This window comes from Solenopsis invicta, chromosome 8 (assembly GCF_016802725.1).
Source record: "Solenopsis invicta isolate M01_SB chromosome 8, UNIL_Sinv_3.0, whole genome shotgun sequence".
In the NCBI taxonomy this organism is placed as follows: Eukaryota; Metazoa; Arthropoda; class Insecta; order Hymenoptera; family Formicidae; genus Solenopsis; species Solenopsis invicta.
Window position 1 is genome coordinate 10,709,823 of NC_052671.1, and position 136,433 is coordinate 10,846,255.

At 33.8% G+C, this 136,433-nt stretch overlaps 6 protein-coding genes and 1 non-coding gene across 16 annotated transcripts; 3 read left to right on the top strand and 4 right to left on the bottom strand.

Moving 5' to 3' along the window:
- Positions 1-13,663: 13,663 nt before the first annotated feature.
- On the bottom strand, positions 13,664-15,769 carry LOC120356845 (THAP domain-containing protein 2-like). Of its 2 annotated transcripts, none has more exons than XM_039452679.1 (4): positions 15,557-15,769; positions 15,071-15,236; positions 14,783-14,881; positions 13,664-14,699 (listed from the first exon to the last, which is right to left on the bottom strand). In XM_039452679.1, the coding sequence occupies exons 1-4, from the start codon at positions 15,652-15,654 to the stop codon at positions 14,406-14,408; spliced, it is 657 nt and encodes a 218-aa protein (XP_039308613.1). In that variant the 5' UTR covers positions 15,655-15,769; the 3' UTR covers positions 13,664-14,405. The 2 variants fall into 2 exon arrangements, with proteins under 2 accessions (XP_039308613.1, XP_039308614.1); XM_039452680.1 differs by having other exon boundaries at positions 15,071-15,378; positions 15,557-15,763.
- A 1,469-nt stretch (positions 15,770-17,238) lies between these two features.
- On the top strand, positions 17,239-18,445 carry LOC105199213 (protein TSSC4). Its single transcript, XM_011166188.3, has 2 exons — positions 17,239-17,367; positions 17,445-18,445. Exon 2 carries the CDS (start codon positions 17,469-17,471, stop codon positions 18,210-18,212), a length of 744 nt encoding a protein of 247 aa, XP_011164490.1. The 5' UTR covers positions 17,239-17,367; positions 17,445-17,468; the 3' UTR covers positions 18,213-18,445.
- Positions 18,446-20,002: 1,557 nt separating this feature from the next.
- Positions 20,003-23,309, top strand: LOC105195496 (N-alpha-acetyltransferase 10). Of its 5 annotated transcripts, none has more exons than XM_039452287.1 (3): positions 20,003-20,273; positions 20,770-20,912; positions 22,138-23,309. In XM_039452287.1, exon 3 carries the CDS (start codon positions 22,382-22,384, stop codon positions 22,934-22,936), a length of 555 nt encoding a protein of 184 aa, XP_039308221.1. In that variant the 5' UTR covers positions 20,003-20,273; positions 20,770-20,912; positions 22,138-22,381; the 3' UTR covers positions 22,937-23,309. The 5 variants fall into 5 exon arrangements, with proteins under 5 accessions (XP_039308221.1, XP_039308220.1, XP_011159221.1 ...); XM_011160919.3 differs by lacking the exon at positions 20,003-20,273 and adding an exon at positions 20,334-20,598; XM_039452286.1 differs by lacking the exon at positions 20,770-20,912 and having other exon boundaries at positions 20,019-20,273.
- Positions 23,310-23,537: 228 nt separating this feature from the next.
- Positions 23,538-105,309, bottom strand: LOC105195506 (enhancer of filamentation 1). 2 transcript variants are annotated; one of them, XM_026135951.2, is made up of 9 exons: positions 104,790-105,309; positions 57,014-57,160; positions 52,084-52,233; positions 31,628-31,757; positions 30,501-30,807; positions 29,767-30,113; positions 28,923-29,212; positions 28,098-28,454; positions 23,538-27,171 (listed from the first exon to the last, which is right to left on the bottom strand). In XM_026135951.2, the coding sequence occupies exons 1-9, from the start codon at positions 104,832-104,834 to the stop codon at positions 26,884-26,886; spliced, it is 2,061 nt and encodes a 686-aa protein (XP_025991736.1). In that variant the 5' UTR covers positions 104,835-105,309; the 3' UTR covers positions 23,538-26,883. The 2 variants fall into 2 exon arrangements, with proteins under 2 accessions (XP_025991736.1, XP_025991735.1); XM_026135950.2 differs by having other exon boundaries at positions 57,014-57,163.
- Positions 105,310-117,321: 12,012 nt separating this feature from the next.
- LOC113004028 lies at positions 117,322-117,484 on the bottom strand. Its single transcript, XR_003268807.1, has one exon. It is a non-coding gene; the product is annotated as a U1 spliceosomal RNA (small nuclear RNA).
- A 5,035-nt stretch (positions 117,485-122,519) lies between these two features.
- LOC105195498 (craniofacial development protein 1) lies at positions 122,520-126,047 on the bottom strand. Of its 3 annotated transcripts, none has more exons than XM_011160923.3 (3): positions 125,915-126,047; positions 124,650-125,027; positions 122,520-123,989 (listed from the first exon to the last, which is right to left on the bottom strand). In XM_011160923.3, the coding sequence occupies exons 1-3, from the start codon at positions 126,030-126,032 to the stop codon at positions 123,475-123,477; spliced, it is 1,011 nt and encodes a 336-aa protein (XP_011159225.1). In that variant the 5' UTR covers positions 126,033-126,047; the 3' UTR covers positions 122,520-123,474. The 3 variants fall into 3 exon arrangements, with proteins under 3 accessions (XP_011159225.1, XP_011159226.1, XP_025991748.1); XM_011160924.3 differs by having other exon boundaries at positions 125,680-125,984; XM_026135963.2 differs by having other exon boundaries at positions 125,572-125,954.
- A 3,348-nt stretch (positions 126,048-129,395) lies between these two features.
- On the top strand, positions 129,396-133,839 carry LOC105195499 (transcription factor 21). 2 transcript variants are annotated; one of them, XM_026135964.2, is made up of 3 exons: positions 129,396-130,269; positions 131,624-131,936; positions 133,135-133,839. In XM_026135964.2, exons 1-3 carry the CDS (start codon positions 130,106-130,108, stop codon positions 133,330-133,332), a joined length of 675 nt encoding a protein of 224 aa, XP_025991749.1. In that variant the 5' UTR covers positions 129,396-130,105; the 3' UTR covers positions 133,333-133,839. The 2 variants fall into 2 exon arrangements, with proteins under 2 accessions (XP_025991749.1, XP_025991751.1); XM_026135966.2 differs by lacking the exon at positions 129,396-130,269 and adding an exon at positions 130,280-130,456 and having other exon boundaries at positions 133,135-133,831.
- The last annotated feature ends 2,594 nt before the right edge of the window (positions 133,840-136,433 follow it).

Genomic DNA, 136,433 nt, shown 5'->3' on the forward strand with positions numbered 1-136,433 from the left:
TAGACCTCTTCTCGGGGATATCAGAACGCAGAGATATTGGAGAAATTTGCAGAAAAAATTTTACTAAAAATTTCGAAATTTGCCTGATATATGTCTTTCCTATTTCAGTTCAACGATTCGATACATCATGATAAAAGTTATATCTCTTCTGTGTGATATCAGAACACAGAGATATTGGAGAAATACGCAAAAAAATCTATTTTACTAAAACATTTCGAACTTTGACTGATGCAACACTTTCGTCTTTTACTTTAGCGATTCGATCCATTATGATAAATGTTATAACTCTTCTCGGGACTATCAGAACACAGAGATATTGGAGAAATTCGCAAAAAAAATTTTACTCAAAGATTTCGAAATTTGCCTGATATAAGTCTTTCCTTTTTCAGTTCAGCGATTCGATACATCATGATAAAAGTTATATCTCTTCTGTGGGCTATCAGAACACAGAGATATTGGAGAAATACGCAAAAAAACCAATTTCAGTAAAACATTTCGAATTTTGTCTGATACATCTCTATCGTCTTTTACTTTAGCGATTCGATCCATTATGATAAATGTTATAACTCTTCTCGGGGCTATCAGAAAACAGAGATATTGGAGAAATTCGCAAAAAAAATTTTCCTCAAAATTTTCGAACTTTGACTGCTATAACTCTATCGTCTTTCACTTTAGCGATTCGATCCATTATGATAAAAGTTAGAACTCTGATCGGGGCTATCAGAACACAGAGATATTGGAGAATTTCGCAAAAAAAATTTTTCTCAAAAATTTCGAAATTTGCCAGATAATAGTCTTTCCTTTTTCAGTTCAGCGATTCGATACATCAGGATAAAAGTTACATCTCTTCTGTGGGCTATCAGAACACAGAGATATTGGTGAAATTATCAAAAAAACCAATTTTATTAAAAAATTTTGATCTTTGACTGATATAACTCTTTCGTCTTTCACTTTAGCGATTCGATCCATTATGATAAAAGTTAGACCTCTTCTCGGGGATTTCAGAACGCAGAGATATTTGAGAAATTTGAAAAAAAAATTTTACTCAAAACTTTCGAAATTTGCCTGATATACGTCTTTACTTTTTCAATTCAGCGATTCGATACATCATGATAAAAGTTATATCTCTTCTTAGGGCTATCAGGACACAGAGATATTGAAGAAATTCGGAAAAAAACCAATTTTACTAAAACATTACGAACTTTGACTGATGCAAATCTTTCGTCTTTTACTTTAGCGATTCGATCCATTATGATAAATGTTATAACTCTTCTCGGGGCTATCAGAACACAGAGATATTGGAGAAATTCGCAAAAAAAATTTTTCTCAAAAATTTCGAAATTTGCCTGATACTAGTCTTTCCTTTTTCAGTTCAGCGATTCGATACATCATGATAAAAGTTACATCTCTTCTGTGGGCTATCAGAACACAGAGATATTGGTGAAATTAGCAAAAAATCCAATTTTACTAAAAAATTTTGAACTTTGACTGATATAACTCTTTCGTCTTTCATTTTAGCGATTCGATCCATTATGATAAAAGTTATATCTCTTCTGTGGGCTATCAGAACCCAGAGATATTGGTGAAATTAGCAAAAAAACCAATTTTACTAAAAAATTTTGTACTTTGCCTGATATAACTCTTTCGTCTTTCACTTTAGCGATTCGAACCATTATGATAAAAGTTAGACCTCTTCTCGGGGATATCAGAAAGCAGAGATATTGGAGAAATTTGCAAAAAAAATTTTACAAAAAATTTCGATATTTGCCTGATATAAGTCTTTCCTTTTTCAGTTCAGCGATTCGATACATCATGATAAAAGTTATATCTCTTCTTAGGGCTATCAGGACTAAGAGATATTGAAGAAATTTGGAAAAAAACCAATTTTACTCAAAAATTTCGAACTTTGACTGATATAACACTTTCGTCTTTTACTTTAGCGATTCGATCCATTATGATAAAAGTTAGAACTCTTCTCGGGGCTATCAGAACACACAGATATTGGAGAAATTAGCAAAAAAAATTTTACTCAAAATTTTCGATCTTTGACTGCTATAACTCTATCGTCTTTCACTTTAGCGATTCGATCCATTATGATAAAAGTTAGACCTCTTCTCGGGGATATCAGAACGCAGAGATATTGGAGAAATTTGAAAAAAAATTTTACTCAAACATTTCGAAATTTCCCTGACATAAGTCTTTCCTTTTTCAGTTCAGCTATTCGATACATCATGATAAAAGCTATATCTCTTCTTAGGGCTATCAGGACACAAAGATATTGAAGAAATTCGGAAAAAAACCAATTTCACTCAAAAATTTCTTACTTTGACTGATATAACTCTTTCGTCTTTCACTTTAGCGATTCGATCCATTATGATAAAAGTTAGACCTCTTCTCGGGGATATCAGAACGCAGAGATATTGGAGAAATTTGCAAAAAAAATTTTAATAAAAATTTCGATTTTTGCCTGATATAAGTCTTTCCTTTTTCAGTTCAGCAATTCGATACATCATGATAAAAGTTATATCTCTTCTTAGGGCTATCAGGACCAAGAGATATTGAAGAAATTCGGAAAAAAACCAATTTTACTCAAAAATTTCGAACTTTGACTGATATAACTCTTTCGTCTTTTACTTTAGCGATTCGATTCATTATGATAAAAGTTAGAACTCTTCTCGGGGATATCAGAACGCAGAGATATTGGAGAAATTCGCAAAAAAATTTTTTCCAAACCTTTTGTAATTTGCCTGATATAAGTCTTTCCTTTTTCAGTTCAGCGATTCGATACATCATGATAAAAGTTATATCTCTTCTGTGGGCTATCAGAACACAGAGATATTGTAGAAATACGCAAAAAAACCAATTTTACTGAAAAATTTTGAACTTTGACTGATATAACACTTTCGTGTTTCACTTTAGCGATTCGATCCATTATGATAAAAGTTAGACCTCTTCTCGGGGATATCAGAACGCAGAGATATTGGAGAAATTTGCAAAAAAAATTTTACTCACAAATTTCGAAATTTGCCTGATATATGTCTTTCCTATTTCAGTTCAGCGATTCGATACATCATGATAAAAGTTATATCTCTTCTGTGGGCTATCAGAACACAGAGATATTGGTGAAATTATAAAAAAAACTAATTTTACTAAAAAATTTCGGACTTTGACTGATATAAGACTTTCGTCTTTCACTTTAGCGATTCGATCCACTATGATAAAAGTTATGACTCTTCTCGGGGCTATCAGAAAACAGAGATATTGGAGAAATTAGCAAAAAAAATTTTCCTCTAAATTTTCGAACTTTGACTTCTATAACTCTATCGTCTTTCACTTTAGCGATTCGATCCATTATGATAAAAGTTAGAACTCTGATCGGGGCTATCAGAACACAGAGATATTGGAGAAATTCGCAAAAAAAGTTTTTCTCAAAAATTTCAAAATTTGCCTGATAATAGTCTTTCCTTTTTCAGTTCAGCTATTCGATACATCATGATAAAGTTATATCTCCTCTGTGGGCTGTCAGAACACAGAGATATTGGAGAAATACACAAAAAAACCAATTTTACTATAACATTTCGAACTTTGACTGATATAACACTTTCGTCTTTTACTTTAGCAATTCGATCCATTGTGATAAATGTTAGAACTCTTCTCGGGGCTATCAGAACACAGAGATATTGGAGAAATTTGGAAAAAAATTTTATTCAAAACTTTCGAAATTTGCCTTATATACGTCTTTACTTTTTCAGTTCAGCGTTTCGATACATCATGATAAAAGTTATATCTCTTCTGTGGGCTATCAGAACACAGAGATATTGGAGAAATACGCAAAAAAACCAATTTCAGTAAAACATTTCGAATTTTGTCTGATACATCTCTATCGTCTTTTACTTTAGCGATTCGATCCATTATGATAAATGTTATAACTCTTCTCGGGGCTATCAGAAAACAGAGATATTGGAGAAATTCGCAAAAAAAATTTTCCTCAAAATTTTCGAACTTTGACTGCTATAACTCTATCGTCTTTCACTTTAGCGATTCGATCCATTATGATAAAAGTTAGAACTCTGATCGGGGCTATCAGAACACAGAGATATTGGAGAATTTCGCAAAAAAAATTTTTCTCAAAAATTTCGAAATTTGCCAGATAATAGTCTTTCCTTTTTCAGTTCAGCGATTCGATACATCAGGATAAAAGTTACATCTCTTCTGTGGGCTATCAGAACACAGAGATATTGGTGAAATTATCAAAAAAACCAATTTTATTAAAAAATTTTGATCTTTGACTGATATAACTCTTTCGTCTTTCACTTTAGCGATTCGATCCATTATGATAAAAGTTAGACCTCTTCTCGGGGATTTCAGAACGCAGAGATATTTGAGAAATTTGAAAAAAAAATTTTACTCAAAACTTTCGAAATTTGCCTGATATACGTCTTTACTTTTTCAATTCAGCGATTCGATACATCATGATAAAAGTTATATCTCTTCTTAGGGCTATCAGGACACAGAGATATTGAAGAAATTCGGAAAAAAACCAATTTTACTAAAACATTACGAACTTTGACTGATGCAAATCTTTCGTCTTTTACTTTAGCGATTCGATCCATTATGATAAATGTTATAACTCTTCTCGGGGCTATCAGAACACAGAGATATTGGAGAAATTCGCAAAAAAAATTTTTCTCAAAAATTTCGAAATTTGCCTGATACTAGTCTTTCCTTTTTCAGTTCAGCGATTCGATACATCATGATAAAAGTTACATCTCTTCTGTGGGCTATCAGAACACAGAGATATTGGTGAAATTAGCAAAAAATCCAATTTTACTAAAAAATTTTGAACTTTGACTGATATAACTCTTTCGTCTTTCATTTTAGCGATTCGATCCATTATGATAAAAGTTATATCTCTTCTGTGGGCTATCAGAACCCAGAGATATTGGTGAAATTAGCAAAAAAACCAATTTTACTAAAAAATTTTGTACTTTGCCTGATATAACTCTTTCGTCTTTCACTTTAGCGATTCGAACCATTATGATAAAAGTTAGACCTCTTCTCGGGGATATCAGAAAGCAGAGATATTGGAGAAATTTGCAAAAAAAATTTTACAAAAAATTTCGATATTTGCCTGATATAAGTCTTTCCTTTTTCAGTTCAGCGATTCGATACATCATGATAAAAGTTATATCTCTTCTTAGGGCTATCAGGACTAAGAGATATTGAAGAAATTTGGAAAAAAACCAATTTTACTCAAAAATTTCGAACTTTGACTGATATAACACTTTCGTCTTTTACTTTAGCGATTCGATCCATTATGATAAAAGTTAGAACTCTTCTCGGGGCTATCAGAACACACAGATATTGGAGAAATTAGCAAAAAAAATTTTACTCAAAATTTTCGATCTTTGACTGCTATAACTCTATCGTCTTTCACTTTAGCGATTCGATCCATTATGATAAAAGTTAGACCTCTTCTCGGGGATATCAGAACGCAGAGATATTGGAGAAATTTGAAAAAAAATTTTACTCAAACATTTCGAAATTTCCCTGACATAAGTCTTTCCTTTTTCAGTTCAGCTATTCGATACATCATGATAAAAGCTATATCTCTTCTTAGGGCTATCAGGACACAAAGATATTGAAGAAATTCGGAAAAAAACCAATTTCACTCAAAAATTTCTTACTTTGACTGATATAACTCTTTCGTCTTTCACTTTAGCGATTCGATCCATTATGATAAAAGTTAGACCTCTTCTCGGGGATATCAGAACGCAGAGATATTGGAGAAATTTGCAAAAAAAATTTTAATAAAAATTTCGATTTTTGCCTGATATAAGTCTTTCCTTTTTCAGTTCAGCAATTCGATACATCATGATAAAAGTTATATCTCTTCTTAGGGCTATCAGGACCAAGAGATATTGAAGAAATTCGGAAAAAAACAATTTTACTCAAAAATTTCGAACTTTGACTGATATAACTCTTTCGTCTTTTACTTTAGCGATTCGATTCATTATGATAAAAGTTAGAACTCTTCTCGGGGATATCAGAACGCAGAGATATTGGAGAAATTCGCAAAAAAATTTTTTCCAAACCTTTTGTAATTTGCCTGATATAAGTCTTTCCTTTTTCAGTTCAGCGATTCGATACATCATGATAAAAGTTATATCTCTTCTGTGGGCTATCAGAACACAGAGATATTGTAGAAATACGCAAAAAAACCAATTTTACTGAAAAATTTTGAACTTTGACTGATATAACACTTTCGTGTTTCACTTTAGCGATTCGATCCATTATGATAAAAGTTAGACCTCTTCTCGGGGATATCAGAACGCAGAGATATTGGAGAAATTTGCAAAAAAAATTTTACTCACAAATTTCGAAATTTGCCTGATATATGTCTTTCCTATTTCAGTTCAGCGATTCGATACATCATGATAAAAGTTATATCTCTTCTGTGGGCTATCAGAACACAGAGATATTGGTGAAATTATAAAAAAAACTAATTTTACTAAAAAATTTCGGACTTTGACTGATATAAGACTTTCGTCTTTCACTTTAGCGATTCGATCCACTATGATAAAAGTTATGACTCTTCTCGGGGCTATCAGAAAACAGAGATATTGGAGAAATTAGCAAAAAAAATTTTCCTCTAAATTTTCGAACTTTGACTTCTATAACTCTATCGTCTTTCACTTTAGCGATTCGATCCATTATGATAAAAGTTAGAACTCTGATCGGGGCTATCAGAACACAGAGATATTGGAGAAATTCGCAAAAAAAGTTTTTCTCAAAAATTTCAAAATTTGCCTGATAATAGTCTTTCCTTTTTCAGTTCAGCTATTCGATACATCATGATAAAGTTATATCTCCTCTGTGGGCTGTCAGAACACAGAGATATTGGAGAAATACACAAAAAAACCAATTTTACTATAACATTTCGAACTTTGACTGATATAACACTTTCGTCTTTTACTTTAGCAATTCGATCCATTGTGATAAATGTTAGAACTCTTCTCGGGGCTATCAGAACACAGAGATATTGGAGAAATTTGGAAAAAAATTTTATTCAAAACTTTCGAAATTTGCCTTATATACGTCTTTACTTTTTCAGTTCAGCGATTCGATACATCATGATAAAAGTTATATCTCTTCTTAGGGCTATCAGGACACAGAGATATTGAAGAAATTCGGAAAAAAACCAATTTTACTAAAACATTTCGAACTTTGACTGATGCAAATCTTTCGTCTTTTACTTTAGCGATTCGATCCATTATGATAAATGTTATAACTCTTCTCCGGGCTATCAGAACACAGAGATATTCGAGAAATTCGCAAAAAAAATTTTCCTCAAAATTTTCGAACTTTGACTTCTATAACTCTATCGTCTTTCACTTTAGCGATTCGATCCATTATGATAAAAGTTAGAACTCTTCTCGGGGCTATCAGAACACAGAGATATTGGAGAAATTCGCAAAAAAAATTTTTCTCAAAAATTTCGAAATTTGCCTGATATTAGTCTTTCCTTTTTCAGTTCAGCGATTCGATACATCATGATAAAAGTTACATCTCTTCTGTGGGCTATCAGAACACAGAGATATTGGTGAAATTAGCAAAAAATCCAATTTTACTAAAAAATTTTGAACTTTGACTGATATAACTCTTTCGTCTTATACTTTAGCGATTCGATCCATTATGATAAAAGTTAGACCTCTTCTCGGGGATATCAGGACGCAGAGATATTGGATAAATTTAAAAAAAAAATTTTACTCAACAATTTCGAAATTTGCCTGACATAAGTCTTTCCTTTTTCAGTTCAGCGATTCGATACATCATGATAAAAGTTATATCTCTTCTTAGGGCTATCAGGACACAGAGATATTGAAGAAATTCGGAAAAAAACCAATTTTACTAAAACATTTCGGACTTTGACTGATGCAAACCTTTCGTCTTTTACTTTAGCGATTCGATCCATTATGATAAATGTTATAAATCTTCTCGTGGCTATCAGAACACAGAGATATTGGAGAAATTCGCCAAAAAAATTTTCCTCAAAGTTTTCGAACTTTGACTGCTATAACTCTATCGTCTTTCACTTTAGCGATTCGATCCATTATGATAAAAGTTAGAACTCTTCTCGGGGCTATCAGAACACAGAGATATTGGAGAAATTCGCAAAAAAAATTTTTCTCAAAAATTTCGAATTTTGCCTGATATAAGTCTTTCCTTTTTCAGTTCAGCGATTCGATACATCTTGATGAAAGTTATATCTCTTCTGTGGACTATCAGAACCCAGAGATATTGGTGAAATTAGCAAAAAAACCAATTTTACTAAAAATTATTGTACTTTGTCTGATATAACTCTTTCGTCTTTCACTTTAGCGATTCGAACCATTATGATAAAAGTTAGACCTCTTCTCGGGGATATCAGAACGCAGAGATATTGGAAAAATTTGCAAAAAAGATTTTACAAAAAATTTCGATATTTACCTGATATAAGTCTTTCCTTTTTCAGTTCAGCGATTCGATACATCATGATAAAAGTTATATCTCTTCTTAGGGCTATCAGGACTAAGAGATATTGAAGAAATTTGGAAAAAAACCAATTTTACTCAAAAATTTCGAACTTTGACTGATATAACTCTTTCGTATTTTACTTTAGCGATTCGATCCATTATGATAAATGTTATAACTCTTCTCCGGGCTATCAGAACACACAGATATTGGAGAAATTAGCAAAAAAAATTTTACTCAAAATTTTCGACCTTTGACTGCTATAACTCTATCGTCTTTCACTTTAGCGATTCGATCCATTATGATAAAAGTTAGACCTCTTCTCGGGGATATCAGAACGCAGAGATATTGGAGAAATTTGAAAAAAAATTTTACTCAAAAATTTCGAAATTTCCCTGACATAAGTCTTTCCTTTTTCAGTTCAGCTATTCGATACATCATGATAAAAGTTATATCTCTTCTTAGGGCTATCAGGACACAAAGATATTGTAGAAATTCGGAAAAAAACCAATTTCACTCAAAAATTTCTTACTTTGACTGATATAACTCTTTCGTCTTTCACTTTAGCGATTCGATCCATTATGATAAAAGTTAGACCTCTTCTCGGGGATATCAGAACGCAGAGATATTGGAGAAATTTGCAAAAAAAATTTTACTAAAAATTTCGATTTTTGCCTGATATAAGTCTTTCCTTTTTCAGTTCAGCAATTCGATACATCATGATAAAAGTTATATCTCTTCTTAGGGCTATCAGGACCAAGAGATATTGAAGAAATTCGGAAAAAAACCAATTTTACTCAAAAATTTCGAACTTTGACTGATATAACTCTTTCGTCTTTTACTTTAGCGATTCGATCCATTATGATAAAAGTTAGAACTCTTCTCGGGGATATCAGAACGCAGAGATATTGGAGAAATTCGCAAAAAAATTTTTTCCAAACCTTTTGTAATTTGCCTGATATAAGTCTTTCCTTTTTCAGTTCAGCGATTCGATACATCATGATAAAAGTTATATCTCTTCTGTGGGCTATCAGAACACAGAGATATTGTAGAAATACGCAAAAAAACCAATTTTACTGAAAAATTTTGAACTTTGACTGATATAACACTTTCGTGTTTCACTTTAGCGATTCGATCCATTATGATAAAAGTTAGACCTCTTCTCGGGGATATCAGAACGCAGAGATATTGGAGAAATTTGCAAAAAAAATTTTACTCACAAATTTCGAAATTTGCCTGATATATGTCTTTCCTATTTCAGTTCAGCGATTCGATACATCATGATAAAAGTTATATCTCTTCTGTGGGCTATCAGAACACAGAGATATTGGAGAAATACGCAAAAAAACCAATTTTACTATAACATTTCGAACTTTGACTGATATAACACTTTCGTCTTTTACTTTAGCAATTCGATCAATTATGATAAATGTTATAACTCTTCTCGGGGCTATCAGAACACAGAGATATTGGAGAAATTCGCAAAAAAAATTTTCCTCAAAATTTTCGAACTTTGACTGATATAAATCTTTCGTCTTTCACTTTAGCGATTCGATCCATTATGATAAAAGTTAGAACTCTTCTCGGGGCTATCAGAACATAGAGATATTGGAGAAATTCGCAAAAAAATTTCGAAATTTGCCTGGAATAAGTCTTTCCTATTTCAGTTCATCGATTCGATACATCATGATAAAAGTTGTATCTCTTCTGTGGGCTATCAGAACACAGAGATATTGGAGAAATACGCAAAAAAACCAATTTTACTATAACATTTCGAACTTTGACTGATATAACACTTTCGTCTTTTACTTTAGCAATTCGATCAATTATGATAAATGTTATAACTCTTCTCGGGGCTATCAGAACACAGAGATATTGGAGAAATTCGCAAAAGATTTTCCTCAAAATTTTCGATCTTTGACTGCTATAACTCTATCGTCTTTCACTTTAGCGATTCGATCCATTATGATAAAAGTTAGAACTCTTCTCGGGGCTATCAGAACACACAGATATTGGAGAAATTAGCAAAAAAAATTTTACTCAAAAATTTCGAAATTTGCCTAATATAAGTCTTTCCTTTTTCAGTTCAGCGATTCGATACATCATGATAAAAGTTATATCTCTTCTGTGGGCTATCAGAACACAGAGATATTGGAGAAATTCGCAAAAAAACCAATTTTACTAAAAAATTTTGAAATTTGACTGATATAAAACTTTCGTCTTTTACTTTAGCGATTCGATTCATTATGATAAATGTTATAACTCTTCTCGGGTCTATCAGAACACAGAGATATTGGAAAAAGTTTTGATTAATCTTTACGTGATATTTCGTAAAAACTGTTGAAAGTTTGTATTAAAATCAGATCAATAATCTTCACGTTTGTAAGTTAGAGAATAAAAATAATACTCAAGTATCCATATATTTCATTGATTTTTATTACATTATTATTATTATTATTATTATTTATTGTGCCATATTAATCGCGCGTATTGTCATTTGTAAATCATGCGTATGCATGTATATGCCATTGTAACATAATAAAAAAAGAGTGGGCGCTTTTTAGTTTCTCTACGTCCTTGCGTAGAAATCGTCCAAAATCCTCTTTCTGAATTTTACGGCCTAAACGTAGCACGGAAAACATGACGGTTCGAGAGGGGAGTGAAGAAGAGGGTATCCATAGAGATAACATCGCCGCTTACTCCATGTCTATCACCGCGATGCTTTCTCTCTCTAACTGAAGGCCTAAACAATTAAAGGACAATCACGTTAAAAGAGAAAGAGAGAAAGAGAGAAAGAGTGAGAGAGAGAGAGAGAGAGTTGCGTCAAGATTTAAAAAAATTAAAAAAGCTAATTTTTTCAAAAGCATAATTTGAAGACATTTAAATAATAAAGAATTATGTAAAAATAAAAGGATGGTATATTTATTCATGGGAAGACATTTATTTCTTCTTCATCATATCCCTAATAGCACAAAATATTGGTTCAATATTTGGAGATAATGTAAACCCAATATTCTATATTGGGTGTGAATTGATTTTCAGTATTGGTCCAATATTGCAGAGTATGATTTCGACTTTTATTCAACCAATCTTGAAGTTGCAATATTGGTCCAATATTGAAAAATCATGTCAACCCAATATTATCTATTGGATGTGAATTGATTTTCAATATTGGTCCAATATTACAAAGTATGATATCGACCCTTATTTAACCAATATTGAAAAAAAAATAAATACGATATTATATATTGGTTGTGCATTGGGTTTTCAACATTGGTCCAATATTAGAAGGTTGACACTTTAACCAATATTAGTCCTTTTTTTTTTAACCCAAGCGGTCACCCATCCATCTCGCGACTCCGGTGAACGTTGTTGGATCTGTGTGATCGCTGCGAACTGATCCCTCGTGATGACCTGTGAACACTTTGTGCTGGTACTTGTATATAACTTGTAGATCAGGTCAATATACGTTATCAAAAAAATGGAATATGTATAATTAAAGCACATTATTTATATAAACAAATATAAAATTATAGTTTTTTTACTAATTTCACAAATGCGGAATAGTGTCTGGAATAACTTTTCTGTTATTTGTTTGAGTAAGAATGCAATTAGAAAATATATGTCAATATAATACAAATTAAATGTAAAAAATTTTTATAAAAAAAAATTTTTTAAACAATTGAAAAATATTGTTTGCTCATTGGAATGTAGATTGAGGTTTCTTCATTTATGGACCTATTTCGTTTATTGATAATATTTACAATACAATTATTAACTCGTAACATTGGCAGCATATTAATATTTCTTTTATAACCAATATTCGCTTTAGATTTGGAAATCTTGACCAATAATGCGCTTCCAATATAAGTGCAATATTGTATCATTGTTAACTCGTAACATTGGCAGCACATTACCGTTTCTTTAAAAAACAATATTCGCTTTTGATTGGCAAATATTGGCCAATGTACTTCTAATGTAAGTGCAATATTGTACAATTGTTGACTCGTAATATTGGCAGTACATTACCGTTTCTTCAATAAACAATATTCGCTTTACATTGGCAAATCTTGGCCAATGCACCTCCAATGTAAGTGCAATATTATACAATTGTTGACTCGTAATATTGGCAGTACATTACCGTTTCTTCAATAAACAATATTCGCTTTACATTGGCAAATCTTGGCCAATGCACCTCCAATGTAAGAGCAATATTATAAAATTGTTGACTTGTAATATTGGCAGTACATTACTATTTCTTTAATAAACAATATTCGCTTTACATTGGCAAATCTTGGCCAATGCACCTCCAATGTAAATGCAATATTGTTTATTAATTGGCGAGCAATATTACAAGTACATGTGCAATTGATTCTATGACCAATATTGGCTCTTTATTGGGAAATATTGGCCAATGTACTCCCAACATAACCAATGTTTCGCCAATGTTAACCAATATAAAGCCAATGTACTGTGCTACTAGGGATGATGCGATGTTAATTACAATTATTTTTTAAGTACTGCGTAAAATGAATGTTTCTTTATTAAAGAACAAATTCTCTCTGTTACTATTAAACATCTTTTTTAAGTAAAAATATGATTGTGCAAAATATGGGCATAAACGTATTAATATGTATTAATATCAATGTTAATGTAAATAATTCAGACTATAATAAATAAAAAATTACGCGAAAGTAGACGTAATTAATCATTTGTGCACATTCTCGACCCCTGTCCTGGATGCAACACACGCGATACGCGTCAGATTTTATTTACAGCAAAATGGATGTTAGCACGGACAACAACCTACATCCATTTCTCGAGAGATGGATGTGGGTTGTTGTCCGTGCTAACATCCACACTGTTTTTAACGGCGGGTTGCAAAATGGATGTGACACATAGTTCCCATTCTGACCAGAATAGATGTGCGTACTAGTGTAGGGGAGTTTCCATTGGCGTATGAATATCTGGACGGAGCGTAAGGTCGGATTTCCGGCGAGGGGATTGACATTAGCGGGACGGGGTATCGGCCTATTGTCTGGCGACATTTTGGCGCTCTGTTTGAAATTCAACATGAATTGATTGAAAGAATTGTATTATTGAATTAAAGAAAAGAAAGTGAGACTGGTTTTAATCGTTCAAAATAATATGTTTTTGTAAAATAAAATAATTTTTATTACAATATTTATTGAAATTGATACAATAATTACAGAAAAAATTGATACAATATTTATTTAAATTGATACAATCATTCGAGAATAACATTGATACAATATCATTAAAACACAAGATAATGTAATTTGAAATACTATTGTCCTTGGAACAATGTTAATTTATTGCGAAAGTGTCTTTCACTTTGTTTATTATCTTCCATAGCTTCTTTACAAATATGATATAATCTAACTTTAATATATTTGCCAGCAATTGCTTTTGTTAAATGTATTATATGGTTTTCCAAAGCAGTTTGATCATGTGAATGTTCTTTTAAATTAATAAATAAATTATTGGAGTCAGTAAATTTTCGAAGTACCGAATTTACAAGATAAGTATCTGTAAATTTTTTTTTCATAAATTTTCCTCCACTTTCTGCTAAAGCAAAGCGGATAACTCTTTCTGCTTCGTGACAAATTTTCGTCACACTAGACGATGGGTATTGTAAACGTTCGCGGCTTTTGATTTGTATCAAAATAGAGTTTTCATCATTTTTATCATCTGAAGTTAACGCATGAACACAGTCTTCGCAATACAATGACTTTTTAAGATATCTTACGACAAATCCAGCAATATATACAATAATTCTTGAAGAAAATTCGGTGATTCTACGAATGTCTGGAAAGTACCCGTGATCTTCTATAATGTCTGCAGTCACATTACAGTTTAATTGCAGATCATCATTTAATGAATTGAACGGAGTAGAAGCATTGATTATGTTCGTCTGCCAATAAACTTTTTTGTTTGAGTTCTTTTAGAACTGTATTCAATTGCGCGATCCGTTTCTCATACCGCTTATTTTTTTGTTTTAATGTTTGCACTTGCCTTTCATAATATTTCTTTTGGTGCATTAAAGTTTTGCGCAATAATTTTTTCCGTGGTGTATCCTCCAGTCGCTCGGTATACACACCAAATGAAGTAGACTCTTCTTCTCTTTTTCTTTTTAATGTAATTCTGCTTATTTCCGGCTCGCACTGTAATTGTACATAACATTTAAAATTTTATTCATTGCACTTAGTTGAATATAATGAATCTTATGCTCGAGAAAAGTACTCACAATCGAATCATCCTCGTGCACCGACTCTGTTGATGTAGCTGACAATGTATTACTTTGCAAAGAGACTTCTTCTGCACCCGCAACTTTTGAAATATTTGACTGTAAATATAAAATTTCTTTTAATATATAAATTTATCCATAGATTTTATATTATAAATGCTATATAATAATAATCTAATGATTTTTTGATAATTTGAATATATCAATTATGTGATCTCGAATAAACTTTTCAAACAGAATTATATTCACATAAATAAAATAATATAATTCAAATAAAACGATATTTACAATTGGAATGGCATTTTCTCTCAATCTTATTCGTGTCAGGGAACTGCGATCGAAGTCGTCGTCCGAAAAATGCAACGAGCATAAATGTGAAGACTTGGGTAAACATTCCATCTGAAGGCCCATAACTTTAGCCCAAGTTAATTTTTTTGATTCATCTTGTGGAAATCTAATGAAACACACATATCAACTAAATTGTATATAAAATAAATAGTAGCATGCAAGGTACGTTTCAATCCACCGAAGTCCGTGCGTAAAAACAACGTTCACGCGGTTCATGCGAGGAGCTTCCGTCAATAAGCCTATAACAACTTGAAAGACGGATAATGTATAATGGATACAAAAGATCTACATTATTAATATGAATCAACGAGAATGTTCGACGCTCAGACACAAGCAGCAAAAACATTTTCATTAAATCTTATTTTATTTAAATATATAAAATAGAAGCAAATTTTATTTTGTAGGTTATAAATATACAGTACTTACCGGTGAAATGTAATTGCAATATTTTTTTCAATATTAATTTGCTCTTTGCTTTTTCGGTAGCTTTTATTGCAACAACCGATTGCAATACAAAGCGGCATTTTTTACAAATTATTTTTTAAGGTAACTTTTTTGTACACAACACACGTCACACGTCACACAGAAACTGGAGCACTGGACGAAAACAGACGAAAACACAGTTGTTTCCTTAGTCTACTCACAGATGGCAGTACTAATGTCGCCAGACAATATGGCGGCCCACTCCTCCCCTAAAATGTTCACTCCCCGCGCCTTTAGGCTCCGTCCAGATATTCATACGTCAATGGGAGTTTCGAAGCGTTATAGGAAAAAGGCCGCCGTGGCCGCTCTCAGGTTCCTCTCTGCTATAAGAGACTGGCCAACAACCAGATTTCGTCAAATTTCTGCGACTGAGAAAGAAACATCTTACATCTCGCTCTTTCACAAATGGCGGAGTATAACACATCGTTCAATAAGTCCCGAGACTAACCCAGAGATAACGCTAGTAGTACCAAGCTGGCCACGTTTCCCTAGAATGCGAACCTTCACATGAAACGTGTACAAATTTCACGTCGATCGGACCACAAACAGCTGAGTTATTGAGGTTAGAGCAAAGTCACTTTGTAATTTGTTTGAAAAATGGAAAAAAATTTAGTTTCGCGTGTTGATAAAGCATTGTTTTTTAATGGGTAAATTCCATCTAAATCAACGATTTGTCGTCGGTATGCTGAGTTTAAACGTGGTCGTACGGACACAAACGATGCGGAACGTTCGGGTAGGCCATTGGAAGCCGTTTACAAATTACAAAGTGACTTTGCTCTAACCTCAATATCTCAGCTGTTTGTGGTCCGATCGACGTGAAATTTGTACACGTTTTATGTGAAGGTTCGCATTCTAGGGAAACGTGGCCAGCTTGGTACTACTAGCTTTATCTCTGGGTTAGTCTCGGGACTTATTGAACGATGTGTTATGTGATATGAGGTTTGTTCGAGTTGCTTGAAATCCCCAAAAATTTTTGCACTCGAGATGAGATAAATATATATTCGATCGTAAGAAAGAGAGAGACGATAAAGAAATTAATTCAAAAAAGGCAGCAACACGAACAGGCCTATGTCCTATGTTCAGTGTGATATGCATAAGTGCTCTTTACGCAACGTGAATAGCATGATTGAAGTTTAATATGGATGTTCAGTTGAATTTTGCAATAATTCTTCATCAAAAGAGCAAAAAATGTTGGACGTAAAGATTGGACGGCTACAAATAATTCGTATCTTTATGAGGTTAAGTAATGTAACATATTCGTTATAACAAAATCAGAAGAGAACATTAAATATAAAAATTATGTCAACATATATTATTTAGATTAATATATAAAACAAGTTTGTAGTATTTTTTTATAATATTTATTGATAAATATTACGTATATTTAAAAGAAAAGAGTAATTACAGTTTGAATTTAAGCGGGAGTTGACGAAAAATTCTGCTCTAATCAAAAGTGGCCTCTTGCTGGAGTCTCTTATTAGGCCTGTTCGTGTTGCTGCCCTTTATCAATTAATTTCTTTATCGTCTCTCTCTTTCTTACGATCGAATATATATTTATCTCATCTCGAGTGCAAAAATTTTTGGGGATTTCAAGCAACTCGAACAAACCTATTATAGGGTCTCTAGTTTCGAGTGTTGTAGAAAAAATTTCGGCGTGGCCGCTTGGAATGTTGGCACCATTGTTACTGCCGAGCGAAACCTAACCTCAACTTAAACCTGAACCTAAACAGATCCGAATCGACATCGACTTCCAGGTTTGGAATACGTAATATTTAAAGTTTATTCGTTATTTTGAAGGAGCATAATAAATTAGTAAAATGAATAATTGTAGCGAGGAGCGTGAGTCACTTTTAAAATGCACACGTCCACCAATTTTATTCTACGCGGTGGTGACGCAGCATTCGCCAATAGACAGCGAATGTTGTTCAATGAGCTGTCGATCGCAGAAAGTAAATGCAATAAACATGATAAATCTGAGGATGACATGGAGACGAACGAACGCGGGAAGAGGCCAGCCTTGAGCGATGACCGGAGGCAGAAGCGAGAAACGAAGAGATTTCGCGGCAAAGAAAGCATCTTTAAGCGTCCTGAGGGTCCGGCGCCACGCGCCAATTTCAGAAGCATTCCGGACTATCACAGAAATCCGCACAAGTGGGTCAAGTACAGTCTGGACGACGTGTCCAGCGAAGACATGACGGAGCACAGTAACACGCAGGCAGCTATGTCGTTCCTGAGAGAGCTGAAGGCGCGTAAGGAGAAAGAGAAGGTTGATGAGTCTGATGAGGAGATGGACATCGAGTCTTGCGAGTCAAATGCATCAGATTCTACGGAGACACGATTCAAGTCTAAGAAACGTGCGTTGTCATCGCAAATTACGTTCAGAAAACCGCGGGCAAGAGAGACAACGGAAGATAGCGCGGTGATTGTAGAGCTAGATGATAAGCCTGTATTCAGAAGCAGTAAGATTATTCTGCCAGAATATGTGATTGGACAGAAACCAAAGAGGTCGTGTAAACAGAATCGGCCGGTTAAGGTCAATCGCTCAAAAGAACTGAGATTAGACCATTTACAAGAACCAGATGAAGAGGAAGATGATTAAAAATGTATAAAAATGATGAGAAACAGAGATGATAAGTGTATAAAATTATTGTACACAAACACAAATATTATGAACATTTTTTAAACAAGAAAATCATGAATGTTCATGAATATTCTCCAAGTGTATAAAACTTGTTGAAAGAGATGCATATTAATCTTGTGTTTGCAATATCTAGTACAAAGATTACATATCACATATTGCAAGTAAAGAATAAAAGTCTTTCAATATGTGTATATATATGTAATTATTGTAACAAAGTTTGCACCAACATTCCTGGTAAAAATTTTTCATATAACTTCTCACAATTTGTATGTTAATTTCAAAATATTTTCAGAACTATATAATTTATAATAACTTTTTAAAAAATTTCTAAATTTTTTTCTTATATGAATGAAAACACTTAAAAAAGTATAAGAAGGTCTACATCTTTCCCAGAATTCTTCTAAAATATTTGTAAATTTTTATTTCAAAACAAGAATTTTTCAGATGTAAGAGTTTAAAGTTGTGCAGTCATAAACTAAAGATGCATGTTCGTTAATCACATGTGCAGTAATATTAGTAACTATATGACAAGTGTTTCGATCAGGAACCATCTAAATATAAATTCTGATTTTGACTAAGTTTATATATATATATATATATATATATATATATATATATATATATATATACACACATACACACACATACATACACATCTATATATTAAAAACTATTGCTTAAAATAAAAATTTACAAATAATTTACTTATTTTTTTGAGAACTTGCTATATTTTGATTTGTGAATTTCATTATATGTATGAATTCTGAAATTTTTTAAGACTTGTAAAATTTATCATTCTATAATTTATGGTGAAATCTTATACAATTTCAAAAACTTTTAAAGTATATTTTAGAAATTAGTATGAGAAAAACGTAAAATATTTCAGAATTTATATGTATGAAAAATTCAAAGAAAAGATATAAACTTTCTTAGTATTTCTGAAAAGTGTACCATATTGTATAAAAATTGTGAGAATTTTCATCAGGAGACTTATTTTAATTTTGATTTAATTTACTTTCCTTTTTTGTAATTCTTAAAGTTAGAGAAAGTAAGTTAAATCAAGATTAATGATAATTTACATGACGCAAACAGACCCAACTATCTTACATGTTATCTTGAAGATATTTAAGCAGGGTTGAATTAATATTTTTTTAAATTAAATTATAAATTAAAGTTAATAGCTTATAAAATAAATTCATGTTGAAAGTTACATTAAGATTAACTTAAATTAAAAATTAATTTTGAAAAGTACTATTCCTATTATTATTATTATTTACATTATATTATAAAATTTTAATTTTTTAAAGTAGATTACTCTAAATAATTATAATATGGATCATCAAATTAATATTTTATTGTAAATCAAGTTTATATAAAATAACAAACATATTTTATGTAAAAATGTTTTTTGATAATTTTTTTTCTTTTATATAAATATTGTTAACTTGAGAAAAAAGTTAATAAGTTAAAGTTTATTATAGATATGTTTCAAAAATAACTAATTGAAGTTAAAAATAAATTCATTTAAAATTAACTAAATTAATTAAGAGTTCTTAACTGTTTAACTTTATTATTCAATTTTCACTTTTAATTATTACTCAATTCTGTATTTTTAACTATCTGATTATTTTATCTGCATTATGTGTAATATGAAAAGAAAAGGATATAAATACAGTTAACAAACGTATCAATATTATTGTTTTACAATACAATGTTTTTCATCACCTATCCCTGTCAGTTCGATGTAATAGACAAGTAGACAGTATAGATTTCATTCCAATATCAATTCCAATATCAAATTGTAGTGCTCTACGCATTTAATTTGAGTACAGAAGGTGTAACACTTTACTGCTTCGCTCACACAAGTAGTGCAAACAGTCTATTGTTGCAGGCTACTTCGAATGCACGTCAGGTTAGGTGTGTTGGTCTATCCGCGGGATCGTTTGCCGGCTAGATAAGTTGACTTGCAAAGGTGATATCAACCGAGACGCCTGTTTAAATCTTGTTGAAGAAACCTTGGTAAGTACCGTCGCGTGAGGACTCGCATTGCGACCGCCAGGACGATGTACTTCGATAGAGGGTGGAGGGGATGAGAAACATAACCTGTACGCGGACCTGTCTTGCCGTTTCGATTTTCAAAATGGCGTGCCGAGCGTGATAGGCCAGGCGAGGAGACTCGCCACGCGTTGTCATCGTCGCGGTCGTCGTCGCGACATCCGGTATTATTCTGTTGTGATCGTTAACATCGTTAAGTTGCGAGCACGTGTACGGTGCAGCTCGCGCGAAGTTGTTCCTGAAGAAAGTTGGAGAAGTAATGCCATCGCTCGCGCGCACGGCGTAGGACGTAGGGAAATCATTTCTTCCTCTCGTTTCTCTTTTTCTTCTTTTTTTTACCCTCTTTTTTTCGTTTTCCGTACCTTGATGGAGATCCCGATGGAGATCTCGATGGAAATCTTCCTGACGGCGTTCTCCGTGGTATTCAGTCTATTAATAGTGTTCCTCCTTGTTGTGATAGGTAAGCACTCGTATCAGGGCGCTGGTGCCTTGATCACGACGTCCCGACATAATTACGTCATCAGCGGGGAAATAAAAAAACACGCGGGTTTGGCGGCACAAGTTTCTTGTTTTGTGCGTTTAACGAGCGCAGATTGCGTGCTGGTACTGTAAAACGCGAACGTGCATAGACACCTAACTGCGATCTAGCATTTTCTAAATTTAGTGCAACACTCATACACAACTCACGTTGTTTTTTTGTATGTATCGCTATCGCAGTGATAAGCATCCTTTTTGCATTATGTCATGCTTCATTCACATCATTTTATTGCGTGGCAATAAAGAGCTTGCTATGATATGTTTAAGCACTAAATTATAGAAATATAATTTTATAATTTATAATTTAGGCTAATAATTTGAAATACATTTATATAACTAAAATGTTTAAAACATTTATATTATTATTGCTCGTTAAATTGATCAAGAGATAAGAATTTTAATTCTTTGCACACACGGAGTTTAATTATAATATTTACAGTCATGAAACTAATTGTCTGAATACAGGATATTGGGATATTGTATGCTACAAATTCATCATATATAATTTTTTAGCAAAGACGATTGAAAGAATCTTGCCAGTGATGCATTTCCATCAAAAACAAACTAAAACTGAAAAAGTTTATTGGTTTGTTATTAACATAATTGAATTGACAAATGTATTTAAATAAACTTGTAACAAAGTACCAATAATACTTTATCTGTTTTTACTTAAGTCTGAAAATGTATGTAAAAAATGGTAAAATTATGACAGAATAATATTGAATAAACAAGATAATATTATATATGGTTACAAAATTAATTGTCCAGACATACAGGATATCAAGAGTTTATCTTATACTCCAAATTAAAAGAATATTATGGAATTTTTATGGAAATACATTACTGGTTTAAAGGATTTTTAATTGAGTTTTCCTTAAAAAATTATAATATTTGTTGAATTTATAGTAAAATAAATTTTTATATTTTGTGTTTGAACAATTGGTTTAACAATTGTATGTACAAATTTTTTTAAATAGGCAACTATATAAATAATTTCTAGAGATGTTGAAGTGAGAGTCATAAAAGAATTTTTTTATACTTGCAAAGTAATTAACTCAGAAATGTTGTGGCTTGAATGTATATAGAGAAGATGCCGATAGATATTGTGTATCTAAAGAATTATTATAAAAATATTTCAAAATCTGAGCCTGAATTATAAAATTTATTGAATTAATTATTAAAGTCATATGTTGAACATAATTATTAAAATCATGCATGTCCCATTTCTATTTTGTTTTTGTATTACTACAGTATCATAGATACAATATTTATGCAATGATTTCTTTTTCAGGTTGGTACTTAGTTTGGACGTTCTTCCTATCACGATTCCGTTTTGTGAGAGAACTAACTGGAAATGGAATGAGCGAGTCGTCATCAGTTAACGATTTGAAGAACGGTCGCGCACGCATAAAGAAACTTCGCCGTGACTAAATACCAGACAATAAAAATTGGAGTATTATCAATAATTCAAGCTCAACAATTGTGTGAAGCAAAAATAATTTTGGATACCTCTTGACAGAATATATCCGATCAAAATGTCCGTGAACATACGTTGTGCTACTACGGAAGACTTGCTGAATATACAGCATTGCAATTTGCAATGCTTACCTGAGAATTACCAAATGAAATATTATCTCTACCATGCTCTCTCATGGCCACAATTGAGTTACGTAGCAGAAGACGAGAAGGGAAGGATAGTTGGATACGTACTTGCCAAGATGGAGGAAGATTGCGAGGATAATCCCCACGGACACATTACCAGTCTGGCTGTGAAACGCTCCCACAGAAGACTGGGCATCGCGCAGAAGCTGATGAATCAGGCCTCACGGGCGATGGTGGAGTGCTTCGGAGCAAAATACGTTTCGTTGCATGTGCGTAGAAGTAATCGTGCAGCTCTCAACTTATATACAAGTAGCTTACAGTTCGAGGTATCGGAAGTAGAGCCAAAATATTACGCAGACGGCGAAGACGCTTATGCTATGAAACGAGATCTCACCAGCTTCCATCATGAGAAGGCTCTTCGAGATAGAGCGCACAAAGAAGGCAACGTTCACACGCATCTAGGCAGATGCTGCGGCGATCACTCTTAGTCCGTTCATCATAACCGGATTAATACTTAAGTCGTTCGATGATGAGAATAAATGTGCTGCATATCTTTTGCAAGAAATGACTGGAGATGTCTGGAAATGTCTGGAGACTGTATGTCTACAAGATGAAACTAATTATGAATACTTTGTTACTTCTTGCACGGAGCAAGAACTTCTATTTATCAGAGTTTGACCTGGTACATGAAGTAAAAATATTTTATATGCGGCTGGTGGATAAAAGTTGTTAAAGTTTGCACAATGGAGTAAGATTGGACTTTTGGGGCTGTTGTATCTTTCAGTTCAATTTCAATAAGCAATGTAAAACTTATAAATTGACTTATAAATACATAAGAAATAAAGGATTTTGGGCAGTCTATTTCTTCTTGATTTTGTTTTCTTCATATAATTTTATTATTGAATGACTGAAACTGTGTAATTCACACGTAACGCGCAAAATTAATTATTCAGGATGTTGTCAAGTGTATTATTAAAAATTATGATAGAAAAAAATATTTTACAGCACTAAAATAGGCTCAATTTATGCAGTTCTTATTTACACTTTAAAGTGTAAGGATTTATGAATATTTGTTTTGATAGATATTTTCTTCAAATGCTCTGTCTTTCAGTGTATTTTGGCTTAAAAATTATTTTTGACATTGCACAATATTTTCAAATAAGTTTACTTCACTAATGCATCTCGGATGTAGCATTATGTTTGTGTATACATACTCCATTTCTGTAATAGGAATAATTATATTATGTATATAATATATATATAATATGTATAAATATATCTATGTACAAATAAGATGTTCTTAAGGTAACATAATTATTTAGTTTGTAACGCATTTCGATTTTGCGAATAGCACGAAGAGAAGTTTTCAATGATAAAACGCAGAAATTGTGTCCATGCGCGATTATACCGAAAACATGATTAAAGCGTTCATTACGATAAACAAATCTTCGATGTATGGTCAACGTTCCTTTGAAGGACATTACGTGCGCTACATCGAGAGTCTTCATTTCTAATTTTTTTCTTTTATAATCTTGGAATAGCTGCTCTCGGATATGTAGCTTGTAAATTTATACAATAATACCGTTACATTTATGAATGGCCGCGAGAATGATAAACAACTATCGCGAAAAGATCATCCAGGTACAATGTACAAAAGGGAAATCAGGGAAATGACGAACAGGTGTTCGCGTGGATATAACATCAGTAGCGATTCGTCAGTTTGCGTTTTACAATAAGGAGAAACCATTATTTCACTTAATGTTACTATACGACACATTTGAATACGGTGATTCAACGCGGGTGATAAACAGCACCTATCGATTCGACTATCATATAAACTTCTAAATATACAATTCTATCTATATATATATATATATATAACTGCCTGTCATATATGTATTATATTACAAAAACACTTCATCAATAAATTATAATACAAGTCTCGTAAACGAGGTTCGTGTATAAAGTTTATACTATAAACGCTTCTCCATGCGCGATATGCCTGGATATAGTCTCTAAAAAAATAAAAAAAATGTAAGATAAATGTCATAAGCCGCTTTCAAAGGATCGTTTCATCTTTGTTATACACAGTAAATCACATTAATCGATATAATAAAATAAAAATCGATTCGAAGAAAAAAATTGATTTAAATAAAATAAAAAAGAAATCGAAAGAGAGATAAAAACCTTTTTTTTTAGAATAAGGGGAATTCTAATAAATACTCGTTAAAGCTGCAACAAAACAGCCGGTGCTATCTTAATACACGCGTAATCGCATTCACAGTTACAATTATGTTTCCGTTGTTTAAACGAGGCGCGGTAAAACTTTTCAATACAAAGTTGGATGGTTCCGCATGCGTTGAGCGAGTGCTACAGTCGGTGAGCTAATTTTAAGTACACTTTCGCACGTGGAGAATGCCATTAGAACAAGTGCACCGCAAATTAGCGATTGGATCGTATACATTTGGCCTCGATAGGCGTGAGCTCGAAGATAATCTAGATGTGATCTTTTTAGATCTTAACCAGAAGACATTTATTCAGTTTAGTTTTAATCCTTAAGATTCATTTTAATATAAAAAAGTTTTAATGATTGGATAATCGCAAAGTAATTTCATGATTCGAATATTATAAAAATGTAAATGATAATTCAGAAAAGTAGACGAAAATTTTTTTTATGAATGCGATACTTTTTAAACGTTTGTGTGGTCAGTCTGCCATAGGACTTGCTAGTAAAAATCTTCGTTTGTTCGCTCTATAAAAAAGGCGTTATTGGTCTCGTTGTGCAAAAAGATTCGCGAGTAATACGCGTAGTTGCCGTGGAAATTTTTGCGCGTTAACGGTTTACAAATTCGATCCGCCGCTGATTGCGGTTCACGGTGTGCGCTCGTGACTAATTTACTGTTATGGAAGAGCCTGGTAAAAAGGCCTGGGTGTCCGAAAAAGTCGTAACCCGGCAGGTAAAAGCTTCGTATAAAATTCATTTAAAATTGTCTTCCAAAAAAACTGTCCGCGCCGCAACAAGTAATAGTTCGCGCCTTTGCGAGGAGTATCCCAAAAAGGTACTCCTCGCAGACGAATCTGCGTTGAATTTTCTTGGTATTAATTTTCAGACATACGATCGAGTTACAAAAGAAAAAAACAAAAAACGCGGTTGTTCCTCGATTCGACATTCGGTATTCATATCGGTCTTTTGCCTTGAAGTAAAACAGCGACGATTCTTTCACTGACAACACTTTCGAGGGTCGTCCGCGTATACGCCCGTCATTAGAATTGCTAATCGCCGATTTCAGCAATATCAGTTGCCTATAATCGTAGTTTATCTTATTCCTTTCTTAGTTTTTCGAAAGAACAAGAAAGCCGCAAAATTAAAATTACAGTGAACTGATGTCGGTGAATCGATTCTAAAAGAAAGATATGAATACGTATTGTCTAGTTGCGTGTGTATGTTCTACGTGTGTACATACATCTATAAAACTACTAAGACGTTTAGCTGCATACGTCGCGTCGGCGTATATCCGAAATAGACTTTGCGACGTGGCTTACCAGGTCGCAAATTCGCAAAAGCTATTTCGAAAAATGTTTTACTCGTGCCAGAAAGCTATTGGCCTTGTTATATTCCATTTCACACATCTACCTGAACGTCTAATCGAATGGCTATATATTTCCTATGAAAGATTACAATGCTTATATTCTCGAGTACATTACAAAGACACTCATCCCAGGGTTGTGGTTTTTGTTCGTTTCTTATGATCTATATACCGGAGCTTTGGCAGTAGCAGGTTCCTATATTTTAGGCCACGGATTCTCTTTATAATAAAATGGAATAATAGCTGCACGGGACGCACTAAAGTGTGCGACCATCCGGACGTGTCTTAACGTTCGTGAAGACACGCGTACGCGGATTTCGTTAATCTGTTTGATTTTCTCGCCGTTTAATGCCGAAAGTTGAATTGTCGGGATTCTAAGGAAAACTCTTTTGCACTAGTGCTCATTTTTTTTCTGAAAAAAATAACAGGCGCAGTCAATACTATTGTATTTCTATTCATAAGTGGCTGAATCTCAAAATAGCAGCAGCCATCAATAGTAACACATTTTCCAGATAACGCTTGAAGACTCGCCTCCATGAGAAATTCCTGAGATACTTTTGATCCGGTTTTTTATGTAAGAAAAAATATTTTATCAACGCGCTGAAGATTCTTAGCGATGTTCGTTTTAAACTCCGACGAAAAAAAGGAGAACAAACTCGGCATACTTCTTCGAGCGTTATCTTCAAATCATCAACGCGATTAAATCCCGATCGCGAATAAATTCAAAAACGTGTTTGAATCTTCGCAGTCTCGAAGCTTCTTCGTTTCAACGAGAAAGAATCTATCGACGACTGCATCTCAATTGAAGGAACTTGTGATTTCGCGACTGCGTCGTGAAGAAATTCTTCTCAGGGCTGTTGAGCAGCGTGTATCATTGCAACCTTGAGATCCTTGGCCAGGTGTGAGACATCGACGACGCTGTCGACCATTTCCTGAACCGCGGTAACGCTCGGGAAGAACTGGGCGGCCTGCTTCGTTTTCTGTACCGTCTGCGCGAGCGCTTCGTTCAGGGCGTTCGCACATTGTAGCACGCGCGTTCGTACGTCGTTGCGTGTCACGTTCCGGTGCACCGTATCGCCGATATGCACTAGTCGGTGCGCACTCAGCACGACGAATTTGCCGTGAGCTAGAAAAACCTGTAAAATTTTACAACGTGTTTCAAACAGATCCTTCCTGCTATTCATCTCGATAATAAACAAAAAAAGATGAAATATCTCAACAATTTGAAATAATTTAAATAAATGATTATTTGAATATAATGAATATTCCTTTATTAAATTTTCATTTGTTTTTGAAATATCAATGGAAGATTTGTAAAAATCACAAAGATAATGCTCGAACAAATTATAAATGAATTAACAATTAATAATGCTAAATATTGTTTTTATTTAATACATTTTTATATCTGAGGCTATTCTAACTTCATTTATCATATCTTTGATACTAAAGTCTCAAACATTATTTTTAAATCTTATTGCTTTGTTTCTGATTTTATACTTTACTAACTACTTATCTTTAACTACGATGCCGCTTGCATGCAATGCACTTACGAAGGAAAAGAGGTCATCGTGAAAAAGTAATGGAAACATGCAGTTGACGTGTGCCAACTAAAGTCACCTTGTCACACAATAGCACTGCCGATATCTACGTTTTCTATCTTTGTTATCGAGACTCTTGACCCATATGCACATGCATTTAAAGGTGTTTCGTGATAGGAAAAGAAGTGCAGTGCTCAAACTAAATAGGAAAAAGTGAAAGATTTTTACTAAACTTCCGAGTAGATCCAATTTCAACTTTTCTTGTTGAGATAAAATAATGACAGAGCAATTAGCTAATATTATCAATCAACAAATATCTTAATATATTAACTTGTACGAAATAACCGATAAGAAGAGAATTTACGTTTTTGAAGAAAAAAACGATCATAGAAAATTCAAATCTTTATTTTTATCGAAACGAGAAAGAATCCATTTGTTACTTCAGCCAACAATCTCAACGTCTCGATGTCTTATTCGTGAAGGAACGCAACGGGTATTACAAGAACTGTTATAATTCAACTCGCCTTGGGTGGCTGATTGTGCTCCACCGTTTGCAGAAAGGCGTCGATGGCGTGAGTCAGGTGTGCACCGTGCGTGATGACCTGGGCGACATAGAAGGCCAACAATTGCTTGTCGTTGGGATCCATGGGCGTCGGTGTCGTGGGTGGCATCTGAATCGCGGCATTGTCTGCCTCGGATACCAGCAGATCGTAATTGCTGCGCAGCTCCTGAGGCAGCGCGGCTCGCAGTTCCTCTCGTTGCTTCGTTACAACCTCTCGCGAATCGAGATTTACGTAGTCATAATCCTCTCCAGCGCCGCTATTGTTGCTGCTGCCCGTGGAGATGATCGACGCCCGCTTGAAGAGCAACGTGGAATTTCCCTGCACACACGGAGCTGCCTCATTAACAACAAAGGCTCATCTCTCAAGTGCAATCAAAAAGACTCATCCCTCAAGTTTAATTCATATAACGTAACCAAAAGAAAAAAAATAGAAAATAAAAAAATTAGAAATAATTAATAATTAATTTCTCGAAATTTTTAAGTTAAAAAAAAAATTAAATTTATAAATATTAAATTGTTTCAATTTTTTTTCCATATTCTTTATTTTAATTCTTACAAGAGAGATTAAAAAAAAAAAAAAATTAATTATATGTAGATAAATTCTTTGCTTAGATAGATTTGGATGGAAGAAGAAATGAAAGAAATTTTAAGATAATTTCTTCCATTAATTTACCATCTCTTTCTTCAGGGATACTGTGATGATTCCATTAGCTCTCACTACATTTGAATTCGGAAGTCTTTATTCGCAACAAATACATTCAAGTTTACGGCTGCGAAAGATACTTACCTGAATGAAACTAGCAACCTGACGAACGTCTTCCGTGAGTGCTCGAGCACACGCGATCAGCTGGTCAAGGGGATCCGACTGCATGGGTAGTAACGAGGACGGGGGTCCGTTAGTTGGTGTCGGTGTATCACCACCGCCACGACAGAGCTTACTCGCATCCCATTCCATCGTGTCCAATTCGCTAGCGGCTTCCTGTACGAGCTTGTCAGAATCACGAAGCGCCTTCACTAGCGGCCGTAATTTCGTGGCCAGGCCCTTATCTGGCGCTTTGCCCGCATTGCCCAGTGTACCTGCGCACAGAATACAATGTCGTTGAAATTTCTACTGCAATACCATTCTGTGTTCTCGTATCTATTTAGAATGTTGGGATGGGTTATTGTAAATCAAGTAATTCATCGCAAATCGAAATACAAGAATATATTAGAATTACTTTAGACGATTTGTAATTCGTGTCGGAGTCCTCGGAATTGAATTTTATTTATTATTTTTTGTCATTGTCGAATAATACGAAAAATAGGAAAAATAAAAAAAAATACAGATGCATATAAATATATATTAAAATATATATTACATACATGTACAAAATAATATATAAAATTATATAAATAGAATCTTTGCAACTTTTCGATTTATGATGTGATATTAACAATAAAAATACTGTTTCTCGTTTACTTTCGTAACAAAATTCTCTTCTATGAAGATTCAAGCCTCGAATAGTTTTACATATGTAAAAGATGAAATTTAGAAGAATCATTAAATGACAAGGAAGCGACACATTTACATTGTATTTCAAAAAACTTTGATGCGTTTACTGAAGATATTAAATCGAACTTTATTTCTTCACCTTCCGCGAATTCGGCTAGGTCGTGAAGATTCGTTCTGAGCCTGAGAGCAGCCAGCCTCAGGTCCATGAGAGTGGCGTCCAGTCGCTGAGGCGTTCTCCAACCAGGGCTCACAAAGCCCAGTAGCCTCGCTATCGCGGCGGACGCCTCGTTCTGCAACCTCTGCAAACCTTCCAGAGCGGAATCCAGTTCCAACGGAAGTTCCTTGCTGACTGGTACATCGTAAATCTGCTGCGAGGGTGGCGGTGGTGTCGGGGTTTTCGGTATGGGGGTGTTGTGTCGGGACGGCAACGAGGACGCTGGAAGACGCGGTCGGGGTACATCGTAATCCGGAGCGGCCAAACTCGATCTGGAATTCAGGAATCGCGTTATTCACGCGACGAAAATCTTCGGAACTCTTCAGATTTATTGCTGATGGCGTTGCCAAAATTTCTAGGGAAAGATGAAGGAGATTGCAATCTTGGATCCCTGAGGCATTTCGAACGCATCTCGCGATACCATTTAAATCATCCTTTGCAGGACTCTTGAAACTCTATTCAGTTCCTGATTTATCTCACGCGAGAAACTTCGCGGACGCATAAAGTTTCGAGATTCTCGGGCAGGCACTCTGAATCCCCAGGAATGTACATCATGGTGGAGTTATCATAACGGGCCGTCGCCGTAGCGTACGCCCGGGGAATTTCTCCCGAGCTCGAATAACGCGGAATGTGCATCGCGGAAATACGAGCGGATGTACCTGTTCGATCCGCTGAGGGAGCCGTCGTTGGTGAGGCTGGAGGCCGAGCTGCTGGGCGTGAGGGGCTGCAAGGGTCGCGGCACGTCGTAGCAATCCAGCGGCGTAATGCCGGAGCCGCCGGAGCAATTTGAGTTGGGCGTGCAGGATGTCGGCGGCCTTGGGATGTCGTAGCACGACGGAGCCGGGCTCGGGCTGCTCGCCGGCGAGGGGATCACCGGGATCGCGCGCGGCGGCACGTCGTAACACTCGTTCACGTCGCCGCCCCCGTTGTCGACGGAGCTCCGCACGTTGTTGCTCGTGTATCGGCCTGCGCAAGGCGAGAGTTAACGTAACTTTAGGGAATCCACCGGATCAGCTTCCGAGTGCTCAACTGCGCGAGCTGATCTCTCTAAGCGAAATGCCTCGCCAGGTAGGAAGAGAATGAATTCGGATAAGAGTGAAGTTAATATTTCTTTAGTAAGCTGTGATAATAAAAAGTATTACACTGAGAAAGAAGTTGTTAACTCGATTACATTTTTTTCAGTTCAAATATTTATATATGTATATATATTTGACTTAAATACATAGGTACGTAAATATTTGAACTGAATAAGAAATTCGAAAAATTTAGTTAACTTTTTCTTCTCAGCGTACAAAATAATATATTTATCGATATAAAATCCATAAAGAAAAGAGTTTTCGTTAAGCATATATTTTTTATAGAAAATTCTGTACTCTTCTGTAATTTCTTTTTTTTTTACAATTATTATATACTGTGCAAAAGAATGTCTTTTAGAAAAAACTGCAGAAATAATAAAAATTGATTTATTGTTAATTATGATAATCTAAGTCAGAGAGGGAGGAAGAGAGAGAGAGAGAGAGAGAGAGAGAGAGAGAGAGAGAGCAGGATATAACGTGAGCGGATTAATATTTAAAATCGCTAAAAGCTTGTAAATCAACTCCAAAACTAAAATTTGTATCTCATCTGCAATTCTGATTAAAAATTAGTGATTATTAACCACTCTAAAAATTATGGCAGTCGCAAAGTTAATCAATATCTCAGTTACAGCATAAGCTTCAGCAGACGGCTTTATCACGTTCGCCATTCGGCTATAGGCGGAATGTTTAGTTTGTGAATAATACCGTACCCGTATTGTGCGAATGCTCATTGTTCGTCGAGTTGAGGGGTGAATCGTGTCTGGAGGGTGGCGCGGGACTTCCCCGATTTGCTGGAAGGTCGTACAGGTAGACGTCCCCACACTTCTGCGGCGTCACAACCTGCGTAATCGAAAACAGCAAAGCAATTAATTTTATTCGGATTAATTATGAAAGTTCTGTGTTTCGTGTTTTCCGCTTGCGCCCGTTCGCAGTCGATAATTTTTCGCTGTGGTTTATTAGTATTATCTTTAATCGGTTAATCACTGATTACAAGTTTAATTTTAATCGAGGTAACTCAAACGTGAAATATTAAATTATTGCATGCATTCCAAACATTCTGCAAATGACTTTATATATATATATATCTGTTAAAATATTATATACATATGTAACGAATTAAAGAAATTGATACTTGTTAATTTCTAATGAGGTTTATTAAAATAATAAATAAGTATTATTTAATAATTCCTTTCAAGACAACAAATTTTTTAATAGCCCAATAGTTTTATATGCAGAGTAACTAGACGTCTAGAGTAACTAGATCATATATTATTTAAAAAATCATGTAATTTAAAAAATAAAACTTTCATATAATTTTGAAAAATTAATTTTATTATAATTTACACAATTCATACAATTTTGTCTAAAATATTTTTTCTCAATTGCTTCGTCCCCGAGATATTCCACTGTTTCATTATAAAATTCCTTCTTTCTCAAACACTATGCATTTCTAGATCCATGTTTATATAAACTTTTTTTTATTTTGATTGACGGAAACACATCCCTGGAATATTTATTTATACTCTGTACTATTTTCAGAAATATAAATAACGTAGTCTTTGCCGTCAACGTTTTCAAAACCACGGCGAATAGTTTCAATTACGTAAGTTTCAATTACGTACCCACTTTTTCACTTAATTAAGCAGTTGTAGTTTCATATGCGCCAGACGCAAATATTATCGTGACAGCGCCAACGTTTTCTAGAACTTTTCGACAATCAACTTGGGAAAAAAAAAGAGAGATAATACTGGGACGGCTGATTCGATAGACGCCACAGGAGCTAAATCCACGCAAACCGCGCTCGTGACGAAACTCGTAACGAAGTTATTTGCGCGAACGCCAATCAGCTCTGTTACTCTTTCCATTGTGCACGATGTGACCTCGAGGATCTCGTTTGAGTGCAGCCCGCCGCAGCCGCGGATTAATTCTATGAGATCGCTAATTGAGTTTTCTACGAGGAGCGAAGAGGATTTGGGATAAAAAGGGGAATTTGGGCAAAATTGCCAAAGCGTCGTCCTTTCGTATGGGAAACACATCGTAAAGTGTATTCACGTTCTATTTTGCACGTACGGTAACGTTCGGTAACAAATAAATTGACGAATAGTGCGATGTTTCTCTTAAAAAAATTATTTAATTCTTACAGTACTCAAAACCAATTAAACATATTCTTTTCTGATATTTTTCAAGACTGCAAATTCAATTAAAACTTTATTAAAATAAAACGCATTAGAGAAATAAGACTTTCTTTTTTTATTAACATCCTTGAAACTCGTTAAAATACCCCGTTAAAAATGATTAATATATTTTAATAACTTCGTATTACAAATTAAACGTCCAGCCGTTACACCGGCTATGTATTATAACAGCGATGCAAGCTTGCACATTTCCAGCGTTGAACCGCCAGGAAAATGTAATTCCGCTGATAAAACGTGAAAGCGTGGAAGTCGATGCAACGGGTAAATACGGGGAAAAAAGGGGGGAGAGATGAAACATCTCCCAGGAGAGTGTAATCTCGGAGGCTCATCGGTCGCTGCTTTGCAATAATAGAAGCCCTGTAACTCTTGCGTTACGCTTAAAAGTGCTATGCTTTGTCATTGTTCTTTTTTTTTCCTTTGTAAATCTCTCTACACGAACAACAGTAGTCGAGAATTTTTCTTTTCATAAGTATTAAAATACTGATGACTTTTTCATTTTCAAACGCACAAAAATTAATAAACAAGTATTTATATACTTTATATATAAGAAAATAGAATTAAAACAATGCAATTAAAAAAATAAAAAATTGTTTAAATATAGAAAAAGATATAAATAAGATCATCGGCACCAATATGTTACTTTGTGTTTGAATTGTATTGTTTAATCGAAAACTAAAGATAAAATTTTAGAAACAAATATCATACAAATTAGAAAACGCATTTTAAAGATAATATAACATTTTTTATAAAATTTTTCTCAATTTTTGCAATAGGACAACTTCGATATACAATGCTGCATTTATCTAAAACTTAATTTATCAAGCATTACTTAACATGTTTAAGGAAACTAAAAATTATGAAAAATGAAGAAGGAAACAACTACCAATAAAAACTTCAAAATGTCTACTACTATAAAAAAAAAGTAGAAATGTAAAATATTTATTTTCTTATATTTGAAACAAACTTTTAAAAACCCCCCTGTATTTTTGCAAACACCTATTAGCGGTGGGATGTAAAGCGTGTAGATAATTCAGAAATAATATTTATAAATAAAACCTGCGAATGTCATTCTTTTTTAAATGACAATAATTTATTTGTATAAATCCTTTTTTTGTCGATTTATACAAATGTTTTATGTCTTATGCTATTCCGTAAGATGCAATATGTAATGCAATAATATATAAACATTAAGTTAAGTTACTAATTTAATTTCTCATAATGCTTTTATACTATCTTATATCTTTTTATCATCTTATAATTTGTCTTGACGATGGTGTTGGTTTACGCTGCACTCTGATTTTAAAATCGTTTTATGAGAAAAAAAGAAAAATATAAATAAAGTTTTAAGTGTACAAACATGTAAAATAATCTGATATTATCACTAATGCACTCACTATTGTTTGTTTAAACTATGTAAAAGAAAATCAAGCGCATTTTATGAAGAATGTGTACTTTTGAAGAATTCATTTTTGATAGATTTTATGTAGAAAAAAGACATAAATTACATTATACTTTTTTAATTATCAAAGCATGTCATGTTTTTATCAGTTTATTAATAAAGTGTGTTTAGTTTGCGAAAAATAAGAAGATATAGCTTTGGGAGACCTGTCTATATTAGCGACTTTTCCTCTCATTCTCTCTTTCTCTATTTCTTTTATTTTTTATTTTAAATGTATTATTTTTTACAAATATATTATCTATATCGAATATGTATCTACTAGCTCCACAAAAAGATCAGGTAGCTCTTTCGTTAAAAGAAAGTTAACGGACCTTTTCTGTTGTTTGGACTAAAATTTCGTAAAACAATTCTAACCATATAACCACATTTTTAAAGCAAGATCCCTAACGTAATACGTACAGGGAAAAGTTAAAGATGTATTGCAACATGAGAGAGAAAACGTGGAAGAAACGTCGGACACGCCCTGAGCATAAAACGGAGCAAGCCTCGACTACGCGATACCGTCGTAAAGCTTGCACGGCCGACAGCAATCTGCAATTCACCGTCGATGGCCAGTCTTCTGCGTTACCGAAGTGGAACAACCGGGGCTTCTACTTACGGCCGAAAGTTCTCGATCGGCGAAACTCGTCGCGTATTCGAGAGGACAAGAGGATGAGTTGCGCATGCAAGATGCGCTTCCTCAATGCGCACCGTCCACGGAAACGGTCCAAAGATACGACGTGAATCTGGGTCGGTTCTTATCGGGCGGGCGGCAAGAACCCAACCACCGAATAACACGATGCCACAACCGCGATTCCGAATCAACCCTTCCCATCCGACAAATCATTTCGACCCCATTTGATTCGCCGATCGAGCATGCCTGCAAGAAGGAACTCGAGATGATTTGTTACAGTACTATCGGAGTACTTGGCCACGAAGGCGAGTTTGCATATAAATGGTCAATGATATAACCGCGCAAAACTCTATAAACGATACGCTGATTAATCCTTATTGTATGTCATGAATATGCGCGCATAAGAAGTATTATTTTCCTTTCACTGATTATGCAAAACAATCGTATTTTATCAGAATAGTTATGACGTACGTTTATGACATAAAATTATTTTACACTTCTTTCAAATAAGATATATATTGTTTTAGACCAGATTCTACTTCTTTTGATTAAAAAAAAGAATGATATTTTCTTTTGCATTTTTTACATTTCTAAGATGTGTAGATTATATCTATAAAACGATTTTGCGGTATACGAGTTATTTAAGAAGATACGACCTGCTGAACGTAGTGATGTATTGACGTGATATGATCGGATAAAGATCGGTTTATTCGGCCAGTTTAATGGTTTGCAGTGAAAACTTCCGCGTTTCTTCAAATAGAAAGCACAGATTTGCTAGGCACATTTTTAGTCAATAACAGTGGGTAAGAACAAGTGGCTAAGAAGTATGTAACTAATTTTATTTGATGTTCAGTATTTTTAATTTTTATCGCATTTTTCTCGAAACTATGTCTTTTCTTTTTTATATTCCGAATAGATCAACTGATTGAATCTGGCCAAATTGATAATTAGATACTTTTTGAAAAAAAACCGATCAAAAAATTAGCTTAAAGTTTGATAAGCCGCCATTTTAAAAGTTTTAAATATTTTACTTTGCATCGTGGTCCATCCTCTAATAAATTTAATATTTTTTGGTAAACTTTCCTACAACTCTGTGTCGTACAATTTTTACAGAATCCTGTTCGATGTTGGACCGTGTAAATTAAAACAACTGCTCGGACCGATATGACGACAGCCGTAGTTTTAAAATTTGTTGTTTACAAAACATATTTTTATACGTTTCAAAGTATAATAAATAACGTGCAAAAAGTTTCGAATTTCTAACTTCTTTCTATACATCTGAAAAAAATCTTGAAAGTGAAGTCGACGAAAAAAACTTGTTCTTAAAACAGTAATTTCTAATTGGTTAAATCGCTTAAAGTTTTTCCTTTGGAAATTTCGGAATTATTCCAAGTTCGAACAATATCCGAGGAAAAAGCTTTTTCATCAAATATGAGAGAATAGTCAGCTTAAAGAAATAAAATTCTGGGTTGTAAGTTTTAATACAAAATTTTCGAATTCAGGTATAAAGCTAGTCCGATGGAAACCCTTTTCTCAAAAGAACAGCTCTTTGCATTAATTGCTCACTCTGCAAACTCGAGTTCCTTCTTGCGAGTGTACACTCGTCGTGAGGACGTGGCCGTTACCCGGAACCAGGAAATGTGCTAATTATGCCATAACTCACCCTTAATTATAGCTCACCTCCTATGCGACAAAGTTGAGATTACCTGTTACGATTTACGAGCGTTTTCAAGCGAAGATGAAGACTATAATACAGAGATTCGGTAATTCAAATGGCACGCAAATTAATAAAATAAAAATAAACATAATAAAATATTATTTTTTAAATCGCTAATCAAAAGAATATCTGGAATTTTTCACGAATCCTTTTTATATATTTTTAAATTATTATTATTATTATGATTATAAATTTATAGAAAGAATTCCTGAAAATTTCAAAGTAGCCTATTAAAATAAAACAATTCAATTAAAGATAGATACAGATCTGAACAGGATAAAATTAACTGATATGATCCCGAATTGTTTTCGGAGGAGCTGAATAAATTGGTCGTATACCTGGTAACAAATTTTTCATATATAATTATACACAGTTATATATTATTATATATAGTTATGATAATATTATATATCAAAGATATGTCCATATATATTAAAACATATATAATATAATTATGTATAAATATATATAATTATATATAATTACTTATATTTCAATATATATGGACATATTTGATATATCATTATATATAACTATATATAACTACATATAATTATATACAAAAATTCTTTTACCAGATATGGACAAAATAATTACCATATGGTATCTTAATAATTTACATATGGTATCTTATCTTAAATCGTATATAATAATTTTTCTTTACAAAAGCTTTTGAAGAAATCTATTTTCAAATTCTGATTAAAAGAAAACTTCGTAAAATAAAAAATATTAGAAATAAAAATTAAAACGGCATAGTAACTTTTTGTCACGATAAAGTAAAATATAATTATGAATATAAAACTTTTATATTCATACCATATAAAAGAAAACTTTTTAAGCTTTTTCAACTGATTCATAGTTTGATGTTAGCTGCAATCTGGGGCAAAATAGTTCTTAAGAATAAGGACGAAGTTAACTCTTTAAATAGTTTAAAGTGGAGTCTCACTTCTTTAAAATGGAATCTCATTCTAAAGAGTGAAAATTCAGTCACTCTTTCTCAAGACTAGCTAAAGAATTTTCATTTTTTAGAGTGAGATTTCACTTCAAAGAATTTAGAGAGGAAGAAGGGCCCTTCAGGCTTATACTTTCAGCACGTTTATATCTTGCATTGCAATAATTACACGAAAATCGATCCTGTATCTCTATACACGTGATTAATAATTTAAATCCCCCTATTGTAGAATAAAGAATAAAGTGCGATAGAGTGCGCCGTCGAAAGAGTGCACTGAAAGAAATGGAAAGAACGGTTTTGTTAAAAATACAGATATAAAAATAATTATGTTGGATCATTAAAATAATTACATTGCACTGAAAAATGGATTTAGTAACTATTTAGTAACTAATCAAATTTAGTAACTTTATTAAATTTCGTAATTAGTAAATATTTTATAATATTAAGTGCAATGCAATTATTTTAATGATCCAACATAATTATCTTCACATCTGTATTTTAAACAAACAGAATCGTTCTTTCAGTGTGGAGCGGCCATGGAACCGCCGTCTGCTTCGTCGTGAATTAAAGCTACTCGCGAGTACGCTATCGCGTGTTCTTTGTTATTATGAATCGAATAGTACTATCGTAGTGGCGCGTAGTAGGGGGTAGTAGGCCCGGCGGGAGGGGAGGAGGATGGAGGATGCTGGAAGGTTGAGAGCGCTCGTGTGCAACGCAAGGGTGCACTGAAACCAGCGGAATAGGGGGTGATGGTGGAGAACAGCCCGGAGAGAGGGGGTATACACCCTCGGTCGATACCGGGCGTCGCGCGCTAACTGTGAAAGGCGTATTACGCTGCGAGGGTGCACGGGAGAAAGCAAGGGAGAGAAGAAGAGCGAGAATAAGAGACAGTGACGAATTCAGAATTCTGGAGACCCTAAGGCAGCGGTATTCAGGTTCCCACGTAGTTTCAATAATTTACGAAAGCAATTTTTGACGTAATACGGGAAACAAATATTTTAGGAAATAAATGAAGTCCCAGTTTATCTTTACTCTCTGATTTGAAATAAATGGAAGCATTATAAGTCGTTGGCCGCGTCTTTGAACTTACTCCGTTTATTGACGAATCTTAGAAGCGAATGATCACTTCATCGAGCCGAAAATTAATAACATCCAAGATTTAATCTTAAAAAAATACAGATTATATTCATGTAACATAAATGAGTGAGATTACACCCTTCTACGAATATAAAATAAGAATTAATAAACCTAAATTAAGAAGTCATAAAATCACTTTAATATTATAAACGCGTATAAGTAACGTATAAATTCAAGTTTGAAGTAGATCGCCTTTTCAGCCGTTTGTTCAAGATGCAGTATAGGACTGTAAAAAATGGATAGACATTAATTACTCGATTAAAGTTTAATTATAGATCCGCTCCTGCCAGGGGTGAAAAGAGAATGGGAGAAAGGGAGAAATAGAAGGGAAAGGAAGGAGAAAGAGGAGGCCAGGGGAAATAGAAAGACGGTTTCCATGGAAACGCGGAAGAAGGCTCTCCTACGGAAGCAGGACTCGGCTTGTCTCAGGCCGTGATAAGAATTTTTAGGTATGAGCGTGGGGGTGACTTACGCAATTGATCTCGCAAAAGGTATGCCACCGCAAATGTTCGCGAAACGAATTTGCGGAATACTTCAATTGCACTTCCGATGAAAGTCGAATGTGAAAGAACTTGAGAGAGACTTTGAGGAAAGAGGAAAAGGATTTCAATTTATATATTTATAGATACGACATTTGTTATTTAAATAAAAATAAATTGACTTTACAGTTATTTTCTACGAGAAAATCCATCCTAAATTTACGCGAGGTCCTCGGAAATTTCTCATCAAATATATGTGACCGCATTCAGCCTCAAATATCCTCTTGCGAGTCTCTCGCGTTTCGACGGACGCCTAAATGTACGCGCGAACTTGCGCTTTACATAAATCCCGCTCTTGGGGCGCATCGCCGACATCGCATCGCGATAAATTTCGGCAACGACCGTATTTACATTAGTTAATAAATTCACGTGCGCGCACACACGTGCCGCAGCCAGTCGCAGAGACTAACCGAGAAGTGAACACTGTTGCAGTCGTATAATCGCTTTGGACTGCTGCTTATGAAGTTCTCGCATGAAACTCGAGAAACTTCGAATGCATCTTCGTCCGGAAACGCGCGCAGAATAATAAAATATGAAAGAGGAAGATGGCCCTCGGTCTAGACGCGTTGAAAGCGGAGGCTGCTAAGTGTACAATAATGGCCGGTTTCGCCAACCATTACTATTAGTTAAATTTTAATCGTAGTTTCAACTTTATCATTACCTGAATAACCATAAATTTCTTGATTATAAAGAGTATATTGTGATATATTATAAACTAATAATCAAGGTTAGACTGTCATATGTATAACACAATTAAAATCGAGAGAAAGTCATAGCAGGAATGATTTTAGTGACCAATAATATTTCTTATATGATGTTATATACTCTTTCTAGTTTTTTAAACTACTGTTATTTTTGATCTTGAGACGCAATTCTAAAATTGAATAGTAATATCACAATACAATATATTAATAATTAATTTAATAATATTGATGCTAATATGCATTTATTATGGCAACAATGCCAAAGATATCATCTAACAGTGTAAGCGACAGAAAACTATTTTTAATGTCCATTTAGAATTTAGTTTATAATAACATAATTATTAAAATAATGAGAAGACCGACGGCGTATCGTAGCAGAGTCTTGGATTCTGTTCCTCTTTAAAATACTGTAAAGAATTTATTACGAAAAATTATTACTCATTTGCTAAAACAGTGACATGACTCAAAAATTTGTATTTTAAATTGTGTGCAAGAAAAAAATGAATCCTCAAAGTTATTATTCGTAGAATTATGTAATTGAGTTTTTAAAATTAAAAAGAAAAAAGAGAAATGAGAAAAGAAAGTTTATGCATCAAGAGTGTCATAAGTCAGAAAGGATTGTTTCTTTTTTATTATTTATTTATTTATTTATTTATTTTTCGATTTATTTATTATCGATTTATTTTTATTCAACTGTATACTGAATAAAAAGTTAATGATTCTTTTATTCTAATATAGTCATTACGCCAAAATCGCATTGAAAAAACATTTTCGTACTTAAAATCGTATGTAAAAACATTTTTATGATTTTAATGATTCAATGTTTTTGATTCAAAACATTCTCATTTTTTGAAAAATCTTGTTTTTTTTAGTTATTGTTCTAACAAATAAACGGTATGTCTCGACAGTTGCTGTAATTAAAACACCTATCTCGAAATGTAGAAAGTCTAGATTCTTTGGCTGATTGTGAGTCACATAAGAAATGTTATTGAACACATTAAAATCCTGCTATGACTGTTCCATGGCTTTTTAATAAACTAAATTCTAGATGGGCATTAAATCTTCTCTTTCGTTTGCGCCATTAGACGATTATCTTTGTACTTTATACGACAAGAAAAGCAAAAGAGTAAGCAAAAGGTACTATTCAGGAGAAACTATGTAATCACCTAGCAATCAAAGCTAACTACAATAGATTGTAGGTCACAGATTGAGTCACGCTACCTCAAGAAAAAAATATGTGTTCCATTGCTTATGCTCGCGCACGGTGATCATGTGGAAACGAAACTTTTCAACTATGAGTCAAAGCATATGAAGAATTATCTCTCTCTAGACTTTGTTCAGAAACATCAGAGACACAATTTTATCCTCGTTGTTCGCCGAATATTAAACAAAGATAAAATAATCGCTGGGTGTACTTGGATGACGTTTCTGAACGCAGCCCCAGAGAGAAAGAGAACGCTCACGATGCACCGTGTTGCGCTTAATTACTTATCGACGCAGTTCGTCGATTCTGCGCGAAGCTACCAATAAAAATATCAATAACCCTATCCGATTAAACGGATGAGCGCGGTGAACGTCCGAGAGAGATGGATAATAAATCGCGCGCGATAATAGGACCTTTTACGATCCTAGTGATAGCGCGCGTGTGTATGTATATACGTGCGTAAGTATGTGTGCGCGCGCCGGTTTATTACGCGAGATAACATCGTTCATTGTCCCTTTAATAAACGGCCGGGATGGTCGCTCGGTGACCAAGAAGAAGCTGCTACCGTTGCGGTTCCTGACGGAGTCGCGGCCACCACTTCAATCACCCGGAGTCTCTCGAAAGCATCTTGGGAAGCGAGTGATTTACGCTGGTTAATCCGCGAGGAGTGTACCGCGAGATGAAATTGGATTTCTCGTTTTACCTAGCGTTATATATTCGCGAGATGATTCTCGCGGCGTCGAGGCCAGTTCGTTTCGAATCTAGATTGCTTTGAGGTACTCTTATCGCGTCGCGCGATCTACATGTCATAGCGAACGAGAAAAGGATATGAGATACAGTAGAAATTAGTAATAAAATATAGCAGTATCATAGAGAGAGAGAGAGAGAGAGAGAGAGAGAAAAAGAGTGGTTGGAAGATTAGAGTAGCGAAAGATACCGAGAGTATAATAAATGTGTGTACGCGCGAGAAAATCTTTTCTTTATATAAAAAAAATGTAAAACGTATAAAATTCATTTTTATCTTTCCCTGGTAGAAATTTCATGTATTTTTTTAATAGTTACTGCAATTCTATTATTTCTGTCTAGTAACTGAGAAGTAAAACTACTGAGGATCCTAACCAAGATGTAATGCTTTGTCTGCGTGCAGTTATTGCGCACAAAAAACGAACAAAATCTGTACCTATATACTGAACGAAAATTGGGCAATAAATGAATCCAATTTAAACTGTCTATTCATTATATAAGGTATTATATGTTACTATTGAAATGAGACATGCTCTTAAATACTTCTATTAAGGACTTTTTGACTTCATTTGCACCGATCATAAGCTTCTTTTCCCACGAAATAAATTTTATTAATTAATTGCTGATTAATTTTCTTTCTTCCTTCTATCAACGCACATTTTTATCAGGAAAACTGCTTTAGCTGAATCAAACTCTATCAAGTTCTTGTATAATTTCTACACAATATTGTTACAATTAATGAAAATACAGTAATATTACACAGTAATTGGATGGATGTTGGAGGAAAGTTGCATACATTTCTACTACGGTTTTATAAAACTTTTATATAAATCCCCTCCTTATCTTAGATCCCATTTAGGTACAGAATCTCTTTACATTGTCGCTAATCACAGTGTGGATAATCGCCAAGTCGAGTGAAGCACAATAAAGACACTGTCGGCTCGACGGTGAGGATTTCCTAATGACTCGTGTAAATAGGCTTTTCCTGGTAAACGGAAGGTGGGATCACGCGAGAAGCGACATGCAACGACGATCTCTTAAACGGCCTCCGGTCACGTGTCGACGGAAACGAATTCGTCCGTGGGTGAGAGGGAAATTAAGATCAGGCAGGGAAATTGTGCGGCGAGTGGAAATCTGACCGGTGACCAGAGGGAGCGAGGAGAGGAGGAGGGAGGAGGAGAAACTATGTTTGCAGTCCGCCGAGGGGAAACCCTTTCCTTCGGAAAGCTGAAAATGAATGGCGAGAACCACCAAGTCGACACGAGTGAAACGACGAGAGCTGACGCGTAACTCCGACGCGTTTTCACGGAAACTGTTGCGATACAAAGAAAACAAACGTTCCTTCAACAATACGAAAGAGTTCTTTTCAAAGACAGGTTTTTAAATCCAATGCGCTTGCGATATTATCTACGATGAATATTTGTACTGACTCGCGTAAAAGAGAGGCTCGGTCTGTCTTCGCTTCGCGTGTCACCTGGCGCAAGGCGCGACCGCGCCTCTTGCTACCTGCTGTCACATTAGTAGCTCTCATATCAAAAGCTTAGGAAAATACAGAAACCTGATTAATTGGAATATTAGAAGTGGAGCACTTTGGTCCGATCGAACGGTTGTCCAGTTACGCAATAAAGTTCCCGCTGTACTCCCGATCGGTTTTTGTCTTTCAAACCTGTTGTCTTAGATAAACGGCTGCTCCAATTAACCAATGACCCAGGTAAACGAAATTCACTCTTTATCTTTATCAGCAACGCATGGATCTTTTTCGCTTCTTTAAACGATACAGCTGCTATCGAGCGGAATAGCTTGTCGTTAGCGAGAAAGTTAATGAGAAAGAACAAATTAGGCGTGTCATGATGTGATAAAGAGCTGAGGCGTGACTTCAACGCGTTTCCCGTGGTAACCATTACGAAAGAGGGCGAGAAGTATCGTTCGAAAGGCAAGTCTTTGAGCTCTAACGAGCGCGCTCACGATGTTTCCTTTCGAGAACTTTTTCCCGGAAAAATTTCAAGAGGAAACTTCTTTAAATACAGTTCTCTTAGGATCGGGGCGACTTATTCACGTGTGCGATCGTTTTCAGAAATACCGGATAAAAAAAGTTAATAGGAGTGAGCAACTTCTGCTGCCTCATAAGCGCAATGAAGGGCCGACACGTGACTTCGGCGCGATTTTCTCGAAGCCATTACGAACTGGGGCGCATTTTTCCTGAAGTCGGAACCTTCAACTTCTGGATCTAACGCGCTGTTTCTCTTCGACAATATTTTCTCTAGATTTTCTCGTGCAGCAATAGGGCTTTGTATCTTTTTATTCCCGTTGCTTTTACTTAAAAAAAAAAAGACTAATATTTACGTACATTTGTTTGCGTAAAGCAAAGATGATATTTTAATTTAATTGCCGCTATTAAAGCGGAGCAATTCGGATTACTCCCGATCTCTTTAGATAAAATAATCAACGGTGATCGAGATCAGCGTTAAGTTGAGTGGCTCATAAATGCTATAAGAGTCGGGAAGGTAATAAACGAAAACGGTCTTAATTCACGGCGAATGGCGTAAAAATGCGGACCGGTCGTGTCTGCGATCAGAAATTCGCAAGCGCTAAGAACGAGTGGATAATCCCACGCGAGTTTCACAGTTCATTGATAACGGCTGTTAAAGACAGGCTTAGCCCACGTTCAGGCAACTCCCGTCTGAGAGAGTGAAGTATATCTTCCTCGGTATCCGTCGAGTAGAGGCCTGTCTACCGTTCTCTCCCCGTCCTCGTCCTTCTCTCCTCCTTCCTTTTCCATGCCACTTTCAGCCGGTGCAACGCCGGTGCGGTTTGTCTACCCGCCGTCGCCAATGGCGGCCTCGAGAAGCATTCGCGCTCCAGGCGGAGATCATTCTGTTTTCTCCCCTCCCGCGCTATATCGTTATCGCGCCACCATTTGCGCTCTCAAAGCGAAAGGTACGAGAGAAACGTCCTGGAGGCAGACAGCTGCTACGGGACGAACATCGCGTCCGGTGCGCCTCGCGCAGAATTATCCTCGCGATCTGAAGGATCGCGATGCGAAGGATTTGCAAAATGCGATAAAACATTCGTGTTTTTCAAGCTTTAATTACAGGCAGGCAAGGCGAGAGGCTGTAGAAAGCTAACGTCGCTAATTTCAAGAATTGCTACGTGATTTTATCCCGTTCGTTTCGCTTGATTGGATTACTCTTTATATATCTCTTTATATATCTCAACGAATCGATGATTTTATCAGGTATCAATATAAATAACTTTTTCACGATACTCCACGCTCGCGAAATATTCGACTGGCATTCATATCGTAGAGGACAGCCTTTCCAAATCGCTCCTGCGTTCACTGCCCACGCGGAAATACGAGCGAGTTGTACTTGTCGCATCGAGTTCGCCAGATTCGAATGGCGTACGTATATATACATACGTCACTGGCTGTTGCAGACCGTCGAAGTAGTCAAACGTGTCACGATCTGGTTATTCTAGTTAACATCACCGGTGTGCGAAGCTCCTTTCGTCGTGCGTGCGCTCGTGTTTCTCCTCTTGTGTCTCTTCGAGAATTTAAATACTCGTAACATATATAGACAGCGAATATAGTTGCCTAGATACTACAAAATGTCTCGTTTTCATCAACGATTAGCAACGCAAATTTCTTGTATAAATTAAACGTAGTTGTCGGAGACATGGTCAACTATCAATGCATCAGAAAATAGTATTCATCTTTCTCTCAAGCATAAAAAATGTTTGGATAATATATAATAAAGGATGCAAAATGTAAATATAAATGTTAAACTTTGTTAATGAGAATGTAACTTTGAAATGCATAAAATACAGCTTTAAAACTGAATCACAAGTTCTTCTGAAAATGTAGAGCGCAATAAAAGTTTCTAACTCATGCATATTTTGTTTTTAATAGAGAAATATTAAATTCACTCTATATCATTTTTAAAGTAACTTTGCACTCAATTTCTTCAGCAATGCAAAAATATAATGTATGTATAAATTTATGTATTGGAATTGAAGAATTTTCTATAAAAAAAAGTCCAAACAAGTTAAAAAAATTGAACTTTTAGAAAACAAAGAGAACTTGCTATCTTTGATTCGTTCATTGTACAAATATGATAATTTTTTTGCGGACATATAAGTAATAGACACATAAGAATAAAGTTATAGATTTTAATTAATATTTTAAGAATCTATTTAAAAGCAAAAAGAAACATCTAGACTCTTTCTCGTGGGAATTTTATATTTATTATCTATTTATCGTATAATATTTTGCATTTACTTTTTTATGATATTAATAATAATAAAAGAAATATTATTTAAAATATAAAGCAATAATTTTTATATTTTTTATTCAAAAAAGTTTGCAAGTTGTTTTTAACAAAAACATTCGTTTAAATATGATCATTTTTCTTCGGACATATAATAGGTATAATAAAAAGATTTAGACTTCAAGATTAATATTTTGAAGAATCCATAAAAATAAAACTAAAAAGACCCCTGAGCTTGTTTGATTTTTGCCAGAAATTTTATATTTATTATTTACAATATTTGTATTTTCCATTTTCTGTTTGATTTCTGCCGGAACAAAATTGTTCGCAATGTTACCGATGGAAAATGATTTAATTTAATTTGGTGATATAATTTGGAAAAGCAGAAGTCTATTTTTAAAGAAAAATAGAGTTATTTGGTTTTTGTAGAAAACTCTTCAATTTTATATTACATTACGTATTTTGAATTAAAAGAAGTATATATTTGGATTTAAAAGATACACTCTAAAGTTTAAAAATAAAATTAACATGCGATGCATATCATACTTTATCTCTCTATTTCTTATCTCTGATTTTCTTATCTTTCCACCACTGTCCTTTAACTTATTTTTTTATCATTGATTTATAGTTGTTTCATGTTACGACTCGAATAGTCGCGGTCTCTCTCTCTCTCTCTCTCTGTCTCTGCATGTAAAAACATGCACCACGAGCTATTCTCGGAAGTCGGGAAAGTAACCAGCGAAAGACGGAAAGAGAAGTGCGCAAGGGTACGCGACCGAGGAAGAGAACTTGTGGATGTATACAGATGCAGGATGAAACGCGTCCGCTCTTCTTTGAGCCTAACCGCCCGAGACATTCCATGGAGATGACTCCATGGGTTCCCATTACGTGCGTGCGCGCGCGGGTGTGCTCCCATACACATTCGCGTTGCAAAGAAAGCAGCGGAGGAGAAGAGGAGCGGAGAGTAGCGACGTCAGAAAGTGGACATTGTCCAGAATCGGCGGACATATAAGGACATCCGCGGACCTTCGCGTCAGAAAAGGTAGTCCCTTGTAGGGTATCTTGCAGAATGGGAATGGCTTTTTGTAAATCGCCTCGGAACGTCACAACACGATGGTATGCCACTGTAGCGATGGATGGGAAGGGCGGGTGAGAGGGTGGAGCGGCTCGGGGGGGGGCGGTTTCATAGAGGGTGGTAATACCCTGCCGGGAGACATGCGTGAGGCATTCGAGGACCCATCGCCTATCGATTGTTTTCGAGCCGTGAAATTTACATTCCCGGAGTTGTTCGATCGTAAATATGCGGGAATAGATATGCGAGAGTGACAGCGATGTTTTCTTTCTTATGATTATTAATGCGTATCCTTAAAATGCAAATTTGACACACGTTTATGTTGAAGCTGTACAAGTTGTTCGAGTGATGTGTCACGACGGACGCAGACAGTAAATTGTGTTATTTGCGAGGGATTTACGTCATGCAGAAAATAGAAGAAAAGAACGATCGACTTGCGAGCAAATTAGCTGATCGTTAAATCGATAAGTTACATAAATATTGAGAATTTATTTTTCTATAAAATATTACACAGACGTTTTGATTATACTTAGTCTTATTGTTAATTAATTATGCGGGTTAAAATAGTTTTTGTATTACCAGAATAGTTTATGTTAAACTAAAGAAGATTGAGCATAGTTGAAACGCCTGCATAATACTTTATAGGAAAATAAATTATTCTCTTAATATTTATGTAATTTACAAACTTAATTAATTTGCTCGTAATTGGCTGTTTTTTTCTTTATATTTTGCTTTGCAAAAAGAAAAACGGAGCGTTTATGGAATAATTACATCAAGCAGATTTACACGTTAGCTTTTTGTTCTCAACTATTAACTCTGCGTAAAGTTTACAATTACACGATGTTTCACTGTCATTAAAAGAAAAGAAGATAAAGAAAAAATGCAAAAGGGAAAAAAGAAAGGATTAAAAAAAAATGAAAGAAAGCTGGGATCCAGCATTAAACTAAATCATGGTAAACCAAAGCAGACGGGTGCTCTCTTCTGTCACCTGCAAATACTCGCGTTCAAGTGCAATCACCCGCGTGACGTTGCCGCGCTGCAGAAAAGCACATTCACATTACGTTAACCCTGCGACGACGACGTCGACAGCGTCGTATTTCTATCGTAGAAACACACATACACACCGTGACGACAACGACGATGGAGATATGTCCGGATGTTCGTCTGTGAAGATCGCGTGCGGAGCAAAAAGTTCTCGCAGACCAGCCAGGAAACAAGAAGAGTTCGAGACAGTGCCAGCACCGACAAGGAGCCAACCGTCTTCGACGCGCTCTACCCCGAAATACATTGCCCATGAAAGACCAGAGCAAGTCTCGAAACATCCGGAGATCACCGTTCGAGACGGACGTATTGGAAAATTCAACCGAATAATAATAATAATAATTCTGCTCTCTGCTATGAATTTAATGTAAATTAAATAATTTAAATAAGTAAATATTAATTAAGTAACTAGAACGTAACAGCACACGCTATGCAGGCTCTTTGATCAATTCATTATTTATGCAATTTTTATATTTATATTAATTAATTGAACGATTATTAAATTAATAAATTTCCAACCAATCAGGAACGGGTTCCAAATTAGATAACATGCCAATTTTTAAATAGTTTAAAGACTCAAAAATAAAAACAAATTTTAGAATTAAGTTGAAATTAGAGGACAACTAAATTAAAGATTAAAATTTTGCGTGAATACGTACGAGAGTAATTCGAATAATTTGTAAAAAAAATAAAAGCAAATAATAAGAAATAAAATGATTCACCAACTCGTTAAAAAAAATTTTTCAGAATAGCTTGTATTTTCCGGCGTAATTGTACTAGAATTGATAAGGTCATTATAATGCACTGAAATGTTGGGATTTTATACATGTTTAATGTATAATTAATTTTAGAGAATCAGTGAATTTTTGATTTTATCAGCGACATTCTTAAGCCTCAAAATATTAAACGATTATTTTTTTTTCAGGATTAAACAATTAAAATTAGATTTAAAAACAGGAATTAAATTGATAAAGATTAAAATTGTGCACGAATACATACACAGAGTAATTCGAATAATTTGTCACGGTTAAAAAATAAATTCAAACAATAAAAAAATAAAATTTTCCAAAACTTTCTGTATTAAATTAATTTGAGAGAAATCAGTGATATTTTTAAATACCAACAACAAAGGCAATTACTTTCGCTTTGGCGCTACGCAGTGAACAAACGCGAAACGCCCTAATCGACCGCGTTCGTATTCATTTAATCGAATCGATGTCAGTGGCAGATGTTAAACCGCGACAGAGCCAGATACGCAACGATGACTGCGACGACGGTCATGCAGAAGAGTCGAACGAACCAAGTGGCAGTCAGCTGATTTTGACAGATCCCCGTTCCAGCGAATGTGGGGGCGTAAAAGGTCGACCCCCACGACGAGCACAATGAACCGTCGCTCGAGCGCCATTGTCAATTCTGCGGCGCAGGGTCTCCCAATCTGCGACCAGCGAGGCGATATAATTGTCCAAAATAAAAAATCAGGAAAGTAACACGGAATGTTCGTGGTTTTGTTAGCTCACCCGCGTTCCGATAAAGAATTGCCTGTCACATCCGCGAAAAACCGGAGAGCAGTATATACTGTATATAAAAAAAATTACACGGAGAGCTATGCGAGAGAGAGAGAGAGAGAGAGAGAGATAAATTAGATATCGATTCGTATTCCTCACGGACGAACAAACGTTTCGTTTCATTGAAATCTCCTGTCGTCAATTTATTGTCAGAATTTACATGCGTCGCAATGTACACTGAAACAGGATTATCTTCTCGATAATTAAGTTTTCAGTTATTTAAACGAAATAACTCGAACTTGCGATAAACAACTATTTTATCGGCAGCTGCGATTGTTTTACTGTCCGTTGTGCGGCTACACTTTCAAGCCGCGAGAAATAAGAATTAGAAAGATTGATTCTCGTCATTCGATTAGTAAATTTTATGTGCCTAGATTATGAGTAAAATAAATTGAAAAAATTATTGATGAAATATAACGTATTGCTGTTAATAAATAAAATTAGTTAAATACGTAAATTATATTTTCTCATGTTAAAATTCTCTTTACAGGAACGCATAAATTTGTGAACCAATCAGATATATCGTGTTTGGGAGACCCTGTAGTTGCGTTTACAAATGATCGATCGGTGGTCTCCCCTTGCTCTCGTGTGCCTTTTCAGATCGCGGATGTATTAATTTGAGAAGCCAGCTGTTGCAGTCGGGCCAATAAAACGCCATTCAAATACCAGGCACGGAAAAATGAGCGTCGTAATCACGCGTTCGCGCGAATCCTTTAGAATTCCCCTTGCGGGCGTAAAGAACTCGCATTTAAATATAGAATAAAGTTAGAGCCATGATATTCAAAGAGCGTTTATCGCGATCTTTTGAAGATCCGACACGTTTAATATATGTATAATACATTACGTTTTAGTATTTACGCACGGAGGGGGTTTTTTCTCATAAAATTTATCCTGAAAATGGTAATCGTAGGGCAAAATTGTATTTCGAAGAATTTAATGTGATTTACTCTGATTTATTAATATCTACCGCACACATTTTATATTTTATCAATCACGGTAAAATATGTGTGCAGATTATTTTTATTGAAATGTATATTGAAATTTCAATGATTTAAAAATACGTTTAATAGTTCGTGATTCATTATTGTTTTAAATAGAATGAATATCAAATAACGATAAAACATACAATATCTTATATAAATTTTATAATGCAGCATAATATTTTCAATCTGACTTAATCACTCATAATAACTTCACCATGTAGTAAATTAATTGTTATGCTGTTTATATCATAAATAGATAATATATAACGCCATGTATGAATAAAAAAAAATGTAGTATATTAGGCAGGAGACTCTTGATCTCGAATTTCGAATCTTACGAAGCGTATTTTTCAAAAAATCATGTATGTATTTATTATTACAACCATATAAATACAAATTTCGTATATTATTAATTATATATTATTAATTATTATATATTATATAAGAAAATTGTGTTTCGAATGTAGAAATTTTGCCTTAGAAAATTTTGTAATAATTTTTATTAAAAAGTTTATAAAATGTGTTTGAATATTTACAAAATTTTTATCAGTATTCATAATATTCAATAGGTTGCCAAATTGTTACAAATTTATCATCATAAATTTCTAGTAAATTTTGCGGTAAAAAGATAATGAAAGGTTTTCTCCGTGTAGCACATTATACGAATCTTTAACTTCGATTTTTCTTTGTGTCCTGATAATTACGTCAGTTTTGCAATTGTTCACGTATCTTTTATGTTACAAAATTTTTGACATAATTCTAGTTGATTCTAGGCTCGAATAATAATGTTAGTTCGCAGACGAAGACTAACTCAGTAATGTATCATACGTAAGCAATGTAGAATCTACTTCCGCTTGCGATGTAAGAATAGACATAGGCGCGCAAAATATGATGTCTATACATATGTATAGGCACATAAGTCTATACATATGAATTGAAAGTATGTGCGATTTAAGAATAGTTTCGAATAACTCACCCTGTTGGGCTGTACGTGCCAGCTACGCCTTTTCCCGTGTCTCTGTATGCCATCCTCTGCAATGGTTAGGTCGGCCCTGCTGCCGACCAAACAACCCCCGGTATCGTATTGGCCAACCAGAAGCCTCAATCGATTTCCTGGACAGATGCCCTAGGGCAGAAAAAAAAAGATTACAACAACGCAACAACAACTCGACTCTGACGTTCCGTACGAATAAATTTTTAATCGCGCATGTTCTGTCGATACATTTTGAACAAAATTCAATGCACTTTCTCTCTCTCTCTCTCTCTCTTACAGCTAAAAATTCCTTAAAGCAGAAGAAACCGGCAATTTAAATTATTGTTACATTTCCAGTATTTTTCTAGCTATTATATTGAAATTACAACTTCTTATTTCTCATTTATCAAAGAGATTCTTAATTAAGATAAAAATTTCCATAAAGTCCGCAATCGTGAATTTTTTGAAGGCAAGTAAATTTCAATTTTTTTAAAATTATTATTTACTATCTGTTGTACTTTTAATCGTCTGTTCTTAATTTTTATGTCCGCCTACTCTTCCTCCCTAAAAAGGCACGGCAACTTTTCGGCCCACTCGCACGCATCGGGAAGGACTCTCGAGCGAAAGAAGGCTCCCCAATTAACCGTCTGTGAATGCGTCGCGAGTTTGTGTAATTTCGTGAGATCGAGACGAAAATAAACGTTACACCCTCCGTTGCGCCATTCCGTCGTCACTGAGTGATGCATGCCGCGTAACTCATTCGTTTATCTCGAGTACTACGAAGTTGTAACTCATAAATCTCAAGTTATACGCGCTTTCGATGGAACATTGCCAACGCGGTAAGATCTCGAGTTTACTGATACTCGTCGAGAGTTCAGATTTTTTTTTATAATAAAATTCTCAGCAGAAAAAAAACGCGAGGCATGTGCGAGAAGTATAGACAGAATTTCCGCGAGTTTAACATTGTACTCTCTAAATTCTTTAGAGTGGAATTTCATCTAAAAGAGTGGAATCCCACTCTAAAAGTGTGAAAGTACTGCCACTCTTTATCAAGACTGGCAGTATTTTCACACTTTTAGAGTGGGATTCCACTCCAAAGAATTTAGAGAGTATATAGATAAATTGAAAGGGATTAGGTTTGGAAGAATTAAATCGGAAATATAACGAAATACTGTCAATATAAGAACTTTGTCGGTTTTTAAAACATAATCCATTACATGAAGCTGGAATCTGCGATGCAACACATTAAATTGACGAGCAATTTAATAATTTATGTTGACAATGTCTATAAGGTCATTCACCCTTTTCGCAATCCCAGAAAAAAACTGTAAAGAATTACGTAATATATTTTGTTATATTTTTGACTTATCATTATCTATTTTCGACTTTGTAGAACAGCAATTCGTAGTTTTACACGGGGAATTTCCACCAGCCCTTTTCGTAATTGAGCATTATTGACTTTCACGTTACTATCATCCATCCAAATGCAATCAAAGCAGAAGCGTGATAACACAAGAGATTGATAGAGAGAATCAGGTTAAAATAGAATCAGGTTAAAATAGAATCATTTAGTTTTAATTAAGCTTCGACGATTGAGCGGCGAATTTCTCTCTAAAAAGGATAAGAACCCAATAACTCCAATCCACCAAGAGATCGCGGAAATATCTGCAAAACCGCTGGTTCAACCGATACCTCTAACAATAGTCTATTTCGACGACGTCAAAAGTTTCTCAGTTTCCAATAAAGATCAGGAGACCGTATCATTCAATCATCCTACACCCACGTCACATCGCCTTTACTCTCAATTACAGTCGCACATATATATCCAAACGGATTGTGTTAGTATAGCAGCGGTAACGGCGATGAGACGAGTGTTTCGGCAAACGAAGATCATTTCAGGAAAAGTGGCTCGATAAGATCGACGTGTGCGGCGAGGAGGTTGCCCGAGGTCGTGGACCCGAGGTAGATTCGAGGTTACGGCTACGTTGAACGTATAGACGACCTCGCGGAATTTTCAAAACATTACCTACGACACACACACACACACACACACACACACACACACGCGCACGCGCGAATTAATTAAATAAATTGAAAGTTAAATCAATTATTACGCGAGATGCTTAATTACTTATATTTATGTCCATTTCCACCAATTTAGATTAATAACTTCGATCTTAGTTTGATTTGCTTTCGATTTAATTTACTCTTTATCTTTTCCTAATTTTTAAAACTAGAAAAAGATAATGAATAATTAAACCGAGATCAAAGTTAATTTACGTTGGTTGAAATTAGAGTTAGAGGAAGATCGCCACTACTTACCAATATCACTTTGATTTTGTATTGTTTTTGAAACAAATTTTTGAAACAAAAACTGAAAATAAAATTTTGAAAATAAATACAAACTACAAAGTGTCTTCTATTAGATAATGTAGCATTCTTTACAATATCATTTTAAATTTTGCAATTTTAATGTTTTTCGTAATTAGATAAACAAAAATAAACGTCTAATAAAATAACTCTCTAAAACTGACATATTATAATTATAGTAAGCAGTGTAATGCTTCATTTTTTCTGTTTTTTCCCCTTTAATATCTGCATAAAATGGTTAATATATATGAAGATTCTTAAAAGTCTTTCACTTCATTGTAAAATATTTTTTGTCGATTTATACAAATACTTTTTTCTACATAAAAATACCTTATTCTATAACACAATAACCTGTTTTATAAAACGCAATATACAGCGCAACGATAAATAAAGATTAGGTTACTAATTTAATAGATAAAATGTCTCCTAATAATGTGTCTTTATTGTATTCTATATATAGCTTTACTATCTTATAGTCTATCTTATTGACAGGTGTACAAGCAGTCGATAATCAACCAGTTGTTTAAATTGCACCTCGATTTTATGCTTAAAACCGTATTTTAAGAAAAATAAAAAAGAGTAAAAAATCAATAGAACAGTTTTGAGATGTGAAATAAACACGTAAAATGATTTAATGTTATCACTAATATAATTCACTATAATTGTTTGATGCACTGTGCAATTTGCAAATAAAAATCATATAAATTTTATTCTTATTTTTGAAGAATTTATTTTTAGTACATTTGGTATAGAAAAAAATCAACAGTTATATAAACTATAATGCATTTTTATTTCTTTAATTATCTAAGCAGACCATATTTTCCATCAGTATTCGAGAAATGCGAGAGAGTATCGCTTTAGGAGACCCGTGTTAATATTGGCAATTTTCCTCTACATTTTATATTAGTTCACTACTTTTGAGTAGCTTCAAAGACAGTTGTCTACCTATTTCTTTTATCGAGAATTGTCACGAAACTTTACGTGTGTCTAGATGAGTTTTGTTTTTCTCCATTTAAGTTAGTAAATGTTGAAGTATTTACGATGGTTAGTATCGCAGACATGAGACTGCTGCTAGCTGGTATATCGAAGGTAATTGCAATGCACGATCGTTAGTCCCATTTCCGCGATAATAACGTTGCCTCGTCATACCTCGAGAACCTCCGGGGCCGCATTGGTGCATCGGCTTTTATATGCATTATACAGATGTGCATAAGCAACCTCGTACACGCGAGGCACTTGTACGTAGGAGCTGACGACAGCTTTGTTACCGCCAGAGATAAATTCGCCGTTTCAATGGAGCATCATGAAGGGCCGTCGGGAATGAGAATATATAAAATTTAGGAAGCAAAATATTAAAGAGCTCGAGATAATAATATGGAAGATATTTTGCACAAAGAAGTATGTGTTATATAAAATATATGTATATGTTAAAAAAAAAAGTATATATATATATATATATATATATATATATGTATGTATGTTATATAGAATAAGTATACAGGAATTGAAAAAAAAGATAAAAATAAAATTCATAAAAAATCACTGACTTTTAATCTAAAAATATACGAATCTCTTTGACATTTCATTCAGCAAGGCGAAAAATACACAAGCGAGATGGGAAATTTGTGAAATTAAATCGAAATGAAGCAATTATTAAATTGGCACAGTCAAAAGTAGTACAATTATTACCTAACAGAACCGCACACGTTTTGGGTTAATAACAAATTCTCTGGTGTATTTTATACGCTTGTATTAAATTGCTTCATAAAACCTCATTACTTTGATTACTTGTAATTTAGGAAAAATTTCCTTTGTCTCTTGTTCTTCGCTCGTTCTTTCCTTTCTATTTGAATGAGCATAAGTATTGACGATTTTGAATGATCGATAATCACGTCTGTGCGCAGTCGTATCTAGTATCTGCCCGAAGACGGAGGTCCACGAGACTGGATCATCACAGTCGGACGTTCTATTTTCGCGATAGTAATAACATCAAGAGAGAGAGAGAGAGAGAGAGAGAGAGAGAGAGAAAGAGGCGGGAATCTGGATCTTCGCTTATGCATTATAGAGACGCGCATAGATAATATAATACGAAGTATTATTAATTACGTGAAAGTATCCGACGCGTGCTCCTCGTTAATATGATGGATAAACTCCATTGGAGCGTAATAGAACGAGGAGAGACGTAGCTAATGGAGACGCAAGCGGAATTTCCAAACATATAATACGAGGAAGTTTCGTGTATTGCACGTACACCTAATATACATTTTCGATTAGGGGAAAGAGCAATTGGATCGTAATCCGATTTAGAATTTCGATATTTATTACAGACGGATCATAGGATACGGAAATAAAGCAAAACTAATGAACCGATCGTCTCTACAGAGATAAAAAAAAAAAATTGTAATCTACAAATACGTTTATTCGAGGTACAAAACTAGCAGAATTTACATACAGGAATTTCCTACATTGTACGATGTTGTTTTACAAGGCTCTCGCGAGGTTCAAAGAGTTCAATTTGCGAAAGATCCGTGGCTGTAAAATTTACGTCGTTTAAAATAAGTACCTGTCGACCTCGCAGAGCGCACAGCCACCATCCTTCAAGACCAGCGGTGTTCTGCTCCAGTACGGTGAGGACGTCGCCTTTTCGAAAAGCCAGCTCGTCGGGCGCCTCGGCGATATTGTCGTACAGAGCTCGCGCTTTCACGCATTTCTGCTGCAACGCAAAAAAAAAAGGAAATCAGTGAGCAAAAGAGCAGTGAACAAAAAGAGTACAGTTGGGAAAACAACAGTGGAAGTTGATAGAGAGGAAGCCGCCGCGCGAAACAAAATTTATTATTCGCGAATGTCAATAAATCGATATTCCTAATGTCATTGGGTGTCGATCGGTCCGCGCGGAACAGCGCGTGACAGGCTGCAGATCGTTTTCCGCAACGTCTCTATTCAGCGTTTCGCGGCAACGAATTCCGCTCGTGGACACCCCCTGTGCAGCTCCTCTGACTCGACACTTTCGACGGCGGCGACGGCGGCGACGGATGCGCGATACCGTATTGCGGGCAGATGGCACGTCGCCGCCGTATCGGTGCCGCCGCAGAAGCAAATTGGTTTCATTCGAAAAGTCAACGAGTCGGTGGTTTCTACGCGTCGCGCGCGCGCCAATTGGGCACGCAGCAGCAAAGGCAGCAGTAGCAGCAGCAGCAGCAGCAGCCTCGCGGCAGTGCGCGCCCTTTGGCCAATTTAAATCCATAAAATCGTAGCATCCACAGCCCACCCCTCCGCGCACTCGTCCATCTGTCGCGTCTATTTCGAGAGATCGTCTGTCGTTCCGCCGCGCCAAGAAGAGAACGTAACGATCACTTAAACGGCGATCCCGGGTCCCCCTCGAAGTGCAGCGCGCGATAGATGCGACTTTTACGAGGAAGCTGCGGCGAGATCTGTCTTCCCTCTCAAGCGAGCTCAATTGAAGCGCCTGCCGACGCCTGCCGACGCTCGCGTTGTCCCTCTCGTATCACTAAGAGCTTTTTTCTTCTCGCTCCACTCGCTCTAGCTCGCTGGCGAACGCGCTGATGTCAGCGTTCTTCGGCGAAGTTCCGGCGCGGACGACGACGCCGCCGCGGAATTAACGCGTCGCTATGATCATTAGCGCGGGTGCTTCTATTAAATGTAATTGCCTGCACTTCCATGAAGACCGTGTGGAAAATCGAGCTCTCGCGGCGGTGATAATTCGTTTTAACGCGGTACGTTTAAGCGAAAGGGAGATACGCTCGCGGGGAGGAATTCTATGGGAAAGGAAGTTGTCCGTGTAATTGTGACTAAATGTAGCGGTAAAAAAGAGAAATATTTAAAAAGAGAGAAAATGAGAGAAACTTTGATATATCTCAATGTTAATGATCGTAATAGTAGGGAAAAGGTGGAATTTAATTTTCTTGAATCAAGTAAAATTCCGTTCGCTGGTAATAAATCGATGAGATAATTCATTCGTAACAAAGTTCATTCTTATTCCGTTACCGTTAATGGTTTAACTTTGATAATTAATTCGTACTAGAACAAGACAAGAATAATTAACCGGGAATTAGCGGGAAAGAGAGTGTGAATACCGTACGGATAATATACACTTCAAACCTCATAAATGTTAATGAAGTTGATTTATAATTATTTGTTCAAACAACCAGAAGGGTAACTTTTTAGCAAAATCCGTTATAGTTCTGCTAGGTTAATAATGCTTCAGTTGCATTATGAAATTCCATTTTGTGCATGATACGTTATATACAATTCTGCTCTAATCTTTCCTTTTTCTCTCGTAGTCAGCTCTTTAACATGGAATCGCTGTCGCTTCAATGTGCACGCGCGGTAAAGGCTCTTTACTCTTACGTTACTATCGTATACAATGAGCAGTATCTCATTGCATTGCGATACATAAATCCACATTCAAATACACGAGATATACCAGCGTTGTAAATAGAAACTTGATTTTCTATGCGGAATTTCTTAATGACCCCCGAATTGAATATTTTTTAAATATTTATTAATAGAATAAATTAATTGATAGAATAGAATTAAAAGTTTCAAATATACTTGAAGATGCGTACGTATTTATCAAATATATGAAAAAGTATCAAAATAATTTTCTAAAATTTTCCTGAAATAAATTCACTTTTTCTCTCTAAAGAATAATTTGTAAGATTTTAGATGTACTAATTTTTACTTTCAAATAATTCATTCTTCCGCTTATTTTTCCAAACAATTTTTTTTTTAGATAACAGATTTATTTTACTACACCTTCCATTTTTTTTTTTCAATTGAAGGGAAGCTTACCTTATCTGCGTATCTATCTGTACATGGACAGTCTATCTCTATCTCTGGCCCATCTCTATTTGTATTGATATTTCAAGTTCATTGTGGACCGAATACCTATATCGATCCTATTTTCGAAACCAGGTTGCGCGCTGTGAACGCGATGGAAAGCCCGTCAAGAATGCAGTTCGTGAAAGGACTTGCCATAAAAGGACGCTCGTCTGCCCCGAACATTAAGCCTGACGCGCAGGTACATGCACTTACGACCTTTGCACTGACAAGTTTCTCCAGGCATAGTTGTGCGCTAAAGCACTCAAAGATTGATGCAGTCTACATAAAATTTTGTGAAGCAATAATTTTTTTGTAAATTATTAGAGATTAGTATTTGATTTGTTTAAAATCAACAATATACTGACATAAATGTACATGTAACTTGAAAACTTTTATTTTGGACTGCAAAGGACAAATTTTATTATATAAAAAATATAATATATAATAAAAAGTATAAATGTGCCAATAGAATTTTATAAAAAGCTAAAATTTTATAGAAGGCTATTTGTTAAAAACGTGTAATATATATTTCATACTTAATATATTTAATTATAAAGAGACTTTATTGTGTAATAAAATATTTTTCATCTTGTAAACTTTGATTTCAATTTTTTTATATAAAGTAAATAAATTCACCATATTTAGAACTGGAATTTTCACAAAACTTGGTAAAAATATAACTTCAATTTGAATTTTGGCGTATAATTATACTTTATAAGTGTAAAATATTACAAAATGTGTTAATATTAATTGAATTTTAAATTCGCTGATATTTAAAATTTAATTTCAACAGTGCAGACTAAAATGAAAAGCGACGGCCGTTGATAACTACTGTACAAAATGCCATTCGAGGGTGGTCCGTGCTCTACTGGAGGCTGTATTTACGCAGTCCTTCTATTGTTCGGGGTAAAAAAGAGCATCTGCGTTTGTTATTGTTGAATCAAGAACATCCGTGGCAAAGTCAAATAGTTCTTTACGTTTACACGTAACGAAGTTACTTTCAAACGCGTCACGGAAAATACAATTATTTTTGTTACGCATTCCTTTTCTGCATTTTTCTAACTTGAAACCGGAGGATTAAAAGTGATCGTTCCATGATTCACGCATGGCTAACTCGATTTATCAAACCGAGGGAGAGGCACGCTTCGCCATTCGCGTTAGCTCCTTTGCATAATCCCCTTGATAAGAATAATCATTTCTATTTGATTGAAAAGAACTGAGTTGACAGGATCGAAATTGGATCGAATTACAATCGGTGATACACGCAAACGTGCATCTATTTCAGTGAAAGAATTTTAAACCTACTGATTAAAGACCAAATTGTTGTGTATATATAAACATACTCATTTAACTTCCGAAATAATATGGAAAAACTTTGTTAACATTTCAATTAAGAACTTTACCGATTCAACAGGTCAATAACCGTAATATACGGACAGTCAACTTTCTATGTTAAAGTAGCATAGTTTTACAACTGAATAAAATTAGCCATTATAACTAATCATATTTGTTACAATGGTATAGCAAATTTGTTAATGCAGCAATACAGCTTTCTGTAAAAATTAATCAAATATAATTAACAAAATGTATTAGCTGAGATGACGCATATTTTTGCTGCTGTAATGAAGAAAACTTCTTGTTATTATATAATAGCATTTTCATTGTAACAAAGAATTAGTTGCTCTTCAACGATTCGTTGCTTTCAAACATGGTTTCTTTATTGAGTTCTCAAATCTCTTAGTTATAGATGTTGAACTCGCGCATACAGTTTTGCTAAATCATTCAATCTATTTTTTTTGTGTAAGACATAAAAATAACGTATAAATTAAAAAGATTTACGAATTAAAAAATTTACAAATTCAAGTTGCATCGAGTCACATTTTTTTACTTGAGATACGTATAGTGTTGTATTTGAACGATTATACGGAAAGCGGAAAGAATGCCAAGGGCGGAAGAGCACTAATCAGATGGCATATCAAATTTTTCGATATACTCCTTAATGATGAACCGTTTTGAAATTTAAATTATAAAGGATATTTACCAGTCCCCATCTCCCCCGCTCCTGCACACACACACACACACACACACACACACACACACACACACACACATACACACACACATACTCGATTTGAGCACGTGCGCCTTAGGTAAGTAGCCCTATACAAATACTACGTTCAACGGAGCATGTTTTGCGGAGGGTTAAAACCGCTTTGTAGACACGTGCCGTTTCAGGAGGAAGCGAAGTATCGTCACGGTTACCGGCTCCGGTTTTTCTCCTGGCGGCATTACTGTTATTGTACGTTCACCGACAATGAGTTAATAGTTCGCCTGACTGCACAAAAATGCTCTCAACATTATTGTAAATTGCTGTCTTGCGTGCACCTGTAATAAAATGTTAAAAGCCACGCTAATGAGAAATTGATATATCTTTGGATTGCCTATCGGAACATAACAGAATCACTTTTGATATTACCATTTCATGAGCAATTAATCCTTTTAAATGTTCATTTTAATATTGGAACACTGTCTAATTTTGTCTTATTTTTCTATTATTACTCTGAGAGAAAAATATGTTTAAATGGAAAAAATACATTTTCTCTTAAAACAATATATTTTGACGCAAGCATTTGTTTGTTCTATTTAAATAAAAATATTTACTTTCAAGTAAGTAGTTATTACCTTCAGTAATATATAATTTTGTATTTTTACATTTTTTATATTTAAATAATGATTTTATAAATAAACTAATAATATTAAACTTAATCTTAGATTAAAAAATCTGATTATCTTAATTATAAAAATAATTTAACATTAAATATTATCTAGAACTGCAAGAAAAAATTACTTGATTAAATATTATTTCTTTCATTTATTTACATAAATATTTCAATTAGAAATTTTTAACTTGACTGCAAGTACATAAGCTATTAGGGCTCATCGAATAAATAATTTCTTTGTGTCAAGTACAAATTTTCAATTTTAACACATTTTTTTTCTCTCAACGTAGATCTAGAAACTTCCAAAACTTTTACAATTTATGATAACATTTATGAATAATTTGCCAATTTATGAATAACATTTGCCGTAACAATCTGTATAAAATTTGCAAGACAAAGAGATTGATATTATACGTAACTAGAATTAAAATTCACCATAAATATTATATAAACGACAGAAGAGAAGAGTAGTACTTTTGCATCGGAGTGTACAAGTGTTCTGTAAGTCTGTAATCCAATTACAAGTAGCTTATAAGCAGTGGCACGTATTATGAAGGGTCTATAAGTGTTACTCGCGTGTAATGCCGGGGTTAACGTTTCGTCGAAGCGCGCGTAGCGCAAATAATACGATTTAGTTAATCATGTGTAAATGAAACATGGGGAAGCACGCCTGTGTCAACTCCGATTTTTCGAGCTCGAGTGATATCTCGTTGCACGAACATCGCGTAATCATTATCGTTCGGGATAGATTACAAAACGACGTAATCGGTTTTAGAGTTTCTTATTGGTCGTGTCAAATATCAAAGTAGATTCAAATTTTTTCGAGAAAAAGTTTCCCTTCCGAGAGACTGCACTTGCTCTGTAAATCTCGTGGAGTAAAATGCCACTCTAAAAGAGTGAAAATTGAGTTTGTGTAATTTTTCGAGCAATTTTTCACTCTACGAGATTTTAGATAGTGCGTTAGCTAAATCAAAGATCTGCGGAAGCAGCATTGTTCATTATTTTTTATGCTCATCATTTTTCAAATTTTAATGCCGGTTTTATTGGGTCATAAAACGACGTAAGATAAAACCGATGACAATAATTTTTTTTTTAAACGGAGATTAAATAGAAACATAAAACTAAATAAAAACGATCGAGCAATATCAAACCTTGTCTGATCACATCACAAAAGAAATTCGTCAAGGGAAAACGTCCGCAGGGAAAAAGTTTCTCGGTCGAAATATCATCGCGAATAATTACAAGGCAATCCATGCGTGAGTGAGGAACGAGCGGGTTGGCGTAATTTTCGGACCCCCGGAAAATGAAAGGCTGCACGTGGGGCGGTTATATTAAACCGGCAGCGGGCGGTCTTTCTCTTAGGGTTGCCGCACTGACGGAAACGATTGATTAATGAGGAACGTGCGTGCGCCCTGTACGGCGCGACAATTATGCCACGACAGACGCAATCGTCGCCCACGCACGAACGTACGTACGTACGCACGCACGCATGATCGCGCGCGTCTCGATGTCAATGGGCGTGCGTGTGTACACGCGAAGGCGCCGCGCCGCATCGCGCTGCTGCTGGTGTGAAAATAGCAGCGGCGATTTACACGCGCAGCGGGGGCGTCGCCCCATTCATGCGTGCATGCATTTGGATGACTCGCGTGTATGGAGAGCGAAACGCCGCGCTAAAAAGCTTCTCTCGTGATGCTATTTATGTACAGAGATGTTTTTGTGAGATTTTCAGCGATACGTTGTGTTTTATTATCATAGCTTAGCACGAATGTGATGCGGTGCGAGATAAATTAATGCTAAAAAAAAAAAAACACGATAAGGTGATTCAACTCTTAATTTATTTTTTTTTTTAACATCAAATTTAAAAATTTTTGGTAATACTTCGAAATGTGACACTTTTAATACTAAAGATTACAAAATTGAAATTGATTAAGATTTTTTTTTCTTTCGTTAGACAGACTACAAGCTAATCAGACAGTTTGTAAACGAAAGGGACGCTGTTAATTCCGGATACACGTTGCGAGGATCAATCTCAACATTGGGGAAGGGCGATCCTTCGAGTGAGGTTTCACTACTTCGGATTAGTTTTGCATTGTGCCTCGGTGTCGCGATAACAAGGATCCCGGAATAATTCAAGCGGATGGAGCCTCATCCTGTCACAACGCGGTGCCTTCTGCTCGCGACAGGAGGTGGCCCCCGTGATTACGCCGGCGGCGTGAAGGAGAACCGACGACGGCACACACGATCCCCGGAAATTTCGACGCGGGACTGGACGGAGGCTACGGGATGCATTTGCATAATTCAATTCCCGTCCGGCGGCGGGCACGACGGAAGCTCGAATTGATCTTATCCTGAGCCGCCCGGCTGTGCGAGTTCGTCTAAAGCAAGTTCCCCTTCCGCTTGTTATCTTCGTTTATCTAACGTTTATAGAAAACTGACGGTAAATTCATCACGTGTAATCCGATTAAGGAGCATTCTCATGTAATTTAATATAGCGCGATTATTCTTTTCAGCATACATCATTCAAAAATGGTTTTTTTTTATTACGATGAGAGAGAAAAACGAGACGAAATAATCAGCGAGCGGAGAGAGGCAAGTCGCCATTTCCAGAAAAAAAATATTCTTCCTCAATTCCTAGCTATAATAGTTACAAATTTTGACGATACGTCTTCAATTTTGAAAAGGATATATTATTATTATTATTATTATTATTATCATTTTACACGGAAGGTGCGGAAATAGGAAATAATATCCGTAATTGTTTGTACATAGTTACGCACGCGGCTATAGCTATTCCGCATTCGCTAGTTGAATTACATGATAATTACTATCACTTTACATGGAGGGTGCGGAAATAGGGAATACCGTGACTGTTTTGTACACAGTTATTCATACTGGTATTCTGCATTTGCTACTCTAATTATATGATAAATCACGAGTTACCGCAGCTATGGTTAACAGCGAAACCGCTGATTAAAATGGAATCGATGGAGCATCTATTAGCATATAAAGACAATGTCTGATGGATAAGCCGAAAAATTATACAGCGAGTTGAATACGTATGGCTTCCCTTGTTAGTGTACAATAACATACCATGAAATTCATGATAATAAAATCACGAATCGTACCTCTATTTTCTTAACGATTATCGCTAAAAGACAAGCCCATAAGATCGGAGCGGTCTTAACAAACGTTTTACTTTAATGGAATTGAGATATCTAAAAATATTTTATAAGGGAATCGTATAAACAACCTGTCTTTGCGTAGTATTAAAACATTTGAAAAAATATTCACAAGTAACTTTATTATGTGAAATGTAATTTCGAGTAAAACTTTTTATATTTTAGTGTTGCACGATGGAACATTGTATGATCCGATTTCTGGAATAATCTCCGAATGGAAAACGTTATTACAGTAATAAAACATTTTCATAAAAATGTATCTCTACTCCCTCGCGTATTGTAAAGTAATAATAGATTTTTACGAGTGTCGTAAATGTTCCGAATGCGATGTGCAAGTGCGAACCAGCGCGAGTCTGGGCAAAACGGTCACGCGATGATCTGATGAAAGCAATAAAATCAAGCGAGACAATGGAGAAACAGATTGTTTGATTGGTGGACGAATCGCCAACGAGCAATCTCGACAAGCGACTCGTTGCTAACCGTTCGTTCAACCGATGTTGCACAAAGATTACGTGCAAAATATATTAAGAAGAACGTAGCACGTTTCCCAAGTCGTAGAAAATAAATAAACTATTGAAGCAATATTGTCCGCGAGATACTAAGCCGACTAAGCCAATACATATATACGTATTCGAATCAACCCTCCATGGTTGGAATAGCACCCTGAGGCGTGTAGGAAGGATGAATCACTTTATATTGCATGAGTTTCTCCATAATGGAAGCACTATACAGATCTACAACACAGAGAGAAATAACGAGATACTATTCCACTAGAATATAGGATTAAATACATATATAAAGTAATCGATTATTTTTACATTAAATACGATAATACGTAAAAATTTCTGTCAAAAGTTTCTGACCAGAAAACAATTTTGTATTGTGTTATTCACAATAATGAATAAAAATCTAATTAATCCAGTATCTAATAGCAGTAATATCTAATATATTCCGATCTAGTACTATAATGCATTCGATTTTCGTTTGTGAGGATTCTTCATTGTGAGCAATACAATACAAAATTATTTCCTAGTCGAAAACTTTTGGCAGCCACTATATATCAATTTAATTATTAAATTGCTAAATACAAAATTAAAATACTGATTTTATGAAAGTATTCAGTAGAGAAAAGCATATGTGTATACAATCGACATAAACAGTTCACACGGATTTCCTGGAACGTTTCATTGGCGCGTGATGCAAGCTTAATCGGTATCATTGCAGCTTACACGATTACGTGTGAGGAGAAAAAGAGAAACGGGACACTACGTACTCGACTGAAATCGGCTTGTGCTTTTTACCAAGCCCGACGTACATATCTCCGTACATCGTTCAACCATGTGTGTGTGATTGTGAGTAACCCGAAATCATACTGCAAGAGTATCAAGTACAAGGAGAGATAAACTCCATTTAAATGATGGGCCATGTTTTTTTTGTGCACAGACTTCCTGCAGCGCGACTTGGTTGAAGTAGAAAAAAAATTTCCGATTATAATTTCGTTGTGATATAAATGAAACTCTATCTTCAGAATTACTAAATTAAAGTCTGAAAAGAATTTTTTGCACGGTAGATTGTCAATTTTATCATCATAGATGCGTAATCATAAATTTGAAAATTATGGTCTCGAAATTCAGTTTCAATCTAATGCTCAAGAATAATTTACGTACAGACTTGATAACAGCGCATGTTTTTTCGAGGGAGAGTTAACGAAAAAAAAAAAAAAAACGATGACGGAGCGCTAATGTTTCGATTAAAAGAGGATTAAAATTTTCGAGTTTAAGCAGAATATGAAAACAGATAACGAAACTTTATTTTCTGCTGAATTTTATAATAGACCTTATTTCAAGAGAACTTTAATCTAAGGATTAGTTCGAAAGTTCAAAGTTAAATATTGGCAAATTACTCAAGAGGATATTATTATAAAATTTTCAAATCTTTCTAAAGTAAATTTAACTTCAAATTGGTCAAAAAATTTGCAGATAAATGCTTAAAAAAAAAGAAAAGTGTAGAGAAGCTTAGCGAAACATCGGACGTTATACTCTGGCCCTGAAATAAGGAGCGTTATCTCTCGCAAAAGATATGGGACTTGTGAGGTGACAACAGACACCGACATCTGATCTTCGGGCTATATTTATTTGGACTATCTTACCGTGACAGACAAAGTCTCCTTTGTGAAGGGTGGGGGAGGGCGAGCTGGAAAAATGACGGTCTTGTAGCCATTCTTCCGCTATGTCGAGCAAATAGACTCTTTGTTACTGCCCGGTGATAAAAGGACATGGAACTTTTATGTCTAATATGTCGCGAGAAAAAAATTCTTATGTCGATAAAATGCACATTTTTTTTTAAGAAAATTTTAATTTTAATTTTATTGAGAGAATTTCTTGAAAAACAATCAACTAGTTCTTTCTAGACAAATTAAAATCATAAGTATACTGAATGTGCAAGATGGAAAAACGTTTTTGTTTTAAAAAATAATTGTACCTGTTTTTATTTAAGAGATATCAAGGAGAAATTGATCTGAAACTGAAAGAGGCGCAATTCATAGAACGCATCTTTAATAAAACCGATTCGGGTTAAGAGCTGTGAAGAGTGTAGCTATAAAACTAAACAGCGTACGGCGATACGAACTTACTTGGAAGTGGTTGCGCAATAGAAGCACATGCTCTTGATTAACAATTTATTGACCATGACTAACACATCATTTTATGAGAGATCTAAGATTGGCGGGGTTACACGAAACGATGACAAGCGACTACTAAATCGTTATGACTGACGTTTTCAGCGGAAGTTCGCCGACCGGAAGCGGCAATTAATTTCATCTCAAAGCCTCATCGTTTCTTCGTCTTTTCTTCTTCCTCGCTGCCCCGCTCCGCTCACGCTATATTCTCGACATCATCATTGACTCATCGTCAGCACTGTTAACTTTACCAGCATAATATTAATCAGTGTACCATGACCATAATTTCATCGAAATGTATGTTTTGGTCCTAAATATTCTAATTATAATTAACAATCTGATACTTGTCACACCAACTAAACGAAATGAGTCGTAAATATCATCAATGAATCGATAGAGCTGTTTATCTGTCATCTGCGAAATGAATACGCTGGGACGTGTGTAAATATGGTTATTACGTTACAATTCGCGAATTTTTCGGATTATCGCGCGCGTTAGAAAATAAACGGTTCAACTCTGTAGAGTATTAGCCTCGGTAATCCGTTAAATGCTATTACAGATACTTTAAACTTTCAAAGGCAGATTCTAGAGTCGAGATTTGCTTGGAGATGCAATTACCGACTCGTGTAAAGTTTGAAGATACAGTCGAGAGAGACTTCGGACTCGACGGGCGCCACTTTTCGTCGATAATGAAAGAGCGGGCCGTGTCCGCCAATATAATTATTGCAGCCGCTGCGAAAGCGTTTAACGAGGCTACTACCGCGCCATGATCGATACGATAGCCATAGGCGTCACGCATAAATCGTCGCGTAATCTAAATTTATGACGTGGACAGGCGAGGGCCGTCGCGTCGCGTCTTGCGGTCTTGAATGACTCGTTGCGATTTCTTCGCGACTACGAGCGTACAATCATCGAGATGACAAAGCTCGAAATTGATAGTGTTATTTGACATTTAAATTATGTGCAGTTCTAATTTAGCGGTAACGTTATTGGTCGATTTACGACCTAAAGGGTAACTTACATAAATGATCTGGCTCCTGAAAATTTCGGTCCAAGGCAAGACAAAAGGGAAAGCGTGAGCGTGTAATGACGTGAGCTTGTGTCGTGTGTGCTTTAAATTTAGATAAATCATGATATGAAGTAATATCGTAATGAATCTTCCTTCCCTATAAGGCTGTAATATTTCCAGAATTTTTTGTATAAATATTATTAAAAATTAAAATAATATTCTAAGCATATTTTATTTAATATTTTTGATATTATTTTAATATCATGAGAATATTGTATTAATATTATATGTGCGTTTCGTATAATATTCGTGGTATATTATTTCCATGAAATATTATGAAATATTATGAAAATGTTCTATTGTCAAAATTAGTGTAAATTATTATGTATAAAATATTTAGATACTTAATAATTGTTACATTTAAAAATTATAATAATTCCGATAATTTGAAGCAAATATTGAAGTAAATCATATTATTTACTTTTCATATAATATTCATATAATATTATTAGTAAATGGACATATAATCTTGTATTTATTTTAAATAATATTGTATTTCAGGAATTTAATATTAAATAATATTGAATTTCAGAACCGTTGTTTAACATTAAATAATGTTGAAGCGTTTATAGGGTTATAGTCTTTTCTCACGCATAAATAGCATACATAATTCTAAATAGATGAGATAGAACATTTTTTTTAAAGGAAGGGAGATTTGCATAAAACAAAATGCTGCTAGCGATTTCCCATATCATGGTGCAAACGAGCGTTAAGAATCACGGCCACGTATGCATTGGACGTGATTAGGTGGTCCAGCCTCCAATTCGTTCGACGGCCACTGATACCTCATAAATATGCATAGATGCACCTCACACGTGCGTCCTGCGAGGAGGCAGGGTCGTAGAGGAGATAGATCGGTCGATGCCGAAAACGTGAAAGCCTTCAGAACGAATGGATAATCGGGAGCCCTTTCGCTTTATCCTCGCTTGTTCCACCCACTCGCGCGAGGCAATAAAAGAGCGAGATCCTTATTCTAAAGTGTCCCTGTTCGTGCCCACTTTTTTAAACGAGGGTGCACAGAACGCGAGAGGGAATTATGCCGCGTCACTTCGTTCGAGAGAATGAAATATTTAGCATCATCGTCAATGCTCGTTTCGTTTCGCGCGAATTGCCATCTTGATAATTGATTTGCATACGAAATGGCGTTGTGGTAGTACCGAGTAAATTAACTCTCGCAACATTATCGTTGCCTGTTATGTACGTATACCCGTTATTCTATTACATCCTGCGTATGGAAAGCTTAGAATATTGTTTGATTACTGTTAATCGACAGAAACAACATTTTGACTGAAAGCTACATTAATGTTCATCAATAACAGAAGATACAGAGGAAGGAAGGGGATGGTAATACCATTTTGTTCTTTTTAAATAACTCATTGTCAGTAAATATTAGCTCACAATTCTTATCAATATTAGTTGGTTAGCCATAAAGTTCTACTAATCCTATAGGTAGAAATTCATCGGGTATATGTAGAATTTACAATTTACTGAAAAGGGAGAAAGGATGCGTTTGTGAGCAGAGGTGCCGTGGAATACAACCATTAATGTCCGTAAAAGATACTTTTAATTATAAAAAATCACAAATTAATAATCTTTCGTAGATCCTACATACTATTGCAACAAGGTTTTAAAATAATTTTTTTGGTTAAAAATATAACTTTTTAAAATAATGTCTTTGCTGCTAAGCATTATGCAACGTCTACTATGAGATTGTAAAGTCGCAAAAACGTTTGTAATGCAAATAGCTCATGACCTTGCAAATGGCTTACAACCTTTCTCACTACATGATATAACTTTATATATCGAATTCATATATTCATTATTGCGCATATTAAATATAATTACATTATTTGAAAGCCACATTCAAGGTTTTCAAGCTAGAATTAAAAAATCAATCTCTGACATACTTCTTAAAACTACATAGAGCGTATACACTTGTAAAAATCGTTGCTACTTACACAAGCTGAAATTCAGCTTTAATAAAAACGTAGTTAATACTAATGACCAATAATCTAAAATGTTAACCAAAACTATAATGAAATAATTTTAATAGTTGCTCTTAGAATTCATCGTGAATTATACGAGATATTATGGTGTCTGACCACCTTATATGTATCTCACGACGGTCGTTTTTCCTCTCTATAATTCAATAAACTAACCATTACGTATAGAAATGTGTACTTATTGAATTATGTAATAAAGTTAATAATAATAATAACAAATGTAAAAGAGAATAAACAATTAGACAAATTAATTATAGTTAAATAATGTCTATTATTTTACAGAATTATTTTACGGGCTTACTTATTCAAAATCATCGTATCTCTGACCTATCAAGAACGTGATTTAGTTGACTCTGAATATAATAGCATTTTGTGAACAATAGCGATGAACTCAATACTTCGAGAAACGTATCTTCCTGAAAGCTGCGCTCAAGGGAATCTTTTGTCATGATTGAATTACAAATCGTCGGGACTATCTTCCGGCGTGTAAATATTCAAGGCAGATAAATCTCTCGGGAGGTGCTCTCGCGATGAGCGATGAAATTTCATTACGATATATCGACAGGTACATTAAGGTGAACTTGATGCAGACTTCCACAGAGAAAGAAAACGAAACCCGAATCGTCTTCTTGTGACTGTATTCTGGTTTTATAATAGCTACTCAAGGTCTTTCATACAAAAATAGAGAGTGTAAGAAATTAAAGGGTGATGAATTATTGTTGAAATATTGCGTGTGTGCGCGCGCGCTCGGGCGTATGTGTGTATTTGTGCGTGTGCGTGCGTGCGTGCGTGCGTGCGTGTGTGTGTGTGAATAAAATCTGAAGTTTTTAAATTTTCAAACTGTGACCTAATTTAACAAGAAATTTAAATAATATGAGAAATCAAGTAGTGGTCGCAAATCTTTCCGACTTATGTAATTTCTCGTGATAAATATAAATTTTTATCGACGCGGATAGCGATGTAAACACGTCAGTGTTGATCGCGGTACACGCATACGAGACCGACGAAACTCGCTTTCTCACGTAACGTAAGTTAAAATTGCCGATCATTAAGAGCATCCGGTCTCTGAAATGCCCTGCTCTCGAGTTTACGAGACCAGTTTCTGCACCCAAATCAATTTGCAAGGGCCGCGTGGAGTGTCGTCGGTCCTTTTGCTCGTTCCTATCGCGATTAAGAAGGGATGCTGCGCATTCTACAACGGATGCACGCACACACTCGTCTGCGCATATCGCGACAATAATAGTGATTACACATTTTTAGTAAAGTTAAGTAGAAATACCAATTACATTTAATGTTTGAAACGATCGTATTTGCAACAGATGTATGATTGCAAGATGTATGATTTAATAGTACGCAGTACACACGCAGAAAGCAATTTCGAAGAAAATTAAAGTGCCTAGAGAGTTTCATTTAGATTCATAAAATAGCTTGATGTACAAGCGAGTAATTATACAATGCAGAAGGCACATAAATTTTGCGCATATCCGTTGAAAATTACGGCATTAATTACAGTTTGCGTGAACCATTCAAATGGTATCAAACCAATAATTAAACACTCGCAATTTTAATTCCTCTTTTAATTTTATTTCAGTGGAGATACGTGAATTTACATGTTCTCCACTTGTTTAATTCCGTTGTAACACGTGCCGCCGTCAACGTTTCACCGTCGCGTTTCCGACCGTCCAGATTTCTCGTAGTTGCGGAGATACGAAATCATGAATGACAACTGACCCCAGAGACTAAAGGTTGAGCACCAGTGTGTGTAGCAGGACGTAACATTTGGTTCGCATGTGGTAAGAGCGGATAGTATCAACCAACTTCGTCCATTCGCATGTATCGACACTTGTGTTAAATGCATATATCAGCAACTTCCTCTTGGACGCGAAATTAATTCTCATATTTTGTGCACCAATCCTATTTGCAATTTTAGTTTAATTTATAGGATTGAGATGTTGAAAAGTGTCAATAAAATATTAAGTAGAAATAGGACGTTTAAATTCTATAGAAGACTTTGAACAAAAAAAAATCAGAAATTTAATAACAGTAATATTAAAAAAATGTATACGTATATAATTCTGGAGATGAGAAAGATTAATAGAATTGTCCAAACGCTGTGATATAAAATTTAAATAAAGTTAATATTAAGACTGCGCTTTATAAATGAATAACTGACATGCAGCATATTTTTATATTTCCCATTCATCCGTTTTTAACCACGTTCCATTTTTTTATTTGTATTTAATTTTTGACTCTTTTTTGTAAAAAACAAAGTGAATAAAAACTGAAAATGTCTGACCTAGTGTACCTGACTTACATTATAGCTTCGAGAAAGGTTGTGCTCTAGAGAAAACTTGCAGTATCTTGCAAGCAGTTGTTTTAAGGACCTTTCAAGAGGTCCGGCGACCACCCACGTGTGGCTTGTGTTACATACACACGCATTGTCGTCTCTCCGTCGCAGATTTTGCACGGCTTGATTCGCACACGGACGAAAGAAAAAGAGAGAAAAAGAAATAAGAATCCTTGAAGAGATCAAGGATATTTTGCATGCACTTTTCAGGGTTTGACTTGGCTAAACCGACGTTTAAATATGCAGAAAAAGAGGCTGTTGTTTTGCCTGGAGCAAGTAAATACGGAATGTGGTATGATATATTATATGATTCAGTTTTCTGTAATAATTGCTTAATTACTGCTTTAAAGCCCTTCTAAATTATTATACCAATAAAAAAATTTATGTATTACAAGGTGACCTATTTTAACTTTTTCACGCACGCGCGTGTGTACGTGTGTGTGTATGAATTTTACTAAAAAGTATTGTTGGTTGTTTGTGCGTTTCGTTCGTAGAAATTTACGATCAATAAATTCAGTTTGCAGAATTTGCTAATTTTCCTAGCAGTCGTTTCAAGAGTTAATTGCGAACAAGAACGCGCATTAAAATCATGTCTTGTGCAAGTGTTACCATTGAATATCTTATCCATTTTCTCTTATTATAAATTATAATTATAATAAATTATAATTTATTTATAAAAAACATAATACTTTTAATTAATAATTAAATACGTTCAAATATAATAATTATAAGCAATTGTGTATATAACTTTAGTTCTTATCATCAGATTAATAATTAAAATGCTTGGTATAATTATATTAAAGATATGAAATTCAAAAATTAAAAGAGTACAATACGTTATCTTGTACACTGGGAAAAAAATCGTTAATTTGACTAAATTTTTCAACTCAATTAAATTTTTTCAGATCAAGTTTGACTTAAATACACAAAATATTTAAATTTCAATTTAGATTATATATTTAACTTAACTACATATATATTTAAATTAAACTCAAGAAAACTAAATAATATTTAAGTAAAATTTAAATTAAACTCAAGAAATGCAATCAAATTGAAAAATTTAGTCAGGTTAACAACTTTTTTTCTGAATATATATTGTATAGAAATGTTTGTTAAAATTTATGTTACAGTGTGTCTTAGATTTGTTAAACTCTATATCATCATTTTTCATCTTTTTAATAAAAGAAATACGACCTTTATTAAAAAAATTTCGCACAATAGTTTGAAACGTGTAAAAACCTCTCGTTTTTACACGTCAAATTCAAAAATTTTTCCGTATATCAATGTTCTCTCATTTTACAAGAATAAAATGCAGTAGTCCCCTCGTTTACTAAATGGGCATGTAATCCAATATAGGGGTGGAATAAAATCCTGTTTTTTTTTTGCAGAAGTACATCGCGACGCGACGTCAAATATTCGCATTCCCCTGCATTTTCATGACGTATATCAAATGCATCCCGTTGAACGATCGACAACATTCACAAATAATCAAGTAGGAAATGGAAACTCCACATGGATGTATATGTACCGGATGCATATTCCACGTTACCTTTTGTTTGCGCGTGAGCACCCAGTCCACCCTCAAATCATCGATGGTGCTCTGCATTCATTCGCATAAAGATCGCGGGAATCGTTAAAATGCATGGGAATTCCTGTATAAATGCGCCGGTATAATATGCGGCTACGACATGTGCACGGGTATTATTTTAATCCTTCGTACGTTCCGTAAATGTCGAGTGAGCGTACGACTTCGAGCGATTTTTGCACGTGTACTTTTTGTAATCACGTCCTATGCTTAAAAAATATACACAATTCTAGTACGACGGCTCATCATTGTTTTGAATTTAATAAACAATCCACCGATCCGAAAATATACAATGTAATGAAAACAACACACATGTGAATCACACACGGTACGTAGTGCGAAAGTAAAATTAACAAACTAGAAACAAAGTCAATATATTGAAATCTGTGTATGTTTCGGGCGATCTTCAGCAGGAGATATGAATAAAGACAAATGAAATTTTAAGGATGCATGGATATCTTAAAATATTGCCAAAAGTATATACAAATTTTATGGAATACTCTAGTATTACGTTTGAATATCTGTGCAAAATTTGAGCACAATTCTCTTATCGGTTTAAAAGTTATTTAATTTTTTGTTTACTCTTGATTCTTATGTAAAATCGCGCAGTACTAATATCACATTTATACTAATATTATATTATTAATATACTAATATATTAATAATATAATTATATCTATTTATATACTAATATAACAACAATTTATATATTTATATACTAACATTATATTATTTGCAAATTTCATGGAAAAGTAGAATTATTAATAAAAATCAAAATATTTACATATACTAATAAAACTTTATTTATTATAGTTTTATCAATATATGTAAATATTTTGATTTAATTAGTTTTGCACTTCGTGCAAAAATTCATAAATCTACTTACTTGTTTAAAAGTTATTTAATGTGCAACAAAATATAGTAATGTTCATTGCAAAAATCATTAAAAATCAAATTTTTCATTGTTTTCTTCTTTGTAGCTAGTTTCAGGGCCCAAATTTGAGCATTCGCGATCGAAATTTTTTGTTGTTGATAAGGAAAGAAAGAATAAACTTAGAGAAACCTTCAGTTTTTAAATTTCTCTAACTTTTAGCTCGTATAATTGTATAACCAAAACATCCTTAAATTTATTTTAATTACATATTTATTTCATAAATATATAAATATTTATGTATATCTAAATGTCTAAATATAATTAATGTAATAACCATTGTTTATTTCAATAAACGAATACTCGACGAAGAAAAGTGTCTTCGCAAGAGCGTACGTTTCGACTTCAAACTCTCCTTCACGGTCGAACAGATTTTGCACCAATCACCGTAAGGGCACTCCAACATTCGTAATCTGGAAGTGCATCAGCGCGCACACGCGAGCGAATAAGGGATCCGGCGATATTTCGCTCGAATGTCGCCGAAGCATCGATCGAGAGGCGTCGTGTGCAAAATCAAGATAGGTCCATTAAAATCGCATCGCCACGGCGCGGCGGCGGTGGACGGATCTGACGCTGCCTCTCGGCTGTCACGTCCTTCGAAGCGGTATAGGGATTGCATTCATAAAAATCGTTCCCGTGGTCCTCATATGGCGATGACGCGCCATTGCCGTATCGATTCCGCGCCGTTTCCGTCGGCTTTTTATCTCCTTTGAGATCTCTCGCTTTCTCTCTTTCCCTCGCTCTCTCCTCTCAGGGTGAGCCGTTTTTGTCCTGTCTCTGCCCGCCCGCATTCCTCCGGTAACTCAATACGGTGCTAAACTTGTATCGACTTTGTCTTATGTTCCTTATCTGTCGATATCGTTACTGTAATGTAACGATAAATAACGGTAATAGAGAAAACTCGGTCTGCCTAAATATCGGCATCGATAAAAATCTAAAAGTTCGCAGGGTAATTTAGAATTAGGTCGCAATTAGTTGTGGTTGTACCATTCGCCTCTCGGCAATAAATATCTTGGAAATTCTCACGTTACGCAAATTAAGAAGCTACAAAGATTTAAAAGTTGAAATAAGATGCATAAAAAAAGCGCAAGAGTTGATATTTGACATCGATGTCGAAAGTCATTTATGCGTCTTTGCAACGGGAACGCCTGTATTAACACACGCGATGTTTTAATTATGCTCGAAGCATTAATATTTATGCCATGTCCACCAGAAGATTACTCAGCTACTTAATTGCTTAACGATAAGAGAAACCGGTACGGTTTATCTTTTCTCTTCTTTTTTTTTTTTTTTTTTTTTTACACGAGTTTTAGAACGAGAACGCGACGGAGAAGCGGCTTCTCGAGAGCGCTCAAGTGGCGCGCGTACCTTTTACGGGCGGTTTCTGTACATGATTCGTTACTTTAAGATCGCGCGCATCTTGCCCGAAGAAGTTTCGGCGTAGAAACAAACGAGTGGTTTGTTCAAAAATTCCGGAAGTTTCCCGGGCGCAGAAAGTCCAGGTCCTCGTCTCGAGAGCGCGAGGACCATGGCGGACCGTTGATAACCGAGCTAATGCACTTTCCTGCCTGGGACGTCTCCGGTTTCACAAAGTGCGAGGCCTGCCTGCCGCAGTTACTTCTTTTTCAAGTCTCCGGCGAGGGACGAGACGCCTCGCAGAGCCGAGAGAACAAATGCGCCATACAAACGCAGCCGCTAGGAATCTGAATGACTCAGTTGCAGGAACATCATTCTTCGGGGCTGACGTATTAGGCTCATTCATAATTTTTCGTACGGCGGCGGCCGTTGGGAAGCGCCGAGCAGTTTCCAGCAGTAATGAGACGTTCAGGCACGGAGGCTCATTAGCTCGATAATTAATACGCAGACACTTGTTTAACTACTATAGTTACTCTGACTATAGGTACTCGCATTGGAGCGTCAAGTTTCATTTGCTCAGGTGCAGCTAATTACGACAGTTAATTTTGAATAGTTTTTTTTATAATTTTGATTATCGTAATTAAATAAAAAATAAGAACGTTTTAATAAATAATACATTTTTACAATACCTTTCGATAAAGTTATATTTTGTAGGGAAATAACAAGTTTGCCTTGAAATACGTTACAGCAATGACTAAATAAGCGATATAAAATGTAATATTTACAAAAACTTTAGCAATATTTCAGTCTCTTGCATTATAATTCTCGGCGCTAGGATCACAAAATCGCGTTGTAATAAATGGAGAATTTTTAATCTCTGTAGTAAAGCGAGTTCGTATAATCGCGCCGTATATTTCTCAGAAATCCTTGGGGATTTTTATTTACACTATCATTGAAAATTTTCTGGATTCTGAGCGCGACAAAAGCTTGACGTTAAAGTGCACTTTACTAAATTAAATAAAAAAAAAACAAGGATTAACAGTGAAAGACTTTCAGGAGAACATCAAGTTAATAATCTTTCTCTTTCACGAAGCCGAATATAATTAGCGTAACGCGCATAAATAACAGCATTCATTAAATGATTACGTCAGCCGCAAACTAACCAAAATTAAACAAACCACAGGTATTTCATGGTAAAAGATGGGCAGATATCTACTATACGATTTATCCCCGATGGAATTTCCGGTTAATCGAACCCTCGCGCTTCCGGCAAGGATGAGATCGACGAATCGTGAAAGGTATCGACAGATAATTCGATAGGATTCCCTCGTAGGCGAAAATAAGCGAGAGCTCGAAATTCTCCATGAAATATATTGAACGCTATTTTTTATTCTGCAATTTTTATTAAAAATATATTTTTAAATTATTTAAAAATCGTAAGAAAAATATATTTTTTTAAATTAATTTTCTACTCGAACTACAATTACATGAAAATTTTGATTCATTAGTCACATCAATAAAAAATAAAAATTACTTGAAAAATGCAATATTTTCGTAAAGCAATATATCGTATTTGTGCACATGATTAAATTACGGGCAATAATTAAAAAATAAAGGAAAAATTATTACGAGATCGAATTTAGTTCATCATAATTAAAGAAATAATCTTTTTTTCAAAGAGAGCTGACAATTTCACAAAAATTTGCTAACGGATGGTACGTTTGTATACATGACAGAATTCATGAATCCAGATGTATCCGTATTACAAACAGTAACAATGAAACCGTTACAAAGCAAATACGATATCATTTGGTCCAATTAATTTTAATTTAAACGCCATTGCTATGCATAATAATTCGCATGACGAGAAAATTCGCGATGCAGAATGATGGAAGTGTATCTTCACATATTTACCATAGCGCAAACAAAATGGATAAAATTTGATCCAAAATATAAGTGATTTATCGCAGCATTCATGATACTTGAATTTGCAAACGTGATGGAATATCGCAAACGATCTTTTTTATTAGAAAATCAGTGTTCCGGGAGAATCTTCGGAGAGACTGAACACTATCAAAGTTACCTCAAAATTTTACAAATGAATTATTGGTACCATTTACTTTCACGATATTATCTTGACTTACACATTTTTGGACTTATAATTATTGACTCAAAAAAGGAATTAATTGATTATAACAAAGCTGATTAAGTACTCACAAATTAAGTATCAATTTTATAATATTAAATATCACATTAACAGTTATATTTTTAAGAAAAATATTTTTTTTTTTTTAAATTAGTTATTAAAGTTGTTACATATAATTGTATTTGAATTAAATATATATACTTTTATAATAGCAAATATTATATTAAAAATTATTATATGATTAAAAAAGCAATTTGTTTTGTCATTTGTTAAATAGAAATTCGCAATCGTTTTTAGTAATGAAATTATTCTCTTGCGTAAATAATGAAATAAAAATGCTCAACAAAATGTTCAACTTGCGATCAATTTGATTTATGACCAAAGTTTCGAAATATAAGTAGAGGGGGATGTATTAATTTTCTTTGATGAAAAATAAATTTTTCTCTATAGAAAATATCGAGGAAAATATCTAGCGGAACGTTTGAAAGAGCATTCCATATTCATGGAGCATCGTTACTCCATCGAAGAATCAAAGAATGCCGCCTGCGTAGAAGAGATTAACCACGCCGCGTTTCAACTATGTATTTTTCGACGCACGATATTCGCGAGTGGTAAATAACAGATCCAGAATCCAGGTTAGCACTCGCGGAATAGCGTATAGAGTAAGTACATTAGTCATATATGCGCGGCAATAAATACTTTCGAGACAGCGAGGAGAGAAAGAGATTGCAGCTGGTAAGCGTCCAACTGTTGAGCCGTACCGTATATCTACGTGCAAGTCGGCGAAAGACTTTTGAGATTTTACGACCGGTACGAAATATACATACGTATATATATTGTGCATGCTGCGGGAACACTTGCGGGTAGGCCAACGACTGCTACCGACAAAATCGTTATTCCTCGCGCGGCCGCCGCGTATTAATTATTGAAATTTCATCTTATAACAGCGAACTGTCATTTCTTGATGATTCATGAATCATTGGTAGTGATGCGAAGTGTTATAAAATTATACTCCGCTAACCATATCTTGCAATATGATTTATGGATATAATTATAATTGAGAATGTACCCCATCATTATCTTTAAAAGGCTGACTTAGTCAGCAAAAAATATGTTTTGAATGTATCCTATACAAAGTAGAACAGAATTTATTAATAAAATTAATTGTACGTACAATACAAGACATTTTGCATTTATGTTAAAACCGGTCGTCGTTGAAATTTTTATGTTAAATTTTTAACACATCCACGTGTTAATTTAACATAACGTGATTATGTTATTTAAATATTTTGTATTAAATTAATATTTAACATTTCTTATTGTTAATTAAAATAACACAATTTATGAGCAAATAAACTTATTATAAATGTAGATTTTACTAAAGGAATGTTTTCATATTTCGTTTCCAAACTGTGTCGAAGTGTTACATTCTTTCCGTTAATTTTTTACACAATATTTATGTTACTGCCACATTCATTTCTCGTGCTAAATTAACACAAAAGTTCGAGTGAACCATTTAGGACGTGCGATATGTGTTAAATTGAGCACAAATTTTCCAACTGTGCAGTAAATATAAGAGAGAGGGGAAAAAGGAAGATTTAAAACAGGATCAATCAGTTTTATTACTTTCTACGAAATAGAAAGTTATTCTAATATCGATGAGGTTCAATATCCCCCGACTTAAGAATCTAAAAATACAGAAGAGCAAAAATAGGACTTCCAGATACTAAACGTTTCGTACTATGTACATACGTTTGTACTTTACGCGACATGGGAACACAATGGAAATACACGTGCGCAGTAAAGACTATGTATGATACGATCGATTACACTGTAGGCAGAAGTTCGCTGAAGTTCCATGGATAATTCCCCGTTCTTTCACGCGCATCCATTCCCCTCATTAATATTCCAATCAGTCGCGCGCGCGTCGCATTCACGCTTGATATCGATCAGATTCTTTTCTGCCGTCAACGCACATCGTGGCCTCGAATATCAACGAAACGACGCGCCATCGATATAACCCAGCGGGGGGAGCTCTATGCATCGGGGAAACTTGCGTCCGTCGTCGATGAGAAGATATTAACTCGCAGCTATGGTTACTCACTTCGATAAGATCAGTTTAATCGATAAAGCGAGCGTATCGTATAATGTGAAAAAAAAAAAAAATCGACTTTCATCTCGCGTGACCGAGAATTTTGCGCGCGCTAATCGCCACTGATTGTGAGGGCTGCTCTCTCCCTCTCTCTCCCTCTCTCTCTCTCTCTCTCTCTCTCTCTCTCTCTCTCTCTAGTGTGTATCTCGAACATTGCCCGTCCTGTCATTGTCACGCGTCAAATATTAAATTTCTTTATTTAAAATCGCTCGTACATGTGACACGTGCAGCCGACGCGCGTCGACGGTGTTTAAATGCAATTTAATATAATGACATCTATTCAACGTAATAAGAGAATGCATATTATATTTAGATTATTTTCCACATTCACGTCGATAACAATAAAAAATTGATTTTACAGAAATACGTTTCAATACCATTTTCATCATCGAGGATTTTTACACTTTTAATGATGGAATTAATAGACTGCGCTTTTATGCTAACTCGCAAGTGCATCATCGCGTATTCACGAGGAAACGATATCTCGAAGGATCCTACGCACCGCACCTCCGCGTAGGGGCGTAAACACATAATAATTCTTTAACGTCGGGACAGTCGGCAGTAATTTATCGAGATAGCACCGTGAGGAGAGAACGAGAGAAAGCCGTAATAAAAGTGCAGACATCGTGTAGGCTCTCGTCCTAACTTATTGTCGCATCGATACAATTGATTATTCGAACTTGGCGAAATAATTGAAACGTGTAATGATAAGTCCCTGTAAAACTGTAAACAGAATGTTTCAATCATTAGATATAAAGTTAAAGAAATATCAGCGCTTGTATAAAGATGATAATATAAATGGATAAAAGTGCAAGATAAAAGATATTGTACATAATACAAGGTTGAGTAATTAGTTAAAAAGTTAATAACTTTCAATTTAAATAATTTTAAATAAATTAATTTTTAACTAACTATTTTTGAAACACATAAACTTTAATTTATAACGTTTTTCCTAAGTTAAACATTTATTTGTATAAAAAAATAATAAAAAATACATTTTTACGTGAAAAACAATATTTCTTTATTATTTCATATAAATTTGGATGTCAATTCTGTAACCTTAACAATGCATTATGGTATCGTTGTGCGGGTTTTATGTATCATGTAATAGCTGCGCAATGATACTATAATGATATCGTTAAGGTTACAAACTCGATCCCGTAATTTATAAGTAAAATAGAAGTAAAATTTGTTTAACGATCTACATTATAATTATTTTGAGTAAATCTAAAAAACTTACAAATTATTTTATATAAATAAAATGCTTTTTAAAATTAACTTTTAATTTAGTTTAATCTTAACTTTTAACTAATTAATTTTTTGTTCATGTAATTTTTAACGTAACTAAATTAATCTTATAAGCCATTAACTTTGACTTCATTAAAAAAAAAATTAAAAAAATTATTACTTATCCATCTCTGTATACATATATGTATATGATAACAGCCGTTAATTATTATTTATTATTTACGTTTAATAATTGAGTCGAGTTAAATACGAAATTGTCCACAGTTATAAAGTATCTTTGAGATGCTAAGATTTGTCAGCTCCTGCTTCAAAATAATCAATACCGCACAGTTTACTATTTGATAACTGTCAAAACCAAGGAAGATATTAGAGAAAATATCGTGTCCACGAACACGGTCGTATCTTGCTGTGCCGTATAATATGAATCGACCCTCGCGCGAGTTACGATCGACCATCCTGCTCGGGTGAGCAGCCTGAGTCAACAGTAACAGTAAGGGTGTGTACACGTGGTCCCCGGGGTTAATCTATTCCCCTTTCGTCCGCCTGCTTCTCGTAGCTGATTTCCGCGAGAAATTATTCTCGCTCGTTTCGTCGCCCAGTCGGCGCGGGAAACCAACGTGATGGTTGAGAAAGTCAATAAGTAAATATACGTGTTTCAGCTTGCCCCCCTTCGTGCAAATAAGAATTTAAAATAAACTTTGCTCCTCATAAATTTAAATGATGTAATATCGATAGGAATGGCTGTTCTTAGCTATTCTTAGCTTTAATGAAGTTTGTTCCAGAAGATGCTGGAAAGACAAATCGCATAGAAAACTGGCGCATCGAACGTGAGTTAGCGAGAACGACAAATTGTCGCTATAGCGAGTTGCCGAAGATCTTCTATTACGTCGCATCGAACCGCGGAAGGAAAGAGAAGATTTCAATTTCTCATCCTTTTGTGTTCGTTGACTATCCGATACGACATGTCCAATTGGGTCAAGCAAGCGGCCAGAATGGCAACATTCGTTGTCTCTTCCCGAAGCAATCCGCAAAGATACTCGGCCGAAATTACGTCCTGTGGAAAGTCCTCCCACTCTTACGTCGGGCTTACTCAGGACATGTAAAGGACTGCATCAGACGCTTTCAGACTCTCCCATTTCTGCCGTTAAATGGTTCTTAAAGACGTTAAGGAACGTAAAAGGACGTTTCCTTCTACAATTACTACATGTCCTAACTGTCTAGAAATAGAATCGAGACTTTAAATTGTGCTGACTTCCAGATTAATAAATGTCAGGAAATAGGAAAAAACGTCTAACAAAGAGAAATTTAATTTAACTGTTTTTTCTAACTTTTTTTCTATGTAGCTCATGATAGAAGAAATTTTTCTAGATAGAAAATACTTTTTTCAGTAAATTGAGCTAACTGTATTAAAAAAAATAAAATTATATAATAATATATATGTATACGCTGTTGTAAGATTTCGGAATCAAAGTACGTTCAACTTAATTGCGATTATCTTTTAAAGTCGGCGTGTTACTGAATTCAGATTGCCAATTTTTTTTTACACGTGCTATATTACGATTCTTTACAAAAATCACGGATTAAATCAATAAATATTGAGGATAATAAAGAATTAAAGAAATTAGAAAGATTTCTCATAAGACAAAATATATCGAATGTATCGAAAGTGGTGGAGAACGCGATCCCTCAAATAACATTTATCAAACTCTGTGTACGATGCGACTGATCGTGGGACACATACATTAATGATAAGATTAGATAATTTATAAAGAGATATTTATCCAAGCATGGATCGATATTACGAATATATCGTACGTGGCAAAATATAAAGTCTGATATCTTGTAAACGCGTCACATAAATAGTGTGACATAGATAGTGTTATCAATAGATAATATTTAAAATTATAAGAATGCATATTTTTTATCAATTTATTTATAACATGCGTAAAAATGTAGAATATGTGATTAAGCAAAAAATGTGATAAACAAAATATCTAATTATATAACAATTTTTAAAATTAAATATGCGAAAAGTATCATAAAATGCTATATAATTCGAGTCTGATTATAAGAATCAAAACTGATTAGTTCTCTTCAGAAATTCGTTTTAATTAACAATCAAATTTTGATTATAAAAAATTTACTATAAATTTGCAGAAAAATCCGTGCAACAGAAGAGAGAGAGAGAGAGAGAGAGAGAGAGAGAGAGAGAGAGAGTGTGTGTGTGTGTGTGTGTGTGTGCGCGCGCGTGCGTGTGCGCGCGCGCGATAACACAGTTGCGCTAACAAAAGTATGAAATCTCACAAACGCAATTTACATGTAGAAAAATTGTTCACGAGAAGAGATATACGCAACGCGTACGTGTAGCAATAAACTGGTTTCCACGACGAATCTCGAGACAACGACTTCAAAGTATAACTAGGCAAGTGAAATAGAGAAGCGCGGGAAGAAGAAAAGCGCCGTGGAAAGATGAAGGAAGGAAGGAACGAGCGGAGCGCGAACGTGCCTAGCACGAACATTCCGCTTGGAAATCCTACACGCAGAATGCAGTTGTAACAATGATGACTTAAAGCATCTCCGAGCGAGCATACAGACGAGGCGAGTGGATTAACTTGACCGCCGCGTGAGGAATGGTGCAATAAAATTACTTGGCAAGGGGAAGAGTATATATAAAAGGAGATCTAAACTATGCTTAATTAAGTATTCTAATTGAGTTAACTATTATCTTGTCACTGTGTTATCGAGATAACATTATTAATGCGACTTTGATCCAAGATTTTTTCTTGATATGAATTAATTAATTACGTACATACAAATTAATATAAACATGTATAGAGCTAAAATGCTAAAATGCTAAATCCGCAATTAATTTTCATTTCTGAACTAATAATAAGTACATTAGTATATATTATATAATTTTTATAACTTGTCAGTTACGCGCCGATAAAAAATATAAATTAATATTCACGAAAGAGATTAAATAAAATTACCATAATCAAGTCATTTTGCTATCAATAGCCTTCAATTAAATTCTAGTTAAAATTCAAAGCTTTCGAGTGTGCCATTTATACATGCTTCGGGCGAACATAAAATATTCCAACCGTTAATAATCGAGCCAAACAGCTCGTTATTGCTTAACTCGGATTATTCCAAGATTTGCAGCGACGTTGTAACAGATGTCGGAACTCGACGAGAATAAGCGGGCAATTAAACCAGACGCGAGTTCCCTCCTCGGATCTTCGTTTTCCTCTCTTACGACATTTTAAACCGGAGGGTGTTGCGACCCTCCACTATCGTCTCGCGGCGTGATCGCCCCTGTCTACGAAAGATTAGGTTCTACCTAAGAGGGTGGAAGAAACCCCGGAATCTGCTGAAACGTCGTTCGCTGATAGAATTCACGTTGGCTCGTTCCGCCCTCGCGCCAACGAGAAAATATGTTGTTTTCTTACTTTTTCTCCCCCTCCTCACTCTTCCGCGGGTGCAAAAATATCAGTAAATTAAATTTTACAAACTCTCAATTGCGCGAGTAAACTTTTCTGGACTTGTTTTCAGACAAGAAGTCGCAATGTCCTCTACTCCTCTAGTAGATATTGAATTTCAATAATATTGGTCCTTCTGGAACGAACTGAAGCGGTTCAATGATATTGAGTTATATATTATATATTATAAATTAAAGAATAAATTGTTTTCGCGTTAACTTATGTATTATTTTTCATATATATATTTAAACGTTTGAATGTAATAATTAAGGAAATGGAATATGTAGAGTAGTGCACTAGAGAATCGAGGAGAGCGGAGCGAATCGAAACTTACAAGGGTCCTTTACGTCCCTTCTGGATGTCGCGCATGATAGTTATGACTCATACGGAAAATGGATTTTATATCCATTTCGTTCCGAGTGAAACGTACCGTTTCACTGCGAGAGGAGAATAATGATTATTGGATTCCTATGACGAGCCTTGATTCTTTTAATGCGGGTTGCGGAACACGAGTACTTCCTGATTCGACTCGTGAAGGCCAAATTAGTTTTACCCACATCTGACGAATGTTTCATCGTTTGACCCACGACCTATCGCCGCTATGGCCGTGGGACGATGATTCGTCATAAGATCCATCATGCTATGGAATTATCTCTGGTTTGATCAATTGATCTTCCGATCTAAAAATGCTTTTACAAATTTGATGCAAAGTCTGGTCTAGTTATATAACATTCAATAGTCATAAATATTTAGTAAAGCAAAATTTCGAGAAGTACGTAAAATATTTCAATCACCGAAATAAAAATTATTTTTTACACACATGGTATTAATTTATAATTTAATTTATGCGATAACAAACTTCCCGTATTTTTTTCTAAGTTTGATTAGTTTTATATCTTTTGAAAGTTTTTACTTTTTTATTTTATTTTTTATCAGTATCTCACCTTACTTTTTTCAGAATAAATTTTATTTATATTTTATTTGTTATTCAACAAAATTATAGTCTATGTTATAAATATTTAAAAAAAAATTATTACAAATCATTCGAAGATGGAGTAAATCATTTTTTTTAATTATCGGCATCAGAATAAAAACAATGATCGAGGATCCCATAAAAAGACTGAAATAAATTACGTCAATTTTTTTGTCGGTAATTTATTCCTTTCTATTATTCTCCCTAAGGAGGATAAAGAGGATGAAAGAGGTAGAAGCAAGTCCTTTAGTGTCCATTTTGAACAATCGCGCCGCTGCTGGTGGTCCGAACCGGTTCAAATAAATACGGATTCCGAACGGTTTTCCTCAGAAAAAACCTAACAAAACGTTTATAAAGGTCGCAGGAAGTTAAGAAGAGTTAGATTACTTTCCGAGAAGTTTATCGACTACGGTTGCCATTACATCACTTCGTGATAATACAAGTATATGTGAAATTCTGACCTCATTCCTAGAAAATAATAACTTTATATTCTTTTTCGGATTCTTCGTTTGTTATGCGATTATAAAATGCACAGAGAATATTATTCTAAATGGTGTTCTAATAAATTGTCGAAAAGGAAATTATTAGAGGAAAGTCGCCAATACCGGCGCCTTATTTTGAACAATATTTCTTGAACGAAAGCTAAAAATAAGACTTTATAAATATAAGTACAAACTAGAAAGTGTGTTCTATTAGATGGTATAGCCGTTTTTATAATATTATTTCAGGTTTTTATAATACTAATTCAGACAAAACTTCATAAAGGAGTTAACTGTAAAATAAATTGATCAATTAAGTAATAAAAAATATTTTTATGTATTAAACAACAAAGTTTATAAAATTAAAAGGCCAGAATTGAATCTTTTCATTTTATACGTTTTTTGGTATACTTACTAGTAGATCTATTGCGTCCGACGATATTTGTCCTATTTTGAGGTATTAAAACAAATATGTGAAAATTCATGAAGTATTTATCAACATTGTAATTAACGATTTAGTAGTTATAATCTGTTTTCATATAGAAGTGATCCGCTTTACTCCGCATAGCAATTTTATTCTCCATTATAATGCGGGTTCAACCCGCATTATGAGAAAAATGTGAAAGAGAAGAATATAAACAAGACTTTTAGGAAGTTACAAACATATATAAAAATGATCTAATATTAACAATAATATACTCACTATTGTTTGAATTTTGCAAGAGAAAATCGTACAAATTTTATTTTCGTTTTTCAAGAATTTGTTTTTAGCAGATTTTATATAGAAAAAAATGTGTACAAACTGAAAAATGGATTTTTAATTTTTAACTATAGCGTATATAAGCAGATTATATTTTTATCAGTATTAATACTTTGCTATGTACAGTTTCCGAAAAATACGGCAGCTTTAGCTGTTACGGGCCATCGACGACTTTCCTCTACCTAGTTTATCTAGTTGCATTTCTAAAATTGTTCTTAATAAAAAAAACTACTACTGACTAATACTAATTCAATGCAATTTTTTGTAATATACAATAAATGTGAGATAATTTTGCAAAACGATATCTTTAATCGTTAAAATATCAAGGAGAAAAATACAGAGTTTTGCGAAACTAATAATAAGTATAAATAAATTTGAGAAACGCGAATTTAAACTGAACAGTAATTTTATTTTGCATTCAGATGCACTACGAGATTGTACGGTAAATTGACTCTCGGTCATATCGCGCTGCTGCATCGTAACGATAATCCGAGATGTATTCACGTATAAACGTTTTATTTATATGTGGTATTAATTTCCGTTGAATTTTTGTCGTGATAAGGAAGACTGTGTAAAAGAAAACGAAACGAAAACGGAGATACAATGATCGCAGAGCGCAAAGGCAGCGTGGTAGAGAAAATGAAAGAGCAGTATCGCCCGCGGCAGGTAAACCGCGCACCTGCTCTATATAACGTAAGATGCGTCAAACTCGACAATGAAGTCTCTTTGAATGGCGAGAGAGAAAGAAGCTTGGATAAAGGCGGCTGTGTCGAATAATCTGCCGGGTTTCTCGCGCATCACGCTCTTCTACACGATGCTTCAAGAAAAATCTGTCGAAAGATCGGCAATGTTTTACGCAGATGACGTGAGCAAAGAAAGCTTCTAAAACGTATCTAGCTAAAAAGAAAGAATCGAGTAATTTTGATTTTTTAATAATTCTGATTATTATTAATTATTTATACTTTCAAACTAGTAAAATAAAATTCAGAAAAAAATATTATTATATTTCTAATTGAAGTGGATGTGAAGAAAAACGCAAGTAATTAAGTAACAAAATAAATACAAAATGTAAAGCAGACCGTGAGTATTTTTGTACATTAATCCGAAAATCTTTCTCTCAAGACTTTTAACATAAAACATGTAATTATTTTCAATTTTAAAATGTATTTCACCTTTCAACAAAATTATTGAATATTTTCGTGATGCTAAATGAAAAACGTTGACAAAGAGAGGTGCATAATGTCGCGTATTTATCGCGAGATTTTTTGCACTGTCCTACGGTGAACGTTCGTCGCGATCTCATTTACATCGTAGGCGACACGCAACGGCCACACGTCCGTATAATTCCATCGCACGAACGTTCCCTCATGAAACTCGTCAACGTATTCTTTTTTTTTCAAACTGTAAGCATTATCTGCCTGGCGAAATATAATTAATTGCGAGCCGCGTTTATCGCGTGCAGTGATGCGCTAACGAGAATCGCTGTAGCGAAGTACTCGTATACAGCGCGAAATCAAGACATATCGGGAATTCCGATCGAAGGCGGGTCGAAGAAACGGAGCTGTGAACAACACGATATTTAAGACGTAGCGCAATCAGATTCCGCGCGAATACGATGCTTGCTCTCGAAAAAAAATTTCACGAGAGCCGCCGATGCGGTCTGCATCGACCGATAGTCTCGGAAACACCTTGAAGAAGGTGGCGTGCGTGGCGTGCCAAGAGGCGTGGATGCTCGCGTGTATGAAGTATCCTGAAGACCGTGGGAATCGTTACAGATTATCCTGCATATGTGTATCGCCATGTATCCCGAATGTAGGTGGATCAATACCCCGACAGATTGCAATCCTTGTGTCGATACAGCTCGTGACAGACACGTCCGAAAGCGCGGACGCAATGTTCACGTAACAATTTCAATACAGCTAAATCTACAAAAATATTGTATTTCCCATGAGAGAATGTATTCGAGGAATCGGAAAGTAATTTCACTTTTAGAAATAATGTACACGGTATATGTACTTTTGTCAGTATAACTTATTTTTGGAGTAATATATTATTTTTTATGACAATCATCCACTTTTATTTACATTTATTAACACTTTTTAATTTTTCAATTTCTTTCTCGAAGAAGCTAATCGGTTTTGATCCGAAAAAATATGGATAAGATGATTCAAATGTAATATCTCTTGCTTTTATAAAACTTTTTTCTCACGAGAAGAGAGTGCTTCAGCGATCGGGAAAGATGATAGTGCGACGAATTAAATTTGATGGTTGGAGTACTTTCTAATTCTCCAATTTTTTGTGCAGTCGAGCATTGCCATGTTACAGAATAAAAACTAATCAGCTTCTTCTAGAAAACAATTACAATCATCATAGAAAATTATAGAATATTACATAATTGAATAAGTAATAAATTACGTTAATAAAACTATACGTACCGTTTACATTATTTATAAAAAACATTACTTTCTGATAAGTAATATAAATTTGGATTATATTAAAAGTGGCGTAAAGAACGATGTGAATCTAATTTTTACATCAATACAGAAACAGTTATCTTTCTCTATCCGAAAGATAACTGTAAAAACAATTATACTGGAATCGTTATATCTTAAGTGTTCTACTTTTCTTTAATCAAGAATATTCCTGAAATAGGAACGTGGAAAGCAGCGTAAAAGACGCATTAGAAATCCTCGTGTGAGTTATTATATTTAAGGAACACGCGTCGACCGTGCAAGAAACCGTCGTCGTTACGCAATCCATTGTCTATCTTCATCGGGGACAGTTAGCGACAGTTGCGATAGAGCGGACCGTAGTCTGACAACTTGTTGCTAACGAAACGCGCGGAACGTGCTTAACGAGACAACAAGAACAATCGATCGGTTGTCAAGATTTCTCACGGAGAGCAGCGCGACGAGATTTTCCAGTCAAGGTTCCTTGATAAACTGCCCACCGGAACCTGAACGATTACCCTCCAGTACAGGCCATATTTTCTCGAGTATTTGCGGGATTTATAATATCATATGTGATAAATGCTGCACACAGACTCGTATCGAAATCGTTAAGATCGAACGCGTGCGTGTGTCGGTTCCAGCAAATCCATCGGAATAGCGATTCAATTTAACAGAATCTCCCCGATACAAAGTACACGATAAGATATCGATCTGTCATGGCAATCTGCGGTAGCTATCTTTCGATTAAAACTCCGCTATCAAGTGCACAAGTGTCGATATTGGTTTTAAAAGACCTGTACGTACCTCTCTGAAACGCGATCAAAAGGATTTATGACGACATAAATATCGTTCATGAGTTTTATATAAGACAGTATAATTGAATACCGCGATTATTATAATTGAATCGCGTGGACACGAGAGCAGTCGATATTTCAGTTACTTTTTCCAGCGGCTATCGGCGTAAGTTGTAAATTTACCGGGAATATACGTCGATTTTCTTTTTCTCGGGAGTGTGCGGATGTTTCCGACTGTTGTTGATACTCTTTAATATTTAACAAGCTGCATGAGGAAGAAGTCAGAAAGGGCGCAGCATGTCTACGTGGCTGATACCTATGCCTCGAGACCGATCGATCGCAGCCTTCTCCTCTCTAGCTACCCTCGACCTGGCAGGTCCTTGCCGCTTTGGCCAATGTCACGATAGGGTGAAAATCCGCTCACGTTTTCTACCAAAATAACGGAAAGTGCGAATATCACGCGATAATATGGTATTACTAGATTGTTCGTGTTCCTCTGTTTGTCGCACAGTCAGGCAAAACACGCACGCAAATAAAAGGTATATGTGATTCATTTAGCTGTGTCTAAAGAACTACCTAATACTATTTAAAGAACTATTGAAAAAAATATCACATATTTAGATATGACATAAATAAAAAAATAAATTGCTGAAGTAATTCTTTTATGAATTAATTCATTTCATTAATTTCTCAATGCATTTTTATAATTCAACTTTTAAATAATTCGTTTTTTACCTTATAAACAATTTGTTTCTCAATATGTGATTTTTTTTACATTATTGCGGAGTCGCTTTAAATAGATCGTTCCTACACTCACAGAGAAAAATTATATTTAAACTAAAAAAATCGTTTCTTTTAACTAGGTTTTTTTTAAGTTGAAGTAAAAGTACTTTTGAGGAAAGTAAAAATTTGTTTCAAGAAATAACGTCATTAGCTTTTTTTAAAGTGAATAAATTATTTGTATAATTTAAACAAATATTTTTTTAATTAAAAAGAAATACTGACTAAAATGTAAGAAACAAGTTAATTTTGAATCAAGAAAATTATTTCCTTAAGTCAAACAAAAAATTTCTTAAATGAAATACGCAAAAGATGACTGTGCAGTATATACATGTTTTTGTGCGGCTACTCTTGATCAATCACGAAGACTGCTGACCATGATCATGAAAAAATACATATTCCTTTCACTTAAAAAGATTTGCGTTGCACAACCAAACTTCTTTAATACTAATAAAAAGGAACAGCCAAGAAATTTCTATAAATAAAGAGATCTTTCTTTGACCGTATAATAATGCATAAATTTCTTTGATTCAAACAAATATTTTTTGAATCGGAGAAACTTGTCTCTGAGTGTATGAAAAACAGATGGAACTTGTGACTGTCCGATTTACTGCTAATCGTTTTACTCCTATTTCGCGATTCCGAGCTCTGCGTGCCGATTGACGAAAGTATATTTATGCCCCACTCGGTAGCCATAAAAAGTGGGAGGATCAGTGAACCTCCCTTCGTTTCTTCATCTTGACTCCGGAACCGACACACTCACCTTTCTCTAATGAGCGGCAGGTAACCACGAGTGCAGCTAACGGTAAATTAAATCGCATTAAAATACGCGGAGAAGCGGGTGGTGGAGGCTTTTAACCGGCAGGACACGGGGCACTCCCGCCCCTAATTACGCCACTGTCGACCGCGAAATCTCATTAAACCACCGACCGATGGTTTCTTGAGATGAGCTTTTCGAGCCTTAAGCCACTACATTATGCTCTCGCACTTCTTTTTTTATCAAATTAATTGTGATGCAGTCTTTGAGAAGACAGGCATTTTTAATTTTAATACGCATAACGCCTGAAATTATTATGTTAAAGTCAGAACACTGATACAGTATTATTAAATAGATTCAGAAATTTTGCAAAATCTAGACATACTAATTGTCTGATAAACGTACAAATGAATGTATCATCTGGTAGCGAAGTTAATTAAATCATTAAAAAGTGATACGTGTTGTTTAATTAAATTTATCAATATCTTTTATGTTCAAAATTTAAAAAAAATAAAATTTTTAAGTTACAGAACAATAAATTATAATTAATGTGAACATTTTTTTTTTTTGCATATGTTCCTATTATTTCTAGTATTGTAGCCTTAAAAGAGGCTGTAAATGTGTTTAAGTGTATTCATTCATTCAATATTCATAATATAACACATTTAGAGATATAAGGGCTTCTAATATGTTTAACGCTTGAAATTACTGTTAAAGTCAGAACATTGGTATGATTAAATGGGCTCAAATTTTACAAAGCCTAGACATATTAATCGTTTAACAAAATAAATATATTATATGGTAGCAAAGTTAATTATTAAAATTATTTAAAAAATAATTTTATGTATGTTGTTTAATTAAATTTGTTCAAATATCTTTTATGTTAAAAAATTTCTGTGAAAACGACATTTTGCAAAGTAATGAATTATTATAATTACTGTGAAATTTTTCTTGCATATTTCTTCATTATTTTTATATATTACTTCAATGCTTTATATATATGTTGCTCAGCTTCTTTTTATTCAGTATATGTTTTCGATATGCTGCTAGCCACGCAAAACTAGATTTTTTCCAATACATTCCAATTTTAGAAGAATCTGATTGCAATGCCAATAAAAAGCGTAATAAAGCGTTTTACGTACTCGCCGATGAGGAGTATCAACTTATATCTGCAAGCCACGCATTATTCAAGGAAGAACAATAAACACAGAACAAAGAGCAAGGTAATAAAATCTCGCCGCTGCACGTTCGTCGCGGTAAGCGAGCAGTTATAACCAGTTACACAACCTTTTCTCATGTAAGTGCGTCGGCTGTCGCTGATACTCTAATCGCATCGGATTATTTAGAGTCAATATACGTTTGCGAGCGCCTGGCCTCTACCGCGGACAGCCGGGCGTTGATTTAATTAGAGTGAAAAATCGCCAATTAATCCAGGATATGCGGAAAGTGATTTTTCGCAACGCCAGCTACTTTGTACGACACGATATAATTATCGCGGCGACGATTTAGATAGCGCGCTCTAATTTATTAATCCAAGAGACTCCCGCGCTTAAGCGTTTAATAAATTAAATCTCCCTTGAATGTGTTACGATGTAAGCCGCAAATCTAATTATAATGATCGGCGGAGTTACGCTTCGGCACGCAGCAAAAACGTTTTTACCCTCATTTGCATAACTAGACTAGGATCCTATTATATTTGTTGAGGTGCGAGACGATTGGAATAATTATTTGAATTTTTCAACATTTATTTAAACGTGGCTTTGTCCGCATTTTCCAAGTAATATATGTATTTTCTTTTTGTTTAAAAAACAATAAAATTGATACATGTTTCTTCTTTTGGTAAAGAGAAATTTTTGGTAATAGAGCGAAAAAGGAAAAAAAAAGAAAAATCCTCTTTTACAGGATTTTCCATTTTTTTTTCCTTTTTCTCTCTATGACCATAAAAGCATATTAGTTTATATATGAGAGATAAAAGGCAAAGAGGATGATCAAAGGGCTTCGGTCTCAATTACGAAGCAAATATGTTCCTCCGGAATTTCTAATTGTCCAATCGGAGATTTGTTCATTAAAATTTCCGAAGTTTAATTTCAGAGCGGAACGATTTTACTCCGCCTTAATATCTACGGTACGATCCATATGTCGATCGATCGATCATTATCGCGCGTCATAGATGAACGTACTTATTACGATGCCCTTACGGCAGCTATAATCAAGCGATCGCTTACGTTATTAGGAAGCGCATAGTCGACAGGATTATAGGCGAGTAATCTTTGAGAAAAATCTTGTCAAGCGTAACGCATCCCGTCGAAACTGGTTTCGAGATTACGAAAAGATATTATATGCGCATGTGGGCAAATACATTCAAGAATCAAAACTGGATCTATTTTAGTTTCCGCTCTGGATAATTTTACCCACCGACAATAAAGGATACATAAATATGTCGAGAATAATTAGAAAATGCGATACTAGCCTTTGTATTTCACAATAAGTAAAATCATCCGTATATGTAATTTACAGATTTGACCATGCTTTTAATTACAATGATGTGAAATACAATGGAATGTAACGGAATACCTTTCATCAGAACATATGTATATTCTTTTGTATAAATAAATATTTAATAAAGTTCAGATGTATTTAATTTTTAATGAGCAAATTTTTGAATGTTATCGTATTTGGAAATATTACAGGTCTACGTTAAATATATCTCTGCATAGCTCAACTTATTTTAAAGAAAAAAAAATGTAGAAAAAGAACGAGGGTAATGAGATATTTCGTACAATTCACGTTAAGGTCTAAAAACAACCGTTAAAATTACTTCGTTACAATCTGTTCAGACATTGAAGATTACTGATCATTAGTATTCACTACTGTTTTTATAAAAACTAAATTTCAGTTTGGTAGGTAACAGCGATTTTTATGCAGGTATATATATTCTCTATGTAATTTTGAGAAGTATGTTAGATATTCACTTTAGCTTTTTTCTAGCTTGAAGGTCTTGTGGATTTCAAATAATGTAATAGAATTTAATATGTGTCGTAATTTATGTATGAATTCGACATATAAAGTTATATTATGCACGGAAGATGAGCCATTTGCATTATGAGCGTTATGACGGCTCTTGCGATTTTACAACTTCATTGTGAACATTGCATAATTCTTAGCAGCAAAGAAATTATTTCAAATAGTTATTCTTAAATCAAAAAGATAATAAAACAATATTTTCTTTTAAATGAAATATATTTTATAAAATGTTCACGAAATCTTGTTTTGCGACACTTATTAGCGTGTAAAATCTACGAAGGATCATTAATTTGTAATTTTTTTATAATTAAAAGTATCTTTTGAGACATTAGTTGTTAGTATCCCACGACTGCTATTTCACATATTAAACGCGTTCCTTTTTCTCTCTTTAATTGTAAATTAGTTTTGTTCAATATACCAGAGAAATTTCCTATAGAGTGATTGGTAGAACTTTATGGCTAACAATTTACTTTTGATGAATTATGCCGCGTTAATATTTATAACTAATAATGAGTCATTTTTAAAAAACAATATGATATTCCACCATTCCCTTTCGTCTTCTGTAAATATATATATTTATAAAATACAGTTTTTGTTATTACAATAATAAAACAATGTGTATTTACAAAAGAACATAATCAGAGTTAAATTATATAAAGTGAATTTATCTTTTGAGGCAAGAACGTTTTCTTAATATTCGCTTTATTTTGAAGGTTAAAATATATAGATGATATCTAATATCGTTTCATGATATTGGATAGTGAACCTGATGGTATTCCTGGAAGTTGGCGATAGCATCAACGCGTAATGTGATCACCAACATGAAACACCGTACGTAGAAGATATCAAATCTGTAATCACATTAAATTCCCTGTTCTCCACTTTTCTAATCGCGAAAACGACCTTGGATTTTTTCTCACGTGTCTCGAGCTTGAGCGATTAAAATGTCATTGTGCATCTCGTTTCTCACTATTTAAGAAAATCTAAGCAATTATTATTTTTCCCTTCAAAAAGTTTTCTCTTGCCGAAAAGAGAAGATAAAAAGAGCACGTCAGTGGCTAGAAAATCTATATGCATTCTATACAATATGATATTATAGTATACTTTATTTCCATTTTATGTAATTTAACTCTGTTTATGTTTTTTTGTAAATATACGTTATTTTATCATTGTAATCACAAAAATTGTATTTCATAAAGAAAAAAAAAATATATATATATAGATATAAGTATAGATATGGACATGGATGTAGATATAGATGTAAACATAGATATAAAAATATATATATATTTTTTTATATCTATATTTATATTTATAGAAGAGCAAAAGTAATGGTATAATATCACACTGTTTTTTTTTAATTAACTCAATAAATATTAATGCGACACAATTCGTATCAGCGTTTTGTTAGCCATGGAATTGTACTAATCACTCTATAGGGAGAAGTTCATCGGGTACTGTAATAATATTGTTGCTAATATTACAAGTATGATACATATGTTTCCGGTGTAAGATGCACATCCTGATCGCGCGAGCTTTATTCACATCTGATACGCAAACTTCTTAATAGCAATGCCATCTTTAACATGTATAGCTCTAATTTCAAAGTACATTAAAGGGTTTCATGTATATCATGTATCGTTTGCCTGCTTCCCGCTGCCATTTATAACATGAAAATTATATACTCGCGGATTCTCCGCACGTTTCAGTCGGAAAAGGTTTAATTCCGGCGGTGCATTCCTGACGCGTTTAATCTCGCAACAATGCATTATTCGCTGTGAGGTCGTCTCCCCCGTAGCAGCTTCTGTAGAGACCGTGGCATCGATGTCGTTTGCATAAAGCGGTATTTGCATAGAAACACGCATGACGGAGTCGCGCGATTATGAGAATGCCAACGGTGAGCGTAACGCTATCACCGCGATGCGCTGATACTGCGCCAAGCGTTAACTTAATCGTTTCTGCAAATATCATCCTTAATCTTCAACATGGGAGTGGTCGCGAGGGACTAATCTCACCTAGTCGGTGTGTTCGTATGTCTGGCAACTTTACGAGGCACCGCCATTAAACGAAAGAACTTGACTAGAGTCGCAGAAATAGCTTGCATGCATATTCGCGTCGTCGATTACGCCGACGGGACGATAACGGAGCGACAACAATTTTATAGTTTGCATATAAACGTAGTAGGTTAAAATGGATTGCTTGAAAATGATGGAACCGTTAAATCTCTGATGTTTACTTCAGCGTGTCGATCTATGAAATTAAGCAGCGTGCGAAAGAATAGAGGAAAAGGGAGTAGTATGATTACTGTGAATATTAATTACGGCTAATCCTATTATCACCTTATCAAATGACGAATTCTAACAATTGCTTATGGAATTATTCGTTTAGGAGCCCGCCCGTTTTTTAATGGCGCTAATATGCCAATAACTGACAATTGTTATAAGGCATTTTTACTTATGAGCATTTCGAAACTTTTTCAAATTACAATTTGGCACTTTCCTCATTTCGTTATTTTCCTTTTATTCGGCTCTACACATTTCGAGTAATGCAAAGTTGAACAATAACATGTGATTTCGTTAATGAGTTTTAAAGAGAAAGTTTTATATCGAAATATTTCTTCGATAATTTGATTGTCACTCTAGAGGGCTGCATTCAGATATTATTTTATCCCTGTTGTTTAATGTTTAGCAAGAATAAAATAATATCTCCAATTCTGATAAACACCAAAAAATTCTGAACGATGGAAAATTCAAAATGTATAATTTTCTAACCAAATGCCGTGTGTTTTTAAAACTAAACCAACTTTCTAAATTTATCTTCAGGCTTGATAGCCATATTATCAGCGCATTTTCTCTTTCACCGATTATGCAGTGCGTCACATTTCTTTTTATCAAGTCCTAAGTAATAAATATTGTATTACTTCGAGTCTAGAGGTTCTGTTAAACAACACTTTGACAAACATAACCGTTCCAAGTTTCAATAAAAGATATTGATCATTAACAAAGTTATTCGATAAAACGAACATGAGTGCCATTTTACTTCCTTCTCCTCTACCTTCCGATGAAAAAGTGGCATTGACTAAATCGAAAAATGACCGGGTGATGACTCAACAGGATAATTATTACGACTGACGTTCCGCACGATTGCGACGATTGTATCTCTCGCGAGCACCTTCGTGGACGGGGCAGCACGAGGTGTTGCCTTGTTTAACATTGGCTTTCGAAACAATCGATAAGGCCCGCCTCAGGAATTCTCTCGCGGAGTACGTCACGCACCTTCCACGAATGATAAACCTGAGCGGGCGAGCGGCGCGCGGTCTCGGAAGAGAAGACACCTACGACGAAATCGTACGTGGACAAACAGACGTGGTGAAACGTGCTGTGCCTTTCCTTTCGAGTCATCGGGAATACGCGGAAAAGTCAATGCCACTCGCGCGAACGTGTCCGAGAAACCGGGTTCCCCCGGTCGTCCCGCGCGAAAAACTCATCTGAAACTCTCTGATTAAAATTCAATTGATTGATAATTTTATCTCGTAAAGGATAAGAAATTATTTATTGTAACAAAATCTCTTTTCTCATCTCTGTTAATCGCTTGACATTTAAAATTCCTGAGATTTAAAAGTACGACGATAATCAGAATTGCTTCTTGAAATCAACAAGATTAATTATTTATTTATTAATGTATGTAAATTATGTCTGTTTGATGTAATCGCTTTTCAAACTTTAATATTTTGAAAATAAGGATATTCTCAAAATAAGAATAAGCGTAGATTTCTAGAAATAAATTTTACACTCGTTCGTTATTCCTTGAGAAAAAAAATTGTGCTTACAATTACTACAATTTAACTATAATTCATAATCATTTTCGATACCAATTATTTAATTATTTTAATCATGCAAATTATAGTTTTATTATCACTACATAAATAGTAAGTAAACATTGAAAAAATAGTATTCGTTATAACTGTGATTGCATTTACTATATAAAAATGTTTATTTTATTTCTATTATCAATAACTTGTTCGTTTACTGTAATAATATTTACAAAATTATCATAGCTTATAAAAAATGTTTTCGTGGTTAGTAGAACTGTGCACATAAAATTATTATTACGAACATTGTAACAGTAATAACTTCAACAATGGAGTTCTTAACCATAATTACTTCACTGTGTAATTATATCGCACACTTTTTTCTCAGTATTTAACTTTGCGTGATACATTATTATGTCATGTTGTTACGCGACTTTAATTTCTGACCTGACGAAACTCGGTCTGGGACAACTGATCGGCGTTTCGAAATCGACATGTTTGTGATATGTGAAAAATGTATGCCGCAATTGTTTCGCGCGGCGATTGCAACAATTTCGACGCGCTTGATTTAGCCGCGTTCAATGGCGAATTTTAATCGCACGAGAGATTATTGCTCAAAACGCAATTATCGCGCAAATCAACTTTACCCGATTACGCATCTCGGATCTATCCTTCCAAGTTACATAAGAATAGACTCAGCAGCGATAATCAATGAATCTTTAACGCGAAGGAGTATCTCGGATCTCGCGTCGCCTATTTAAACAATTTATCGACGAGGGATAATCGATTTACAATCCACCTGTTGGAGCCCGAGAATCTTTATAAAAATTACATCAGTTTATCATCTTTTCAGCACAATTGCAAACTTAATCGGTAATACAAATCTCTCATGCAAATCTTAAAAGATAAAGGGAGAGAGAGGGACGCTCAGAAATTTTCTCATCGAATCAAAGTACATATCTTTTAATTTAATTTCTCACTCCAGTCACTCCTAAAAAAAATTATTCAATGTCAGGGAGAGGTACCCGTATATATTATGGAAAGGCATTTTTTTTTATCCCCGATCTCCATTCGATTGATTATATATCGCGTGTAAGGGGACTGCATACGGGAAGATAAAGCACTCGAGCCACTTTACATGATAAAATGTCAATGTTGTCAATGTCGCGTGTCGTCTGCTGCGGATAGACCTTCGGCGAAACCTTCCGGTTATTATCGATCACGTCGTCTGCCTCTCGTTATACATTCCCTTTTCATCAAACGAAGCGACACGTAAGCTGTCGTACGTATTATTTGGAAACTCGAATTTCGTCGTAGACAACTTCGCGAGAGAAATATTGAAGAAAGTTTTTACAATGCGAAGGCAGCTGTTCGCACTTCGCTCATACAGACACGTGTATTGTCATCAATCATTAGTAACTCAAGAATTTTTACAAGAAATACATGTAATTTTCCAGAAGCTTATTAATATACAAGATGTATCGAGTCACCCGTCTCTTTTTCTCGGTGACGGATGGTTAATCGTGACGAAAAATTGAAAAAAATTTTTACGTTATCAAAGTCTATCTAATGGGCATTTCGGTTTTCTTGAAAACCATCGGAAATGGGATTAAACGTAAGTGAGAAATTTCATGCACTGTTTGAATAGCCAGCTCTTTCCGTATAATGCTACAAGATATCAAATTACAATCGAAATATAAAAGCTGGAACAAAGTGAGTTTCAAAGGGAACAAAATTTTCCTTCGGATGCGCCGCAGCATCTCCCGAGATGCATCGCAACAATATTAATATCAGCAGCTGAAAACTATTCTAGGGCTTAGAGTTTGCGAGATTGCGCGAAACTCCTTCGGCGGCGAGAATCGGGCGAATGGACAAAGTTTTAATTAAAGTTCCCGGAATAGCCAAAATAAAGATATTATCTGCCGCGCTTTCGGACCGATTCGCGCGTTTCGATATCGCGAAGATCATTCACAGCGTTCGGATATTAGCTCTTTCCGGGGATCGTCGCGACCCGGTTTGCGATCCGGAGCGATCTTAAGACGATCCCGTCCTGTACGGCGGTGACAGGATACCGAGGCTAATCAATTTCTGCCGCGCGGAACGTCCGCCGTACGTATAACGGAGCTTTAAACCGTCCGATGTACATGCGGGACCGTAGATTAATCGCGCGCAACTGTGGTGAAACGGAAACGATGTGAAATAGTTTAGCGGCTTTGGAGAAATTGCTGAATTCGGGTAGCTTCTGCTCTCACGCGAAATATCGTTAAGTATCTCCCTTTTAGATCCCCTTTGCAGAAACACGAGAGAAACGTCGGAGTAGCTTTGGAAAATCGAGTAGTATCTGTGGGATAGTATCTGCGAGATTGGCACAACGTTTTATTAATTTGTACAAAATAATGATAGGGTAATTTCTATATTTTGACCGCGCGCGGATTTACGCGCCAGAAGTCAGGAAAAATAGAAGAGGTGGAGATAACTCGCTTGTTATATGCCTTTATGTTATATTAATATCGTGTCGTAATTTTAGTTTTTTACTTTTAATATTAACGAAACCATCGCCAGTTGAACCAATTTGTCAAGGAATGGAGCGCTATATTACAATCAGGGTTGGGTAAGTTAAGATATTTCTTAAACTAAATTAAGTTAAAGTTAATGGCTTGTGAAATTAATTTAGTTGCGTTAAAAATTACACGAATGAAAAACTAACTAGTTGAAAGTTATGTTAAGATCGAGGGGAAATTCACAGCCGGCATTGGTGTACAAAATTTCGGCAGTGGACTGCCGAAAAAAGTAAGCAGTGATCTATAATATTGACGGCATTGTCGTCAGTGGTTGAGGAGTGGTGAGCTCACTTCAGAGTCGGTTTTTCGATCATGGGGTTGAGCACAAAAATTTTTGAATACTTCGGGAAAGCTTTAGAATTTTTGTGCAGGCATTGGCGTATGATAATGGGCACGCGGTAGTGTTCATAATTGCATGGCATTGCCTTAATTTTAATATAGGATTGACGGCATTGTAGGCATTGACTAACAATAAGCATTGTCGGCAGTGTACAAAAATGTCGGCAGTGTTTTACAGCAATGCCAAAAATCGGCATTGGTGTACAAAATTTTGGGTTGTGAATTCCCCCTCGGTTAAGATTAAATTAACTTAAGTTAAATTAAAAGTTAACTTTGAAAAGTATTATTTATATCAAACTGAAAATTCGTTTGTTTTTAAAGTTAAATTACTCAAAACAATTATAATATGGATTATCAAACAAATTTTATATTTTATTTGTAAATTAAATTTGTATAAAATAATAAAAAAAATATTTTTTTATATGGGAATGTATTTTTCTTTTATAAAAATAAATAATAAATCAAAGTTTGTGTGTTTCAAAAATAACTAGTTAAACTTAAAAATTAAATCACTTGAAATTAACTAAGTCATGTGAAAAGTTATTAACTTTTTAATTTTATTATTTAACTTTCAATTTTTTAACCACTTAATACTCAAACCTGATTACAATTTATTACGTGAAATGATTTCTCTCTCTCTGTAGGAAGTATAAAAGATTTAGTGAGGCTAGTATAAAAGATTAATTCGTGATATTTAAGTACGTATAAAGAGAGTAAAAGACGGACGGAGTACATGAAATGTACAAGAACTTAGTTCTCATATTATTCGTTCAACTTGATTGTCTCATTCATGACCATAAATCCCACTTCTTTTGATGTATGGCAAAAGCGCAAAGGTTTATTAAAGTTCTTTCTCTTCAAATATAAGAAAATAAATATTTCGTATTTCTAATTTTTTTTTTTAATAATAGACACGACAATAAAGTTTTTTTATTGGTACATTTTATGTCATGAATTAAACATAGTAAATACTACTTGATAAATTAAGTTTTTATTGGGTGCTGCACGTATCGGAGTTACTCTAATTACAGTAGATTTTTTCACAGTTCCTGACAAACATTACAAAAAGTCCTGCGTTTTTAATACCGGATAAATTGAAAATAAAAAAATGTACTAACTTTTTTTAATAGTTGTCGGGAACTGTAAAACTATGAAAAATGCTACTGAGGTTACCACAGGTCCCTTTTTCTTTTAAATTAATAATACGTCGTGTGCCAACTTCGCAGACACGCATTCGGAACCGGTTTGCTTCCGCTGAGTTCAATTCTCGTTGTCGTAAACATGGATAGAAGAAAATTATCTGACATTTTTCTCTCCGTAATCGCCCCTTCAATATTACCTCGTATTGTTCAGAATCTTTTATTACTAATACAAAGAAAAAAAAAAATATAATTGCGCGCGAACAAGCTGAAATAATTTGCATCGAGTGTGATAACGTAAAAAAAAAAAAGATTAATCATGACTCGTAAAGAGGATTAATGAGGCATGTGGCGCTCGGGTCGAAAAACAAACTTCACCTCGGTTCCAACCTCTCGCGTTCTAGCGTTGGAACCTTCGAAATGCCGAAGGATGTGTCCCGTGACGCCGCGCCGCCTGTGTCCAGAGACGCCTCTTCTCCGCCGAAGCGAAGGAGGTGCGCTCGGTCGCGAGTATCTCGCGCGAAGAAAAGAAAAACTCGTCACGGACGGACGCGAGGAGACTTCTCGGCGCCGAGCGGCGAAGTGGCGCCCTGCGGAGATTTGAACTCGACGAAATTCCACCGGCTCCGATCGGCGAGACCGGCGCGCGCGAGCGACGCCTCCGGTCTAAACGCATCGCATCGCATCGCCGCCGCCGCCGCCACCACCGCAGCCCGCAGCGGCCGCCACATCGCTTACCTGGTTCAGCGTAGTCGGGATGATGTCAGGTGTCTGCGGCAGCATCGTGGCGGGCGTTCTAGTATGCCTTGCGAGTTCCTCGAATCAGAGCGGTCTGCCGGCACGCGCGGCCGGTGACATAATAGATGTGACCGGGGCGATGGGAGGTCGCGGAAGGAAAACACCTTGACGAGTACACACTGTAGATCGATCACGAGCCTCACTCCGACCGTCCTTCTCTTACTCACTTTCTCTCTCTCTCTCTCTCTCTCTCTCTCGCTCTCTCTCCTCGATATCGCCGCCCTTTTTCCCTAGAGTTCGTCAAGTTTTCGCCACTGTACCGACGCGAATCCACTCGCGGCACTCGTTGAAACACGCGGCCGTTACACCGACGCTCCGGACAACGCGTTGGAGTGCAGCGGTCGGAGATCCCGAGAAAGCTTTCCCGTGATCGCGTAGAAAAGTCGCCGGGGAGACAGCGTGTGACGCGAGATGCACCCTCACACCTCGAGAGTGTACGCGGGACTGACGGATCCGGGCGGTGTAGCTGCGCGACCGAGCGCCGCCGAGCGCAGCCGAGTGCCGCCGACCGCCGGCGGAAACGGCCGAGCGGCTGTCATCCCCCTGTGTAACGCGTACGCGCCAACGCGCTGTTTTGGAAAGGTTTCTTCCTTTCTCTCTTTTTTTTATATTTATCTTTATTTGAAGCAGTTTAAAAATGTGTCACATCTCAAAGGATTAAAAAATTTCTCGTAGACTGTTCTATTATTATATTTGAGTAGCTGTATAAAATTTGAATATAATTCGACCAATGAATGCTTCAAAGTGTTTGTAGCTTCATCTTGACCGCGCCCTTTATGATATGTGTATATTAATAATATAAATGTAGGCTAATATATATTTAATAAATGTGCACTAATTGAAAAGATGGATAGTGAGGAAGAAATAATTGTAGCCGTGTCACAGGAACATTGTCATTAAAGAGATTTTTTTTCTTTTTTTTAAATTATTGATTGAATAATTTGCGTTGAACTTTTTTTAATATCTATTAATCTAAGCATCATTAATATTATTACAATTTTTATATTTTAGATATTTTAAATGCTAAAAATTTCAAGATATTTGTCATATAAATTTTAGATTATTGCTCCAATCGGGAACATTGATTTTACATTTTTAAAAAGAAAAATATATTACTTTATATTATATTGCGATATTATATTGCGGAAGATATACAAGGTGTTCGGAAAATCGCCCGCAGCACTTCGAAAAGATTCAGAATTCAAAAAGAAAAAAAAAATTATATGAACGCAAGTCCGCAAATAAGTCATTTCCGAGTTACAGCCATTTTTATATTAAAACAATCACAATTTATTTTATTTAAAAATTGTAATTTATCGCCAAAATAATTTGAAATAAAATTATTTCTGTTAAAAAAATATAAAATAAATTATGATTATTATAATTATAAAAAATAAATTGTGATATTTTTTTAATCATTTTCCGAAGTACTGCTGGCAATTTTCCGGATATCTTATATATTATATATTCATTATTGTAATGCCGTACGTGCGCATTTGATCAATGCAGGGTGTGTTCCAAAATTCATTGCCAGCGCTAACAATCTAAAGTTTACGTTACATATATTATAGATTTTTATTGTTGGTAGTGAATTTTGGAACGCAGTCATAATATAGATAGGCCAAGATCGTTTCCTTCCATGTATTTAAAAAAAATCATCTTTGTAGCCAATATGTCAACATTGACAACGCATGATTCTAATTAACGACATGACAGGATATTGATTAATGTTGGCCATGTCGTTTGGAGTCGGCTTAAAATATTGTAATTTCAGTTGTAATTTGGATTATTAATCATACTGTCGAAATAATTTTTAAAAAGAAATTTTGTTAACGATTTATAATGAGCAAAAATTAATTTCTCAGTCTTGTGATTATACAGCGTACGCAGTAACGAATGAATAAAGTTAATACGTTATTCACAGAAATTCCACGCGTTTTCTTCGTAAATTAACATCCTGTATGCGACGATCTCGTTTGTATTCGCAACGGTAGCCGCGCTGGTAGCTTAATGATCGTATCTAAAGCTTGCAAATGACACATTCCATTCTCACCGATCCCGCCTCCGAGAAAAACCGTACTTCTAACTGTAGTTAATATATATTTATTATACGTATTTAATATTCTTAGATTTATCACCTTTCTCGCATTTTTCAGTCAACTGTTTGTATTACGTTGCTCGTTTCGGAAATTCCTTTCCTCGAGTGTTTTTGAATTAAACATTCCGGTTATTTCTGACCAACATGTGTGCAAGAATGTTTTATCAAGCGTTTAGTATATTTGCACAGCATTCTCTATAAGTGTCTTCATTAACAAGGAAAAATGACTCGTGTTTTAAACTGCGCTCTATTAAACGTCTAATAAATTTTCTTCATTAATAAGCCTTTCCTTAACACACTTTAAATTATTTCTGTTTGAAATTTACACATGATACATAATTATGTATAACTTTTCATTTGTAGACACAATGTAGGCTAAAAGCTTTAATATGTACGTATATCTGTTTTTCCAAACTGCCTTAAGTGTTCTTGAATAAAGGTACAAAGGAAGAAAAAGTGAAAAATAAAATGTTTTTATTTACATGAACATGTAGGAAGGAGAATGCGAAGACAGAGATAAAGACGTGGGAGCGCCAGGAAAAAGTGAAACAAAAGGATGCGGTTAAAAATAGTGGACCGGTTACGTCAACCGGTCCCTCCAAGGACCATAGCCCATTATATTATTCTCTTTTTCACGCCATCTCCGCAGAATGTCTCGAAATGCCAGAAACTGTGGCGGGAATAATAACAATAATGTATTTCGCACCGGACATTTATATCAGTCGAACAGATGGAAAAATTCATGAGAACATCGGACAATAGATCGTTGCGTGTGTTGTCACTTGTATAAATTCTTATGCAGAATTTTGCACACGTTAATTTACGTGAATTGTTGAATTTTAAATGCGATTTAAATTCTGCAATTATCAATAGCCATTAAGACTGTGTTGAATAGTAGTAGTAGGTTTAATTTAAACGTTTTCGACAAAACGTTTTGCATGCAAAATGAATTTCATGACGCTTGCAGGGAATACGTTATAAAATTTAAAGTAAACATCTGCCATAATAATGTCGCGCGTAAATTACTGCATTAAATTAATTATTAAAAATTCAAAATAATTTAATTGTTTAATATCGATAATGTATTCGTCATGTCTAAAGTATTTATTTATATGAGAGTTACACATATATTACTGTTCATTTACGCGTTGGCTATTAAGTATGACATTCAGTTTTCATGAATTCAGTTTTAACAGTATTATATGTACATATTGTTAAATGATAGTAACTATAATAAACAGTATGACAAAATTGCTAGAAATAAAAAGACAAATTTTGTATAACGGTGTTAAAAATCCAGTGACATCGGGACGGAATTTCCACACGCCACACCTGTTTAAAGTAGCGATAAGTAAACCGGCTACGAGACATGAGTCACAGTGAACGAATCTCCATTAATGCCAATGTCAGATGACGTTTTCGTAATGCTCCTTACTGCAATGAGTCGTTGCTTTCCACCGATGACGGAATGTACGAATTCAGTGACGCAATATAAAACTGTATATATTAATATTGATGCCGTATTAGTCACCTCTCTCAAATTAATTCTGTCATTTCTCATTTATTGGAAATTGTTAATTCACTAATCGCCAAAATTAAAGCTAAGTGTGAGTAACACCAATTTATAAAACGTTATATGAATCAGTATTTACGGTAATATTTATAATAAATCTTGGAGTTTCATAACTTTGAACAGTCCCGACTTTAATAAAAAATATTCTCATATTTTTCTCATATCATTGTATTTTTAAGAATTTTTCATATATTAAATTTATGAAGATTTCTAAAAAATTAAACTTCAGATTTTAAAAGTTTTCCTGAAAGAGAGAATAAAATCTTAAAAATCTTAGAATATTTTATTTACATTTATATAACGAACTCTAAATAAAATTAAGTCTTTTTCAACATTTTTGAAGTGGTCTAATTTATGTAAAAAAAAGCAATAAAATTATATAAAAATTATAAAAAATCCTGTTTATATAGAAATTTTGAAATATCATATAAAAAATTCAGAGAAAAATATTCAACAAGAGATGCAACATATTTTTCATCTTGACATGCATTCTCTTTTTTACTCTTTTATCTGATAAGAATATTTGCATCTAAAAGGTAACATGCCTAATAGCCTCTTAGTGATATGCCTCTGCATAGATTGCAATGCCATAGCTACGAGGTACTTGTGCGTTTATCAATCTCGATACATTATTACGTAGATGGAAATGCTAGAGAAATTTTATATGCACACATGTATATGTTCTATCTAAAGATATCTTTATCTTTAAGAATTTGAGAAATATATATGCAAATACGTTAATAAACTATATTTTCTGTATGATAGAATAACATTTTTATTTCAAGCAATAGATTTCCATACTTTGCACTATACAGGGTGTCCTCAAATTTTCCGCAAAAACTTTAACAGTATGTTGCATGAACTAAAAAGAGAAAAAAAATGTTACATAAACACATTTAGTTAATTTTTTGACGTAATTTATGTTTGATAAACTTATTTGAAACGATGCGGCACAAGATCAAGTGACATACTACAAGTGATGTTTATTTTTTCCGTTTTTTCTAATCATGTTTATTATTTGATTGGACTTAAATTCAATATTCATCGATGCCAAGCTTATATTAATATGAACGGACGGTATTTTGAAATGCAAACTCAAGTAAAAAATTATTACTTGCAGATTTCATCTTTTATTATAATTTTTCAATAAAGCAGGACCTATATTTATATAACATTTTCAATTTATTTCAGTTTACAGAACATTATTAAAGTTTAAATTTGAAAAAAATCGAGGATACTCTGTATATAACTCATTTGTATTAATAAATAATATATAAGATAGATTATCTACATGCATTTAAAATAGATTATTTTATTTTTTATTTTATTTATGTATTTTATTTATATCATTTTATAAAAGTGGAATGATTCACTGAATTTTTAAAATTTTCATTTCGAAAATCTATGGAAGGTCGTCCTTTTTGTCCTAACTCGCATGCATAAATCAATGGTTTAAATTAAAATTGCGGGCCACTTTCCTCGCGCAACTTTCTATGACCCACATCCCGCGTTCTGCAAACGAGATCGCCTTTATTCGCATCGTCGAATGCTCAACTTCCGGAATAATTCACACTCGACTTTAATAGATGAGTGATTTTAAATCAGTCTTCTATTTATAATACTCACCGCGATATGCGTTTGTCGCAGCAATTGCGAATTACCACGGATAACTCTCGAGATCGATGTCGTTGCTACATGGCGAGCAATTTCTTTGTTATTATTATAACAAATGTTTCCAAGGAAGTGAAAGCGACTATTCCGTTATCTACATCTTGTTTTCGAAAATGCTGTATAATACGATGTAATAGATCTTAGCTGTACGTGCGAACAATATGGTTATCGCAAATGATAGAAAGAAATAAATTCTTACAAATGACTTGTAAGAATCGTGCGCTATATTACACCAGCAGGCTTCTGGCAATTCGGATCAAATAAATAAACAGATAAATATTCAAGGAACGATGGTGTCGTGAGAGGTCCCGAAGTGCATCCATAAAACATGGTCGTTCCCGACGGAGGAAGGCAGAAGACGAAGGAGGGATCCAATGAGGGTAAAGAAACCGAGGATCTTCCTGCCGCATGTTTTTCCGCAGAAGGGAAACTCTTAGGCGGCGAGGGATCGTTTTCACGAAGGGTGCGAGAACGGGTGTGGTAGCGTGCGAGGAAAAAGAAAGCAAACGCGGTCTTTGAAAAACGACGCGTCGCGCAGATGAGCTTTGCCGCGGAGTTGAAATGACCTCGGTCAATGTCGGAGGTCGTTGCCCGATGTCGCGGTCGAGTCGCGTTTCTTTACATAAACGCAATTAAAAGTCACTGCGTGGTGGCATAAAAATTCATTTTATTTATTTTTATTCATTTTTATAAGTTTTTGAACTATAATTCTTCTACAACTTTTTAAATGTAATGAATCGAGATGAGAAATCAAACTTTAATTGAATGTTACATTGATTAATCAGTTTGTTAATTATTGTGTCAAATTATACTAAAAATGTATTTAGATTTTGCAAATTTTTAAATCGAACAGAACTTATATTTAATGTCTGTATTGCGCAGAGTTGAGTTTACCCAGAAAATATCTTTGGAGATTTTATGGGTATCCAAAAGATATGTTATTGAAGTTATCTTCAAGATATTTCTAGAAGATGTCTAAAAGACATGTTAAAAGATATTTGTCACATAAGATATTGTTTATATTTCTAAAAGATATCTTCAAGACATCTTCACAGATATCTGAAATGATATCTCAAAATCTTTTAAATCGCTAAAAGCTATCTTTTAGCAACTTTAAAAAAATGCAAGACATTTGAAGACTTAACAAGATACCTTTTAGATATCTAAAATATTTTTTTGTTTATACGTGATAATAACTACATAGTTAAATAGTAAAGTTAAAAAGGTAATGATTTTTAACTTAACTTATTGTTAGTTAATTTTGAATAATTTACTTTTTAACTCTAACTAGTTATTTTTTAAATACTCTTTAATTTATTAACATTTTTTTAAAATTTATTTACATAAAATAAAAAAATTATAAAAGAAAAAATACGTTTTCATATTAAAACCATATTTCTTTCTTATTTCATATAAACTAAATTTGTTTGATGATCTATATTATAATTGTTTTTGAGTAATCTAATTTTAAAAGCTTATGAATTTCTAATTTAATATGAACAATGCTTTTCAAAATTAACTTTAAATTTAACTTAATTTAATCTTAACGTAACTTTTGAGAAATTAGTTTTTTGTTCATATAACTTTAACGTAATTAAATTAATTTAGTAAGCCATTAACTGTAATTTAATTTAGTTAAAAAAGTATATTAGCTAACCCAATCCTGATATTGTGTTCATGAATAAAAATAAAATAAATGTTTCAAATACTATGAGTAAATAATCCGTGTAAAAAATTATTGGAAGAAAAATTAAATATACTTTTTATAAAAAAGGTGGCTCCTTAGTATATGATACAAAGAATATCTGTTGACGTGACTCATTCTATTGGAATGTATGTGTGATTAAAGAGCTTTTGCAACACTATCGTCGGACTAACAAAGTATTCAAATATTGATATAACACATTACATATACAGAGTGCTGTTTCATTGAGACCGGCGACTTATTCATTATCTCAGAATAAAACTACCACAGTTAAAAATAATAAAAGAACAATCCATGTTAATAAATACTACTCTTTGGAATAAAGTTCTTTCGAATATTCCTCGAAAGCGGAAGTGGAAAACTTTTACTTCGAAATATGTTTCTAACCGATAAATTGGCTTTTTTATTACTTGCGCCGCGTTCTCGGGTGTTCTGTCCTATACGATCAATTTGTCGACAAAAATATATCCCAGAAAGGAAGTTCAACGACATCGTGTCATTCTCGCGTCAGTGTCTCATTTTTTTCCCCCCTCGATCCCGAGGTTCACGCTTCGCTTCCCATTAATTTGCACCACGTTTCTTTCGTGCAATTGAGCCTATACCGATTCACAAGTGCTTTTAGGCACGAGTGCCCTTTCGCATTTTTGACTGGATCAATCTCTTTTTGTCTGGCGAACAGTGAATGGACCAGTCAATGTCCGCTACAGCTTCGTCGGCGTAACGAAGCATCGATTTCCGAAATTAACGTCACAGCGAATACGTATATTATAGGATTAATTTAGATACCGACATTCCAAAATGTGTGGATACAGCTTCGTGATTTATGTGATATCTGTAATCTTTCCAGGTGAAATTAATTCGCGAACAATTTATCGCAATCGATTGGAAACCTGAAAATCAGTCTGTCAGACGGGAAATAACTCGCGTAATTTGCCATTCGCGAGATTGTCACATTATAACATAGTACATCATTATAAGCGCTACAAAAAATATTCTTAGAATATTATACAAATATACTATGTTATTAAAAATTAAAATAATATTAAAATAATATTTCGAGAATTATTCAATATTTTAAATATTATGAGAATATTGTATTAATTTTATATATTGTTTTTATAATATTTGTGATATATTATTCTAATATCTCTGTGAAATATAATAAAAATATTCTATAAATATTATTGTGATAAAAAAAATAATGTAAATTATTATGCTTAAAATATTTATAAATTTTATAATTATTACATTTAAAAGTTATAATATTCCTAATAAATTAAAATATTGCAATTCAAAATATTGCAAATAATTTTTAATTTCAAGTAATTTTTTTTGCAGATTAGAAAATATTTATTATTAGACTGTTTTTATATTCAACATAAACAGATTTTTTAAATTTAAGAAACAATTTAATTAAGTTTAATAATACTATTAGCTTATTTGTAAAATCATTATTTAAATGTAAAAAATGTGAAAGTACAAAATTATATTTAAGATAATATGTTAATTTACTTAAAAGTAAATATTTTTAATTAAATTGGCAAACAAATGCTTGCACCCAAATAAAAGATTTTAAAAAATCGTATTTTTTTTCATTACAAAAACTTTTTAGTGTATAAAATGAGCAGGAAAGTCAACTTCATAAATGTTTGTGAATCAAGCCAATTTTGTTAATTATAAATAAATAATATTACTATATATAAATAATATTGCTTCTCATATAATATTCATCTAATATTTACATAATATCAGGACTGAATATATAACTATTTTTTATTAATATTAAATAGTATTTCAGGAATATTATTAATTATTAAATAATATTGTATAGCGCTTATAGAGATAGCATATATGTATTGTCCATTGTACACAGAATCTGTGCGTCAGCGTTTTAGATTGAAATTGTCTGTCGCAGAGTGACGAACGATCCCTCCAAATCGATCCTTCATCTCGCCTCCGTATCCTAGCCAGACAATTCGCGGAGGGAATTCCTGCGCCGCATGAATGATCGGCACCGAGGAGGACAGGATCCCCGAGCGCCTTTTCGCCCTTCGCGATAGTACAGTTTGTCTTGCGAATTCGCGAGCTATAAGACGCGTCGGGAATTTGCATTCGCGATGCCGAAGGAACGAATCCGTTGGAGCATCAATTATCCTCGTCTGCGCTCATCTCGCGGTCCTCGACTGCACTCATGTACCGCGCGAGAGGAAAAAGAATAAAATATTTCCAATTATGCAAATGCAAGTCGAGCGAGGAATCGGCGATCCACTTTGCTCCGTAAAACGAGTCTACCGTCTGCCAGAGGAACGGAAACTTCGATCAAAAGGAGAGACGTCTCGGTCTCTTTTTTTATTGCTAACAATTACGACGCTCTGTTGATGCTATTAATAAAAATACTCGTGGCGCCAGTATTTCCCTGTAAACCGCAAAAGTTTTATCGGACATTGTACTCGCGTCACAAAGCGATTTATCACTCGTTACGCTCATTTCTTCAACCGTTAAAAGACGTAGCAGATAACATCGTGTTAGCTTAAGGAAAAAAGGACTCGGTAATTAAACACATTTTGTTTTTGTGTTCCAGATGTTATTGCCCTTTTTTCTCTATCAAACTTTATTAAAGATGATTATCTTCTCGCTCTTAGAATTGCTGCTTATTATAGCTCTGATGAAAAAATAAATATTACTCGGAGCTGACAGCTTACATGATTGGAATATTATGATAACGCAGGGTTAAGCGCTAGTTACTCGAGATATTCTGCAAAAGAAGACAGGAAATGAAGTTGAACACTGAGAACTAATTCAGTTCAGGCTTGGTGTGCGAATCGATGTATTCTATTACGCATACACCTGTGTACGGAGATGTCGATTATCACTCGGGTTAAATTTGATTTGCTCGATCATTAATTAGAAAATTGCGTTTAATTAAGAGTTATTATCCCATCAGGTATCCGTGCGTTTGCGTGCAAATCGGAACGAGCGTTTCCTTTTTCTCGTTTATTCTCTTGCTCCGTGTGTCGCTTAAAATAGCCTGGGAATTTTCACGGACTGTATTCACGCTCGCGTTCGAGCGCAAGCGTCGCAAACTTACGTATTTTGTACAAAGAACATCCTGCAGAAATTACGAGGGATATAAAGCGAGTTTAAATTTAAACCTTGACGGCTCTAACGTCGCCCTAACGTTCGCGTTCATTCGACGCAGTTGCGAATTCGATTAGATTATCACGAAATAAATATTTATGAAGAAAGAATTTGAGAAGTTCATGATTCTAAACCACTATTGTTTTTATATTTGCATTGTTCAATTTAAAAGTAGTCAACTCAAATTTTTTTAACAATCTTGTAAAACACATTTTTGATTCTTTGTGATAGCGCTCTCCTGTTTTATTCTATGTGCCATCCTTATAAGCGATACAACATTACTAGAATATTATTCAATATTTTAAATATTATTTTATGAAAATATTGTATTAATGCTATATGTCCGTTTTTATAAAAGATTCGTGATATATTTCTACATCCGTGGAATATTATGAAAATGTTCTACGAATATTATTTTGATCAAAAATTAATGTAAATTATTATGCTTATAATATTCATAAATTTTATAATTATTATATTTAAAAGTTTAAAGTTATATATGGGGCATTCCACGTGAAAGGGGTCCACCTAAAAATAAACTGTTTAAGATTTTTAAAATGATAATGAAAACATGTTAGTGGACATATTGTATAAGATTAATGATAAAAAAATAAGTATTATATGGCTTGTATCTAAAATATTGAAGGCTATCGTTTAAATTCAAAAAATAAATTTTTTTTAAACATTTGTAGCTAAAATTAAAATATTTTTAGAGATACGATTTTTTTAGGATTTTTCCCATACTTTCAGATAAAAACGTTAATTTTAATGAAAAAAATTTAATAGAATTAAAAATATAATTTTTTAGTTTTAAATAGAGAAATGAACAATTCTATCTATTTTTAAAACCTGAAAAAATTTTCAAAAATACTTTAATACTTGTAGAATATCGTACCATAAAGCAAATTTTGGAATTGCAATGGGATCCTTTTGAATATTTTTCCAATACAAATTATAATTTTATCCAAAAGCTAGATAACATCAATTTTTATTGATCAATTACTTAATACTACATAAATAATATATTTTTAACAAATAGCTATAAAATAAAAAATAGTTGTGAAGTCTTTGCGTTTTATATTCTTTAGACTTATTTATTTCGCAATAAGAAGACTTCATAACTATTCTTTATTTTATAGTTATTTGTTAAAAATATATTATTTACGTAATATTAAATAACTGACCAATAAAAATTTATATTATTTAGTTTTTGCCTGAAATTATAATTTTGTAATGGAAAAATTATTCGTTTTTGAGAGGATCCCATTGCGATCCGAAAATTTGCTTTATGATTCTATAATATTCTACATGTATTTTTGAGAATTTTTTCAGATTTTTAAAAATGAATATAATTAGGTAGACCCCTTTCACGTGGAATGTCCCATACATATTTTTATTTCAATAATTTAAAATTTAAAATATTAAAATAAATAATATTAGTTACTTCTCATATAATATTCATATAATATCAAAAGTGGACATAATGAAATTAATATTTCAAGAATGTTATTTAGTATTAAATAATATAGCGCTTAGGGATTAGGTTTTTAGGGATTAGGACTGCACTGGATTATACTTTTCAAATTTGAAACATATACCTATTTTAGTTTATGTACAGAGTAAATACTAATTTAACTATAAAAAATAGACCTATTAACACGTTGATTGTCGAACAAAATTTATCGATTATTTCATGGCACCGTAAGCAATTATTATTCTTTGTTGTTTTGATTATCAATGTGAGATTTACCATTATTTTATACTGCAATTTTTATACTATAATTGTTTTAGAATTTGTTGTTGTTTTTTACAAGTTTGTAATAAATATTAGTATTTCTGTATTGAGAAAATTATTTAATAAAATCAGAAAAATTTTACTTAATTAAAAATATAATTTATTTTTATACTTTTAACTAAATATTAATTTGAAACTTGAAATAAATTAAATACATTTTGTTGATTAAAAGAAATTTTTAATTGGAAAAAATATTTGTTTAAGAAAAAAGCAATTTAATAATTACAATAAAAGAACAAAATGTTAAATCCAAGAAAAATATTTCGTTTGTTGAAAAGTTTTCTTATGAAATTTAAAAGAATAATGTTAAAAATTAAATTAATTTGTTATTTAAAAAGTTAAAAATTTGAATGTTTTTCAGAATGGCTCCATTATATATCTTGAGTATTATGGATCTATACATGAATTCAAATAGAATTCTATTACGACTCGTAAATAGATCCAAGTATAAGGGTTGCTTTCGCAGAATATTTAATTTTGTGAGTATATTATCCGGGATAGCGCGAACGCAGTCCCGACTAACAAAAATTTTACGCACGAGATATCCACATTAGGGATATTCGCAGGGGTCAGCCCTCACCGTAGTGCAATGGAAGAGCCTCACCCTGGAGGAACCGCCTTAGTGATCACGGTAGCCTCTACGCCAGGTAAGTATGCTTTTCGTTCTTGCTCGAGCCTTCTTATAAGATTAGGGGTCGAAATCTAAACACGAGAAAGACTGTGTGGAAGTTTATCTGATGCGCGACGTAGCGTGAAGTATTCGAACTAGTGTTTGCAGAGCTCAGGAGAGAGGGACGGTTTTACAGGGTAGAAGCTTATGAATGGGATGCTAACGTGTCTTGCAGGGGTTTTTAGAGAATTGGTAAAAGAATATTCGGGAAGACTAAAAGAAGTTAAAATATACTATAAAAGTACTATAAAAATATTAAAAATAAATATAAATATATTACAAAAATATTATATGTAATTTATGTAATTTACTTAATCTAAATGTGTAAAAGAATATATGTATGCATTACTATATTATTATAATAATATTACAATAAGATTAATAATAATCATATTAATAAATAATTATAAATAAAAAATAAATTATTATTTATTAATAATAATAAAATATTATTATTATAACATAATAATATTGTAAATACATAAATTTATATATATTTGCATTGTTTGTTTAATTTATAGTAATGAGAAGAGAAAAACCTAAGGAAGAGAGACAATGACACGTGCAGATTGAAGAACTTTGAAAGGGCGAGGATAGCGCTCGCGTTATTCAGAATGGATGTAGCGTGCCGAAGGAAGAAACAGCTCGGTAAAATATTCCGGCCGGTGAATAAATCGCCGATGGCAAGGCCGCGGATTAACGGCCGCCAGTCTGGCGTCGATACAGACGATATTCCCGATTGCAACGCACTGGCGAGGATGCGTTCAATATCCATCGCGGACTTCCCTGTGCAGCACCTCTCTCAGCGTCATTCTCTCGGAAGGCTGAATCCGGTTGCATCAATGTTATTAAATGAAACTTAAACATGTATCTGTCTTTATCTTTCTTTCTAAATAAATAATTGCATATATTTAAGTCTCGCTTAAAGCTAAAATAACATTGGTGCAATTGGCATCTAAAACTAATTAGCGCAACTAATGGGAAACTTAGAAAAGCTTGAGCATTCAAAATTGCCAATTCTTATTAATACATTGCCTAACTGTTATGATAAGAAGCTTTATCATTCAAAGAAACAGACTCATATAAAATTATGAAGCGGAAGGAAAAGTAAATCAAAGCTTTTGATAAGTTTCCCATTTTCGTTTCTTGACATCTTCAGTTGAAGTTAGGCGTAAAAGGTACAATTGAAAATGTGTCATCTAGGTTAAAATTTAATTTGGCACAAAAATAAATTTTTCTCGACAAAAAAATTATAAAACATTTATAACAATAAATCGCATAATTATATGTTGTGCATATTGTGTTTGCATTTTATGAAACAAAAATATAAAAGTTATTAGATCAATTTTTCCTAATGTGAAAACCAGGAAAATGCTTGAAAGATATGCAGTATTGTATCGGTAGCTTATTTCACAAATAATAATAATGTTATTAAATTTTGTGTAACTATGCACATCTTATCCTAGCACTTTGTCAAATTACAGCAAGTTGTTGTTTACAAAATATACAAGTTTTAATCAGATGAAACGAAAATGCCAAGACAATGTCACAATCCAAAATGCATTGGAAGTAAAAAGAGTTTGACGTAAGAAACTATATAAGTTACGAATAAGAGTACGCCATAAATACAAGCAACCATGTATAATATAGTTATGAAATTAATTATATGACATTTTGTGTTTGAATGTTTTAATTATTGTTTATCACACATATATTATTTGTCTTTTTTAAATTAAAATATAAATAAGAAACAGGATTCAGTTTTTTTTATATTGTATTTTATCTATTTTAAATATGACTCTTGTCTTTATTCTTCCATTACTTTTAAAGTAAATTACATCTTATCTTCATTTTTTCTCAAATGTTTATTGCACTATCGCTCGCAAAAATGTGCTTATATGGATAAAAAATGTACATCTATGGAGATATAAATGTGCGTGAGTATCCGCCGTGTATTTTAAGTGTGGGTCCACGGGTTCGCTAAACCCAAATGACTGTGCGGATCAGTCATCCCTGCGGGAACACGTCTCTCTTGTAAACCTGTCACGAATCGCAGCATCTCGCGAGGATCCTAGTCACCTTGTGAAAAGCCGACAGTCGCAATCGGATTCTTTAGGAAACGTCGCGTCACCGAGCGGGATCTTCATGAAATGCCGCGTTTTACGATAAGGCTGTGGCGTATACACAGTTTAACTTCGCATACCTGGAAAGTATTTTCTTTATCGCTGATAGCAGTCACAAATACAAGAACAAAGAGAAAGATCCGATACCGCCATCAACGTCACGTCGAAGTTCTTCGGACAATTCTACCGCATTGCGAAATAAAAGGACACCGAAACATAAAAGACCAAAGTCAAAGAGTTCCAGAGACGGCTCGAAAAATTCAAGAAATTACAAGTATTAAATAATTCGTGTTTCACATTAACGAAATATTTTCTAGAAAAAAAAAAAATTAATTATGTGATAAGATTTTGATAAGAATAAAGTATGAAACTTTAGCTAATTTGTATTTTTCATAACTATATACTTGTAGATAAATTAATATAAAGAATTAATATAAAGAATAGATCGGATTGTTTCAGCAAAATTTTATTTATATTTTTAATTTACTGAAATTACTTTCAGCAAGAAGAACCAGGCCTCGAGGTCAACTTCTAAAACTTCGGTTTCGTCACGAAAATTGCGGTGAGACACAGAATGATATGTTCAATCTTTAATGTAACATCGCGCAATCTTCTTTCTTTGCATGAAATAATTTTGACCTTGCTTTCCCCGCGTTCCTGGGAATCCTTTCTTTCGTATCAGCTTACTGACTCAACCAGATTCCTTCGTAGACTAAAATAACAGCACACGACATTAGACGCCAGGTATCCTGGTACATTAGCACTTGCTATTAATACCAAATACCGTTAGGCAATATTAATGTCGATGGTAAAAATGCAAGAGCAACGAAATAAAAAATATGAAAATATTATTAAAAATATCAGCATACAGAAAATGATTATTTTAAGCTCTATATATGCATACAATGTATATAAGAGATTGTATACATTTATCGTTCATAATTCATCTGCATAAAGGAGTTAAACTAAAGAATTGAACGCGTTTACATTGAATAAGTCAAAGTGTGACAGCTTTATTGCATCTGAATTATATGCAGCACAACGAGCACGAAACCGAACACGTTCGAGCAAGCTTCCGGCAGGGATTGTAAAAAGCAAATATGTACCTGTCGCAAAGGTGATGGAAAAAATAAAAAATAAAAAAATTCTCCAGACTCCTGACGTGTCGGAGGATTCGCATTGTTCACCCGTGAATTTTTGGCAGAGCGTCGCGGTATTCTGAACGGAAATTCGCACGGACACGCAAATTCGTGGAGCACATCTGCGGAGAAGAGCAAAGGGCGGAGGAAAAGATCGCGTCGCCGATGTAAAAAGGCTTCGAAAAGAGAAAGCGTTCAACCGAGGCACGACTGTTTCGCGACGCTTTGCGTCTGTATGCGAGGTCACAGTTCGGATGAGCTAAGAGCTTGCAAATGCACGTCGTCTCGTGAGACTCCTTCGCATCGCGAGTGCTACTCTGTTAAAGTTAATCGTTAATTTACAATAATGATATAAAAACATTAATTTCAGATAAAAAATGGTTTTTAATTGTGTAGCATGGAGCAATACTTTATCATACGTTTGAGATTTATCTTTTTCTTTTTTAAATAAATATGAGAGAACTCTTTTTTTTTAATTAAAAGTTAAAATTAAAAAAGTAAATTTTATTTTGTTGAATATATTATTAAACAATGTGCTCGATATATAAATAATAAGAAAGAAGATATAAAGAGTGAAAAAAAATATCAAGAGTTTACGCTGCTGCAAATCATTGACTTTTTACAGGACAGACAAAGAATGAAACGAGTGACATGCAGAGACACATTAAAGAATAATACACAAGTGGGTAGATATACTGCAGGTCCATCGAACAGCGAGAGGAAAACCACACTCAAGCATTCGCGCAAATTACCACCAGCAAAACCAAAGTTAGCACACTCGTACTTCTTACGCAAGAGATTACGTTTCGCTAACTTCTACTTGATTATCGAAATTTGCAGTGAAGAACGGAGCGTGATTATCAGAGGGTTGGATACTGTTCGCAGAGAAATCGACAGATTTAGTGCTTGCGTAATTAGATTAGTGACGAGACAGCAGTAATTTAGCTTTGGAGGAAATTTGGTAATAGTTTAAAATGTTTAAAGATGTATCTATATTTTCTACGCAGTGTGTTATTAAAAATCCAAATTTTATTCATTTAATATGCAAATTCTATAACCGCCTTTCTAGATACTTTTAATAGTAAATATTAAAAATATGAATATTTCTGAATAATTTTTTTTATAGAAATAATGGAATTTTAATGGAAAAGAAGTGTAAAAACAATTTTACCGTTGTTTACCTCGTTGTATCTCATTTCGTAATATTGTAATGTTATTCTTATACATAAAGCAGGGAGAAGACAAATTATACAGTGTCTCAAATCATTCGTACACCTCTTTTAGAATAAAGGAAACTGATTTTTAAAAATTCTAAAAAGAAAAATGAAATCGAATGTTCTATATGCATAATAGTGATATTTTCAACTGGTTCCGATCAGACATTTAATTGTTTTAATGTAGTGTTTTTATATTAAAGATAAAAAAAATTTTTGTCTCAAACATTTTTTTCTGAAAAAGCCATCATTAATTGTAAAGTGATTTAAGGATAAACGTAAAGAAAAAATAAACATAAATGGTTAACAAAGATGTATAAATACATTTTTAGAGAAAATGTTTGAGACAAAAGTTTCTTATTTTTTTTATGTGTAATTTAAATTTGCAATAAAGTTTCTCTTCATTTTAAAAGTGGTGCACGGGTGGTTTGGGACATTTAATATATGCTATGTATATAATCATATATACATAATAACTTTCGTATTATTTTGGGTTTTATATCGCTTGGACCGGTTGCAAATTTTGATATTTCAAAATACTAAATTCCATCTGTTTTTGACAATTTATTCGGTAATATTGTTAAAGAATTCACAAATGTAAAGCAGTCCTTGTGTGTGGAATTACACTAAAATGTATCTCAAATTCGGTATATCGAGGATATTGTAACCTGAGCTGAATCGAGGATTATCATTTGGATATAGAGTACATTTATGTATATGTATATGTTGTGTTGATATTGCTGTCTAATATACATTACACGAAAGTAACAATGTCTATGTTTTATGTTGTACTATCTTTCTATGTAACAATTTCAGAAGATGATATACAAAATTCGCCACAACTGCTTCAACATAATGATCTATTATCTATTACGAGGTCCATTTATAAATATAATATTCCACCTACATTGCCAGAGGCAGTGGTCATGAATGAGGTCAATCAATGTCATTATGTTATATTACCTAAAACACATATTCCTTCGTATTCACTTCCGACTAATCATTGTTATCAGAATGTCGTATATAGTCATACTACACATGCAAATGTATCGTGTTTCCATTGAAATGAAATAAAAAAATATTTTGTGGACATGTTCTACATGAGCACAATCTTTCCAAGAAGCGTCAAAAGCTTCGAACAATCTGCTTCGATGCGAAGTTCTGTGCGGTCGTCAGGCCGAGACAAAGGCTCGCTGAGAGTAAATTAAGCTATTATATTACGCATGAGAAAATGAGTCTCAAAACACTGGAATAATCGGTCTCTTCTTAAAGAAACCACCGATCGCTAGCAGTAGCACGTTGTCAAGTTAAACGCGAGGCAACGTTTTCTTTACGTATTACTCAAAATGTAGCGCAAAACTCGAACGAATTAGGCTAAATGTGCAACAAGCGCTCGAGTTTGGCAAGTCGGCGAGTAAATATCTTCTACCATGACATTATTATTTCGGCGTTTCCCATCCCGAAGGAAGAGAGATATTTAAAAGACAAGAAATGTGAATTCACCGTGTACTACGCCTGCTAGAATTTCGCAACTGTTTCTCGATTTCAAATTGTCGTAGATCCGCTCTCTGTAGAAAATCTTGCCGTTCCAAATATCCATCTTTGCCTTTGTTATGAGTATTAATCTCTTCTTCAATATTTTCTTGTTTCTTAAAGTTGTCCCAGTCTAGTTTAGATTTTTCTAACGTGCTAATTTTGGCTTTTTTTCCGATTTGTCCCAGAACCGAAGAGATACCGCCTAATCCGACACGTCGAATGCCGCCTCGCCCACGTTCTCTGGTCGCAGGAGATGCGGATTCCGATGGTTTCGCGGCAGAATTTTCGGCTGTAGAAAGTGACAATCTGGCCTCGGCGGAATCAATCGCTACTTCCTTCTCGATTTTTACTTCTTCACCAGCAAATTCAAAAACTTTAGTTATCTTAACCTTTTCTTGGACTTTTGGCTTTTGAATTGGTGGCGATCTTTCTTTTGATCTATTAATTGAATTCTGTGGCTTTGATTTCGGTATAACAGCTGTAAAAAAAATCAAATGTATTTCAATCTTTTTAAATATTATATTAGTTTTATTTATATAGAATTATATACTTCTATTGATTTTATTTTCTAATGTAAAAGATATTAGAGATATTTTTAAATGCATCTTGTAAAATTCTATAATATAAATGTTATAAATATAAATCTATATCGTACTTTGTCCTTTAAGATAAACGAATTCTTAAGCATTATGTGATACTATTTAATGTAATAAATTTTCATGTCTTACATATTATGTAATTACAAAACACAAATTGTGTTACATCTCTGGTGAACATTTTTCTCAGAATTTGTTCTCTGAAACGAGTTAGAACACTTCAGAAATACTGAGAAAATAAACATTTTTCCTCAGAAAATTTTTCATATATGTGAATTATAAAATTTATATAAAAAAATCTAAGAAATTTTGTAAGTTTTAAAATTACACAAAAAGTCTGAAAAATTTTGACATTTATATAGAAAATTTTTATGTAAATTTCAGAATTCACATAATATATAACAAATTTTGAAAAAAGGTGTAGATTTGTGACGTGTTTCAATTTGTATAATAATTCTGAAAAAATTTTCATCAGGGATATTATGTAATTATACAATGATAATTCTCTGCTCAGTCGTATTGATATTTTGCATAGGCTTTACCTGTATCCTTCATGAAATCAGCCCAAAGAGAATCTGCTCTCTTTTTCTCCTCTTCCTCAGTGAGTTCTTTTTTCTCTTTACATTCTTCTTCCTCTTTACTTTCTTCTTCCGATACTTTGGACTTTTCTAAGGTTCTCCTACGCTTTGCCTTTTTACTCTTTCGACTCTTAGATCTCTTTCCACCTTTCTTCTGTCCAGTTTCTCTCTTGTTTTCATCATTTTCGTCCTCTGGACTACTCTCAACATCACCTTCAGATTCTACTTCGGACACCGGATCACTGTCGGCGCCATCAGGAACATAATCTTCGTCATCTTCATCTGAATCAGAAGGCAACTGATGTTCTTCTGACATGTTTAACAATTTAGTACTGAAAATACCTAGAAATAGATGATAGAAGCATAAATTTATTTAAAAATATATCATGTATTTATTATTGTAATTCAATATACATATGTCCATATGGCAAAAAAATTTTCTAAGTTATGCTTTATAAACTTTACAAATGTGTGTGTGATATGATTTTATATTTCTCTTTTCTAATAATAATGATGTATTTTACAAAATAATATATTATATTAATATTCGATAAGGTAAACATTCATAAAATAAACAAATATAAAATCTTTTCAAATACATACAATTTATTTTATCCATTCTTATTTTGTAAATAATTAATATAACAGCTTCTTCAAATTATTACGACATATATTGGATGCCATAAATAATAATTAATGTTAAATTAATAACAAAAATTTTAGTATTTTACACTAGTTTTGACTGCTTTATAAAACTACAATATTTCATAACTAAAAATCATTAACTATAATATTAATGTTCTTTTATTCAATATTCAAACAAAGCTCTAATGAAGACAAAGCGAGTTCTGAAAAGGCTCACAAATTAAAAATTCTATCAAATTACCGCGCTTCTTCTTACACTAATAACGTCACGAAACTTAACCTCTCCGAAGGAACAAAGTCAATTCTCGATGGAACTAAAAGCGATATCTAATACGATTTCGTGACTCACGTTCTTTCGAACGGCGTGCCGTCAATGCCAAAAATTTCGCGAGCGAACGTCGGTTTCCCTTCCGGAAATGTCGTTACATCGAGACGCGGCGGCGGATCCGGCGTTTTCGTCGCCGCTTTCATGAATCGTCGTCAGCGCGGACCTAAATCGATCTCGCACGTACACACACGGGCGTGGAGCACCGGCTGGCCGAAAAATACGTGAGGGACAACCGAAGAAGAAAGGGCCACAGTACCTTGCGACACGTTCGACTCGACTCGACCCAGACTACGTTCGACACTCGCGCAAATGCGCCAGGCACCGAGGCACCTACTGCACAGTGCACGGAGCATTATCGGCACAACCAGCGCCATCTTACAGCTGGGAGATACGACGGTGTGAAGTTGGCATGGTTACGTCGCATCGACTACTGTACGATACGAATTAAATCAAATTTCTCCCAATCGCGAAGAGAAGTCTTACATTGATGAGTTTTCATCTAATAAAAAAATTTTTTGTTATTTTTCTTTTTGCTTGATATTTTTAGATGTTTTCTGATTGAAGGGAAGAATCAGAGGGGGAACCAAAATCGTCAAATGTTGACTTTGTAAATTTTGAAAAGATATCAACTTTATAATATCTTCTGAATACGAGCCTCTGTCTACGTGTCATTTTTAGGTACTTTTTGCGCTTTGATATTTTAATTTTAATGTTATAATAAAAGAGGATTAATAGCAGTTATACACATGACTGGATTATTCACATTAGAATTAATTTTCATTGGGTGCATCCAGATATTCAACCGTTCACTAAGCGGCGGAGTAACACTTGAAGATAACTGGTTGAATCCACAGGTAAGAAACTAATCATCTTCAATTGCTGCTTAGTCTCTTAGTGAGCAGTTGCGCATCTAGATTTATACTTTTAAATGTAAAAAAATTTTAATAGTTGTTACAAATACATTAATATCCCTAGAAAGTATATTTACACTATTGTTAATTAAAAAAGTATATAAAAATAAATATTATAATAAATTATAGCTTTCAAGATTAAAGAAACGCGCGTTATTATGTAAAAATTTTAAATTTATATGACTTTAAGAAAAAACTGACTTGGGAAAAATACTTTCATACCTTATTAGAGTTGACATTCTAAATTAAAAAAAATAGTTCAATTGTTCAAAAAGTTGAATTATTCAGTGACTTGAAAATGACGTTTTTTAATATATACATACAAATGTATAAATTGAAAGTATATTGCATTTATATGTTAAACAATGCATTTTATTATTAAAATAGCTTTACAGAAAAATAGTTTTACAAAACTAGTTACAAGAAACATTTTTTTAATATTTATGATGCAAATATGATAAATACTACGTTCCGTTTCACGCATAATGCGCGTGGCATATCATTTTATCTTTGGAATTCCCCAAATGTTAAACAAGGACAAAATAATACATCATGCGTATTATGCGTGAAATGGAACGTAGCCGTAGTGACGTTCTTTTTAGTTCAAAATTATCGTTTAAAGTTTAAGTTTTCTCAATATTTTGCAGAATCCCTTTAACATAAACAAGAATTAAAAATAAAGTAAAAAAAATAATTTACAAGTATAGAAAAGTATTTATTCTATACACAGAGTCACATGTGTCCCAAGATAATTTTCCGAAACATTCTGATTTTAGGTCATGCCTGAACTGAAACCACACCATCAGGCCTGTTTTCTAGATGCCAAACTTTTTTTAGGGAAAGGATAGATACCGTGGTTTATTCTAATGTTTGCAGTATTTCAAAGAAAAGAAATATATGGTAAGTCACTCGTGTCGATACGTGTAAACTGTAAACAGAGGGTTAAAATTCACTTTTCTTAAGCAATAATTTGACGTCGTATATATGAATGTTCAAACGATATTCTTTTTTTTATGAATAAATTTAATATCCTATCTATTTTATCCCATATAGCACAGAATACAGTATAACATTTCAGCAATATTGCAACATTTCAGCCACATTGCAGAATCATTATAAAGCTGCAGCACTGCGAAAATGTTCCGTGTTCTAGACGCACCGAATATGATGCGAAAATATTCTTTTTTATGTATGTACAATGAATTACAAAGATGTCCAACTTATTGTTAGATAACATGTCCCAAAAATATAAAGATGTCTTCCAACGTCTTTTAGACATACGTGTTATCGTTATTACATTTGAAAAGTATAGTTATTTAATAAATTTATGAGTTCAAAAATCCTTTAAAAAAATTTAAAAACATTTTGGTATACTCTTTTAAAGTTTAAAAGAATATGATTGTACAATTATATTCTTTTTAACTTGTACAATTATAACTTGTTTTTTACTTCTTTTGTACATGTCCGAATTTGAAACAGAATCAGCAAAATGGGAAAATGCATTTGAGCCTTGACCAGATTAATTTGTAAAGGATTAAATGTCTTTCGTATTGTATGACACATAAAATTCTCTTTTAAATTTTAAAGCTAATTACTGTAAAGTAGATTTTTTAAATAAATTTAAATAAATCTATAATTATTTGTAATCAAATTATTTTGCTAATAATTAAAGAAATTTTCAAAAAAAGTTTTTTCTCAAAATATTACAGACTCATAAATAACAAGAGATTTTTAAAGCACATGCAGATTCATAAATTCAAATGTGAATAACGACAAATAAATATAAATCTGTAATTATAATTATGTTTTTAAGTTCAAGATTGAAAAATATTTACAACTATAAATTTCGTCATAAATCTATCAAATAATATTAATGTGAGATACTAAATTTATCTACGACAGTTTTTTGCTTGAACTAGGTGTTAAGTACACCGCTCTTATTCACGATTAGTTACAAATCTTTTAAATGACTCCACGAGACACGTTAGTGAGAAAAAGGACGGAGAGTGTCGGATTGCTCAACATCTTTCATGAATTTGTCGAGCAATAACTTAGCGCCTTCTTCAGTATCCAAAGTAGGATTAGCAAGGGCTACCGCAAACCTCATATTACAGTATCCAGTTCAAATCCTAATTTCGACGAAACGGATGACTGTCGGTTGACGTGGATTTGCGATGGATTATTGATCACCCGACCCTTCTTCTCGAAGCGAAAGTCTGAATAGATGGGGACAGAGAAGAGCAAACGTACATATGCCGGGGAAATATAGTCATTGGGTGTAATTCGAACGTCGTTGTTAGATATTAGTTCAATATTAGCTACTGACCAGAAATGAAATTCCATCGCGGTTAGCCGTGAGTTACGGGAGAAGTTCTGCTAATATAATCTAATACGTCAACAATTACGCAACTATGTGAGCAGATACCCTATAAGCGAGTAATATTATTTCATATTAAATAATATTCCTAAAATATTAATAAAAATGGTTATATTTCCACTTCTAATAATATTATATGAATGTTATGTGAAGAAGTAAATAATATTATTTAATATTTCAGTATTTCAATATTTGAAAGAAAATATTATAACTTTAATTGTAATAATTAGAAAGTTTATGAATATTTTATATATAATAATTTACATTCATTTTCACCACAATAATATTCATAAACATTTTCATAATATTTCACAGATATTGAAGTAATAACCACAATTATTATATAAGACATGTAACATCAACATAATATTCTTATAATATTAAAAATATTGCATAATATTTCCAAAATAATATAATATTATTTTAATTTTTAATAATATTCATATAACATTCTAAGAATACTGTGTACTTACAGGGTAGGTTAAATAATAATTAAGTGTATCTCAATTTAGCATTAAACATAACTTATAGTTTAAGTTAACGAAGCGTTTACAAAGGGCAAATGAAGCTAAATTTAATACAGTTAAATACAGAGTATTATATATTATAGTTACGTAAAAATATCTGAAAAGTATTCTCTTTATTAAAGTGGATGGTATGAAGTAATATTTAAGAAGTCATTAATTTAAATTAAAGAAGGAAGTGTAAGTATAAGAAATGATTTTCTCGTCATTTAGTTTCTTATCATATCAGAAAAAATGTCAACGTTATCCTGTCTACAATATTGCTTATTAAATATAATTCTTGAAGATGTATTTAAAAATATTTTTAATGATATCTTATATCATAATGTAAAATCGATAGAAGTATAGGATTTTATTTGAAAGTTAATGCAACATCTAGACAGAGTCACGGTATATAATATACTTTTATATTATTTTTCAACTATTGTTAAAATTAAACATAGAATAAAAAGCCATAAGATCCAATCGACATTTATTAAAGTAAAAGTGAAAAATCCGTGCGTGGAAATTTCAGAATTGGATTTATCGTTTAATGCAGGATATTAATACGAGTGTTGGTTTTTCCCCCTGCATTTTCATCGAGAGAGAAAGAAAGAGAGGAGAGAAAGAGAGAGAAGAGGAAGAAACCAGGAAGGATGTGCCAGGTGGGTACGAATGCCGCAGCGTTCCCGCGGATTGGATCGAGCAGCATCTCGGAAAACAAGATGAGGCGAATGAGACTAGCGACCGATGTTCGAAAGCTCCGCCTGGTTTTCGGGCCGTCCCAAATCTCTGCGACCCTCCAACGAATGTATCTTCGGTTTGTTTCAATTCTCTTTCCATTTACGTTGCTCCTCCCGATCCATTCTTCGGCTTCTGCTCCGAGAACATTGACTAACAATTAGTTGCACGCCGTAGACGAGATCTTTTGTGTTGTGCCCTACCATCCTGCCTTGCCAATTGACATTCGCGTGATTGCGAATAAGGAAAGGAATAATTAATCACAGGTATCAAGCAATAAGTTATACTATTAATTGTGCCGTTTGGACACAAGTGACAATGAGGATAATCCACGATTTACGACGATGATCTACTAAGTGTAGTGATTAAAAAAAAAAAAAAAAAATAGTTCCTATATTACACTTTACACGCCGAGTGTTATCGCGTAATTTTGTGCTCGTTATCTTCGAGTTTTTATCTTGATGTAATTAAGTTTAATCACGAGTTAAGAAATTAAATAGCGATTTGTAACAGCTCGTTATTTCAAGTTTTGTCACTTGTGTTTTGTTATATTTGAAGTTCTACGTTATTACAAATCCTTTTCGTTGCAGACATGTGTTATGAAAATAAAGTCTTGCGCTTTTAAAAATCTTTGTGTGTGCAAAGTGTAAAGGTTTCAACAACGATAAAAATTAATCAAAAAAATAATTTACGCTTTTATCTCAAGTTGATGTTTAAAGCAATAAAGAATAAAAATAAGTAAATTAAGTAAAGAGTAAGATTGCCGTAAGAACCCTCTCGCATAACTATTGCGGGACAAATTTATCATTAAGATAATTATATTTTTAAGCGTTGTTGTTACATGTGTCACTCTTGCAAAGCTTGAAAATATAATTGTCCTGCAATAATTTATTTATTTTAGTCAATTACTCAGAACCAAAATTCTCTTTTGTAATTTTTAAGAAAAATGAAAACTTTATTGATGTTTATTTAGCGGATAATTATTTTATTTTTGTTAACCGAGTAAGAAATGTACATAATAAATTATATTTTTTAGAGAAATAAGAGTTTTTATATGGAAAGAACGATTTTGCTGAAGTAATTAAATTTTAGCTGCATATAGATCTGAAAATAATTTTATTGGGCCGTAAAATAATTATGAAATTCAAGTATTTAGTATAATAAGCAATAATGTAAAATATTGTGACATTCTGTGCAATCAGTTTGAGCGTTCTATATAATTATTTGCCGACTCAATATAATTATTTTTAGATCCAGCTAAACTTTCAGATATTTTAACAAAACTGTTTCTTTTGTATAATATAATAAATAAATCTGCGCTCTGTGTTTTGATTAAATAATTGTTAAAATAATCTATAATTGCGACAACAACTTATTTCGCAATATACAAAAATAAATATTTAATTAACAATAGCTGTTATTGGTTGCAACAGGATGCCTCGAAAACGGCGCGCCTCGACATCGTCGTTGGAGGAATATCCTTGCGATGAAAAATACATGAAGGATGACATGGACAGCCGCGCACCTCGAAACGCTGCCAATGCCCGAGAACGTGCAAGGATGCGCATTTTATCCAAAGCTTTTTGTAGACTCAAAACCACTCTACCATGGATACCAGCTGATTCCAAATTAAGTAAACTGGACACATTACGTTTAGCCGCAACATACATCGCTCATCTGCGAGCAGTGCTTCGAGATGACGGCGATGCTCATCCAGAAACCACCAAATCCTTGTCGCTGGCCTTGGTGAGTGCATGTCCTTATTAAAATTAAAACTAATTAAAGTCTAAGCAAGTTTTCTTTTTTTTTTAATTTTTAGAGGATTAATTAAATTTTAGTAACTTTAATGTTAACAAGAATAAATGCCTACTAATAATGTAAAATTTTATAATCAGACAAAATTTTTGTTAATTAACAATTACTTCATTAAAAACACAGTTATTAGTACAGAAAAGATAGATACAACAAAAAGAAATCTGAATATCAATTATCTTTTAAAATCCTTTCATAAAAAATCGTAATTAATATTTATTCTTTGATATATAATTGAAAGATGCTCCACGAAATATGGAATTAAACAGAATTGTTAATTTATTAAATTTTAACGGGAATTCAAGTAAGTTATTTCCGTACTATTTTTCGCTCTTACAATCAGACTTTCGACTTGATAACAATTCCGTAAAATAACACAGAGACCAGGTGGATCCACTCGGAGTCGCGAGTCGCCGTCTTCGCAGTCATCTCTGTTTATGTCTGTCCAGGTGGATCGAATCACTCCAAAACCTCCCACCCTTTGCTACCATTAATTCTAAGTTAGTTCCGTTGTTTGAAGAAGCATACCGTTTTCCGTCGCAAAATAGTTGGTCTCTCGTTAACCTTCTCTCGCGAAGATCAAAGAACACAGTTTCATCTACACGGAAAGAATAGTTCTGTTAAACCGGATAGATCTGAAAAAAAATTTAGCCGGACAGATCTGAAAATAATTTTTGCTAGGCTATTAAAATAATTATGTAAGATGTTCAAGCTGATTGCTAGAATGTCAAAACTTTTAGTAGCATTGCTTATCACGCTTGAACGTCTTTAATCATTATTTTAGTAGTTCAACAAAATTATTTTCAGATCTAATTTAGATATCGAGATGTATTTTTATATACTTTGCAAAAATGTTTTTTTGTGTTTAAAAATGTTTTAGATATATTTCCGAATAAATTCGAGCTGACTTTGAAAGAAAAGTGAAATCTTATGAAAATAAATAAATAAATGTCTAACTTATAATGTAAAAAGTATTATTATATCAACATGTATAATTGATAAATATTTAACAACAATCAACAAATAATTTTAATAATATTTGAGAAAATCATAACGCGCGTTGCGAATTTAATTTGTAGTTGAAGCATTTAAATTCGATTCAATAATGCGGTAAGAATGATTTTAATTGCAGTCATGGCCATTTGCTATTCAAAGCAACAACGGAGCCACGCTTATGAACAACAGTTGCAACGTGTCTTCCTCAACGTCTTCGAACTGTAATCAGTATAGAGGACAGCAAACGACTCATGATATCCAAAACTTCCATCATTCAGGTCATCAGGGCGTGTCCACACGCCATAATCAGGAGCAACAGCTCTCTTATTACTAACAAAAAAATTCTGACAATCCGATCAGAGCTTAACTATGACGGACGATATCTACGAAGAGCTACCACCAGCTGGGTTATATGACGACGGCGTTGTCATGTATTCACGCTTTATTTATTCCAAAGTGCCTTACTCTAGTATTTATTGATTTAATCTTAATGTATAATTATGATTGCTTCTCCATTTGTGCGACAAGGAAATATTTATGTCTTTATATGAGTTTTTCATATATCAAAGACACAATTTATTTTGCATATTTTTAGAAGCTTTAATAAAACAAAATTATATGATAAAAGATAATTTCTAGATTCAATAAATAAGAAAGGAAATAAAATTGGGCTATATAAGCTGAACTGATTATTAGCGCTAATTCTATATTGTAATTTAAATATAATAATTAATAATATAGAAAATGTTTTAATCTGTAATGAGGTGATCTTCGATATTAAATAAATAATTAATAACACTATTAAAATAAGGTAATCTAAACAAATTACGTCGTTATAACTTAGAATATTATATGTAGAATTAGTATTAATAACTAGTTTGGTTTATTAACTCAATTTTATTTCCTTTTGAAAATTATATAAATAAAATAGACAAAATTGTTCTTTAAATTTTATTTTATAAAAAGAAAAAATGTTGAGAATTTAATAATCTAACATTTTTATCTAACGTCATTCGTAAAAAAATATTATATACGCGAAGAGATTGTTTCCTTGTGTCATGCCATTAGTTACATTACTGCAATATTATATAATATTTTAATTATAATTAATACCAAAGCATGTTAACTAGTCCAATAAAAATGTTTCTAAGATTTTCAAGAACATTTTTTGTATTATTTAATGCAATATTAGACTAGATTTAGATCGTTAGTAACATACAAAATTATATCAACAAATTTTATCCGTTAGGAATATTGATTTTAAAAATAAGATTTATTGTTATGATTTAGAGATACAGTATTTTATAGAGCTTTTTAAAATAGAAATCAATGTGATGCTTTATTTCAGGAACGCAATAAAAGGCAACTAATTGGGACACCTGTTGATAGGCAACTATATAATTATTATAAATTTACTCTTGTGAAATAATAATCGATAAAAATGTCTTAAAAAAAAAACAAAACAATTATACATATACATATATATAATAATCTTCAGAATCGGTATAATTTTTATTACATTTTATGCATTATAATTATATTTTCAGCAGGGATTACATATTTTCAATTTAATGTATTTAAGAAATTAATAATTAGTTGTTAAAATATAAAGGTTAGCCATAAGGAACATTTTTATAATTTAATTTATTTTAATTATTTTATGTCATGCGTATTTAACTTTATAAAAAAATATGATTGACATCTCTTGTTGGAGAAACGCTGAGTGGCATCCGGAACAGCAGAGAGGAAGTCCGCGGTAAGGTAAGAAGGATAAAGAAGTTCAAGTAAAATAAACATCGTGAAGGGCCTTTTGTGTAAACCCAATACTAAAATAATATATCCCACACGGCGACAAATCGACCGACACTAAACGTATCGCTTAACGTCTCTGCAACAACATACACGGGATTCAAAAATTTATAAACGAGAGATGATGGCCTCTTCGCCGCGCTTTCTGACTACTCTTAAAAATTTCCATCGCACTATTTTCGGCCACCATATGTCCAAGACTCGGCCATCGAAGCTGCTGATCACAACGACAAAAGCAATCGAAGAAGAGCAGAATAAATTAAATTGTTAAACTTATCGTCGAAAATTTAAATTTAAAGAAAAGAAGTTTGAGATTTTTAAAACGTGTGATACTCAATAAAAGGAATAAAAGTTGTTTAATACGTAATTTAACGTAATTAAAATAATTAATCTCGTTAGGCTGAACAAAAGACTTTGTTTTAATAATAAAGATAATTGTATCTTTTTATGAATTTATGTAACGTTTATAATAGATAAATCAATTTTTTTTTATCAGTCTACATATTAAAAAAGGGATTTAGGAATGTATTTATTAAGAAAAATAAAAATCGGTTAGGTAGCTTAAAAAATAAATTTTTTTAGGATAAAAAAATATTCCGCTTTAATAATACAATTTGTGTCTTTCTATGAATTTATGTATTATTTTTATAAATCCATTAAAACGATTTTTCTTATCATCCTGTATATTTAAAAAAATCTTTAGATGCAAATTCACATAAAAGCTTAATCAATATAACAAAAAATAAATCTCATGCCCTTTCAGAAAAGATTTTTAATAACAAGATTAAAATTCTTCATTATTCTTGATTTTTAATCTTATTGCAATCTTATGCAGTCTAAAAATAAAGCAATATGTTAAAAATAAGGTCTAATTCCTATTTTTCTCTATCGAATCAAATAAAACATTGATTTATTGTCTTGAGACCAAAATAATACATATAAAATTCAACTTATATATATTCTTACTTTTAGAATGAAAATTTGCTGAATGTTACGATATGTATAATGATTCGTGTTTCTGAGTATGGACTAGCTCACCAGGATTTGAGAAAAGTCATGGAAATTAGACTAACAATAAGATCGTATAATAAAGTTTGTGTTTATTCTAGTTTATCTTAATACAAACAATATTGAGAAAATAACTAACTTCTTATCATGCTAAATAGAATATAAAACGGAAAATTATATTTATAGATTTTATAATTATAGAAAATGATTATAGAAAATGAAAATGAAAAGAACAATGCAAGTTTTCGGCCGTCACACTTGTTCGGTAAGCGCACGAAGTTTCGAACGGTTTTTACGCGGCATCAATTTCACCCGTGCGTAGTCGCGCAGTAATTTTATTTGCTCGCGTCAGTTGGTTTCGTAGCGATCGTAGGCCAGCGGGGCGCACGATCGGTGATTGCGATTCCGGAAACTCGCGCTTGTTACATAATAGCCGTAGGGCTTTTAAACGCAGCAGATGCTGAATTAACGTGTACGAAAATTCCTTGTTTACACATGGTTTATAAAAAGATTTCGCACGGATACTAGACTAACATTTTTCTTCCGGAGGTGCGGGTCGTGGATAGGATTTTTCTTTGCAAAATCGAAGTTGCCCATTTCTCTCAAATCGCAGATGCC

Bases quoted from the DNA above. Each gene is read 5' to 3' on its own strand.
- LOC120356845 (XM_039452679.1), bottom strand. From the start codon at position 15,654: ATGCCGCTTTGTATTGCAATCGGTTGTTGCAATAAAAGCTACCGAAAA. The intron at 15,237-15,556 runs GTAAGTACTGTA...GTGTTTCATTAG, and splicing joins ATTGCAATTACATTTCACCG to ATTTCCACAAGATGAATCAA. The intron at 14,700-14,782 runs GTGAGTACTTTT...GTACAATTACAG, and splicing joins TGCACGAGGATGATTCGATT to TGCGAGCCGGAAATAAGCAG.
- LOC105199213 (XM_011166188.3), top strand. From the start codon at position 17,469: ATGCACACGTCCACCAATTTTATTCTACGCGGTGGTGACGCAGCATTC.
- LOC105195496 (XM_039452287.1), top strand. From the start codon at position 22,382: ATGTCCGTGAACATACGTTGTGCTACTACGGAAGACTTGCTGAATATA.
- LOC105195506 (XM_026135950.2), bottom strand. From the start codon at position 104,834: ATGCTGCCGCAGACACCTGACATCATCCCGACTACGCTGAACCAG. The intron at 30,114-30,500 runs GTACATCCGCTC...CCTGAATTCCAG, and splicing joins TCCCTCAGCGGATCGAACAG to ATCGAGTTTGGCCGCTCCGG. The intron at 28,455-28,922 runs GTAAGTATCTTT...CCGTGTGTGCAG, and splicing joins AGGTTGCTAGTTTCATTCAG to GGAAATTCCACGTTGCTCTT.
- LOC105195498 (XM_011160923.3), bottom strand. From the start codon at position 126,032: ATGGCGCTGGTTGTGCCGATAATGCTCCGTGCACTGTGCAGTAGGTGC. The intron at 125,028-125,914 runs GTACTGTGGCCC...ATCTATTTCTAG, and splicing joins CGAGTCGAACGTGTCGCAAG to GTATTTTCAGTACTAAATTG. The intron at 123,990-124,649 runs GTAAAGCCTATG...TTTTTTTTACAG, and splicing joins TGATTTCATGAAGGATACAG to CTGTTATACCGAAATCAAAG.
- LOC105195499 (XM_026135964.2), top strand. From the start codon at position 130,106: ATGTGCCAGGTGGGTACGAATGCCGCAGCGTTCCCGCGGATTGGATCG. The intron at 130,270-131,623 runs GTTTGTTTCAAT...TGGTTGCAACAG, and splicing joins CTCCAACGAATGTATCTTCG to GATGCCTCGAAAACGGCGCG. The intron at 131,937-133,134 runs GTGAGTGCATGT...TTTTAATTGCAG, and splicing joins AATCCTTGTCGCTGGCCTTG to TCATGGCCATTTGCTATTCA.